Source organism: Mytilus californianus, unplaced genomic scaffold (genome assembly GCF_021869535.1).
Source record: "Mytilus californianus isolate M0D057914Y unplaced genomic scaffold, xbMytCali1.0.p SCAF_6, whole genome shotgun sequence".
In the NCBI taxonomy this organism is placed as follows: domain Eukaryota; kingdom Metazoa; phylum Mollusca; class Bivalvia; order Mytilida; family Mytilidae; genus Mytilus; species Mytilus californianus.
In genome coordinates this window covers 118,988,515-119,132,693 of record NW_026262712.1, presented here as the reverse complement: position 1 = coordinate 119,132,693, position 144,179 = coordinate 118,988,515, and the positions used below count along the sequence as shown (strand labels likewise).

Below are 144,179 nucleotides of genomic sequence, written 5' to 3'. Positions count from 1 at the left end.
TTATTAAATTCATAATTCCAACCAAAGGTACCAATAGCATTGAACTATGTAGTGTCTTGTTATACATCTAAATTTAAAAGCGTGGATTTATTTCGTTTTTGAATGTTTTTTTATTTCCTTTTATCTGTTTTGGTATGAACAACTGATATCACTTTTTAAGAACCTAAGACTAGGTCCATATTACACATCATGTTCACTTTTACTCAACAAAGTATTCAGTATTCATAGCTGAAAGCAATTCATGTAAAGCACTGACCATTTAACTTGTGTGCGTGTGTGTTGTGGGTAGATAGATCGGATAGCAAGGGGGGGGGGGGGGGTTTGAAAAGGGGGTCGGTCTAGGTTATTTTTCAAGGAACAAGCAATCTATCAAGTAACCGAATACATTCACCAATGAACATTTGTGCGAATAAAATATTGGTACCTCAAATTGAAACACTCTACATGTTCGATCACCAAGAAAGCTACACAAACGAAAGTTTGGAAAGTTAGAACAAAAGAAATACATTCTGTCCAAGAAGTCTGCACACTATTAAAGAACACAATCGAAATTATTCCTTTTCTCTTAGATACTTTGGTTCTTTTGTGTAACGGAACGATATTTCTGTATATTACCCTGCTTCGTGTAATTTTGTCCTTTCGGAAATGTGTGTTTTCTCTGTCTCAGTCATCTTTGACAAAGTTTAAATGTTAGTACTTTTATATTACAAAGACTTTCGGATGTGTTAATATAATCGATGGTTTTCGTCTGTCGTCTTTTTACTCTAGACATTTTAAGCTTATGAGAAGAAGTTTAACGGTCATAAAACTTTACTCAGTACTTTGAGTACATTTGTGCTCGAAACACTAAATACAGTATTTTGATTGGTTGATTTCTGAATCTGAGTAGGATAATCGTGCTCGAAATTTCTATGACCGCAAGGCGTGGGAAACTTGTCCCTGCTTTGTTCTTCGTTAAATAAAAACCTATTCACATAATGTGTTTTGTTTCAAAAATTTCACATGTAAAAAAAGAAACAACGTTGCTGGTCATTTGAACTTTCGCTATGAAGGAATTCACCAGTGAAGCAGGAAGTGTTAACCCAGCACGTGAGTTCAACCCCGGTTTGTGCTGAATATTTATAGTTTCTGTGTTGAGGACAGTTGTTTGTCTTTTATAGTCTTATTGTTCATTTGGTCAAGGTGTTGTCTGTCTTTCTGGATTTCTGGTTGTCCCTTTTGCTATATCATCTTACCTTTTTTACTTTGAATGTAAAGCGTACGTAAGACATCCATACTTAATTTTTACAAAATTGAAATAACTTTGTAAAAATATTTTGATGTTTCAATGATTTAATTGAAGTCTTATCAAAAAGACCAATTCTGGCACTTTTTTTATTTAAAAGGATAGACATGAATTTTTAAGAGGCATTTATAGAACTAATATTTTGTTATCTGAAAACCATCTAACATATAAAAAAAGCCAGAATTTACTTCGATCCATCAAGTTGCCTGGTTTTAAAAAGATAAATTTTATAAAAAAATATCCTTTTGGTTTGCACGTCTAAGAATTGAAAACATTAATGAAGGTGTATGCGAAACAATATCCAAATATATACGAAAATAGAACACGGAAACAACGGAAGTTCAATCATCTTCATCGGAAAAATTATAAAAAAAGATGTGGCATAACATTGGGTACGAAGAAAATATACCAATGTCGAAAAGCTATTCAAAAATAAGAAATCAACAACAACCATTTTGTAAAACAAAATGATAAATTGTCGCCTTCAAAATTATTATTGAACCTTATTCAAAGGTACTGGCAAACCTTAAGTCAACGCTAAGGCGGTGAACTTCCCCTCTCCTTCTCCCTCATATTAAATGAAAACAAAGGATATATGGAGATTACATAGACTACAATGCGTTTTGGTTCTTTCTTCAAAACTAGAATATAAAAATATGTGAAATGGGCAAATTTAGAGTTTAAAATAATGTATAGACATGAAACTGTCTTTTGGTTTCTATATCATTTACGTATACACAACATCCTTTTTTTCCAATTTTTTTGCCAATAATTAAAGGCATCAAATTGTAGGTCTATATTAAAAGATGAAAAGGGCCATCATATTAGTTTCGAAAAGAGAACCTTGCAAAAAATCTAAACCATAAGTGGAACACCGCCACGTGTTCATATGCTTGTCCCAATTCAGGACCTTCGTTAGTGGTTATCTTTGGTCATATCTTAATGTCTTTTGTAGCCTTTGTGAAATTTGGCGTCCTTTTGGTGCTTTTTGGTGAATTTGGTGTTCTTTTTTTGCCTTCTGGGAAAGTGGGTGTTAATTGTGGCCGTCTGGAGAATTTATTCACAACTTTCTAGACTCTTGGCAAATAAAAGCTTCCTATATTGTATAGACTTTGGTGTTTTGTCTAAAACCGTATGTTGACATTCCCATATCTCATTTTATTCAAATTTTAGGAATAAAAAACAAATGTTTAAAGTATTAAATTTTAGATATAAGATTAGAAGTAATATATGTAGCAATGAAAAAAGGACCAGCAAAGTAGAGGTGACAATGCATGCAAACGTACAAGACTCTCAATATTCTTATAGAGTGAGGCAAACAAACAAAAACAAAATACAAGGTTTTGGATTAATGGTTCATTTTAAAAAAAATAATTATAATTTTAAATAAAATCAGAAAAAAACTAGATAGCACAACAATAAATTGGGAGATACAAATGGTGAAAAGAAAGGATTCAACATTTCCAAATGATAAAGTCTAGTATGTAGATGGTTGAATTCTGTATGAATTTAAAGTTGTTTGTACATGTACACTTTCTCTTGGATTTTTATAAATGCAATGGTCATATAAAAAGGCCATAATTTGGTTTTGTTAAGCACAATATTAAATATTATCTAATTGATTATCAGTAACTCATTCTTTAATTCTTTTCATTTAAAAATTAAATTATTTAGCAAAATCTAAATAAAAAAAAAATATGAAATGACTTCGAAGTAATGTTTTAAATCGTCGATAATTCAAATAAAGACAAGTAAATCTTATTTCACACCTGTGAACAAATGATCATATGCATATACATCTACTCATACAATTCATATAATTGAAATTCACAGCAGTTTTTATTTAATAAGAAGCGCTATTTTTCGTCTGTTAATGCATGAAGAGCTCCATAACGAAAACAAATCTTTCAAAATCATGCATATCGCAGATCGCTCGAAAAACACTATTGAAATGATTCTTTTTGGACGGTTAATTTATTTTGATATGGCTTTGAGATTGTTTAAACCAGCGTGTTACTACCACCCCGATATACATGTGTAGATTAAATAATTTATTCCAGTTTATTTGTGACCATATGATCGGGAAGCGAATGTTGCAACATTACGATCTATCAGAGTGTTGAAGCGGACAAAGGGCTTAAAAAGTCACATAATACTAACCAAACTAAAGTAGCCACGTGGAAAATTTAACATAATTTAAATGAAGAAGATTAGACATTTTCTACATTCAACTTTTATTTCATTTATGAATATATATAAACAAACCCGCCGGCCGGCTAATCGCACCGGACCGCCTGTGTGTCTGAGGTTAGAATTAAAAATCTTAAGTCCTAACTGACCAGTTGTACGTAATGAAAAGAAACATACACAATGTAAGTCTATTGGCGACTATCTGTCGTCACCAGGTGTGAAAAACATCGATTTCTCCACAGAAAATGTGACAAAATTCACCCAACTTTATGTTTGTGCTTATGTTTATAGAACTGGGAACTTGTTTCGGATTATGTCCAGTAGAAATATCCTTCGGGGTGTTAACAATTTATCCAATTTGACGCCTCTAAAAAATTCCAATTTCATCCTTCATTTCAATAAAAACATATTGTAAGACTAATGGTGATTAAAATCAAATTTAATAGTATTTTTGAAATTGATCTTGTAAAATGATTTTAAGCTGATGTGTGGTCATATGAAAGTTTTAAGCATTAAGGTCATATCTAATTCGAATACTAGTAATACGCTGATAAAATATCCTAACCCTAAAACAATATGACATTTATTTACATTAATTTATAACCAGGTTTCTCGGAATCAACTATGATAATTGTTATACATTTGATTGAAATTATTTTTTTTATATGAACCATCTCAACTGAAAACGGTTGTATCTTTAAATAAGAGTCTGCACTTGTCTATAAGCACGGCGAATGAAGTCCCTCGAAATGCAGTTACGCTCCCTTTTTACTGACTGTTTATGACATAATATTTAATGTGTACTAGTATGTCAAATTCCATTTTATACATTAATTCATTTAGCAAGTTCACTTATAAAGTAGTCAAGGATTCAAAGGGACACTGTAATTACTTATATTCTTTTACTTTAACATTTTATTTTAATCATTTGGTTATCAAACTTAATCATTTACTATTTTAATGGAATTTTATAATTTTAAAAAACTACATGTTGTATGAATTTCGAAACATCCAATATTCGTAATATTTTAAGTTAGTTTATTAAAAAGATATCTATTTGTCTTGTATGTATCATCTTTGGCTTTACAGGATTTACATTATGAATATGCCTTTCCAAGTAACAAGCCTATTATTCAGTGGTTGTTGTTTGTTGCTGTATATCATATTTGTTTTTCGTTCATTGCTTTTTACATAAATCAAGTCTTTAGTTTTCTCGTTTGATTTGTTTTACATTTGTCATTTCGGGGCCTTTTATAGCTTGCTATACGGTATGGGGTTTGCTCATTGTTGAAGGAGGTATGGTGATCTATAGTTGCTAACTTCTATGTCATTTGGTTTTTGTTGGAGAGTTGTCTCATTGGCAATCATACCAAATATTCTTATTTTATATGTTATGCCCTGAGCGATCCTGGAAAAGACACATTTAGTAACTCGAAAGTATCACTTTTCGTCTGCCTCAATTGCATTTACTTTTTTTTTATTATCGTAGAGTTATTTCAAAAATGTTAAGGCTGCAACTCCAACAGCCCAAATGAAAAACAAAAAAACAAGGATATGTATTTTTTTCCTAATAAGACAACTATCTACCAAAATTCATAGGACTATAACTTTGATAGATACATGTCTATAGACAATGGACAAAGCCTCTATCATATCTAAGGACAGATACAGGCTTTTAGATAATGGATAATGTCGCAGTCATAAGTAATGATAGATGCATGCCTATAGGTAATGGACAATGCCGCAGTTATGAATAAGGACAGATATACGACGTACCGATCTGTTTCTGCTCACAGCTATAGTATAGAATTCAATTGCAAATAATAGATAAAACATTTTCTGTACGTTACAGTTATGATTATGTGTGTGTGTGTGTGTGTGTGTGGAAATCATGAATAAAATGAAAAAAACACTTGAAAATTGTATGCGGCGCTTTTCTGGATTTACCTACATCAGGAACGCTGAAAGCCAAAACTTGAAAGCCATGGATGTATAAGTACTGAAACACGTGAACAGCTTAATGACCAAACATGCCAAAGGAACTTAAAACAAAGCAAAATTCATGAAATAAAGCCAAATTCTTTTCCGGTCAATTTTGTATGAACCTTACAAGAAAAGTATGACAATATATAACGCCAATATATTGAGGTGACAACAGAATTCATCCTAGTTTTGAGAACCCGGATAGCCTGGCAGATTTAGTTGTGTATATTACTTAATGTTTATATAGTCAATATGCAAAGGGCTTATTGCAATAAAGCATATATATCCTTTTTATCAAGTTTATGCAATGTATCAGACAACTATAAACACTTTTTATAATTGTTTTGTTAGATATTCTTTGCTTACAGGTTTATCTAAAACAAAAGGATACGGTAAAATAACTCATTGAAAAAGTTTGGTACTCTTTGGACAATCTTTAAGTTTTGACCTAGAAATGTCATACCTTCCCGCAAATATTTTGTAACAGTGGTTTATTAGCCACAATTATTTTATGTAATAATTTTATAAATATATAATCAAATTTCCAGACAATCCGGCGTCAAAATTTCGGACAAATATTGTGTTTTGCCCTCAGATATTTTTCGTCTTTCTTTATTTAAAGAAACTGAAACTGTGATCATTTTCATAAATTATTATCATAAAATTACGTTCACATTAATATGAAAGTTCAATAAAATTATTTAATGGTGAAATGAGTAAAACACACAATTTAAAAAGACATTAAACAGTGCAATATTTATGTTACGATTGGCACGTTATTTGGTTTTGGATATTATATTCTATCAATCTTTACATCGTATTATTATAACATATTAAGAAAAGGCGCCAGGGCGGATATAAATAGGATTTCAATTAATGCATAGACATTTAAATTAGCAAAATATTTATCCCAAGAATTATATCAGAATTTTTTTAATAAGATCAAAGATCTTTATAGTAAAACGAGGTATAATATCTCGGGTGTAAAAGTTAATATTCGATTTCACATATTGAATTATATGTAAAATCGAATACTAACTTTTAGCCCAAATCTTGTGATATTAAAATCTAATGTTTTAACAGTAGGTTTTAATATCACAAGATTTAGGCTACTTTACGATTTGGGTTTTGTTCATTGTTGAAGGCCATATGGTGACCTATAAATGTTAACTTCTATGTCATTTGGTCTCTAGTGGATAGTTATATCAATGACAATCATACCACATCTTCTTATCTTTATATTTGCATACATGTTTTACATAAGTTAACACAATGTTGACTGATGTACCCCTATTTTTGACATTTTTACTTATTGTGTCTGTTTGTTTTGTTCACGCATCGTTGTCAAACTAATGGAATATGATGCGACTGTCATACAAGTGAGAGGTTTAGCTAGCTATGAAACCAGGTTCAATTCACCATTTTTACATAAGAAAATGCCTGTACCAAGTCAGGAATATGACAGTTGTTATCCATTCGTTTGATGTGTTTGAGCTTTAGGTTTTGCCATTTGATTAAGGACTTTCCTTTTTGAATTTTCCTCGGAGTTCAGTATTTTTGTGATTTTACTTTTTACACTGTAAAGACAACGGAATTCTGATGCTTCCATAACCATAGTGACTACACAGCAGCTTGTAGAAGAATCCATATCCAAACAGATTATCCAACAACATGAACTACGTAGTAATTCATCATTCCAATCCTTACACACAACTACATATTACCCCTACAGAATATCGAAACACTCTAATTCTAACTCACAAAAATAGAAGATTAAAAAAGATAAATTGTAACCAACAACAGCAGAATACTGAAGTAACCAACTTCATGCATATACTAATAGAATAAGGAAGCATGCACACTAAAATGGCTATGCAAAGAATACCTAATTTTCAAATTCATGACGACACAACGCAGAAATAAATTTTTTTGAATTGTGAATACTGCATGGGTTGTTATTTTTAACGGTTTACGTGGCTTCGCTTCATCGTTGATTTAGAACGGTTTTGGTGCTATCGTGTAAACACACTTTCGTTGATTACCCGGGGGCGTAGGTTCGACTACCTTACCTATCAAAATAAAGACTTTTAAATTGGTCTTTGCTGTCCCATCAAGCTCGCAGTATTTAGGAGTAAGATTAGAAAACATTGGTCAGCATGGTGAATATTGTGTCCTAGTAAGTTGACATGGTTTCATTTGGAGAATTACCTTGATATGTAGCGTGTGAAATTAGGCTAAGTATGTCACTTATAAAACGTCACCAATGTGTGTGAGCAGAAAGTTGATGGATCAGGATTAAGTCAAAGAACGTCTCGTCCTTTTCCTAAAAAAGTTCATCGGAAGATACCAATACCTTGTTGATAAATATTCCGTATCAACTTCAAATATGATACATGATGGTCTTGAAATATAGATTCTAGGTACTGACGTTGTTTATCATCTTAATTACGTGTTGTTGTGTTCTTTTTATTGGCTTGTATATTCTTAACCTTTACTGTTTAGTCCATTTTTGGTAATATCCTTTTGCCGTGGCTCGGTATTTATACATCCCCTATTGTGCTATTGGGCTATGGTCATTTTTTTGTATTCTTGTCTTTCAGTTTTGCTTATGTGCTTTGTCTAAAGAGTGTCTATATGCCATTTTGATTTTCTTTGTTGACATTTTTAACCTATTATGTCTGTTTGTTTTGATCACACATTGTTGTCAATATACTAGTAATGGAATTCTATGCGATTGAGTTCGGTATTTTTGTTATTTTACTTTTTACTACAGGAATAGATAACCTTAGTTGTATTTGGCAAAACCGTTCGGAATATTGTGTCCTCAATGCTCTTCAACTTCAACTTCGAATTCTATCTTGCTTTTAAAACTTTTTGATTCGAGCCACTGGTGAGTCTTTTGTAGAAGAAAGCGCGTCTGGCGTACACAATTTCAATCCTGGTTTCTATGATGAGTTAATTGTAAGGTTGATATATAAAAAGTAAGATAACAAGTTTACCGAACACCAAAGAAAATTCAAATCGGAAAGTCCCTTATCAAATGGCAAAATCAAAAGCTCAAACACATCAAACGACTGCAAAACAACTATCATATTTCTGACTTGGTACAGGAATTCCCATATGTAGAAAATTGTGGATTACATCTGGTTTTATAGGTAGCTAAACCTCTCACAATGAACTTTACATCAGAGATATTACCGAATCTTCATATTTTGATCTTTTTCTTGACATTGACACATATGAATTACTTTAAACTAGGATTTATGACAAACGTGACGATTTCAGTTATCGTACAGTCAACATCCAGTATACTCTTTTCCTCGAATGTGACACCACCAAATCAAACTTTTCTCCAAGTGTGTACTTGCATGAGCAACCCGAACGGGTGTCATATTTGGAGCAGAATGTGCACATGAAATCACCCCGATGTTCGGTGTTGTTCGTGTTGTTCAGTCTTTAGTTTTCTATGTGGTGTTTCGAATACTGTTGCTTGTCTTTTGATCGTTTTTTGTTTTTTCCCTATTGTGTTGCCAGTCTGTTATCGACCCATGAGTTTGCATATCCCTTTTGTATCATCTTCCTCTCTTTCTAATTTCTAAGTTGTAAGATACACTCCCCTCTGCTAAATCGTATTGGGTTAACACATTTGAATCTATTCATTACGTTTGTACATGTGCATAAATCTTTGATGAGTTTTGTCATATTTTGTTCACGTTATATATACTTTATTAGCAGGAATCTTCCCCTAACACAAACACTCCTTAAGCAGGATTGTGCGAAAAAACAACGAAAAAAAAAAGAGAAGACGCTACACATGTTTTACGCTCACGATTACGAATTGGTTGATATTATGTGTATATATTTGCCTTTACTGACGGCAGACAGGAGCCTGCAATTCAGTGGTTGTCGTTTGTTTATGTGTTACATATTTGTTTTTCGTTCATTTTTTGTACATAAATTAGGCCGTTAGTTTTCTCGTTTGAATTGTTTTACATTGTCATTTCGGGGCCTTTTATAGCTTGCTATACGGTATGGGGTTTGCTCATTGTTGAAGGAGGTATGGTGATCTATAGTTGCTAACTTCTATGTCATTTGGTTTTTGTTGGAGAGTTGTCTCATTGGCAATCATACCACATCTTCTTTTTTATATGTTTTCGCGGTCAAGAGCTTCAAAGATAAAAAAAACAAAAGTCGTCCGATCTATGAATTCATTGATTATGTCCTTTTCCATATCATATCAGTTTTTACTAGATTCCCATTGCAGGCGGTAGCAAATCTCATCATTCGATTAAAAAGAGACAAATTAAGGTAATAAACAAAACCTGAGGGGATCGTATCCAAAAGATTCGAGACCGGTGTGTCGACAAGGTAAGAGTCTCCTGCTATGGATGCATCATTAGGCATGCGAATTCATACTCAGTTAAACTGTCACAATCAGAAATAGAACACAACCGGTTAAATTACAGATCTGATGAGTATACTCATATCAAATCTGATGACTATACTCATGTCAAAAGATCTAAGACAATGAAAACACATCGCTGGTTAGTTAAGACACAGACATGCGATAGAGCAGAGGGCATGCTACTGCTGAAAAAATGGGAAGTTGACAGTTGGAAAGTTGGAATCAACACGTTTATCATAAATTGTAGTTTGAAGTCGTCTATCTGTGTCAATATACAGGACAAGATCAAGATATGAATATAAAAATAAGGAGATGCAGTATGATTGCCAATGAAACAGCTATCCTCCAAAGTTCAAATAAAGTGGATGTAAGCAATTATTGGAAACCATACGGTCTTCAACAATGAGAAAACTTAGACCGTATAATCGGCTGTAAAAGGCCCCCACATGAAAAATATGAAACAATTCAATTGAGAAAACTAACGGTCTAATTCATAACAAAAAAATACGAAAAAACAAATATGACAGACATGAACCAACTACAACCACTGAACTACAGTCTCCTGACTTTGGACAGGCACATATAGAATGTGGCACACCTTCTACTTTCGTAGTATCCTAAATCTCAAGTTCATGGGATATATGAGATGCAAACACTCTTTGGGATGTGGGTTATTGAGTGACTGATCTAGAACATCATCAATAGATACCTGAAAGTGAAATTAAAGAGCTTTGCCAAATGCTCACTGACAAAAAATATTTTAGTAAAAGGTCATCATCAATATATGATAAAATAAAATTAAAGGATTTATCTAGATTTTAAAAGAATAAGATGTTCACATTCATTCGATGTTTGTAATTAGTAAGTAATACAGTTCTGTGTCCTCTGAAAGACCTTTTTCTATGCCGACAACCAATTACATTTTACTTGCCAACTGAAACATTTTTTTGACAGAGCAAAGAAGACGAAAGTTCATTAAATTCAGGTTTATCCTCAAAATTGGTATGGATTTAATTTTCCGTAAAAAATGTCAAATGAACTCAAAAGTGATGGTCTCTTATCATTGTTCTCCAAAGAGGTCTATTAATGAGATATTGTCATAAATTATCATTGTTCTCCAAAGAGGCCTATTAATGAGATATTGTCACAAATTATAGGTGTGACCATATGAATCAAATGATGAAAAGAAAAAGGAAAAGAAAAAGGAAGCAGTTGAAACAGTATGATGACATATGCTTAAAATAATTATATGAATTTTTATTCTTTAGAATGATATTAATGAATTCCAATGTTAACATGATTTGCAGTGTACTATCGTTATGAAAGCAGCACATGCAAGTTTGAAGTTATTGGTTTCAGTAATGTCGCTTGAATTTGAGTTATTTTGTTTTCTCTGTTATCTATGATGAGTTTATTTACAACCACTGGGTCGATGCCACTGCTGGTGGAGTTTTAATTCCCCGAGGGTGTCACCAGACCAGTACTTCTGTGCTGAAATGAATTATCATTGATATGGTCACATTTATAAATTAACTGTATACAAAACGTTTGAAATTTTGAAATACTAAGGCTTTTCTACCTCAGGAATAGATTACCTTAGCTGTATTCGGCAAGATATTTGGAATTTTGGTCCTCAATGCTCTTCAACTTCGTACTTTATTTGGCCTTTTTAACTTTTTTGGGTTCGAGCGTCACTGATGAGTCTTTTGTAGACGAAACGCGCGTCTGGCGTAATTACAAAATTTAATCCTGGTATCTATGATGAGTTTATTTGTTAGTGGTCATGATCTACTGGAAGAGGATAAATCTTTTGTATGTTTTCTCGGGTTGTGGTTTTAATTGGCCCATAATGTATTATCAAAGTTTGGTTTGTTGTATTATTCATTCTTCTTGTAGTCGCATATTTAATTGTGATGTACATCTGGCGTGTCCCCATGCTCTGACTTCGACTTTTCATTTACGGCTTTGCCTCTTTTTGTATTCAATCTTGAATAGTATGGTTTTCAAAGAAATATAACATATAAGGTACGGTGGCATGACATTTAAAATCGTTCTTTAAATCATTTTGATCTTCATAGAAAATGTGCATGCACATTTTTCTGACCAGAACTTTTATTCTTTGTTTTTTGTTGTTGTTTAGTGCGGTCTTTCCTGTGTAAAACAGCATTTAAGAAGAATGAAAAAAGCTTGTATTATCCTTTCGATTCACGTTCCGCCGTATAAATGATGTTCTCTCACTAAAGGATTCAAAGTGTAATGACCTTGTTGACTGTATCTATCCCATCTAACTTGAAATAATGGCTACCACAAATACAGTTAAGTTAAGATCTACAAATTGACAATAAGGGTCGGTAGAGAACTAGACAAAACAGATAATTTGAACTCTCTAATTGTAAGGCGGGTGATGATACGTGAATTCATAGATAAATTTGATTTGTCATATAACCGTTTAATGAAAGAGAACAAGAAAAAAACAAGGAGCAAGAAAAATCTGTACAGCAACACTCATTCAAGTCACATTTCTTTATACAGAGGTATGTAAACATATGCGACGTTTTACACGTACTATTTTCCAGGTATGGAAAACAGATTTGACGTTTTACACATACCATATATAGGTATAGAGAAACAACAAAATAGAATAGCTTTGTACGCACTTTGATGACCATCCAAACAAACTTAAACAACTTGAGATAACAAATTATCAATAACGACCTTCAAGAGACCCAACCCTCAAAAACACAATTAACGTGATCAGATCATAATCAATTAAATTGACGCCCTTAATTTCGTATAATAGTCTATTGAACTAACCAGTGGTTTTTGACAATATATAATTGAAGTTTATTTACGAGACATGCTGGTGAAGAACATATTAAACCTATCGAAACTAGTCCCACGCTATATGAACATATTGGTCTGTTGCAAAAACGAAGGGACCAATAATCGTTATCGCATATTTCGTTTTGTTGTAGCGATATTATACATTCTAGTATTTAATGAGTAGATTTGGGGTAATTAATTAAAAATGATAGCAATGATAATACGTATTGATCTTGTCTATTACATATGTGCATTAATTTGCTGAACCATGAACAAATTTGAATGATAAAAATGTCATATACAGGTTATACTTATCTTTCAGCAAGCCCTCTTGTGTCGTCTATAGTATCTTTTTATGACGTATTTCATATGAACACACCCATTAACTATTCGAATATTCATTGAAATCACTTTGAAGGTTTACAGTTACAAGAATTGGTTGCCTGTAATGTTTTGTCTGTGTCACAGATAACCACGGATATGTTCAACTTGTCATAGACACAATCGCGTGCTCTTTTCATCGATTGTGACATCTCCGAATGACACATCTCTAAAAAATTAGCATCCAGAGTGGATCACCAACTCCCCACCCTTACAGAGCACCTGTATTCACGGGGTTCTTGTTTTCTGTTCATTGTTTTGGTGACTGTTGTTCGTCTTTATTATCTTGACCATGTGTGAAGTGTCGCCCTTCTTTAACATGCTTTATTTCTAATTTTCCGCTTGTTATCTTCAACCATTTCTTGTCGTCTGCAGGAGAACATACTGTTCGTGTTTTATTGACTCTTATTTAGCGGGTTTATTTCTTCGATGTTGTCTTATGTCTGGACAAGTACATGTACATTTTTAATTGATTCTGTGTTTTTTGTGCTGTATAATTGACATGGTCAGCAACAGCAGGAAAATTGAATACTGTCAAAAAGGTAAACCCTGAATGCTTAGATAAAAATTAAAAACAATATTTGGGACAGTAAAAATCTTGACAGTTTAAAATACATATTAAAATCAAGTCACAAATATTTATTTCTTCAAATTACTAATATTTTTAGAGAAAAAAAGTGAATTGGATGCCCAATGTTATAAGCATGATTCTAATTATACCTTATATTGATACTTATTGGCAGACCATAACGTTTCAATAATGAATTACGACATCCGATAAGGTTGATTAATCAAAGTACTGAAGTACTGAACATCGGATGACCACAAGTTCTTGAGGATGGTCAAAAGCACTTGTCTCAGAAAAAAAACAACATATCTCTTTACCTAAAACTGAGGTTAATGTACAGAGATATATTTTTTTCTGAGACAAGTTCGTGCGTGGATGATGACTTCAACTTCACCGTAATAACTATTATATTGTAGTGATACAAATCAGTATACACTGAGTTGTTGTTTATATTATATTGAAATAACAGTTACATATATATATATATGATTTGAATCCATTTGTATATCATTCTATTCTACTATTCTAAAAATAGTGCAATGCAAGTGCATGGTGGACACTTTTCTGTAAAAATTCGATTTTTCTAAGATTGGATATGAGTAGGCATTCATATTTTCCCGCAAAATCAATTACAGAGTTACCGGTCCTTGACGGTATTTTCACAAAACGTTCTTTGAGATATTCTTCCGCATGCTTTAACACAATTTTTCGGTACGTGTGCATTGATATTATCAATGATTTTTTACTTATATATATATATATCTAACTACAAAACATTTTCATATTATTAATTTATGTTGTAAACAAAAATATTTTTATCAGTATTCATTGAAGAGATGTATTTATATCAAACGATAAGGAATGTTATTTTGCACTCGTTTATGTGCGCGTATTTATCATGTTTATAGATCGGTTACAAACCCAAAACTAATTTACATAATGGAAATCTAGGCGATAGCAATACATCGGGATGACCTCAAGGTCATCTCGATGTAAAAACAGAAATGTCATTGTTTAGGAACTCTAGTATTAACAAAATTTTTATTAAGATGCAAATACAAGGCAAATTTTATTTGCGAATTGAGGCGTAACCGATTAATGAATAATAAAATTAAAATATAACTTTTTTATGATGATACAAATTTAATGATCGTGAGCAATTAGAGTATCAATTACAGGGACACGTGACTAGATTATATATAATTAAACAAATGAGGAATATAACTATGATATTTGTTATATAAGGTTTTACAAATCTTTTATAATATAATATATAAACATGCATAAATACAAGTCTAAATTGAAAACAACGTTCAAACCTATGATTGCGTTGGATAAAAACCGCAATTTTTATACGTGTGCATGCAAAACAAATTTCTTGGTAGAGGGGGTCTAAATACAGCACAAACAACATTTTCCAAAAGACCAAAAAAGTGAATTAAGTAAATTTTAACAAAACACATTTGACTAGCAGGTCGAACAACTGATGTCCTTAAACCCTGCTGACTGCCATTGGCGATTGCCAAATAAACGGATCACCAGATGTAACAAAATGGATCTTATTATTAATTTATTACCAAACAGAAAACAATAAACTTGCGGAAAAGATGGTATACCGCAAACATATATATATATATATATATATATATATTTAGAAAAGGAACCGGTTGAAGGAAAGTGTTTTAAGATTGATACATCTTATGCTGTACATTTACCAGTCTTAAGTAAGAAATTATTAAGAAATTTATTAAGACCCCTCTACTAAGAAATTTGTTTTGCATGCACACGTATCATAGGTTATTGCAGAGGTCCTCAATTGCAACATATCCGAAAATGTGTCATAAACTAAGAAAATAAACAAAATATGTTTATAAATATATATATATTTACTTCTTGGTTATTTCGTTCTTATAGATAAACTGACATGTGTATGTAATACAGCATGAGTATCTGTAAAACTATATTTTTTTATTATTTTATTTTTCATTCTAACTACAATATTTCATAAATTGTTTATGCCACTAAGCATCGTGTAGACCAACGTATTTTCGAGGATATTTTCATTCGTGATTAACCCTTTCTTGCCGACTTCGAGACGATTTATTATCGCGATTTCCTATTTTTGCTGATGTATAAGAGAAGGTCCCAGTGTGAAATATTTACCACAAATTATATTTGCGTTTATTTTTTTTCCACAAGCGGAATCGCAAAATGTAAATCGCTTTCGAAAATAAGTTGGTTTACAGTATCATTACTATTGAATCAGTTATGGTTGATACTTCTTTATTATATGTTTTCTCCTTTTACTAGATTACGAGTGAAAGAAAATTGGCAGTCACCTCATTCTGACACTAATAATCAAGTCAAAGTCATTGGAAAAAAAACTTCATAGCCATATGGAATCTTATCTTACTTATTTTCAGATAAAATATTTTTTATTTTTGATATTCGTTTAGCTGATTTATTTGAAATTAAAAAAATAAATAAAATAAACATCGATTTCGACTCATTTCCGGAATTGGCGAGTGAGCAATGTAAGATATGGTATGATATTCTTATCCTCCCAAAGCACTTGCTACAATTCTCGGGGTTTATTCAAGTTGATATTGCAAAGCTTTAGCTGTCAGTCGAATTTTTCCGTTGTCTTGCATCTACATTTGTTTGGTTTGAGATATCTCGGATTTCAATTTTTGATTTCTTAATCTGTCTATATTTTTCTAATGTGCCACTTCAGTAATCATTTGAATGTTTTTCGAATAGTAAAATATAAACATTTTCAGCTACAATTTTTAGTCCGATTTTTCAATCGGAAAGAGGCTCGCATCACTAATTAAATGAATTGTTAAAGTGTTGACCATCATAATAAAGATATCCGTGTTGATGTATTGACAATTACAGGCAAATTCCTGACCAATTCTTGAATGACAGGTGGTTTAGCACGCCCATTAAACCATCAAATATCATTTAAGTAGACCCTTGTCAATGTCCAGTCATTAGCTAAATACAGATCATTTCATGGTTGTCCATCCATAAAATAGGATGATAACTAACTACTTTCTCAACCATACTATTCTACAAAATCAGATGTGTAAGAGAAGTGGTACTGTGATAAATAAAAAAAAAAATATACGCAAAAAAACAAGGTCTGCAGTGTTTTAATTTTGTCTGAGTTTCCAGTTGACCTATGTTTAAGAAGCTATGGTTTAACTATATAGTATAGACAAAACTGTATCACCATTTCACTTTTCATTTCAAGGATAATGAATCACCATGGCATTCTTCCCTTTCTCTCTCCAATAGAAAACGAAAACGAATTTTAAGTTTCTATCAATCTATGATTTTTTTTTAAATAATAGTCTTGTGCGTGTTTTTTTTTTAATTTTGGTTAATTTGTATGTTTCGGAGTTTAGTGGGGCGTCCATTTTGCTGAACTAGTATACATTGTATATTAGGGGTCAGATAAAGCCAACCTCCAGGTGCGAGAATTTCTCGCTGCGTAGAAGGCCCATTGGTGGCCTTGCGCTGTTTTCTGCTCTTTGGTCGGGTTGTGTCTCTTTGACACATTCCGCGTTTCCATTTTCTATTCTATTACTTAAACATTTTTCATCGACCAATACCACTGGCATGGCACAATAATTGATATACATGGATACATTTTATATTTTCAAAAGTAGAGGTTTTTTTTCATTTGCAATAGTTACCTCTCTTAATTGTTATAAAGCTGCTGTTATAACCCCCCACTCCTCTCCATTGAAGCCATTTTGGTTTTCATGCTACCATGATTATCTGCAATTGTTTTGAAATTTCAAGATTACAACACCGAATCTAAAAAAAATGTTTTCTTAAGGAAAACAAAATATGCTTTTTTGTTCTGTTAGGAAACAGTAAAATCAGTTTAACTTAGTTACATTAGTAATGAAATATTATCGGAACTATGCTTTAATTTTCAAGAGCCGAATCATGCATATCATTTCAAAAATCCTGTAAAATATAAATTTACCAAGAACATACTCAGATTAGGTTAAACTATTTAGTTTTTTCATTGTGCATTCTGTACAAAATTATACACTGGAAGGTAAGATTATTCGACAATTCGTGTATATCAAGGAAGGTATATAAAGGTGAAACATATTTTTGGTTTTGATAATGTTTTGATTGAAAATAGACCGTAATTCAGGACTAAAAAATACAGGCGTTGTTTTGTATTCCTGCTCATAGCATGTAACAACAACGTACTTATCACAAAAACCTGTCTTTTGAATGTTTATCAGCTAATATTCCATATGTCATAAAAATACATGTTCCTCAAGGAAATTTAACAATATAAACCTGTATTTTTACATCCGTTATACATGTATTTATTGAAGCACGTTCTTCTGACAAATGGTAAGAATATTAAGGTAATTTTCATATTTAATCTTATTAACACGTATTACTAAATAATCAAAATGTAAAAAATCTGACAAAACAATGGTACTGTATTGTTTTGCGTCTTTTCTTTGAAACACCGCTATTCGTAGCAGGTTGAACGTTTATCAAAACTATGCAGACTATGTGAAATAATGATAATAACATCGTACGACTTTCTTGGGAAATAAAATAAAATATAATATTGTTTGACAAAAAGCTGTATTCTAAGGAAACAAATGAAATAAAGGCAAAACAAAAGAAATCATTTGTTTTTGTGACTGATGAGTAGCAAACCGGTTTTTTTTTTTTTTTTTGCAGTTTTGTTTTGGTTGTTGTTTTGTTTTACCACTGTTCGAGGTTGAGGAGTGTTGTGTACTCACAAGCACATTCAACCCCGTAAAATTTTTCACGTGCATGTCCAAAGCCAGAAGCCTGCTTGTGCTCCAATGATTGTCATTGACTGTCGTAACTGTTGCTTTTTAGCATAAATCAGACCATTGGTTTTCTTTTGAAATATTTCACATTTTGTCATCCCCACATAGTATGGGTTTTGCTCATTGTTGAAGCTCGTACGATGAGCTGTAAATGTTCACATAACTTGGTTCACATCTTTGTCATTGGGTCTTGATGAATGACTATCTCATCACACCACATCTCTTTATTTATATTATGATTGTATTGTGTAATAGTTGCTACGAAAAACGAAATGGTGTGACAAAAAGCATGTTATGTTGAGTTTGGCTACATTGTAAACTAAAGCACTAAAATAACCATCATTTATCCAGCCAATCAAAACGTAGTTTGTAGCTTTGTACGGAGGGAACCCTGTCAGACAATTGAATTTGTTGATAAATATACCCTTAAGTAATATTGTCTTATTTTACGTTAAAATTACCGGGTAGAGGACCGGTATAATATTTCAAACATGATATTCACCGCATTATGTGAGATCAGATACCACTCAATTTATTTATAAAATTAACTACCTTGACAAATATAGGTTGTAATTTTCAATTCGTCCAGTGAAATAGATCACTGTCATTTGGCTGGTTTCGATGTTTTAGAAGCGAGGAAATTGTCTAATTACTCGGCAATCAAAGGTAACAATGAATTCCATTATGTAAATTACAAAGATATTCACCGCCTTACTTGTTAATAAATACTAAAATGGTCCTATCTATAAATTACAACCAATCATCATAAATGACCATTTGATCACTGGTCAGTTTGCTTGCGGTAATGTGGCTTTTTCCGATTAATGGTCAGTTTATAATTAGGCGACGGGTTCGAAACGTCAGCACTTAAATTGGATTGATATAATGACCATTAATGGTCATTTATGGTCATTTAGTTTTGCTTGTTACTGATCCTTCCTTTGCAAATATCCTTCGGCAACTAAAGTTGAACATTTCGGCCAGTCTGTCTGCACTGGACATAACACGCCAACTGGTGCCTTTATCCCTATTTGTTTATTTCCTGCAGGGAGTTGTCACCAAGCATTGTTGTATATTTCACGTTAGGTTAAGAAAATACAATGTCAATTTCATCGGTGATCGAATTCCTAATTTATACAGATTTTGTGATGTTAAAATTAGAAGTTCTATAACACATTTGACTTCTTATGCTTGGTCAAATAACCATGGCAACACATTTAAAACAACTCTGTAGATTTCAGTTTTAGCTATAACGATAAATTTCATAGGCGATAGACTTGCACGTTCACATGTACATGATGTATAATGGAATGTTATCATAAATATTAAAATAGACCATTTGATATTGTTTAATTAGTTTTATCAATGGGTTTGAACTGTTTTGTTTCAATTCTTTGAACTGTTACACATTTATACTTTTCAATGGGTTGGGCTGTTTAGTATATACTTTTTTCAATAGTTTGAACAATAAAAATATACTTTGAGATAAAACTTTTGTTGAGGTAAAATTATCGTTTGATATATCCTTTAAAAGGCCATTAATTAAAAAATAATACAAGATTTTTTTTCACGGCACCAAATTTCTTGTCATTGCAGGACTTGGTGAACCATTTAGAATGGGTGAACTAAGTTGTAGATGTACTTTTTATGTTCATATATGAATAAAAGAGATGTGGTGTTTTCGTCAATTAAACCAATTACACCAATACATTTTCATGTAAATCTGTAAATCACAAATTTTTAGTGAAGACATTATTCATAATTACACTTATTTGATAGAAAAGAGGATGAAAGATACCAGAGGGACAGTCAAACTCATAGATAGAAAACAAACTGACAGCGCCATGGCCAAAAATAAAAAGACAAACAGACAAATAATAGTACAGATGACACAACATAGAAAACACTTATTTGATAGAACCTTTGACACGTAGTATCATTTAAAAATACCATACAAGATCAATTAATGTTCTTTATTTTCAACACACCGCGGCTGAAACAATGAGAAAAAAGGAAATTCTTGTATGAAATTATAACATATAAAAGTTCATACCGAAGGAAAAGGTCTATACATTAAAATGTTATTAAATTTTGTTTAACAAGTTAATATAACTTTACTTCTTAACTTCTAAAAAAAATCATTTGGATAAATTGCATACAGAAATAACACAATAATTAAACGGTTGCGTTTGTATTAAAAAAAAACCAATTAAGCAAGGGGGGACTTTTTCTTTTTGCAACGCCCATGCATTTGTATGATAAATTATAAATGCCGTCACTAAATCCTGCGTTCGTTTATCATTGTTGTCAAAGTACACGTTGTCCTGCAATCTAAGGTATAATTTCATATCCCAGATGAACTACATGTATCAGAGCAAGTAAAATGCATTACAGGACGGCCTGTAACAAGTTCAAATATTCAGAGCATACTTACTTTATCATTTTATAATGTTTCATTATATCCTTGTCCTTTGGTCACTGGAGGATATTTGTCTCGTTGTCAATCATGCCACATCTTTTTTTTTATACTGTAGCTATTCACACCCCTACTTTTGGTCTTTGTTAGATATAGTTGTCCCATTGGCAATCACACCACATCTCCTGATTTCTATATTTTCGACGTGAGAATATACCCATCTACATGGTATTGTTAGTGACGTAAATAGAATTGAAGCCACGACGAACTGACACGTTACAATAATAAAAAGTGCGAAAATGAAATACCTCTACAAATATATTGTAGGGGAGTTTAAAAAAATAAATATAACAAAAACAAATCAAAACAAAACGCAACGTAACTTTATTATTTAAAGGAAGTTACGCATATACTTTATATTAAATCTTGTAGTTTAAAGACAAAAATTGCTAAAACTACAGTAACTATAGTTTGAACTGTTGCCGTATATTGAAAACATCTATTGCGACAACTGCATATATAGTATAGTATGGTGATGATCGAATGATGAATAACATTAGTTCTGGTTTTCCGTAAATTTTAGAGTACCTAACTGATTTGGAAAAAAAGCCATTTAGAAACTTTCGCCAAGTAATCTTTTGAAAGTATTTCTTTCGTCGGTTTAATCCTTAGACCTATATAACCTCTTGTCGACTTTGACCATTTGGCAAAATGACGAGTTTCGCATCATTAGATCACGTAAAATCGACAACACAATTATTTTTCCTCAGCAACCGATGCCAATGTTTTTGTCGGAAATTGATAATGCCCAAAGCTTTCGTAAAAAATCTTTGCTTCTTCCATGCGTGGTTCTTTGGTTTCATATATTGTTTTTCCTTTTCAGCACAGTAAGTTCGACACCTTCGACACACGTGGAGCAGGATATGCTTTCCTTTCCGTAGCCCCTGAGATCACCCCTGGTTTTTATTTCGGTTTGTGCCGCTCAGTCTTTAGTTTTTCTATGTTGTGTTTTGTAGAATGTATATAATTCCTCTTGGTATCTTACGCCTTTTTACTTTCTGTTATTTAGATAGATTAGGATTTGGTTTACATCATTATCCACCTTTTGCAGAATGTTGCTCAATCTTTAGTTTTTTATGTAGCGTTTTGTGAACTATTTTGTCCTTTCGACGTCTTTCGTTTATGTCATGGCGTTGTCTATTTCTCTCCGACATATTAGTTTTAAATGTTTCTTGGTATCTTGTTTGAAATTATTTTACAATGACCTAGCGCAAGATTTAATTTTTTGTATTCTTATCATTGGCTTTCAGATGTTTTGGTCTGAGCGTTTCTGATGAAGGTAATTTAGAAAAGCGCTTCGGACGTACAAAATTAATCAAGAGTTATTTTCATTACACATTTAGCATATACATTTATAGTCACTTAGTTGTGGTTTTAGTCCTGTATGACACAAGGTTACAGTACATATGCTAATCAATATATAATCAGATCAGCATTCGGCCTTCAACAATGATCAAAACAAATACCATATAGTAAGCTATAATAGGCCTCTGCATGAAACAAGGAAAACAATTCAAAAGAAAACCAACAGCCCTGATTTATACTAAAATGATAAAAGAAAAAAAGAAAAAAAAAAACAATTATGGTAATCAGTAACAATTGAAATCCTTTAAATCACAGGGTCTTGACTTTTGAAAGACGCATACATAATGTGGCGGGGTGAAACGTGTTTTTTTGGCGCTCAAGTCTCCTTTTAGAACATTAGAAATATCAATTCTCGTCAGAACTTGTTTTAACCAGTTAGATAAAATACAGAAATCAAAATAAGTAGTACAGAATTGCTGCTCTTTATCTCAAAATACATGCATGTCGCAAGGACAATCGTAATTTTGAAAACCATTTGAAATAAAAGAACAAAAACAAATTGTCGATTAGAGGTAAAGTAAAAGGAGGAAGTAGAATAACTCTATAGATATTGAAGACTACGAAATAAAGAGTGGGAGTTATCGCTCTTTAAAACCGAACGCCATTTTGAAAATTTAGTGCTTAATCTTAACATAATTTTGTACAGTCAGCCAATAGTTTTTTTTATTGAAGTCTTAACCTAAACGAGTTCTAGTATGTTTGCTTTGTAAAGTAACAATATTAAGTTACACTTCGCTTAAAACAATCAACTACTCTGCTTTTTCATGATATAATGCCGCCATTAAGAAATATATACACATCCATTGTTTTAGCTTTGATATATGCATATCGATAACAATAAAATATAAATAGATACAATTAAATTTATTAATATTTCCCATTTGTTTTGTGACATGCATTTTTTCTATAAATGGTCCTTGGACCAACTCTAACAAGTTGTTTACAGCAATATCGGGTTACTTTCTTATCAGAATTCAGTAACCTTAGTATTGTTTTATAACAATGTACCACAAAACCCTTTGGAAACGACCGAAATTCTGACCAATCAAAGCAGGACGATAAAAATCAAGTATGTGATTATGGTTATGTTGTGTCATTGGACAACAAGGGTTACTATGGTTAATTTTCAAAATTTCGATATATTTTGGATTTTGGAATTTCTTATATCACAAAGATAAAATTTTCCATTTCAAATTATGGTTATTTAATAATTCAATTCTAAAATGACTCTCTTATGAGTTTTTAATATCCTTACCACCCAAGGAGCACCTCAACAATAGCGCTCCTATTTTATTGCGTAAATTGTATAACCTTGGTTCAAAACCATCAATCAGTCGCAATAATGATTACATGCAATACTTTGTCACCGTTCATTTTTATAGAATATTTTCAAAACGCCCACTTATCTACCTAATAGCGTGCTCTTTGATCTTTGAAAACTCAAAACATCGAAAAAAATGACAATAAACGGTGAAACGATTTGTAGCCGTTCTGCATTGCGAAACTATTGGCACAATAAGGTAACATATTCATCTTTATTGCTTTATTTTTAATTGTATTTACAAAGACTATCGAGTAATACAATTTGATTTTTGTATTATGGTTGCGAGTTATTTATTTATTTGTGCTACTCCTTTTACCTTTGTCCTCCTAGAGTCAGAAATAATCTGTCTTTTTAGTATTGTAAATGAGGATTGTCTGAGTTTTCTCAGTGCAAATTCATCTTTTGTTGAAAAAACAAGAAAACCATGTATCAGTCCTGCCTGCGTGTGGTTGATTATATTATACCGGAATGACTCTTATTAAATAATACTGAACGATCATAATAATCACTTCTTATAGCTGTTGGAAATGAATGTGGACATCATATTCACAGATTTTGAAATAATATAATAGAAAAAAGGAAAGTGATAATCAATTTTCTCTTGTTCTTCCTTAATCTAAATATGTAACGTATTTTTTATATTTTCTTTGAAATATATATTAATTCGTTTGGAATATATTTTTTACTGAAACCATCTTCATCCACTTTTTGTACTTGTTGACTTACGTGACACATAATCTTCAAAGCCGACTTAACAAAATGTTACATACAAAAATAAGTACATATTAATTATATTTTACAGTCAATAAATGTAAAAATTGTACCAGCGAACTCAGGCATTTGAGGACATCAGTTGCAATAACGTTTACTAATGCCATCCAAATTACTGCATTGTTCTATAAATAAAATAAAGTTATTTAGTTTGTATATTTTACTGTTATTAACGAATTTGAATTATTACGTTGACCGTTACATATAATATGATGTATTTCTTAAAAAAGAATTATTTTGCTCGATTTTTTGTGGTCTTTTGATTTTTGAAGCGGATCTATATAATCTTAGCGTTGTCAATTTCCTGTCAAGAAAAAAACAGATTAAGAATTAGTGCATCTCTTTCAGAAATAAATGCGAAGAAGGTTAATTTAATTAGTTGATAAACCACCGACACATTGTAACAATTGGATTATGGTTGTGACTATCCATGTTTTCATTCCGGCTTAACTACAAAGGAAAATAAATGAGACAGTTTTATATAAATATCTGTAATATTTTGTTTGTAACTTGAAGATTCACACATTGGTTGTTCTAAAGGTATTTATTGAATTATATTTTTAATATGATATAATACTGTCATTGTTAATGTCACAATATAGAACAAATGAATTGTTCCTTTTTTACTTATTTTTTTGTTGCTGTTAAATACTCGTATATACATAAAACAAAAAATAAATATATGTGTGAAGTGTCAGGTCATTTTTAGAATTAGAATTTGACTAAAATATTGAATTGTTTGTTCTCAATGGCTGTCTTTGTTTCAAAAAGTGTATTTTACAATTACAGTAAATATCTTCCTAACGTACAAAATGTTATAGTTCATTTTAAATTCAAACACTTGCAGGTACTGTTAATTTAAAAATCAATTCGAATCCTTGAACTCTTGCAAAAACGCGAAATCTAATTAAGGTTTTTGCAAATATTTAATTTAGGAAAGTTACTACTTAAATTATGAATACGAGCTTTTATTGTTACGAACCTGATACTGTCGCATTAATAAAAACATCGCAATATTTTTTAAATTTACAGTAATCACAATTTCGTTTGTGCAATCGAGACTAAAGTGTGATATTTTTGCGGTTTCTGTTTTTTTCCCTCATTTTGTTGGTCGTATTTTTGGTGAGGGTACTTTTAAAAAAAGAATGGATGTAATATTAACTTGACCTGTGTTTTTATAATTTGGTAATACATACATTAACCAGGCCACGACTCCACAAGTTGGTGTTCCAGAATTACAACAGTACATGTAATATATGTTTAAATCTGTTCGTCGTTATCACTTTTGTCTAGTAAGGAGAGGTCAGGTCAGTTCAATATTTTTTTGCCAATTACTACAGACATTTAATATAAGTATAAATTGAGACGTATGTACTTAAACAATAATATGGTTTCAATATACTTAATATCAACAGTTTTTTTTATCTAAAATTTTAACCATTAATTCCAAGCTTACCTGTTGTTAATTTTATCTCTTGAATATTTATGATATATTTTCCACTGGACGTTATGCAAACAACAATCAATATTACTTAAGTTGCTGTTAGTAATTATAGTCCATGCCTTGTATACTTTAAAATCAATTTTATAATAACGCTACATATATAGTACCTCTTCTAATTCTGACTGTGATGTTAATGTGTATGTCTATATTTGATTCATCTAATAGAGACATTCATTGAGAAATTCCTTAAAAATAAAATTCATTAACTATAGTAAAGGATGGTCATTGAATCGGCTCAAATATTGTACAATATTCAATTTATTTTTACAGATATATATATGTATAAGTTTTGACAGTGTTTATCCATTATAAGTGTTTGGACATTTTTACATATACACAACCATCAATTCTGACTGCTATAAATATGTATAAGTATTCATCTGTGTCCTGTAAAAATATAAAAGATAATATGAGTCAACAAGGTTTGAAATAGCCCAAGCTACATAAGTACCCTATTAACTTTTTTTTTATAATCAAACAGTTTTCAAAATGAAAAGAGGAATCCATCTGGCAAATTTCTACAAATTACGATAACAAAACTTATTTTTTAAGGTTTGCCATAGTTCGTAATAAAAAAAACACACAACTTATGACCATAAAGGGACACATCGTTTACGAATCATACGGTGAAGGCACTTTCTCAAAACCCTGCTATTTTAACAAAAATATCATTGTGAAATGGTTATTCATTATTTTATGAGGGCTGGGGAAATTGAAAATAAAAACAAAACTAATGATTTTTTTTATTCCATGGACATGGCAACTATATAATTCATGAGACAAAAACTCGTATCGTCTGGCATCTAACTCCCGCTTTATGTATCTCCGAAAGATATTCAATTTGAAAACTATTTGACGTTTTTTTTTCGTGTTATTTTAATTACTAGTCACATGTTTTAAAATAGAGTGCTATACAGCAAAGTGTTAGGATTTCATTTTTATTCATGCAAATTTTGAAAATAAAGTGATTATACTCGTGTGTTTGCTTGATATTGTTTGCTGTTCTAAGATAAGTATAGTTTCATCTTTGTGGAAACTATTGATATTATGTATCAACTCAATTATTTATGTTGAATTGTATGAAGTGAAATATGTGTGCCAAAGATTTTACAGCCGTGATAACCCCCCCCCCCCCCCCCCCCCCCCCCGATTGTTGTTAACCTGTAAATAAATACACGTATGTTACCGTTTCATTGCTCATCTTACGTTTTCTTGGATAACCTTCACCCGGTAAGCTCAAGACCAATCTGAAAATAAAATACTATACAACCTATTAATGCAATATTGGTTACTCTTTGTCTTTGAATTGCTGTATTATTGACGATTTGGATGTCGCATGGTTGTATGATTTGCGTTCACAACACTTATCTTTCTATTGAAATTGCCCGAAATGGATCTAGTTGCGTAATAATAATTTTCCCATGTGCTTATTTTCCTCATTGATGTAGAAATTACCAAAATGAGTGTATCGACTTTAAAAAAAATGAATTGAACAAATTGCTTATTTCTAACAAATAATAGTTTAAGGCCATATGACCTGATTAGTTTTTTCCAGTGACTTTTTTTTGAAGATTTTAGTCATTTCGTGTAAAAAAATATTTGTTTCTCGAACATTATAAAATGAAAATATCTTAATATATTTTCAATGATATTTATCCCCCTTCTACAGAATAAGACGCAAAGATAACCACAAACCCTGCCCTCCAAAATAAAGAATGCTAAAAAATTAAACTACAAACAAGATAAAAAAAAAAGCAAAAAAAAAAAAAACCCAACACCCTAAAAACTAAAGACCAAACAAACAGTTTAAATTGTTAGCTCTAGTTCGAAGTTTGATATTGAAATATTACAGAAACTCCATAATGTTTTAATGATATTTTGTTTCATAAAATGATCTCTGAAGCCTACAATACATTGACCTTACTGCACAGCTGATCTAGTTTATTTGGGAAACTCGAGGGGAAAATATTCTGACAGGAAATGATAAAAATTGAATTCCAGGGTATAAGAGTTCAAAGATCATCAGTAGGTATGGCAAAACGTGCAGACAAGACAATTTTTCCTTAACTAAAATATGTAAATTAAAATTCGAACAAGCAAACACCATTTCCAACGCTAACTGCAGTTTTTCAATGATTCACACACACACACCATAAAGATAACATGAACAGACACTGTAAAGCCAATGGTAAAATCACATATTGTTTTCTGTTTCCATTCAATCATAATATGTTCGCTTTATTATTACACCTAATAATTAATGATTATTCTATTAAATTGGAACACAAGCTGAATATGCTAAATATAAACACGACTCCAACACAATTATCTTATTTTAGATAAGTGATCTGATTTAGATTTTCCAATAATTTTTACATAACCTAAAATATCAATTAAAAGCATTATTTGATGTCTTTATACAATCACACGATGTAAAAACACTTCTTGAAACCTTTTGGAAACAAGAGGCAAATAAACGCAGTTTGCTTTTTATATGTTTACATTCATTCTAGGGAAGATATTTCCCTTCTGATACTGTGTTTACTACAATAGGAATTCGTTTGAATGATAATATCAAGTGAGTAGTCGCCCCTGTTTCAGACGATTTACATTGCATTCTATACAATTCAAATGAGATGTTACGTTTGAGTAACGGACGACAACATTATGTTTAATAAAAATTCTCTTATAGTAGCATTATTTTCAATGGGGAATCTGAACATAGTTTTGCGCCATAGACAGAATGCAGAATTTTCATGTTTTGAGAACATGAAGTTCATATCAGGCATTAACTTTGCAATTTTATATTTTTTATGAAAATAAGAAATAACTATGTTATAACTAATAACAATAAAGTATGTTATCCGTATATACTGCCGAAAGAAAGACTTACAACATTTCCATTGTGATTGGTGGAGGTCAAACTTTGAGGGTTCAAATCTGTGTAGAAAAAAAATCAAAATGGTCTGCAATTAATAGCAATCATGTTTTAAATGATGTTGAATTGATTAAAGAAGAAAACAAATTATGGTAAAAATTTAAGGGACAAAACATTTGCCCCATAAATTTATTTTTCATTTTTTAGCGCGGTAAATGTTAGTTTCTCTTCATATGTAATCAATTATCCCACCAGATTCACCAAACCGTCAAGTTTGTGCGTTGTGTACATTTTTTTAACTAGACCATATACAAAAAAATGTTAAAAATGTGGCTTGGAATTTTGACCACGTCCATAAAAGTTTGCGAATAGTGCAGATGTCTGAAATTAAGCTAAAATAACTGCAGTACTTTTGAATACACAAATGTTTCAAGATTAAGAAACTAAAGATAAATCGAGATTTTGTTTTACTTAATTTTCAGTCAGAATTTGTTTTGCTTAACTTTTTTGAGTAGTATATACGTAAAATTTGCTGTTTTTGTAAGATTGTTGGTAGTTCATGTCTTGCTCCTTTTGAAGTTCACCATTGGACGTTAAGCAATTAACAATCAATCAATCAATTTTCAAGTTCATATTACTTTCCCAGTTTAACTTCTTGGACTGGTTATTTTATTTACGAGTTAAGAACATTGGTAAACTATTGTCGCTTCTTCTTTTTACGAAAAAAATAAATTATAATTCTAGAAAATAGATTTTATCAAACACTATCAGGAAATTAATAAAAATGCCATTGTTCTTATGTTTTGCTATGCTATATAGTATAATCTATTTATTAAATTATTAATGATTTTGTTTTACTTAATTTTCAGTCAGAATTTGTTTTGCTTAACTTTTTTGAGTAGTATATACGTAAAATTTGCTGTTTTTGTAAGATTGTTGGTAGTTCATGTCTTGCTCCTTTTGAAGTTCACCATTGGACGTTAAGCAATTAACAATCAATCAATCAATTTTCAAGTTCATATTACTTTCCCAGTTTAACTTCTTGGACTGGTTATTTTATTTACGAGTTAAGAACATTGGTAAACTATTGTCGCTTCTTCTTGTTATGAAAAAAATAAATTATAATTCTAGAAAATAGATTTTATCAAACACTATCAGGAAATTAATAAAAATGCCATTGTTTTTATGTTTTGCTATGCTATATAGTACAATCTATTTATTAAATTATTAATGATTTGAATTACACTCCCTAACATAACTGCAATTGTTTATGACTACTTTCTTTTATATGTTCGATAAATCAAAGGTTTCTTTGTTTTTGCTGAACATAAAATAATATAAGTGTTTATGAATCTCTAAATATTCATGAGATATTCGAATTACTTTGTTTTTATTAAATAGTTATAATAAAATCTAATCTTTCACCACTTTTCAATCATTTCAATTTTATGTATCATATCTTCATTTCGATTTAAAACATTGCAGTGAGATTAATTATCTGATAGCCACAGTGTACGTTTTCTTTATTCTGGTACTTTATTAGGAACCAGTCTAAAGAAATTTATGTTTAATATCAAACTTAAAAATAATGTATTGAAAAAAAAGTGTCCAACAAAATTTTTTTATTTAGGATTTTTTTAACAGACGTGAGGCCAACATTATTTTGTTTGATTTGAGGCCTGTCAGAGATGCACAAACGTTTGCTTAAACTAACATTGCTAGCTAAATTGGGTTTCATTTCAGATTTTACTTTTAATAATTGGAAAGTGTCACTAGTGTTGAAAACGATTTTGAGCACATCTTTTTAAAATATATATACACGGATAGTATATGTATTCCTTATGTGTTTTTTTTTAATCTTTATATCTTTTTATAGTAATAATAATCATTTGGAAGCATGGGATAACACATCACTTAAAGACATCAAAATAGATGTAACGTTTTTTTTATGCTGATATGATTGTAATTTATTTCAGATCCCTTTTGACCATAAAGCTCTTCACGTGTTTTAAGTACTTACAAACCCAGACATAGATTGTCTTAGCCGTATTTGACATAACTTTTCGGAACCTTTTGAAAACAATTCAACTTCGTATTTGATTTGGCCTTCCAACTGTTTTGATTCGAGCGTCACTGAAATGTTATTTTGCAGACCAAATAATAAGTCTGGTATCCTTTGTTAGGTTTTTATATACATTCTTGGCTTTCAAATTTTTTGCTTTGAGCGTTCTTGATGAAGGTAAATATAGCAGACGGTTTCGGACGCACGAATTTAGAAAGTATTATTTTATTTTTTATTTTCATCATTAAAATTTTTGCTATTGCTATTATTTTTTTTTATTATTATAATTATTATTATTATTATTATTATTATTATTAAAATGACATCATGTAAATTTGATAAGACTGTCGTACAAGTGAGAGGTTTAGCGCTATAAAACCAGGTTCAATCCACCATTTTCTACACATGAAAATGCCTGTACCAAGTCAGGAATATGACAGTTGTTGTCCATTCGTTTGATGTGTTTTGTCATTTGATTTTGCCATGTGATTAGGGACTTTCCGATTGAATTTTCCTCGGAGTTCAGTATTTTTGTGATTTTACTTTTTATTATTGTATGTTTTACGCCTGTTTGGTCTTAATTTTGAATTAAGAATTTAAGAATTTCCAAGAAGTTTGATGATACTTTGATTTTTATTTGTGATTTGTACAATGAAATATGATTATTATTTCACACTGAAGAATCTATATATCACATTAAGTCAGTGTAATTTAGTATTTGAAACAAATAACAATACAACAATATATATAACAGGATTATTATACTTCCTGCAGTTTTATTCTTCTCATATCTCATATCTCATGATAAAGTTAATGCTATATCAACTTCTGTCGAATTAAAAATGACAATTAAAAGAAGCATTAATAAAAACTGTCATATAATGTCATTTAAACTAAATGCGAGGTATACGTATGTTAGGTATACGTCAATGAGACAGCTACCCAACAAAATATCAAGAACAGAAAAAAACTAAACATGTAGATAAATGCATGATTACTTGAAATTGATATCACGAATATGGGTATTAAAAAATATTCTATTTTCTCAGAATCAATAAATGGTCAAATTTAAGAATTACTTATCTAGGAAACAAAAACATCAAAAACAGTTAAAACAATTGGAATTAAGTTCCACCCATCAAACTTTGTTTTGTCGTGTATGAATTTAATTTATAGGGAAATTTATCTTTCAAAAGCTACAGTATGATTTCTTAATGTTGCAGTCACTAATTCACAATTCCACACAACTTCCGGTGATATCCTTTAACTCTACCAAAAAAAGATGCATCATTTTGTTTACATTCAGCATAAAGTTTTATTCAAATAGAAACATTGAGTTTATAATTTTCTTTTTGAAAAAAATGGAATAATTTATTTCATTCCATATTTTGCCATGCCCCAAAAATTGGAATTGTAATACAATACAAGACTGGTATCTTAACACAGAACGATACTATATTTTAATATAAGAAACATTTTGTATGTTTTGATGACTATGTTTGTGCTTTCGTCTTTCGTCTTTCGTCTTTTTGCTTCTGACTATGATGTATTTTTTCTACCATGCTCTCTTCCTTTTTCAGTTCCGTTTTATCCCGTAGCTTTAAGTTACTTTCTTGTATCTCTCGGCCTACGATTGCCTTACGCTCCTTTGACGTTAAATGCAGTTGGTTAACTCATCATTTTGAGTTGTTCTTGGAACGGAACTATAAACTATATGATTGATAGTGTTTGATTTTGTCAGTTTTTATGGATTTCCCCTTTTTGAATTTGCCTTGGGGTTCGGTATTTTTGTTATATTTTTTTTTTAATTAATAGGCTCTTCAACTCAGCCAACATACCAGACTTATAATGTTATACACCAAACGAGTGTTTCGTCTACCTGATCAGTGGCGCTCGAATGTAAAGGAATGTCAAATCAATAACGAAGTTAAAGAGCATCAAAACCAAAAATTCCAAAATTTGTGTCAATTTTGTATAACACCATCCCTATCTGGGGATAGAAAGACACAAAATTTGAATGATTTTAACATTTCAATAACAGTAAATCTACAGAAAATTACCGTATACATGATATATCTGCACAGGATGATTGACTTCTCGGGTAGTTGTACCCTCTGGGTCCACGAGCAATTACATCGATCCAGAGGTTGTAAAAAACTCTTCAAATATATTTAGCTAATAATTTACATGTTTACATGTTGTAATGTACTATTATATTATTTATTTATGTATTTCTCCGTCCTGAGTGTTCTTGCGTTTATTTGTACTGTATTCCTGTCACGTAATGTTGTCATTTTAGCGGCGTTTTTAACATTGCCATATCAGTGGTGCTAGAAATAAACATTTGAAATACAAATCAATTACGAAATTAAACATCATTTAAAATAAAAAAAAAATCCAAAAGCTGTACCAAAATGTGACTATTGTTATTATTATTCGTCCTGTTGTTGATGGTGATGACTGTTTGTTGTAGTTTGCTTTGATTATTAACTATTCATCATCGAAATTCAATTTGGGAGACGAATTATAAAAGTTTTTTCCAAACTTGTTTCCGAATCCCATATTTGACTGCTTTGTAAAATTTAACTATTCTTATGTTATAATTTTTCAATAATAAATAGTGTTTGAACTAAATTTATTGTATCTCTTTTCAGATAAAGTCAATCTTTAAAAAAGCGTATAATAAGCTACCTTTGATTTTCAAATTAAGAACACACGGTTAATATTTTCTCGAATCTCTCGTTGCCTCTTGTTGGTCCTTCCATTTTTTGAACTGCGTCGCTCATATTTTTTGTTTTTAATTTCATAATTAGATTAGGCATCTTTTATTAAAACTGAATTTCGAATCCTCTCTGGCCTATGATTTTGGGACAACATTGCATATTGACTGTTGATCTCCGAGGAAACAGCTAGTCGTCTGTGATTTAGTTCTGAAATGATATACAATGTATATTTTTATATAAATTATCATGTACTAAATTATGTTATTTAAAAATAATAATACACACCATATATAACCGATTATAGGAATAACCAAAAGAACCGGAATTACAACAGACCAAACCAACCACGACTCCAAAATTAGACGTTAAAACATGTACAAGCAACAAATACAACACATGATATCTAGATAGATACGTGATCACAAACCCAACCCGACTTTTTTACCAACCAAGACAATATTGACAAATTGAAGGTTTTGTTCATGTATGTTTTAATTATTTTAGTCCAATCGTGCAATGATATATATGTTCCCTTATTTCCTTTTGATCAAAATTAAAACATTTCATAAACAAGAAATTTTTCAAACTTCAATTTTTTTTCAGAACTCCTTTTTTTTTTAGAATTTAATGGGTTTTTTTTTTATTGTTTCTGGAATTAGAACAGCTATAGTTATCCAAATATTATTAAAATATTAATCCACCATTTTCTACATAAGAAAATGCCTGTACTAAGTCAGGAATGTTGTTTTCCATTCGTTTGATGTGTTTGAGCTTTTGCCATTTGACAAAGGACTTTCCGTTTTGAACTTTCCATGGAGTTCGGTGTTTTTGTTATGTTACTTTTTATGTCTGCTTTATATATATAATAGTTAATAAAAAAAAAGAAGATATTTCATTTTTAAGTAATCTGTGTCAAAATAAAATTGTCATCTCTTATAAAAAAAAAGTATAAATTCATTACATATAATGAGAGGGGTTTCCTGTCTGAAAAAAAGCAAAATAACAAAAATACCGAACTCCAAGGAAAATTTAAAACGGAAAATCCTTTATAATATGGCAAAATCAAAATACGAAACACATCAAAGGAATGGAAAACAACTGTCATATTCCTGACTTGGTACAGGCATTTCCTTATGTAGAAAATGGTGGATTAAACCTGGTTTTATATCTAGCTAAACCTCTCACTTGTATGACAGTTGCATATAATTCCGTAATATTGACAACAATGTGTGAGCAAAACAAACAGACATATAGGTAAAAATGTCAAAAATTGGGGTACAGCAGTCAACATTGTGTTGCAATCTGAAACACTATAAAACAAATAACTATTTCAACAAAGAAAAACAAAATTGCATATAGACTCTCTATAGAAAAAGTACATAAGCAAAAATAAAAGACAAGAATACAAAATTGACCATAGCACAACAACACAATGGTGGGATGTATAAATAACGAGCCACGCAAAAAGTATATGAAATTTCAGGGCTCAATGAAAATCGAAAACCTTCTCATTCTTTTCTTCTTGGTATCTTTCTCTTATCCCTTTTCAAATGCACCCCAGTGTACGCTCATTTCGTATTTGAACCCAGGAATGTATTGTGATATAAGATTAGTCAATTAAATATTTAATTTGGATTGATTCTATCAAAAATCATTCACGTTTCGTTTTGAAAGTGTATTATTTAATAGAGTTATTCAATTCTTGGAGATACGCATGCAATTGTTTGACCAATCTTCAGTTGTGGTTCAAATTTTTTAAATTTCATATCAAAAATGAAATTTCTTTCTGTCGACTCTCTCTCCATGGCAAAGCTGATGCTATGAAAAAGTATGACAAAAATACCAAACTCATAGGCAAATTCAAAAAGGGCGAAGTTCATAAAAAATGACAAAATCAGAGCTAGACCCTATCATCCAACGGAACGAATGGAAAACAACTGTCTTCCTGTCATGTTAATGTTAATATATACATGTATATGTTACAGTACCAACTGGAATTCAGAAGAATCCAGAGTTTTCATAGTACCAATTGGAATCTACTACGAGAAATCGAAATTATGATTTATACTAATTAAAATTACGTATAAATCAGAATTTCAATAAATAATATACTAGACATTGGAATATCCAATATTCGTACAGAGAGGATCCTGAATTGTACTGGATGATTACATAAAAAAGATAATGAAAATAATTCGATTCAGGTCATAATGAAATAAACTTAAATAAAAACTTGATTCTAATGAAATATTTAAAACTGTTGATTTTTAAAAATTATATTATAAAGATTTTTTGTTGAATTTAGTCAGGGTTTAACAACCTTATATTTTTTACGGCGTTAATGAAATAAATAACGTGGAAATTTTCCTTTACTCATTTGGTTACAATTTATCCCTAATCTGCAGTCAGACACAACTGACAAAAGTCACAATAGTGCTCATTTTGTGTACTGAACTCTATTAGTTATCATAAATTACGACAGAGATAAAAAGTTTTATCCGTTGAAAAAAAAAATACACTGCCAATTGAAGTGCTGTTTAGATGTTTAGATGCATCGTAGACGTTGAAACATTGGAAACATTGGAAGGAGCAAAATGGCAACATTTGAAAAACAAAAAACAATTTCTTGAAATTGATACTACTTTTGATGAAAAGGACATTTTAGTTTCTTCAAGACATTCCTTGCAAAGAAAATTTAAACAGGTTTCTACCATGTGAATTCCTGAATTCTAAATGATTAATGCTTCAATTTTTAAGCCATCTTTTTTGTGCATGCTCTGTCTGTTTCCCTTAAGTCAGTTCTATTGACTTTGTATTGCTTTTGAAATTATACATATTCAAGCATTGAATAAAAAACTACAAAACTTTAGTCCTGATTGTCAGTTCGTTCCTGTTTGCAACTGTACAGAAAATGTAATACGATTTGTAGGTCATGTTGATTTCAAAACTGTTTACTCTTGAAAATGCCACGAACAAAATATTTTGTAAATAAACCATAATAAAGAATTCAACATTATCTATATGACCTGTTGTTTGTAAATGTATCAAATATTGAAAGTTGCAATTTATTCTCTTTCCATACTTATTAAGAACATTGAAGAAGAATGAATCCGAATTATAATTTTTTCTAGTATGTATTTGATTTCCCATTCTGGATCCTACTGAATTCTGATTTGTATTAGGAGGATCCTGGATCCTACTGAATTCCGATATGTACTAGAAGGATTTTGTATCCTACTGAATTTCAATTTGTACTAGGGGGATCCTGGATCCTTCTGAATACCAATTTGTAACAGGAGGATTCTGGATCCTTCTGAATTTCAATTTGTACTAGGAGGATCCTGGATCCTACTGAATTCCAATTTGTAATAGGAGGATCTTGGATCCTACTGAATTCCAGTTTGTACTGGGAGGACACTGGATTCTACTGAATTCCGATTTGTAATAGGAGGATCTTGGATCCTACTTAACTCCAATTTGTAATAGGAGGATTCTGGATCCTCCTGAATTCCAATTTGCACTGTAACATATACATAAATATGGTGTATCTTTCCAACTGTGTAATGATTTGTTTTTGTATCAGCAAATTAGTTACCTATTTATTTGCAGAACTGTGTGTACTAATACTTGTTTATTGATTTTCATATAAAGATCTTTATAAATATAGACAGAAGAGGCTTTCGGTTTCTAAATACCCTTTGACAAGCCTTAAATTCCAACTACAGATAACATAATAACACCAAATTTAACTCACGTCAAATAACTATTAAAATGCTAGTTAGTAAAATGATTTATAGTTGTTTGTTAATCCTAATGAACATTCAATCAGGAGATAGAATTTCTCTACAGATTTACATGATACTGGGGAATTTATACTGTGTTGGTCTCGATATAAAAATAGGGATAACTCTATTCTTATGTAATTTTACCTTGAAACGAAATTTGTAAGCTCCACTGGACCTAATGTTGGTTCATTCTAATTACTAATAGGGCTTGGAGTATGCTTTTCAATTTGTTTTCATGCACACTAATAAAATGATCATAACCTTGATTAACCTTTTAAAATAATTGAACGTCAAGATGCTTTGTTGTTCCTCATGAAGCTACATAGATTTTGTTGCTTTTCAAAGAAGGAATTTAGGCTTTGTAATGCGTCTTATAAATATTTTGTCTTATATTACATTATTTACAAAACTTATCATCGGATGAAAGCTTACTTAATATGTAGACAAATGCGACTTACTTTTACTACAATTAATTGTAAATTGCTGTCTTGTGCGATTGTAATTAATAATCATTGCCATCATTAAAACAGGACGTTCTGGAAACATTCATTGACAGTTAAAAAAAAATGATGTCTTTATGCCATCGCGTATTGTCATGTTAGTGAGTTCATTGTTTTTCTTTGTTTTTTTTTCAGAATTTTAACATTGAAGAATTTTAAAGATATTGATATTGAAGTTTTTACGATATTTCAATTGATATATTGTTTAAATTTGTTATCAAATAACTGTTATAGACAGGAACATGTTTTTTTTTATAAATTTTGAGGAAATTGGGGAAACGTAGGTACATTCATATGACTCGAGCATTAGTGAACATATAGTTAAATCAGTATATTTATAGTACTTTTAAACTTAAAATAATCGTTCTCTTCCTTTGGGTTTTTAATTTTATTTGCATTAATCCTGCAGCTGTGGCAATCGTGGCCGAAATTGTGCACAGGCAAATAACCGTTATAAAATTAACAGAACCCCCTTCTCTCAACAACACCAAATCAAACCCAGCATTTCATAAAAAGTTGAGATCTGCAAGGGGTATTCAGACACTGTTGGAAGATAGGAAAGACTGTGGTTAAAGAACATAAGACAGAAAACTTAAACTAACAATACTAACCAACTATATACTGGAAAAGGGAAGGGTGTTAAATTGTATATTCCTATCACATTTTCCAATAATAGAATCAATTTTATGCAAATGATACTCAGATTAGATAATCTCAGTCTTTTGTGAGATTTTCTTAGTCACATGTCTTCATAGCAATATCTAACTATTACATTTATATGACAAACTTCGGGAATATTTATTATGTTCCTTTTTTCAAACTTGATGTTCCAAACATTTCGATATTAGACTGCATCAATTTCTAAGAATTTTTACGTATATTTATTTATCAACTAATTGATTTATGCTATGCATGTAAAAGCAAAACAAAATGTAAAACATATATGTTCACACATTTGTTGTTTTAATGTATTGGGTAAAACACTTACTGAAAAGTTTATATGATAGATGTGGGTGGTATGGAAATTCGAAAAATGTTTGTAAATAACATTAGATTAGACTAATACGTCTGTACAACACATATGGTGTTCATTTTACATTTTGTATTTCTTTTTAATAAGGCCACAACCTTAAAGCTTATGTTTAAACATTTAAGGGTGATGCTAAATTCCCATTGAGAACTTCCTGTACAATATGTTATGAAAATCTCATTCAAAATCCTTTATTCTTTTTTTCAGAATTTGGTGTAAGCTGGTATGTGCTGCAGACGTGCTTAGAAGCTTTTGGATTAGTTCGTGTTTAATATACATTTAAGACAATCTGAAATAAATATTTACATACACCAGAATTCACTTTATTCGTCCTTCAAAGACATGTATATACATAATGTTACATTGTAAATGTAAATTTGATCCATAATTTGTTTCTATTTTGTATCAAATTGTTAGCATTAAACCCTGACCTAATAATATGAAATATCAACGAATATTTTTTTACAACTGTCGCACCTCAATACAATAATGACTTGGAATTTAATGAAGACTGCAACATGTTTCTTTATTGCTCTGGTTTGGTCGTTCAAATTACATACCTGCATATGATTTTCCTAATAATGTTTTTGTGTACTCAAGTAACTCTGAGCTAATTTGTTTTTTTTTCTTGCTTATGCATAGATTTAAAAAAAATTGATTGGTATTATATTAATAATAATAATAATAATAATAATAACAATAATATTTATAATTTAAAAAAAAAAGATGGAAGTGGTTTTCATACTTTTACTGGCGACCATGCTGGTTTCAAAGATCGACGACAATGCAAGATAATTTACAATTTTAAGTGTGTTTTTTGTTCAATTTAAGAAAATTGATTGATTGATTGCTGATTGATTAAAGTGCAGTGGCAATTGTTTGAATTAGGTTGATTCGAAGGAAAGAAATGTACAATGACAAAAATTGAAACAATAGCCTTTTGCTGAACCTCCTTTTTGTGTAACGTCTTTATACAAAGGGAAAATGATCGAAACAAAATTGAATTAAAATAGAAACTAATAAATAAAGCTGTTTCTTCTTCAGAGCGAACCTGACGAAATATCACATATCAAAAAAACCAAAACCAAACAATATCACCAGAAATCAATCGACCATTATGCAGGTGTCATGATTTTGGTAGTATCTTTTTATAATGAATTAAAACAAAGTTATAGTATACAAAGTTTAAACAGAAACATGCTTATATTTAACATGGAAAAACAGTCTCTTAATACTTTTAATAGCTTTTATCACGAAATTGGTCTTTCTAAAATTTTGACGGCCATACTATAGAACTTGACTTTGAACTTGAATCTGTCATCTTTATGAAAGTAAAATGAAACCTTGAACTTATATATTAAACCTTCAAATCGTATATGTGTATTCACTTTCTCGTCCTTTTGGTTACTGGTTATGTAATTTTGATCTTACTTTTATTTACCAGAAAAATCAATTGCGTAAGACTGAGAAAAAAAAACCATTTGATATTCATATTGTATAAAATATACAAGGTACACACGGACTTAAAACTGTTTGTCGTCTACTAAATAAGGCCAGCAATTACTTCAAATACGGTCACAATACCATATTAGATATTCTTATAAATCACATCAACAGCTTTCCTTCTATTATATAATTTTTTGAATTAATGTTATATGAATTATTTTGAATTTCAAAAAAGAATTAACATAAGAATAAACATCGCCAAGCCACAATTTTATAAATCCATAATCACAGTAAAACACTGAAAGTATAGATATGAAAATTCATTGAACATGAAACTATCTATGATTACCCTTTCGTGTTTACATGTTTTATAAGGAAAAGTGCGACTATCACACATTTTATCATTTGAAGCTGATTTGTCTAAATTCATGCGACGAACAAAACATTGGATGATTCAAGGTTCAATGAAATGTTGACCTCAATAAGTTCTGCTGCCCCCATGTTTGTTGTGAACAAAAGTTGATAGTCCTTCCGCTTAAGTAAACACTAAACATGTGCAGACTGTTATTGCAGAGAGAATATTTATACAAACCTTTTTAAAAATGCAGCATTATATAAAGTTTCTAATATATTTTTTTTCTGTACTTTTGAACGTTTCAAAGATTTTTGTCTCTCTTTTCTAATCCTATTTCAAACAATTGCTTTATACAACTCGGAATTCAAATAGTTGTCGAGAAATCTAGATCACAGGCAGTTGTTTTGTTGTGAAGTGTGAAGTGAAAAATAAAACTTTAGTTCATTATGGAATAAAATTATGCACAAAATAGAAGAAATTTTACTTTGGATCGGTTGTTTATATATGGGGAACATTACCTAGTATTATTTGTATGTCAGGAATATGACAGTTGTTCTGTCTTTTGATGTGTTTGAGCTTTTGATTTTGCCATTTGATAAGGGACTTTCCGTTTTGAATTTTCCTTGGAGTTTGGTATTTTTGTTATTTTACTTTTTGCATCTCACAAATTGCATTGGAAATAAACCATATTTAAATTTAAATTATGGAAGAATATTTTCTAATGCTACTTTGTCCTTTTCGTTGTGCTGTTTTTGAATAAAAATGAAAAAAAAAATTATAGATCGCATGCGTCCGAGGCGCTGTTCTGGATTTGACTTCATAAGGAATGCTCAATGCCAAATATTAGAAAGCCAAGGATGTATAAGAACCGGAACAGTTGAAGAGCTATCTGACTAAAAGGACATAAAAATAATAGTCAACTTCATCTATAGTCAACTTTGTTGCCTGACGGAGTTATTACTAATAAATTATCATAAACTGAAAATCGTAGAAGGGTTTGTTATAAATCAAGTTAGTACCGAACATGCATTGCGAATCATATTGATCATTAAATTATCATGCTCAAAACATATGAAGATTGAGTTTTCAATCAGTTGAGTGGGTGCTAACTAACGAATTAAAAATACAGGAATATTATTCACTATTTATGAAAAATAACACAATTTAATGAAATGCTACCTGATAAATGTAGCTTCAAGACTTTTATTAACGGTAAGCCCATTAACTCCTCAGTCTTATAATTTCCGTAGTAGTAAAACAGATGTCTTGGACAAAGGTTATTCAAGGTGTCCAAATGCTGCCATGTTCTTATTTTCTCCTCATCTGTCATATTCCACAATATTCACACAAAGCAGAGAATAAACCGGGTAGTATCGTAAACCTTCACATGGGTTTATGTTTATCTACCATATCTTAGAAAATAGTTTCATAATAGCCATTGAAATAAAAAAAAATGAATAAATATCTATTTATTGCATTCATCAACAATGCATTCAAAATCACAAGAAAGTTTTACAAGGAAATCGCATGTGATAAATACATCTAAAGCACCATGATTTCAATTACACTTAAAGAACTCCGTTCACACAGAGTATGGGTTTTGTAGCAAAGAACTAATCACGTATATTAAAATTGTTTATTAAATTTCCTGCATGATCATGTTTAATAAAAAGCAAAGGAACATATATTTTGTACAAAGACTTATTCAATATGGTTATTATAACAATGCTTTTTTCTGTTTGATTGATATGAAAATCTTCTTTGAATACATTCTTTCTGAAGAATTAAACACGCCCTGGGACCGTTTTACAGAGCCAATTTACTGATGATGTGGAACTTCAAAGAATAAATTATCACACAATGCATTGTAACTAACTCTTCAAAAGAGAATGTTACAAAATTTTAACATTTATATATTCAAAGAGTTGTAAATGATTCTTAGGGGCAATCTCCGTCACAACCGCGAGTCACTGCTGGTGGTATCAGTTCATTTCCTGTGGTGGTTTAACTAATCCGATAAACACAAACTTAAACACCACATACGGGAAGACTGTGTCAAACCCATGTTAAAAAAGTCTTCTATTTGAGGAGAAAATGGTACAGTTTTCTCATGATTCTAACCTTTTAGTAAAATGGTACCGTCACGTTAGTATGTATACATGCACACTTTATGGTCGTTTTTACCACCAGGATGCTATACTAAAATGAAATAGGAAACAAAATAAAATACCTCATTATAAGTCACATGGATAGAATTTAAAAAAGTAGAATTAACGTCATTGAGATCGCTTTAAAACAGCGCAATACACGTATGTACATGCGTATTTGTTTTAGCTATATGATCTGTGTTGTTCTTCAGTTAAAATATATCTAAATGTTGTGTTAGAATAAAAGCTTTCTGTTTGATGTCGACAAGAATGATGAAAAATTATAAAACTGCGTTCAATAGTTTTGAAACACTGTTTTCAATAGATACTAGTAGGCTGGTAGTTGATATTTGAGTCATCTGCATTTCAAATAGACAACATTAAGCTTCATCAGAACAAATTTACCATCCGAACAGGGCTGATTACCCTCTCCAAATTCAATTGCATGAAATTGTGAAAAATTAGCTTTACATCTTGTAGAAGCCGGGAGAGAAATTTTCCGCCTGGTGAGGAACGATTTAATTTCGGTATCTTGCCCAATAAGACGTGAAATTTGGGATGTAATGAAAACTCATTGATACTGTACGACATCACATCCGCACGTCTTTTGTACGCTTCAGTGCTTATTTCATCTTCAGGCTCACAGAGAAATTTTCTTCAGGCAATTATTTCGTATTTGTAAAATTTCCAAATTATTCCGCAAAAGGTTAGTCGTGAAACGTTTCATGACCATTCATCTTTTAATAGGTTGCCCAACGTGATGTTATATACAAAGAAATAATTTCCTCTGGTCATTTGAGTGTTTTTCACATTAAGAGATCATTCTCTTGAGTAAAGATCATTTAAACCTCGATTAATCAATAACTGTTTTAATCGTAGAGATTTTTCTGTAATATCTTTTCTTCTTTTAATAAAGAGCAGTGAACTTCCGCGGAACGTAAATCATACCATCTTCCAATTTACAGACTGTAGAATATCCCAGCACATGAAATTAACATGGTTAATAGGTATCAGTGACACAACTGTACAGCAATTTCTAGAAAATTTCGATCCCTTAGTAGCGTTCGAATAGCTTCTCAAGTAGTCGTAAATCTTTATTTCAATTGTGTGGAAATTTGTTTTCTTAAGCGAATAACATTAACCATCATAAAACAAATAAATTGCTACATAACTATGGGAATTTATTACATTTCGTCGACTTTCTTGACCAGGAAATGAATATGTTTGGTACCATTGATGGCATTTTATGCAATTTATTTCACTAATTTGTGAGCGTAATTGAAAACGCGTAATTGGGTTGACAACAATCAGAAAAATGAATAGTTTCTCATTTAAACAATAATAAGTGAATGAAAAAAGTCAAAGATGTCATCTAAACAGCGACCTTTTTAATTATTTGTCTAGGGGAAAAAATCAACATTAAGCAGCATATCTTTTGCCAAGAATACTTCACCCTCATGAAGTACATGTATGCCTAATGCATCGAAAATTTATTTTCTATTTTATTAACGACTTGGCTTTGGATGTTGTGTTTTAGATTTCAAAATTTTGAACACGATTAACTGATATGTCATAACAGAATTTCATACATCTGTTCTTCCATTATAATCTAAGTATCGTAGAGTTGATTATATGTGACAATTCTATTTTGTTTATTGCAATTTTTGATTGCTTAAGGTCTCAAATCTAACTAAAATCATCATAGATACCAGGATAAAAAATTGTGTACGCCAGACGCGCGTTTCTAAAATTCGTTTTTCTTTCATGAAGGTAATCTATTGGGCAAGACTAACCAAGGACAATTAACTAGACCACAATGAATGAAAAATTGTACTTTTTCTGTTAAGTAGTAAGACAAATATTTGACCTACAACGGAAGAAATCCAGGGAGTGTTTTTTTTTTTATCAGGTAAAAATTCTTTCAAAGATACCACACTTATAATTTGGTACGCCAGACGCGCGTTTCGTCTACATAAGACTCATCAGTTGGACTCGGATCAAGTCGTAAAGCCAAATAAAAAAACAAACTTAAATAGGATTAGTAACCAAAAATTCCGAAGATGTGGTACCAAAGACGGCTAAGGCAGTCTATGCATGGGGTAGGATCACACAACCTAGGCGTTTTGAATATTTGAAAATTATTAACACGGAAAATAATATCCACAATTTTCTACATAAGGAAATGTCTGTACCAAGTCAGAAATATGACAGTTGTTTTCCATTCGTTTGATGTTTTTGAGCTTTTGATTTTGCCATTTGATAAGGGACTTTCCGTTTTGAATTTTCCTTTGAGTTTGGTATTTTTGTTATTTTACTTTTTTCTTTACTAACCTTTGTTTCATTGGTGTATATAATTCACAAGCTAATATATAAAAGTAAACTACTGTAATTATGACAGATACTTAAATATGCAGTGTTTAATAAAGGCAACAGTAGTATACCGGTGTTGAAAAGTCATAAATCGATTTAGAGAAAACAAATCCGGGTTACAAACCAAAATCGAGGGAAACACCTCAACTATAGGAGGAAAACAAATGAACAATAGGAACACCGAAGTAATTTAACTGGACAACTGTCGATATCTAAATATACAATGTACAACTGGACAGCTGTCCATACCTAAATATGCAATGCTAAACTGGACAACTATCGAGTGTTTATTCATTTAGTAACGATACAGATTCTGAAATTGTTGATTCTCATAATAAGATAACGGCAATACCAACTTCTTTGATGATATTTTATTTACATGTGCCTGTCGGAAATATATGTTAAAGTATGCGTGTTCCCGGTAATAGATATGAAATTCACAATGCTGTCTTATATCTTATATTTATCTTTATCAAGTTGCATTGTTTTGTAAAAAAAAATAAACATATTGTTAGTACAAAATTATTCCAGTACATGGTAAATTGTTTTTACCGTCAGTTCAACGAATCACTGGAATTAGTTTTCTGTGAAAAGCCACAGTGAACCTTCTATATTTGAAGTGTTCTCCTTTTCCCCATACCTTTTTTGGTAATATTCTTTTATACCTATATATCTTGAAAATTACTTTGGAAAAATATATTAATATTGCTGTTCCATAAAAAAGTGAATATTAAATTAAAGCACGTTTGCTTTGAGCTTTGAATGATATACTTCACCTGGAACGCTCAAATCAAATAAAAAAATGAAAGACGTAAAGAGCTATCGGATGTATGAATAAATGAATGTTGGATACATGAAGATGTAAAGAGCTGTCGGATGTATAAATACATGAATGTTGCATAAATGGAGACGTAAAGAGCTGGCCGATGTATAAATACATGAATGTTGAATACATGAAGACGTAAAGAGCTATCGGATGTATAAATACATGAATGTTGAATACATGAAGACGTAAAAAGCTATCGGATGTATAAATACATCAATGTTGAATACATGAAGACGTAAAGAGCTATCGGATGTATAAATACATGAATGTTGAACACATGAAGACCACTATGACCTTTGTCTTTTTCTTTTTTAGCCATGGTGTTGTCAGTTTTTTAGCCATGGTGTTGTCAGTTTATTAGCCATGGTGTTGTCAGTTTTTTAGCCATGGTGTTGTCAGTTTATTAGCCATGGTGTTATCAGTTTTTTAGCCATGGTGTTGTCAGTTTATTAGCCATGGTGTTGTCAGTTTTTTAGCCATGGTTTGGTCAGTTTATTAGCCATGGTGTTGTCAGTTTTTTAGCCATGGTGTTGTCAGTTTTTTAGCCATGGTGTTGTCAGTTTATTTTCGACTTTGAGTTTGAATATCTCTTTGGTATCTTTCGCCTCTCATTTGAAATTGCCGCTATGATTGTAGCACAGATAAATTTGACCTAAATGCTCTTTATATCATAGACCCATTATATTATCTGGCTAAACATATTGTCTTAATGTATTTTACATTGCCTTAACGATGAAAGTAACACATTTTTCATGTCTTTTTCATTTTACGTTCATACATAAATAAATTCAGGTTGAACGTTTTTGATATTTTTAGATAAATAAAAGGATCGACCCTGATGACATTTGACATACGCACACTGCAATTGCACCATTAATCGTTTTAAGTAATTGCTTATATACTTACATTAAAACATGCATACTGGATGTATTTACCATGATATTTTGTAAAATAATTCAATGAGTGGGCCACTCATTTCTGTGTTTTCTTGTTATATTCATGTGTTACTAAACTGCTCTCTTACGCAAACTGCAGTTGCACCAATGATCATTTAAGTAATTGCTTATACACTTACATTAAAACATGCATGCTGGATGGTATTTACCATGATATTCTGTAAAATAGTTAAATGCGTGGGACATTTATATCTATGTTTTTACTGTTATATTCATGTGTTACTAAACTTCTCTACGCACACTGCAGTTGCACCAATGATCATTTAAGTAATTGCTTATACACTTACATTAAAACATGCACGCTGGATGTTATTTGATGATATTATTTAAAAAAAATAATAATTACATGCGTGAGGCATTTATATCTATGTTTTCTTTTTATATTCATTTGTTACTAAACTGCTGTCATGCACAGTTTGCAATGTACAGGGAATATTTTGTTCAGATAAGTATATTACCGTATAAAAATAAGGGGATGAGGTATAATTGCCAATGAGACAACTATTCACCAAAGTTGAAATAAAGTGGATGTAAGCAATTATAGGCAACCGTTTAGTTGGTTTCATTCCGTGTAAAACCCCGTATGTTCACTAATAAGACATGTATGTTCCTTCATTTGCTCTGTAAATTGAATGTATAACCAGCAGTAGTATATGGCTATTAGAATGAATGGGCATCATTTAAAAGAGCAAGACACGTATGCCTGGGAAGAATCGATGCAATGTGATCAGATATCTACCAAAGAAACGCATAATTTCTTTGCAGGCCCAGTTCCCTTAAATTTGTTTTTTAGTTTGTAGATAACATAACTTATAGGCATATCAGAAATATATCAATGCAACTTATAACAATTTGTTGACTAAAAATTGATCTGAAGCGTTTGACAAAACTTTCCTTTTACATAGAAAAATAATTTTCTGGAGAAAGCGAAAATCAAAAGTTTGCAAAAATACCAAACGCCAAGGTAAATTAAAAAATGGTGAATCCCATACAAACTGACAAAATTAAACGTTAGATTATACAAACCCCCGGAACGCATGGAAAACAACTGTCATATTTCTGACTTGGTACAGGCATTTCCTTAGAAAATGATGTGTTAATTTATCAAAGTTTGTGTTGCTTAAATGGCAGGTGAAATAGCAAACAGACATTTATTCTTTCTTTCTTTTCTGAAAACTTCAAATAGTCTTTAATGTTCTCTTCTTTTCAAAAAAAATATATTTTATCATGTGAGGATTTTGATTTTTTTAAGAATAAAAGACATTTTTGCAGGAAGTCTATACATTTATCAAATTATTTTTATTCCTGTATATATAGCATCTAAATAAAATTCCTGATTAATCCTAGCATTGATTATGAATTTAAATCAAATTATTCGTTTAATTACGAATAGATTAACGGCGAAAATGATATTTTGTTTTGGTTTTTCCGTATATATAGTACAAAACTTCGAATTCAAACAAAAAAAGATTAATTCAAAATTAAGGACACTGAAAAAAAAGGAAAATCAAAATCTAAAAAATCAATATCAAAATACCAAATCAATACAAAATAACGGAACGGAAACTACAAACTTAATATCATAATGAATTGTCAAGTATTGAAATACATTATGCGTGGTTATTCCTGTTTGTCTTTTGGTCGTTTTTGTTTTTGTTTTATGCCATGACGTTGTCATTTTGTATTCGACTTATGAGTTTGAATGTCCCTTTGGTATCTTTCGACACTCTTTTAATGTAATTGTTAAATCGTTCCAGTCATGTTTTTCTTCGTCGATATACAGAAACGTAGGTAAATAAATTCATCATAGATACCAGGATTGAAATTTGTATTTGCGCCAGACGCGCGTTTCGTCTACAAAAGACTCATCAGTGACGCTCGAATCAAGAAAAGTTAAAAAGGCCAAATAAAGTACGAAGTTGGTAAGTTATGGCGACAGTAGAAAACTTCTGTCCAAATCTGGTAAATCGATTCCAAAGATACAATTCAAGGTAATAAACAAAAACTAAGGAAATCACATGAACTACAAAATAGGCTAGACCGGGTGAGAATGCGTCTTTTGCAATGCATGCAGCACTCGTCCTACGAATCCACACTCATTCAAATTTTATAATAAGGAATAAGAACAGTCGTTAAAATTACAGATCATACAACTGTACATATATCTAAATATCTAAGACCGCGAACACATTTCGCTAGTGAGTTGAGACACAGACGCATCGTATCTGTCAAACAATTTGTGATGGCGAATTCAAAACTTAGGTAGTGTCGATTTCAGTCGCTCTTCTTTATTACTCTGTTGGAGCAGTTTTTGTGTAAGGACACATTCCTGTTAACAAAGTCCGTATTGTGTTAACATGTATGAGCGTTGCGTATTAAATGAGATATGTACACAAAATACGACAGTGCAGAGGGTATTTTACTGTTGAGAAATGGGAGGATGACAATTGGAAAGTTGAAACCATCATGTTTGTCGTAGAAACTAGTTTGAAGTCGTCCATCTACGTCAGTATCAAGATTGAAGCAGACCAACTATTTTCTATCTTTAATATCAAGCTCATTGGGATATATGAGATGCAAGCACTCATTGAAATGTATGTTACCGTGTGACAGCACATCATCAACATATCTGAAAGTGAAATACAAGACCTTTACAATATTTTTTTTCTTTTATTCTTTAAGAAGATTCTGTATAAAGGCTGCTTTTTATGAGTACATGAATAAAACGGCCAATTTTGTTCCCATTGGAATACCGACTGTCTGTTGAAATATCAATCCACCAAACTCAACAGAAATATTTTCGATATTAAAATGTCCAACCTTTTGATGATATCATCTTCGGTGTATTTGTTGTTATGTCAATGTGGTTAATCACAGTCTGGTTTTTCATGACCCAAACCAGGAATTTGTATCTTCGTTTCCTATTTTGTAGAAAAAGCTCTGTTTAATGAAATGATGTAGTGGATTGTTCAATTGAGCATGGAAAATAGTAGAGCGTAGAAAAATCAACTATTTCGATAATACTGCAATATTGTAAAGATTGTGATTTAAGATTTTGGAGTAGATCTTTTGACTTTTTATTACCCCTTATCTGACTGACACCGCTTGTTACAAATACCTACTCACAATGTTTCGGAAGGCCATCTTTTACTGAAAAGAGAATGGGGTTACAGACTTCAGAAAAATGATAAGTCGAACATCTTCATGACCCTATTGGTTTTTATAACGATTTTTGTGAAGAAAAACGGGTGATCATAGTTTACATCTTGCGTCTTGCGTATTAAATTTTAAACTTGGTACCTTTTGTTAGCTATAATTCGTATGTTTCTCTGTCCTATATGTTCTCCCATTTATTTGTATTGTAGTCCTGTCATGTAATGTTGTCATTTTAATGTTATATTTAACATTTCCATAAAAGCGGGAGGTTTGGCTAGCCACAAAACCAGGTTCAACCCACCATTTTTTTCTTAAAATGTCCTGTAAAAAGTCAGGAACATGGCCATTGTTATATTGTATAGTTTTGTAACCCGGATTTGTTTTTTTCTCAATCGATTTATGAATTTCGAACATCGGTATACTACTGTTGCCTTTATTTACCCCCTCAAATACATGACGTCGTTCAATCAAAATCATCGTGACAAATGGATTATATAAAAGATGTATTGTATGTGATATAGAGATTTAAAATGAATCTAATACTCTTGATAAAAAGTTCAGTTTTACGGTGATGACATCGGATCAAACTTGTTATCGTAGAGTTAAAACATTATGAAACCCAGATATCTTCTTAACGAATCGTTTGCGATGTCACAAAATCGCGAGACTTAATTTGCTGAAGTTATACCCAGAATGGTGTTTAATAATAAAAGTCTGGTAAGTATCCAGTATCGTCTTTTCTGGATATTCATATCGTAAAATACTAGCTAAGAGCTTAATTTTTTGTCAAGGTATGTATTTTTAGACATCAATACACAGTTACCTCAATGAATTGTTTATCTTACTAATTCTATTTTTCCCCCCTCAGAAAATTTTCTTGTCTGTTGTCTTGCCGGAAGTAAGCTTGAAAAATTCTCCATGATATTGTGGCTTCTTTTTTCACATTGTGACGTCGCTGGTGAGTTCTGTCGTAACGTCAGAAAGCAAATGAAACGATAATTACGGGACGACTGTGCATAATCGATTTTCATTCACTAAATAGTGTTTCCTTCTTCCCATTTTAGATTCCGACAATTTATATAACAATATTGTACAGAATATAAAAAAAGAAGGGAATATGTTATTTTGTAAGGCAGTTTAAAAAACAATGAAAAATATGCGTATTAAGATATCATAATACAAAGATTTGAGAAAACAGCACAGTAGTCGGCGCTCCTGTGCTGACATAAAATTTAATAGATGACGTCATTTTCGTAAATTTACTGAGCATAAAAAAATGTTAGAATCTTTTGAAACAATAAGGTCTATCTACTCAAAGAATTGATAACAGTAGTCTGATTTGGCATTACTATTTGGAATTTTTGGATTTAAATGCTCTTCATGGTGTGTATTGATTTTGGTCTAAGTGCATATTTGAATTGAACGCCACAGTGAAGTCTATGTAGACCAAACAAAAGTGTAGGCCTGGCATCTTTGGTTAATTTCCGAGTATTAATCTGTATATAGTTAGCTCCGATGTATAGTTTTTTTTTAAAGAGTGATGAGCAATGATTTTGTTTGACTGTAATACAACAGAAGGTTCACAATTGGAAGGTAGTTATTTCTAATTGTACGACAGATATATCTTTCTGTTTCTCATTCTGTAATGTTAAAAAACATATTATAAAAGCTAGAAGCATGCAATCATCTTTTTTTAATCAGTCCTACATCTACATAATATACAGCAAAAGGTGATGTTACTGGACCAGATCCTTAGCAAATATCTTTAAAGGTAAAGAAACTTTGAGTAACACAAACAATTAAACATGAATATGAAAAATAAAACAGTATGAAAAGAATAAAATATACCGGCAATCACTAATCACATAAATAAAGATGGACAACTTCATGGCAAAGAGAAAAAAAGACTACATTTCAGACAATATAAAAATAAGAAGATGTGATATGATTGCTAATGAGACAACTCTCCACAAGAGACCAAATGACACAGAAATTAACAAATATAGGTCACCGTACGGCCTTCAACAATGAGCAAAGCCCATACCGCATAGTAAGTATGTATTGCTTCAATCAACATAGTAATCGCATAGTAAGCATGTATTGCTTCAATCCGTTAATGGTTTTATTCCAACATACAACAAAATATTATATATGTGTTATATATAATTAAAGCAACCAAGTGCGTTCGGAATGGGGACATAATATGTTACCTTCCGTATGAAAAGGATAACATGCTCTCTGAACGTACAAGGACATCTTAATAACTCCTTTAGGGTCCTCAGTTGATCGTCCATTTCAAGGCAAAAAAGCTATAGTTTTGACTTGGATGGAGAGTTGTCTCATTGGCACTCATACCACATCTTCTTATATCTATATAGCTCTACCAAACATTCCTTTCTTTTCCGGTGACAGTCCAGATTACCCGTCCTACAACCCGATCGGTCGACTTTATGTGTTGTAATTTGTTTGTTTGTTTGTTGAATTAGCTCTCATCCTTAATACTTATGAAATATTTGCAGCTGTACGTCAATCAAACAACAATGAATGTATTATTTGCCGTCTTCGTTTTACAGTTCTCCTGTTGAATTACGTCGTCATTAATGCTTGAAATAGATATAAAACATAAATAGCAAAGCCTCTTTATTATGAAGTAACATTTCATTTGTAACAATATTTACATGTGGAAAATTGATCATCTGAGTTATTTCCGTTAAATACGGGATGTGTGTAAGTTGATGTTTAATTTAGAGATTAACGCGCATTGAATCTCTATTGTGGGAAAGATTGTGTTCCGTTTCTGCTTTGTGTCAGTAAAAAGCATATTATATTAAATCCTTCAGTTGATAATCATATTATTTGCCTGCCATCTGTGAAATGAAGAGTATTTCAAAGATATATATTTGAACTTTTGATTAAGATGCTATTATATTGGATGGTTTAAACAATTAGATCAAATAAAGCACGGAATACATTAATGCAACTATTGAATTACAGAGGAAATTACCGTTAGTAGGTCTCTATCTGCCTCATTATTTATTCTTCACGTACACAATTAAACAAAAACATTCCGAATTCAGACAAACAAAATGCATTGTATTCTTACGATGAGATTTCCCTGTAGAATTAACATGAGAAATGGGAAAGTTGTGTTTAGATTATTTTACCTGTAATTAATTTCACGTCAGATAGAATCAGCATCACAAACAACATTATAAACAGGTTTTATAAGGAAATAGGTATCCAGAAATCAGTAACTTTCCCACAAAGAAATCTCAACTTGGTACCGATTTTATGAGTCAAAGCCTTCCCAACTGATTTTTACAGTTTGTTCTTATTTAGTTATGTTACACCGTGTCCAAGGTTATGAGGGGAGGAGATCACCCACAAACATGTTTAACCCAAAACATGATTTATATACATTGCTCCAGTCAGGAAACTGTAATCCAGTGGTTGTCGTTGGTTGCTGTCAGTCATAATTGTTTCTCGTTCATTACTTTTAGGATAATTCAGGCCATTGTTTTTTCTCTTTTGTATTGTTTAACAAGGCCAGGGCTTTTTATAGTTTATTGTACGGTTTTGATTTCTTTTGCTCATTGTTGGAGACAATACAGTAACGTTTAGTTGCTTACTCTCTCGTTTATTGGGTTCGATGGAAGTTATACCAAATCTCCTTCATTGGTGTATGAATCATATCTATTGAACAATTAATGTACTCATTGTGTTGTCCTACATGATTTTTGAATGAAACAAGAGAATAGTCCGGTGTGATAACGAAACCAATATCTCTAAAGACAGTTCTAGTTCTTATGGTCAATCAACTCATGATTAATGTATGTTTAATGTCCGGTGGCAAATATTTCATGCATTTTCAGGACGAAAAAGTTTCAATAAATCCAAAGTGATGGTTCGGCAAAGATGGTTGATCGTGATAAAAAACGGTAATTTCGACTGCCATGGAAAAATGGTGGCTTGTTGCAACAGGTCACCTATGAACCATAAAAGATTTGTTACATGGGTTTTGTAACGTGTAGCGAGCGAAGCAACTTCCCTACACAAGCCATCAGATATAACGATCATATTCTGACCGGGCATGGCTGTACAGTTATATATTTTGAACAGCCAAAAGGAAGTACCTCTTTATCGTGAGATTTATTGTCGGAAAGAAAACGTACAGGGGTCACCGTGTTTCTTTACCCCTTTCAACCCTCTGGGTAATGAACTTGTGATGACAACGAAATAATTGACATACACTTTCGAATAATTCATATATAAATACATTATTTTAGGTTCAAAAGCATATGAAGACAAACTTAAGTAAACAGAAATATCTCTATTTAAAAATTAATATCATAAATATTACAATACTAGTTGTTTCTAAGTAGGTATACGTCTTAGCTGTATTTGGCAAATCTTTAAGATAGTTGGGGTCCTCAATGCTCTTCAACTTCGTTCTTTATTTGGCCTTTTAAACTTTTTTGATTCGAGCGTCACTGATGAGTCTTTTGTAAACAAAATTTCAATCCTGGTATCTATGACGAGTTTATTTGTATATATGCATGAGATAAAACTGATGTCTTCATTTCATTTCGTTTACAACGTTGTACATGTAGTTTTAATTCTTCTGACTACCCTCTGAATGACTTGTACATTTGAAGACGACTGGGCAGGCTTTTTAAAATACTGGGTCGATGCAACTGCTGGTGGACGTTTCATCCCGGAGTGTATTACCAGCTCAGAAGTTAGCACTTTCATGTGTTAACATGAATGCGGTCATTTTTGTCAATTGATTGGTGGTAAAATGTTTAAATCATTCGTAACAATGAGGTTTGTCTACCCCATAGCATAGAGGTTCTAAGGCAGCACAACTTGTTTGGAATTTTTTTCTTTGTAAAGCTCTTCAATTTTGCAATGTATTTTGTTTTCCAACTGTTTTGATTTGATCGCCACTGATAAGTTTTATGTAGACGAACCGTGCGTCTAGCGTAGTTTTGATTTGATCGCCACTAATAAGTTTTATGTAGAAGAACCGTGCGTCTAGCGTAGTTTTGATTTGATCGTCACAGATAAGTTTTATGTAGACGAACCGTGCGTCTAGTGTAGTTTTTATTTGATCGCCACAGATAAGTTTTATGTATACGAACCGTGCGTCTACCGCATTTTTGATTTGATCGCCACTGATAAGTTTTATTTAGACGAACCGTGCGTCTAGCGTACCAAATCATAAGCTTGTTATCTTTGATGATATGATACCACTGGTTGTGGGCATTCAGTCCCCGAGGATAGCACTAGTCCAGTAGTCGGCACATGATTTGTGTTAAATAAAGGCAACAGTAGTATACCGCTGTTCGAAATTCCTAAATCGATTGCGAAAAAAACAAATCCGGGTTACAAACTAAAACTGAGGGAAACACATCAAATATAAGAGGAGAACTACGACACAACAGAAACACAACATTAAAATGTAACACACACAGAAACGAACTATAATATAACAATGGCCATTTTCCTGACTTGGTACAGGACATTTTAAGAAAAAAATGGTGGGTTGAACCTGGTTTTGTGGCTAGCCAAACCTCCCGCTTTTATGGCAATGTTAAATATAACATTAAAATGACAACATTACATGACAGGACTACAATACAAATAAATGGGAGAACATAATACTTTCCATGCTGACAGGAAACTTCATTTATGCGAACACTCTTGTAAATTTACAGTTGAGTTCATGAAATGGTAGAAATCATTCGAAACACTGAGAGTTCTCCTTCCCCAATACAAAGAACGTATCGTCTTTTTTTCTAAAATAAAAGGTTCATAGGAAGATACCAAGACTTTGTTGATAAATATTCCGTATCAACTTCACAAATAATACATGGTGGTCTTGAAGTATAGATTCTAGGTACTGAAGTTGTTTATATCTTAAATACGTGTTATAGTGTTTTTTTTATTTGTTTTTGAATATTTTTAACCTTTACTGTTTAGTAAATTTTTGGCAATATCCTTTTGGCGTGGCTCAGTATTTACACATCCTGCCATTGTTGGTTTTCTTTTTGACAGAGTTGTTTGTTTTCATAGTGAATAAGATTATAACATAATGTTGACTGCTGTACCCCAATTTTTGACATTTGCACCTGTAATGTCTGTTTGTTTTGCTCACACATTGTTGTCAATATTATGGAACTATATATATATATGCAACTGTCATACAAGTGAGATATTTAGCTAACTATAAAGCCAGGTCTAATCCACCATTTTCTACATAAGAAAATGCATGTACCAAGTCAGGAATATGACAGTTGTTTTCCATTCGTTTGATGTGTTTGAGCTTTTGATTTTGCCATTTGATAAAGGATTTTCCGTTTTGATTTTTCCTTTTTATTTTACTTTTTAATAGGCAGATTATGCATATTGTTTTAGCCTTAGCTTTCCAATGTTCTTAAATATCGTTATTGATTTGGTTCCAACTGTTTTTCGTCCATCGCTACTGACGAGTCTTAGTTATTCTGGTGCTCAAATTATGAGCATGGTATCTTGATTACTTTTAGTCACCGCTGGGTCCATGCCACAACGGATGGATGAATGATCTCCGTAAGTATTACCAGCCTTGTAATCCTTTATATGCTGGCATCAAATTATCAATGTAGTCATTTTCTGTTAATTTACTGTTCATAATATGATTAAATCATTCAAAACAATGAGTTGTTTCCATTACAAGGCATAGATAACCTTGTGCAGATATAGGCACAATAAATAATTATAAGAACTTTTCTATATCATTGATTCGGTTATTCTTTTAAGTTTAATTGTTCGTAATAGTTAAAATCATTCAAAACACTGAGGTATTCAACCGGAAGGCATAGCTTGCCATGTGCAGATGATTTGGGACTACATACTTTTTACGGTCACCATCACCAATTGGTTGAAGAATACTATGTGTCGGTGTCCCAACTCACTAGTGACATGTTTCCGCGGTCTTAGATCTTTATATACCAGTGCAGTCGTTTGATCTGTAAACCCATGATGTTTATTCGCGTGATATGACGATTTTTTGGGTTTACAGATCAGACGACTACACTGGTATCTAGACGCCATTTAGGTAGGTTTACAGATCAGACGACTACACTGGTATCTAGACGCCATTTAGGTAGGTTTACAGATCAGACGACTACACTGGTATCTAGACGCCATTTAGGTAGGTTTACAGATCAGACGACTACACTGGTATCTAGACGCCATTTAGGTAGGTTTACAGATCAGACGACTACACTGGTATCTAGACGCCATTTAGGTATCCAACAAGGTATTTGTTATGGCTTTTTCAGTATCACACACCATATTACCCTTCAACCAATATAATCTCTCGAGCAGAACTCTCGGGGTTATATTTGTGTTTTGGGTTGATACGAAGATGATATTGAAAAGGCCATATATGATACTAGTATTCTCCATTTATTGTACTTGGATATCACGATATTTTCATTGCAACCAATTTAATAGACCTGCTTTTCGTTGTTATTTATTGCATCAAACCATTGATACACCTCTGAAACAGGCGTAAATCGTGTTTGTCGATATTTTAGATTTTTTTCAAAGGGACACGAAATGACCTTTTCACAAGACTTAAATGTAGAGCCCAAGATCAACTCTTGAAATTGTTTGCATCCATAAAAAGAGGAATGTTCAATTTTGTCTTAATCATGCTAGTGAAACCAGAGATTCGTATAATTTCCTTAATCTCTGGTCAAATTAAATGAAAGCCCTTTTATATTGGCATGCTTGATTTAATGGTTTTAACTGATGAACATTTATCTTTTAATAAATTGCTAGATATATAGTTTTCGAAACCAGATGAAAAAAAAATCATGTATTATTATATATGTCTGTTACATTGGTCATCTATGATTTATCATGTGTTATAATAGAATAAAAGATGCTAAAACCCCTAAACACCTGTAGCAAACTCATCAAGTAAAATGTCTCTTTATTGTTTAGCAGATCATAATAATTAAAGTTATTGAAGAATAAAAATCCTTAAAGCATACCAAATTTAGTGCGACAATATATAGTAATAGATATAAAAATCATTAAGGTGGAACAAATCCAGTATGCCAGATATCATTAATATCGTTTTTGTTTATTACTTTGCAAATGGCGCAGCTGATAAGTTTATATAAAAGGGATATTTCTTTACATTTGTAAATGTGCAAAAACGTTTGAAGTCACCAAATTTTTTCAAAGTCACAAGATAAAAGACTTTTTTTAGCAAAACAGTTGTTACAGTTAATTTTAAATGAAAAATTAATCCTATACGACATTATACATCAGTCCAGATATATTTGTTCACGCAGTTACATCACGGTAGGTTATTTCTTTTACCATATAATCTGTTTCCATGGTGAACTGCAAAAGTTTCTGTAAGATCTTTACCCAGAACTGATTAACTTCAGAAACAATTTAAAAACTTTGCATAAAAAAAACTCCCCAAAGATACCACGCTTATAATTTAGAACGCCAGACGCGCGTTTTGTTTACAAAGACTCACCAGTGACGCTCGAATAAAAAAAGCAAGAGACAACCTATAAACTCAATCGAGCAAATTTCAGCAACATGACTAAGAGGAGATATGGTTAAACTTTAATGAGACAGCAACCGAACAATAACATTCGTGGAGGAGCGGATGTTATATTTCTCAGGAAAGTCTATGTTCGGTTATATCAAGTTTAAATTCTAAGCAAATTGATTGATTGATTGATTGATTAATTGATTGATTGATTGATGACGACCAAAAGTAAATATTTCATGCATATTCAGGACGATAACATGTAATTATTTTGTGTATATACTCTGTTTTGTATTAGACCGACACACTTTGGCGGATTTTAATGTGCTAGCTTTCAAAGTAACAGTCAACAGGATGATTAATTGTTGGTTGTTTGATTTCCAGTCGCAAATATTTCATATATGTTCAAGACGATCAACAGGATGGCATGCTATTCTATCAGTATTCTTATTGTTCTGACTTCGGTCAGACAGTATATGCCTTGACTCCTAACTACTGTGTGCTTGGCCGAAAAACAATTACAAATTTTAAATAAAGTACTTGGATTGACTTGGCAAGGAATCTTACCCACGATCCCCAGTATTCCACTACAAAGCCTACGATACGATTGATTTCTACAGTTGTTAAAAAATGGAAGGAAATTGTCACATGTTGTTGGGAAACGGCGGAGATGACACATTACATACTAGTATAAATGAAACAACTACCCTGAGAAAAGTATAGCATGTATTGGGTCATTTATCCTTTAAAAAGAAAGGACTTTTGCATTAAGTATGATAAATTTGAATACCGCAACAATGACAGAAATAGTACTAGCATATATCTAACTGATTGTGCATAAAATATTGAATGAACATTGCATAGGAAGTGTATACTGGTTTCCACGTTTTGTATAGTGAAACCAATATTAAATAGTACTGGTCAACACGATTACAGTCGCAAGTCAATTGGCATTTTTCATTATATTAATTAAAAGCATACACATTTTAGTTGGAACAATTCTTTTAACGGTATTGCCCACTTGTCCATTGGATGGTCATTTAAGGCGCTTTTGTCCATTTTGTTAAATTGAACAGGGGGTTGCTTAAATTTATTTTACAAATCATTTGGTTCATATATTCAACAACACTCTAATAACCTTAAGTTATGGCAAATTCATAAGTTCTCATCAAATATGTTTTTTTTCTTTCATCGAACGATTGTAATGGTTCGAATTCCTAATAACAAACTACAAGAAGTAACTATAAAGAGATTTTTTAATTGTGTTATATTTTTTTTAGGGGTGAAAAATATTTCGAGAGCCTGTGTTTTTTATGTTTTACAAACCCGACTTTAAATAAAATTTATCTTATCTATCTAAGGAAGAACCATTTCAAACTATAAGGATTTTTTAAAGGACTTTGTATAACGGTGGTAGTACCTTAAAGCGAGGATTGACTTTTGTGTGGATCATCCTTTTCATCACTTGTAATGTTTGAAAACATGGGAATAAAGAGAAAAGAATTAAGCCAATATCAATGTTATATAGCACGCCTGAAGTGTAAAATCATTTCACATTCTCACAATCACAATGTAATAGGCTGGGCTAACATGAAAAAAAGATGAAAATATCATTATACCAAATAAAAAGATGAAAAGTGAATAGTCTCTATATACTTCACTTAATACCTAAGAAGGAATTCAGAACAGCTACCAGTAATTTGTGCATTTCAAATTACAAAGACACTGTGCACAATGCAGGGTTTGGGTGATGTTTTAAAGCTAACAGAAACCTTTGTTGGAAGAAATGAAAAGATATTTTGTAACATTTTTACCACTTAATTAAACCTACAGATTGGAAAGATTTTTTTTATCAAACAATATGAAAACTCATATGATTAATGCTCTATTTCTATCGGTGGGTTGAACGGATTATTGAAAGATTTTCACTCCTTTTTCAATGTCCCCAATTGAGAGATTATCTTTATAGAACACTTTAGTTTAGTAACAATTAAAAGGGGGCGCGTAATTGTTGGTTAGATTTTCGCAATTCAAACAGGACAATAATTCAACATGTATTTATAAAGGTATTGAAAACCACGGTGTATTTAATTCACTTAAGACTTTATAAGAGATTTAATCCCCTTTCCCTCTCTAAAATAACAATAAACGGATACATGAAAAATTAGCATGTCAAATAGCCGAAAATTTCTTACAGACGCCTGAATTCCGATTTTACGGCGTCGAACAAAATAGAAACTCTCGAGAAAGAGACAGGCATTTCAATAGGAACTCTCCTATTGCTCACCCTTTCACATCGCCATTGTAGAGATAAGGCACGAGGGCAGTCTACGTCTCAAGACCGTTTATTCACACGGGGATTGAAAGAAATCAAAAGGTAACAGCATTGAATTGGATATTAATGCAGCAAATATAGTGTTCGAATCAAATGCAGGAGACATAAGAATTTTAATTCCGGTTTTATGAGGTGAACGAAATTCAAAAGTTTTCAGACGAACTTTTAAAATTTAGTATTATGTGTCTGCCCCCAGTTAATTGTAACTAATCGACCGCACAGGAAATAATTTCAAAATTATAATTGTCCTTTTAGAAAATAAATAAAATTAATCATTTGTGACATTCCATGATTAATCTCTTAATAAATTTGACTTTGATGCTTTTTAGAATTAAAAGTTAAAAAAGATTGTTGCTGAAATGTTTAAAAAAATTTCTGGATTTTTTGTTCATTTTATTCTACAAAACGAAAACATTTTAAGACTTATGTATAGGAATAATCATACTACCACTCTTTGACGGTTTGCAACAAACAATTATTTTTGTCATGTATCATCAAAAAAGAGAGAGAAAAAAGGTATAGAAATCATTAAAATAAAAACATCGTCGGAACCAATATCAAAATCATGAATCGAGAACATGGATTTTAAGTCAACTTCGTACTTTTACAGCAATGTTGCTATTTCTATGTAAATTGCAATTAATATAAGGGTATTGATAAAGTTATTTGGACTAAATATTTGATATAACTTATCGTTAATCACAAAGCTCTGTAGTAAATTGGTATCAAGACTTAGCGGAAGTTTTAAGTTGGATTAGAACGATTTTTAACAAGTGATAATAAAGTTTGGTCTGGTTTTAATTAATTGGCAGAGTGAAATATCCGAGGAAAATATGAAAAGCTTCCAAACTCCCTCTGGGCTGAAGCTGAATATGAGTAATTTTCCGCACGAAAGACACAGGTTTCCTCAAACCTTGCCACATCTACATAATGTGATAATTGGATTATTCCTGGGAAGTTACGCTAGCGTAAACTGTTTTTGCCGATGGATATTTATACATCAATGTCTTAGCAAGTTACCCCAATGTTCGGCATGTATAAGTCTTTAACATGTTCACCAATTAAATACTTTTCGACAGATTTAAATTTGACACTACACACCGGAAGAGGATTTTCAAATCTTAAAACTCCCAATTGATTGTTTGAACCATGCTAGTTAAGTAGATAAATATGGTAGGATTTTCAATTACCGAATATAAAAATGAAGATGTGGTATGATTGCCAATGAGACAACTCTCCACAAGAGACTGATAAGGAATGCTTATTGTTTGATATGTAACTTACTCTTTTATCGACAAAAAAAAATTAAAAAATTTAACAACACAAATGTTGTACATTTTTAATAAATGTCGTTGATAAAAAGAATAACATTGACCGTCAAGTACATACTATTTTTTAGTGTGAGTTCATACCATCGAAAGATTTACTGAGTCCAATGGACTCGTTCGCGTATTATCGTCTCATTATTGACTCCTTTCTAGCAGAGCTAGTATCACCTGAAAGTCGTGTTATTCGGTTATATTATAATAAACTTTGACCAATAGAAATAAAGAAAAGATTCAAGAAGTCTTCAAACTAAATACATTTGGAGGTGTCTTGACTGACACCTGACTGAATCCACGGACAATGTCTCTGGGTACTAGTCTAGTACTTTCTGTTTTCGCATAATAGATCTGTTCTCTTATTGGGGGTACCGGTATGATTGAGATGATTTATATTATTGTGATTCTTATAGCGGACTAGGTTGTTAACGTTGTCATACTGTCCTAACCAAAGGAACACTCACAAACAAGACTAGATTTCAAGGATATTTGCCAACTTTTCAAATTTCTTCTTTTTCTAAAAGACTTTTTAAAGAAAAATTACTTTGATATAAACATTATAAACATATAATGTGCCCTGCGATAGTTTTTCTCTGTCTGTTAAACAGGTGGACGCTCGATACTTCAACTTGTAATGAAGTTATGTGCAAATGTAGGAAGTGGTTGAAAATTCTCATTTTCCCAACAATATCAATGTGTAATAGTTATAATCAAGAAATCATTAGAATTCACGACAAATTCTGATTGTCTCGTTATATCCCTCATTAAAACATAACCCGTAAGGAAACACGTTTCTTGTCCTAATCTGACTCCGGGCATTATCCACACCTCTTGTTGTGACTTACACGGACAGGTGATATAAGTTTAAATGAAGTGGAATCTTTAATCACCTAAAAAATGAAGAAGTTAAGTGTGGATCTTCCCGTTTTATCTGGATTATATACACCTTTTCCAAAGATATAAAGGATCATAACAAAGACCGGAACTCGTAAACAACCCCGTGGTCGGTCCGGTACACATCGAATAATATGTAATACATTGGCTTGAATAGTTTATAAAGTAGTCTATTGTATAAAAGTGTTAACTTTGTAATGTAATTCCAAGTAATATTTTAAATGCGGACAACTGGTCAAGCACCACTCGACGTAATTAACGAGAATATTATGACAGGCTTAGCAAATAAAGTACATTTAGAAACTCGCCTACAATGAGGGAGCTTTGGATTTGAAATTTTTCAGTATTGATCAATTCAATTACAAAATATGTGCACTCACTAAAACAGAAGTAGCAAGATTCTAAAACGGAGATACATGCATCAAATAACCTACAAAATTTCTTTCCTGCATAGGAATTTTCCTTAGCCTGTATATTCAACTCTGACCAAATTTGGGTAATTAAGAACTTTTAATGTCTACATTTGTAGTTGTGGATTGATGGGTTTGTCATTAGTCTTCCATACAGAACATTTGTTCATCATCAAATCACAGACTTTCTTTACCCTTTTAAAGTCATGCTTCAGTGATTCCCTATATTATCAACAACATTTTTCCCAAAAAAGGGGGGGCCCGGGCCCCCTGTAAAACCCTCTAAATCCGCTTCTGGTTACTCTTCAGTATAAAAGAGCGTGTGTTCCCTGCCAATGTAACAATAATCGTACAACTTGCTTTGTATAGGTAGTGAACACAGTTTGTCGTACCTAGGAGATGTTCGTCTTTGCAAATTTCATCAAATTTGAGATTAAAACGATAATTTTGAAATAGATGTCGCCTTGGGGTATAGAGCTCGCTTCAGAAGAAGGTGATCGTTCGCCCCATCCTCCATCGAGTCAAACCGGAAACGTAAAAAAGGGTATTTGTTCTTTATACTTCGTTCACGTGGCATTTAGTAGTTACAGTAAAGGCTGGCCGGTTCGGTTTCACTTCCTGTTGACCGCTAGTTTGTGACTTAGTACGGTTACATAATTTTGGTTCGACGTATATAGATGATGTATATATGGTTCATACTTAAATATTGATTGAAAGGTTGCTGGCCGGATGTTAAGCATCCAATAATCCGTATAAAACATAAGGTTTTTGCCTGAAATATTTACATTTCCTGTTTAGCAGAATAATTATTTATTACACTTGTATATGAACATCGGTTTATGTGGACATAGCACACGCCAAAATTAATTTCCTCTATAATTAAAGTCTTGTTTGTCTGTATGTTGATTCATTTTTGCTACCATGCATATTTTTTCTAATGTTGAAAAGTTAAAGTTGACAAACCAAAATCATCGTTGCTTGCATTTTTGCTTGTCGTATAGATAAAAAAAAAAGATACAAATAATCTCATTTTCCGTTCCTAATCAGTTGACTGTTTCATGTTAAGCAAACCGACGGCATCAGCCATGTTATAGTCCTTAGTTGTTCTGTTTGAAGTAGTCCTAATATAAACCGACGGCACCACAAATTTCAATGTCGATAACATTCATTTAAAAGTAGTATCGGCTTGTATATAAATCGACGACATTAGGAATGTCAGTTTTAGAAGCATTCATTTTGGAAGTAATGAACCGACGCAACCAGTCAAGTCACAGTCGGAAGTATTCATATGAAAGAAGTGTCTTTTTGTATAAAGCGACGCAACCAGTCTAGTTACAGTTGGAAGTATTCATATGAAAGATTTGTCTTTCAGTATAAAGCGACGCAACAAGTCTAGTTATAGTCGGAAGTACTCATACGAAAGAAATGTCTTTCTGTATAAAGCGACACAACTAGTCTAGTTACAGTCGGAAGTATTCATATGAAAGAAGTGTCTTTCTGTATAAAGCCACGCAACCAGTCTAGTTACAGTCGGAAGTATTCATATGAAAGAAATGTCTGTCTGTATAAAGCCACGCAACCAATCTAGTTACAGTCGGAAGTATTCATATGAAAGAACTGTCTTTCTGTATAAAGCGACGCAACCAGTCGTGTCACAGTCAGAAGCATTTATTTAAAGGTAGTGCCTGTCTATATAAACCAACACCAACAGTCGCGTCAAGAGTCCAATGCATTCATTTGGAAGTAGTACCGGTCTGTTGAAACCGATGCAACCAGTCGTGTCATAGTCATTAGCATTTATTTCAAGTAGTACCTGTCTCAGTATATAAACCGACACCACCAGTATTGTCACAGTCGTAAACATTCGGTTGTAAGTGGTGTCTGTCTGTTTACAGTGACTCCAACAGTCGCGTCACAGTCGGGGAAGCAATTGTTTGAAGGTAGTACCGGTCTATATAAACAATGTCAACAGTTGTATCACTGTCGTAAGCATTCATTTGGAAATATAGTGCCTGTCGGTATAAACCGACAACACCTGGAATTTAAAAATCTGTAGCATCTGAAAGTTCTTTCTGACTGCATGAAAATATTAATATATTTCTATATGTTGAGAGTTAGAAAATTTTAGCTATCGCATAGAACAGACATATAGGGAATGATAAATTAGCCCTACGGAATAGTAATTGTTGAGTATGTAATATCATTTACAAGTGCGTTCTTTAATGCCTTTTAAACATGAGCAGTTATTATTCCGTGATTCTAGAATTTATTGCTGAATGATGGTATAGTATGAAGTATCATATGAAACCCTTTGACATAACATTAAACTAGCTGCGAAAGGTTTATCCGGTACTTCAACATTGGAAATGACAGACTTCTTGGTTTTTTCCCCCATTCATTGTTTATTTTTTGATAAACTGTTAACATATTCAACCTTCAAAATAAAGACTTTCGGTGACTTCTGACCCTCTTTTATCAGACTACACTTAGAGTTGAAACTTAAGAAAATGAAAATAATGTGAAGCATAAAATCAAAAGGACTAACCAGATATTTGGAATCTATCATCTTTTGCATTTGAGAGACATAGACCTTCATTTGAGAGATGTAGACCTTCATTTGAGAGATATAGATCTTCATTTGAGCAAAAATTGCTTAAATCATGAAATGTCAGTTTCTCGTTTTTACATCTGATATCTGATTAGAAGTAAAGCTTAATGGAGGAACCATTAAACTCAATATGGCATTACAAAAAATCTATATTAGTATGCAACGCTGGTTCTACAATATACTTCCAGTTTCTTTGTTTCAACTATCTTTTGAAAATTGTTCATGTCTAGTTAATTTTGTTCCGAATTTGTTCTGTTATTTCCAAGAAAGGAAACTTTCGTCTACTCTTTTAAAACATTGGATATTGTTGGAAGACATACTCATGACCCTAAGATAAGGTTTGTCCTTACAGCACCCGAAATATGTCAAATATATACATCAGTTTTCAAGCACCTGTCCTTTCTCTTCCGCCTAATGAGTTAATTGATAACTGAAAGAATTAAAAATTCATAAAGCAAAACAATCTTCTCAAAAACGAATAAAATAACAGGAAAATTAACTGAATGGAAAATGAGCATAGAAGATAAAGAAGTGACATGTGTAATTTTGTTACAGATGTGTAATTTTGTTACAGATGTGTAATTTGTATACAGATGATGCAGGGATGTATATAATAAACACCACTTAATATTTAACTTCACAAGTTTTTTTCTACATTTGGAATACTATTTTTAAAATAAAAAATCGTGCAAGGAATTGGTGACTTAGGAGTAAATTTATAAATTGACTTTTGGGAAAAGGTAAGAAATTGTTGACTTTAGAATAGGTCTATTAATTGTCTTTTAGGTACAGGTAAGAAATACTTATCTTATCTCATCAGTGTTTGTAAAATTTGTTCCAAATATTTTTAAAAACTGCCGTCGAATTTAAGTGTGCTCACTGTTTGAATACGAATACGAGTATTCTTTTTCTTCTTTTTATTTTATGTTTGTCAGTTGGTTAGTTTGTTGTAAAATTTCAAAAGGAATAATGTTTGCCTGATTTAGAATTTTCCTGATTGAATTGAAGAATCCTCCAGCTTTTGATTTTAAAGAGATATGAAAAATGAAAAATTTTGTATGTATAAAAATCTTGAAATTAAAAGCTGTTGTCTACACTTATGTCTCCCGAAAATACTTGTTTCTGTAATTTATCTTACTTGAAGCAGGCTAAATTAATACATCCTTACAATCTGGGGCTTATCTTGACAATACAACACGAATTTTATTATAGCACATTTAATTACAGATTTCATTTTGTTTTACATTTTAAAAATTTTATCAAACGTTATTGTGATCATTAATGATATTATAATTGTAGTTTTATTTGTTTTCTTGGTTTATTTGTTTCCTTGGTTAATCTATTTCCTTTGAGATTAAAAAAAATGTCCTTTTTCAATGGGGAAAACGTTATAAATGCTAATCAAAAGAATAACAAACAAGCATTTAGAGAGATGTCTTTCAAAACAGATATGTGTATTAATAAATTATTGTTCAAAATTTCAGAACATTATGATGTTATATTAAGCGCGAAAAAATCGATGAAAATATAATTTTTTGGGTGCAGAAAATCTTGTGAAAGAATACAATAGATTTGCACTTGTCATTTATATTGAAAGCTTAAAGATATTATGAAATTATCTCTTTACTTTGTTTCACAAAAATCCATTAATTACACAAAATAATATTTCTTACAATGCACAAACGTTTTGGAAACGTCTGAACATTCAAACAAATATATGTATAATTTTAAAATTCAACTTTATTTCAAAGTAGAATAGAGAATGAAAAATGTCTGTAAAAAAATGTAGTGTTTATATATACATTTGTCATAGCCAAATTTCAAATTTTAAAATGCCCAAATATTTTGGTGTTTGTTATTCTTTTATTTATTTTTTTCAACTTTGTCATCGTAAACTAAAACGAAATTGATTGGAAATTCGTACATTTAGATGAATTACTCAATGTTCTTCAAATAACTTAATTAATTTAGAACTTGACAAAAAGAAAAAAAATATTAATTTTACGACGAAAACATGCAAGAAAATAATAAATAACGATGAAACAAAAGAAAAATATGATAATTAATAAAGACGATTATCAAAGACTTACAGATATTTAATGATGAAATTAATTACAATCGAACAGAAAATTATTTAATCCAAAAATCAATTCAACATTCCAAAAAATAATCTTGTTTTTTGTTTAAAATGCATTTAAGAAGTTTAAAAGCAATGGATGTTTATGATTGGGCTACTGCAAATTCGATTCTCTCATTATCACATAGCAAGCCAATCTCAGCATCAACTCTTTTCTCACTAGACCGCCCAATTGGATATAATCTATTTTAATAATTCAATCCGATAGCAATATTATATTTTATAATTTCATCTTTTCATTAATCTTATTTTGATTTAAACTTCTCTGATTGCTCAAGCTTAACATCGCTGTAGAAGTCGTAAAACGATTGGTAGAATTTATTCAAGCTCCACCTATTTTTCATGATTTAATAAATATGTGAATTCATGGCTAAAAAGAACTTCTCGACAGAGGTGCCAGTTTTAAATCAGGCGTTATAACGCTCCAAAGTAGTGGAAAAAGCAATCGGCCCTGAAATATTCGGTAAAGAATGATTGCAGATTTATAACATTATTTCGCAGTAACTTCGCATATACTGTTTGTTTTCGCTCGACAAAAGTAGGAATTTTAACCCAGATATTTTATCATATTTTAAAAGCATATGTACGCAGTCGCCATTGACAATTACTAGTTATGTTTTGAAAAATAAATGCACGTGTGTTAACTGTCCAGAGGAATTTACCTAAACAAGACGTTATCACTGAGTCGTGAAAAATCTAATAAGTTATCTTCAGCGGAGGGACACAATTTGTAATTGATGCGTGAATGGGACAACCGTTGTGGAAGCTAGACAATTAACTACAAAATATTTCAAAATTTTCAGGTAAGTCAATTGAAATAATTGTTTAAAATTTTGGAAAATATCATCCTCCCCTTTCTACTTGGTCATTTTTAATTTAACATATTAATAACATATTTTTGTCGTTTTTGGTTCAGATTATAACATCTTCTCACTGCATTGAAAAGTTATAGCGTGCATATAAAGGATGCATTATTTTCAGTAATTTGTGGGACATTAGGAAAGTATTTATGACAATTATTTACAAACTTTTACAAACATTCCGTGCTGACCTATGTTGTATTGTTTAAGATGATACAACATATATTTTTCTTCCTGGTTGTGATTTTATGTAAGGAAAAGCTATCAATTTGACAAACATTCCTGATTGAAGATGCTGACGTTGGAAACAGAAAAGCAAAAAAAAATTAAACTTTTACGAGGGTTACATACCAAACACGTGCACCTAAAAATATTTCGCATTTTGGTCTTGAGTTTTTTACGGAATTCCAAGAAAAAAATAAATAAGATATATTCCATCGTAAACTGGATATTATATGCAATAAATAGTATATTTTAAAGATTATATCCTAAAGATTATATCTAGCTTACTATTGATTATGTAATAATAATAATCTTTAAAAGATATTTCTCATTACTTGTATTTTCTTCTTCAATATAATGACAGTTTATGTATGTTATTTTTTTATACCTAGTTTTTCCTACAGCGATTTCAGTTCTGGAATAGACATCCGTATTCATACAACACAAAATATAAATAAATATGAAATGTAAACGTTAACCTTAATTCATATTCATTTATTTGTTTATTTTGTTTATTTCTATTTTGTTTATTTCCTTTTCCTGTAGAGTTTTGATTGCTGGAGTAAAAGCAAGTTATGTTTATAACTCACAACAATTTAACGGGCCTGTACGGCGCCCAGTATATTCAATCTTAAATCCGTGTATTGAAAATGTATTAATAATATTTAACCCTTTAGACATTTTTGATAGTATAAAATGGATAAAAATTTTGCTTGTTTTTATTTTATTACATTGTGTGAAATTTACCAGGCATGAAATTGACAGTTGTCATTTTCAAAACACATGATGCTTTTTGAAGATAAACGGATTATCGCCCTGGAGGAAAATATTAAATGTTTATCTGTAATGTATTCGGAAATAACTGGATTAATCATAAGATAATCATATCCATATTTTAAAGAAATATTAACTGGGAGCAGTATCAATGTCCACCGGCTTAGCACACACAGTTTGTAGTTCTTAAGTCATGTATCATATTTAGGGAAACACAAATGTATAAAAATCACAAAAATATTCCACAATGAAATATCTCGATTTTGCCAAAAAATGTAACAAAAATAGAACGCTTCTAAAAAACTTGTTTGTTTAAAATAAAAAACCTTATACATTGTGATGAACAATATTCTTTCCTTATTATATACAGATATGCCCAAAAAACTCTGATATATTTCTTACTCACCTGCTCGCCTGTAAAATAATGCTCATAATCTAAGTTTATTTCTACTTGGATGTTGAAGTGAATAAAAATAGTAAAATGCTTTTAAAATCTGAAAACACATCATTTTCATTGATTTCTATACTCTAGTTAAATATGTAGTTTTTTTTTAATTAAAAATCTGAAATTGAGCAAAAACTAACATTAACATATATCCATGGTTTAATAATCTAAGAATTATACAACATTCAAAAATCATTTACAAAAAATAACATAAAACTCCTCAGTCAAATTTTGAAGTAGAAAGTAAAATAACATTTCAATTCAATAGTACCTGTTAAATATTATCAGGAACACTTGTTCTAAAACTTCTTTCACTACACAATAAAATTACAATTCAAATGATTATTATTATAATTTTATAAATCTCTTAAATGTTTGATTGTATACATAAAACCTCTTGAATTTAAAGCTTCTCTTATGTCATTCCTTAATTCGTTTGTAAATTCCCACTTCATCTAAATCTCAACAGATTAACTGACAAAAGTCTAGTTAATTATTAACTAAATTTAACTGGATTAATAGCTTTTCCTACAGTTAACCGCCAGGTAACATCGCGATATCTTAGTTTCTCTGTGAAGCATTGATTTTAATGTTAGTAATCTTTTAGTCTTGGAAAACATCATAACCGCCTTCTCCGTGGAATAGAAGAATTAATGAATATTTTCTTTAAGATCTCTCTACTTTTCTTAAGTAATATTTAGCGCTATATTGATTGACTTAAATTTAAAAATGTAAAGCGATATCTTGAAGATGAAAACATTTATTTAAGGAATAATTCATTTTAAGTGCTAGTGTAGAACTAGTAATAATTAAAGTTTAAGCATAAAGCTTTCAACATATTTAAATTTTTGCATACAATTATTACTTTTTGTATTGGGAAGAGAATAAATATATGTATATAATTTATCATTGGAACATTTTCACATATATATAAAGTCAGTGCTAGTTTTTTCATTATCTCAGAAAATGTGTTTTTTTTTAATCTGAGTCACAAAGGCCATCTGCTGTTCTGTAAGATATTCATTTCTAGACAAGAAGGAAATGAAAAATGTTTCTAATCTAAAAATATCCTAAAAATAGTTCAGTTTTTTTTCTTTCTCTCTCTCTGTCTCTCTCTCAATAATACAGAGTGAAAACGATACATGTGTTAAAACTTTTATTCCATTAAGTGTTAAGACAAAATGAAGGTTAAAACAATAATGAGTAAGGAAAACAAGGGATGTTCATTTTGTTTATTAACAAAACTTGTTTAATTTTGAATGAAAATCTCATTGCGAATTTGGAAGTATGAATAACTTAATAAATATGCATGATTTTTATATTTTGTAAATTCGGAAACCTATTTATGTTTTCATGTTATTCTAAAATCTAGAAAAAATTAATTCATTATAGAATATCATAAACAGTCAAAGCCTACATAAACAATTATGTCAAGTGAAATAATGTCTAATTAACCACACACGAAAACACTTTTAAAATAGATGTATAAATCCTCCCTATCCAGAAAAATAATTTTTCTCCATAAAAATCAAGTTGTCACATGAATTCCAAGTATTTATACATAGCTTTTGGCTGTGGATATAAGACCTGTTACCTGACACCCTGTACCTGTCAGCGGGACACGGACAGTGTCCAGATCTTCATATTTAATTAATATCACAAAACCACACTCATTTGTCCTCCTAATAGACTTAGAGATTTTGGACAGATATCCCGTACATGTTACATCATGGTGATCATTTCGACCTTCGGGTTATTAGTTGTATCCCAAAATTACATGATCAAGTTGTAGATTTCAGATGTCAAGTAATCGACATTAGTTGTGTTTGTTTGCAGATTGTCTTATTGGTATCTGGTACTAATTACAGGATTTATTTGTGTTAATTTGATTTCTTTTTTGTAGACGCCTCTGACAAAAAACATTTGATGCCAAGTGGTTAGTTGTCTTATTGGCAACCATACCACATCACTTTATTTTTACACTGTTCTCAATAAAGATTTTTTTTGTTGTTAAAATACTAGTGTAAAATGGTAAGAAATCAACAATTAGAATAAGTTTGGAATAACAAAACAATTAGAATAAGTTTGGAATAAGTAAACAATTAGAATAAGTTTGGAATAACAAAACAATTAGAATAAGTTTGGAATAAGTAAACAATTCGAATAAGTTTAGAATCAAATTATATTATGCCTGTAATACATGTACCGACTGTCATAATAATTTCAGTTTTGTCACAAGTCTCTTTGGCAGACATTCTCGAAACATAAACATAAACATAAACCATAAAATAATTACGGTTAAATAAAAGGTTGAAGATTATAGCATCACATTGAACTGGAAGAGTATGTCTACACCTAATTCAAAAAACGTAATAATATAACAGTTGCTACCCTTTTTATTTAGAGAACATCCGGTTGTTGAACGAATTTTGCGTAGTTAAAATATTCAACTTGTAAAATTAAACTCTCATTCGAACTAATGCATTTTATTTGATTAATTTAAGTCGTCAACAAAAAGTGTTTTCTATCAACAAATGTCTAGTTTTCATTTATTCCAAATTATATTTCAGGATTTAGAAAAGTCCTCATTTATAATTTCTTTAAGATGTACGATAGGGGAACCCTCGCTAAGATCATCAGTTATAATGTTCAAAGGGATGTTGAAAGTTAATCTGAATAGAAAACACCCCTAATAGAATCAATGACTTTCAATCCGTACTCTTATAAATATCCAACTGGTAATAAACACGCCGAACTATTTCTCAAAAGGTGACTTTCCCTTAATTGAAGTCAGACCTGCTGAGTTGTTTTGTTGGTCAATGTTTAAGATATTTTCCTGTAAATATGAATATTAAAGACCGATGATCCTTACCATATAATTACATGTTCATAAGAGTCTTTTTACAAGAGTAACATCAGTTTTGGGAAAAACAGCTTGTCCTACCAATTAAAATGCCTTAAAACTTTCCACAGTGCATTTCAAATTTTTCAAAGTTGCCGCATTCAAAGCTAAACTCGCATGATGTCTGTTTGATTTGTCATAAAATGACCAACTATAGCACATTGCAAAAATTCTCATCTCAGCATCCTTTTCCTGTGACATTTTATAATAATAGTTCTGCACCTCGACATTATACTTTCTAAAATTTGTTCAAAGTTTGATTAAAAAGTAAGAGGAGGTGAGATTGGAAATACTGTTACCAGGAAACCCCATTTTTGTATGTTTTGACTTATTGAAGATTGTCTAAAAAATCTACTCTTCGGACAAATTGTACAAATATGAGTTTTCACTTGTAAATTAAAGAAAAAAAATTTCAGATGATACACAACTTTTGCGAAATTGAAACAATTTAACTATCATACTACGAGAGAGATTATATATTTTCTTTACTATATTTCTTTTTCTTCTTTATCTCATCATAACTATGAATAAAAGGGGATGAGGGATGTATGTCAATGGAACAACACTATAGGCATATTCATACTACATAAAAATATCGAAAACATTTCCGCCATAAAACATTACCTTTTCTTCCACACGCTTACTTTATTTGTGAATCTATTACTTTAACGCCTATCTGGTCATCTATGATAACATTACATTATAATAGATACTTCTGGATGATTAACGTTGACCACAGTCTTGTTGGTTTTTGTCCACATCGTGTTGTTGTTGCCTATGCCTGTATAATTAACCCACCAAAGCCATCTTGATACAAGATAAATTAAGATATGTCATGTATGTACCTTCAGGATGTTTGTCTTTAGAGTGTTATAGGCTTCATCTACTGGTCCGACTGTGTACCAAAATCTTCTGTCAAATTACACAAACCGTCATGTCAGACAGCTAGGTTTTGCTAATTAGAAAGAATATCTTGCCGCGGTTTACCAAAACTTTTTATCATTTTTTGCATCGACTTTTTTAATTTCTATTTTATGACCGTTTGTAATTACAAATTTTGATTCGCTTATAAAATTCTTAAAGTTAAAATAACCAATCGACTGTCCTAACGACAGTGGCAAATATTTCATGAATTTTAAAAGCATGCAAAGTAATATGAGATTATTATCGTAATATTTGTATTTATTATGTATAATACGAGTGAATAATCCAGTACCATATCTCATAATCCATAGCTTTGTAACTACATATTATTTCATCATTTTTTCTAAGATAAGAGTTGTCACAAATGGCCACCCGCAAAGTCAAGGCATTGTTTCACACTTTCCTAGAAATAAAAAAAAAATCTGTGCAACGAAATGAACACATGAAACCAACATCTGAAGATAGAAAACTCCAACAATATTAAACAAGGTGACACAGATACACCCGAATATCTTATCCTATCTTTATAACTCTTATTTGAAGCTTCATACTACACGTAACTTAAAGCTTGATAAAGAATGCGAAGGTTTTAACCTTTAGTTTGTACATAGTTATTTACAATCTGATAGTTACCGTCAAGGACATACGGGGACCTTCCGCTATAATGGCGGTATCCCAATTATATTTATATAACTCCTAGAATGTAATCATCTGTAAGAAATGTCAGAAAAGTGAGGTTGTGTTGTTATGAAGCCAAATTGTCGATTTATACTTCTAAACCTGAAGCTTTCTCTAATATTAAATTATATGACAACCTTCATTGTAAACTACAATATCTTAATTTATGCTTGAAAAAATCAACTTTATCTCAAATATCACGGAAATACAAATCGTAAGTGTCAGTTTCAGAACTTGTAATGTACATTGGCGTAATTCTGAAGGTTGGTATTGTAACCTTACGTAGCGTGGTAAAATGAACTATATTTTAACTGAATGTGTATTGCATTTCACAATTGCATGATTTATAAATTGATTTATTTATTCCCTATTAAAATAATACACTCATTCAGCGGAAAAATATAGAATTGAGTTGATTCATTGGAAAAATAGGGTTGGTCTTTGACGGATCAAGGCTTTGATTGATGGATTCGGTTGGCTTGCCTTCTCTAAGCCAATAGGATTCAAGTCGCTTTACACCTAACAGTAGTTTTAACTCGGAGTTTTATTGTGTTCAAAGTCGCAAGGCCTATGTTTTCTGCTCGGTTAGGTGTTCAACAAAGTTATAAGTTAATTGGATTCATTTAAGCATAAGGATAATCTAGGAGCTTTTGTTTTTGTGGGTCACTGTATTGAAGGACAGAGTATGTTGATGGACAGTGTCCTTGTTTTGTTCTTGGACATTGCTTAAATCTATGAAGACTTTATGATGAATGTTTCGGAGTGATTTATTATTACCACATCTCTACTGTACTTAAAATAAACCATATATAGAGAACATGCCGCAGATATGGTGCAGTTTAAATATTTAACGCTTGACTGTAACTAAATTATGTACTACACTTAGAATCGCGTGTGGCTATGTATGATCTACCGTAAAACAATTGGAATACTTTATGTTGAATATTTTACACTTTATAAACTCGTTCTAGGTGAGATAATTTGTATGACATCAATTTGTCAAGTTTTCTATAACATAACGGCTTTACAGTAAATTTGAGACTTTTATATGTTTTTGATTTATATTTCTAACATAAACAACATAATAACAGGGTGCCATGTACCGTATCGGTTACTGCTTGTAGATTTTTTCTTCTTTTTTCCATTTCATCTCATGTTAATTTGCACTCATTTTTCAGTTTAATTATTTTTATTTTGTTTTATTAAAAATCATAACTATAGACTTTAAAACTGTCACTTATTGGTATTTTTTGTAGATGCTCTAATTTTTCATTTATTTTTTGTGTCTTTTTTTATATTTACTTATTCAGATTTTCATATTTTACTTCCCTTTTATAATAAAAGCTATAACTTATGGCATGTCCTCTTTGACTTTTAAATAAGCTTAGTCATATAATATTTTTCAATACATATATTTTTATTTTTTTATTTTTCAGGACTTTTAGACAATTTTAATTTGTTAAGAAATTTCTATGACAACAACGATTGAAGATAATACTAATTCTAACGTCATGCCTTCAAAAGGTAAGTTTGCCTCATATTTGTAAGATAACATTTTACCAATTTTTTCTAATTTTAATGTTACAAATAATTTACCCATTGTCATTGGTCTGAATGTTTTTCTGTTTTTTGCGCTCCTTTTTCTATTTTTTGGAAAGATAGAGGGGTCTCATTCATTCATATTTTTATTTATTTGTGTTTTAAATATGTGTACCTATTTAATATTTTTATATATGTGCTTCAACATGAAATCGGCTACAATTTTGTCATTTCTGTTTGAAATATTTCGAAATTTGGTAAGAACAACCTTCTAATTTATTATGATTCAATAGACAACACAAACCCAAAAAACATAAGATATTTCGATGTCAATTTTCTTCTTTAAAATACACGACGTCAACATTTTGACAATATTTATGAATTTAACACGAAATCCATCTACTTTCTTGTTCACTTAAAGTTCATGTTTGTAGATCGAGCTCAATAAATATGATAATTCCATTCTTCTTTTGAAAACATTCGTCCATAAAACTAAATAAAATCCAAACAATCGTAATAAACGACGACATTTCAGTGGTTCTATTTCAGAAGAACTGTAATGAATCTATAATGCGGACTAATTCTGGTTTTATTTTGGAGAAGTATCCCTTGTTATGAGTCCTTTGGATTATAAATCACATATAAGAACATCAGCCATTAATGTGAATGTCGTCCAATATTCTGAAAATATTGTCGACAATTTAGCATTTAGACACTAACTGACATTAGATAAGGTCAATTCATTGCCTGCTGACGGGAAGGATTTACTAGGATTTAGGACGCATCGAGTTGTGGATGTTGCTAAAGCCTGGTAATTATTCCCTGATCTCAAACATCTTCATGTTTATCACATTGATCTGTACAAAGTCAAAATACAAACTTTATCATTGTTCTTTCTATTTATTACATAAACAAAATATTCTTTTGCAATCGTAAATCGACCACTTCATTATTTAATTGTCCTTTTACATTTGGGTCTGTAAAACTGAGTTTAAAAGGAGGATATTATTAAGTTCTTCATTTAATGTAGGTTTCTCTGCTAGGTTCTGTGTCATGAAATTTTAAATGATTTTTATTATTGTTGTTGCATGTGTATATATTTATATAATTTGCGTAGTTTTCGTTAAAACTTTAGTTTCATGCAAAGTCAGACATTATGATTTGTGTTAAACAAGGTCGGCGAAAACTTGAAGCTGATCAGTAAAAAACTACAAGATAAGGATGTGTACTTAAATATTTCATTTGAAACATAATTTTTCATGAAAATAATTTTACGTCAGTGGTAAATGGAAAATACATTTCCAACATGACATTTTGACAGCCACTTTGAAACAAAATGTTTTTACTACAAAGCAATATCCAAACAAGATCTTTGTAAAGAAGTCTAAAAAGATGATGTATACCTATTGCTATATGACAAATGAAAACGTTTTAGTGACCCAGGGTCATTCGTTGTGAAGCTTTTCCGTTCGGAACAAAGCTATTACACTAAGTATTATTGTCAACGGAAGAGTAATTAATGTGTTAAGTATAATGGTCGTGAGAAAATAAATTAATTTTTGTTATTTAGTGTCAAAATAAAATATAAATTTTCTTTAATTATCCGTTTTACATGATTCTTAATTGTAACCTTCATCTTTGTCATCAAAATGTTTTATTTCATTTACATGGCATGGATGCCTTGTACGAGCTTCCGTCAATTTTTCATCATGTTTTATTATTTCTGTTTGCTACACATTACATTGTCAGACACAACATATTCCCATTAAGGAAAATGCACATTCCATGCAGATACCTAATATATTGTGTTGGATCAGACAAAGGTCTCATTGTACTTAAGATATAAATTTTCACTCTAAGGTATGTTTGTGGATTTTCTTGCGAAAATATAGTTCATTTTGAAGGTCTGTTTTTGTTGGGTCACTATTTCTTAGAGGTCCAGACTGTTTATATCCTAATAAGTTTAATTCGGAAAAAGTGAAAACAACTTTAGATATAAATTATTGCATGAAATGTCAAAGACTGATTATTAAACAAAGGTATGAGTAATGCTAGGAAAATCTTCTTAAAACATAAAAACAGAAGAAAAAGATATCGGTTTTAAACACCTGTGCGTAAGACTTAAAAAACGGTCGATAACTCTAACCACCTTGTTATTCGGTACAGGTGTAGCTGTTCAGGTAGAAAAATCACTTTAATTATCGATTCATGTTCCGATGCCCTGTGAACATTTAAGTATTTGTGTACAGATGAATGCATCTAAAACAATACCTAACCATCAAATTATTTCTGTAATAAAACATGGAAGGTGATAGGTTTATAACTCATACTATTTCCTTTTTATAGCTTTTATAGTAAAATAATTTTCTGCTGATTCATTACGTTACTACGATGTAGAGTAAACTATAACTCTGTTGATGCATTACGTTACCACGATGTAGAGTAAACTATTACTCTGTTGATTCATTAAGTTACTACGATGTAGAGTAAACTATAACTCTGTTGATTCATTACGTGACTACGATGTAGAGTAAACTATAACTCTGTTGATCCATTACGTTACTGCGATGTAGAGTAAACTATAACTCTGTTGATTCATTACGTTACTACGATGTAGAGTAAACTATAACTCTGTTGATTCATTACGTTACTACGATGTAGAGTAAACTATAACTCTGTTGATTCATTACGTTACTACGATGTAGAGTAAACTATAACTCTGTTGATTCATTACGTTACTGCGATGTAGAGTAAACTATAACTCTGTTGATTCATTACGTTACTACGATGTAGAGTAAACTATAACTCTGTTGATTCATTACGTTACTACGATGTAGAGTAAACTATAACTCTGTTGATGCATTACGTTACTACGATGTAGAGTAAACTATAACTCTGTTGATTCATTACGTTACTGCGATGTAGAGTAAACTATAACTCTGTTGATTCATTACGTTACTACGATGTAGAGTAAACTATAACTCTGTTGATTCAATACGTTACTACGATGTAGAGTAAACTATAACTCTGTTGATTCAATACGTTACTACGATGTAGAGTAAACTATAACTCTGTTGATTCATTACAAATAAGTATATGTGACTCTGCTAAGTCATTTCATCAGAAGAGTTATACTTTATTTGAAGACTGCAAAACTTACAAGCGACAAAAGTAAGTTTCCGCTTTATATCAATTGTCATTTAGGAATTTGTGATGTTGAATATGTAGTTCTTTTTTTTTTACAAAGTGATTCATGTCTCAATTGTTTATTTGTTTTTGCTTGTTAATTTGCCACTAATGTAATCTTGTCTATTGTCAAATGCTGTCTTGTAACTATTTTAAACCTATATTCTCAAATTTTGTTGATTTTAAGTTAATGTATAGAAATGTTAATGTTATATTGTACTTTTAGACGAAGATTCAAGTGGGAACTCAGTAGGAAGCCCTGACACAGGTAACAACAGCCTAAATAACGGAACAAAGAAACCACGCACCAAAAGAGGTGAGTTTCGTTGGAATACGTAACCAGGTTTTCCTTTAAAATTTTCACCAAAATTGTAAAAATAGGTTTTATTTGTTCCGTTGCTTAGGTATACTATCTTATATTTCTCACAAGTTGTTTCTTTTAAAATATGGAATGAACAGACTAAATCCTGTCAATGTTGCTTAATCTACAGTTTTCTATTTGGTGTTTTGTAGACTGATTTTTAGTCTGCTCCCTTTTTGGCCGTTATGTTTTTTGTCTTTCTATTCCGTTTTCTTTTTGATTGCTACATGGTATCTATAAATCATAATCTATTTTTCTAACAATTCAGTTACATATATGAGAGAGAAAAAAAAATGGCAGATTTTAAATTTGTGTTCTTCTCACTTCCGGTTTCTATGACGTTTAATATTATGAGTGTTTATTGAAGAAACCTCAGCAACTTGAATTTAAATTGTAAACAAGTCAATATAAAGCACCTATTCACTAAACTTAAGTAAACACAGAGTAAAATTGCTCATTTATGACAAAAGCTTAAGCTTTAAAAAGCCAATTGAGATGAATTTATTTCGGATAATAGATTTGCACTCGAAGGCTTAACGCAATTAAAACAATTGTTCAACAGCCTCTAAAAGTAAAATAAATCAATAGACTTCAATGTTCGGTCAATTTGTATTAAGTATCGCTCCTGTCGATAAGTTGTGTTTCAACAATAAATAAATCTCGTCGACATCCTATCTTTTCCATTGATCCTCCGTTTCATTACTTGATAATCATTTCGTTCCGTATCTGATGATCAGGATTCAGCTCCAATTTTAAGTTGCAAATTCTTTGCTTTATGTATAGGACAATTCTGGGAAATCAAACGATGATGTGTAATTGCTTGTTTCGCGACGGAATGACAACGATTTGAGTCCGTTAATTTGTATTGTGTCAACGTCTTTGACTATTTTATTGTAGGTTTCTCTAGATGTGCTATAGGCAAATGTTACTATTTGTCTTCTATAAATATAACATGAAAAGTTCAATACTCGAAAGAAACAGTTTTTTTGGACAGCATTGAGAAAGAATGTTTGCGATGCTCTTTTTTATAAATGTGGAAAGGAAAAGGGTGTGTGTGTTTGGGGGGGGGGGGGGGGGGACATGAATGTTAAGTAAAGTGCAGACCCCATTATATATATTCATACAAATACACAAGGAATTATCTGTATACATATTTCAACAATTATTTAGACTTTCTCATGTTCGAAAATGTTTTTTGAAAATCAATATCTTTATTTTGGTTCTAAATACTAAACAAACATTTGTTTACCTTTTATACAAATCCAAACGTCAATGCATATGTCAAAACTTCTCGTAGCGTAATCCCTATAGAAACGAGAAATGTGTGAAAAGTAAGGTTTGAGAGAAATAGTATAAAGTAATTGGATATATTATTTATAAAAATTGATAATAAACAATGTAGCTCTTTTAAGATGCAAGTTAAATTATAAACACATGATTACAGAAGATCACAGAATCGAAAGAGGAAATAGAAATCTTTAGATTAACCTTTCAATTTGGAGTCTAAAAATTTGGTAGAGACTACACGGGTGGCCATGAAAAATGTTTCGAAATTATTTTTTTCTGCCGAAAGGGCAAAATATTCTTTTACACATATTTAGTATAAATGATTTGGTTTTTTTATTTGAATTGTTCATTTGAAATATAGTTTGTTTGAGGCGATCCAGATATAACATGTTATTCCCGAAAAAAACATATTTTCGATTGTCACCGCATTACTGATCGAAGAGTCAATTCGATGTCTGCAAATTCATAATTCAAATAAATGACTGAATTATGTCATAACAAACTAGGTTTTAAAGTGAGCATTCCAACAAGCTAGGTTGATTGAGGTTAAAGCATCCACAAGTGTGGTAGGCTTGAAGCGATCACATTTCTATTTGTAATTTCTCATTATGCTAGCATAAGAATCAACCAATCGAAATTTACTAAGGTTGACTTATTCAAAGTATTATGCAGTAATAGTTTCAATGTTATGCCATGTTACAGAAAAGTAAGAGGAAAAAGTATGGGTTCCAGTCACAGTTTGTGAAATAGGGGGGTGTGTGAAAAATCCGATCGAATTCAACATTATTATTGTTAGGCTGGCTTCTAGACACGATATGCGCGCTTGCCTACACATTTTTTTACCTAATTTTGTCGACCAATTGTACTTTAAGCTTAACTCGTAACTAATATTAAGAGGGTTACGATGGTTCAATGTAATTTGGATTTTTTTGTAGTGAAGTGAATACACAATTGTATGTAGTTGGTTTATTTCTATAACTACATAAAGTTGTTATAAAATAGAGAATACCCATCAAAGAAACCTTGAACAATAGATGGTCAAATTTATCTTCATTCGATACATATTTTCACGTTGTAATTGAAAATTACACTTATTGTAATGTAAATGTAAATCGTAGGTAAAAAGGAATTTTCTTTTTAATAGATCCTTCCGGAATAAAAGTGAAAAGAAATACTCTCATTTCAAATCTTGTTATGAATATTGATTCTATAATAACATAGGAAAACAAATTCAAAAGTATTTCTTAATAATAGTAAATCTGTTCTTGAAATATTGCAATCAATATTCATCCAGGAAGGTGGGAAAATTGAAAATTTCTTCAGAGTTGTAATGCAAACGCCAGAGGACACATCACCTCTACAACAATGTATTTTCCCGATAACCGAGAGCGGAAGCAATTTATATTAAATAACTGACGAAGTCGGATGACGGGTCGCAGCATCCCTTGTAGCGACGGACATCAGATTTAATGAATGGCTGACAGTTGAGTTCGGAGGTTGTATTAGGTTATCAATTTTGGCCCATTTAATATCCACGGTGGTCTGACGTTTAAGACAGATAAACACAGTTTACCAGCCTTTTTATTTGAGATGGCGTAATGTCTATAGTGGAATCGAGATCACCGTAATAAGATGGTGTTTGCAATGCAAGAATGACAACAATGACATGATGATATCAGCAAACATTCATTAAAGTTAATAAAAGACGTGTAATTGGCATCATAGTCTTTCATTATAATTGTCTTAACAAATGTCGTATTGACATAAAAAGAATGGTAAACATTTTATCAAGTAAATCGTTCAGAGATTCTGAAATCTTAGAAGACTGTGCTATGAAACAAACATTAAAACAAATTCAAAATTCTCTGAATTACTTTTCTTCGTAAGTAATATTTGATTATAAATAACACTTGGAAATGATATTGCGCTTATACTCATTTAAGACATGAAAAGACAAACTACGAAACATTTCGGAATGCCCTAAATCCTGAATGATTTATAAGTTTCATTAAATGTTTCTTATAATATGGCGATGAAGATGTGCACAATTGTTATGCTACATTTCTCATATTATACTTGTTCATTTTCATCATAACTCTGTTATGGCGAAGCTTTAGTGTACAATTTATTTATTCTAGCAGTCAGTCTGATATGATTTCAGTAATGTCCTTTTCACCTTACATTCCTTTGTAAAGTTTTCCTTGAAAGATGATGTCCTGTGATTGTCTGTTGTTAGTAGTTGTTACAATAATATATTGTATTGTCCGATAACGGATGACAGAATTTGTATGAAGATTTTTCCAGTTTTATATACAAAACGTTGATTATAATATATATATAACTTATATCGACGCTTGAGGTCCTCATGATTTCGATGCTTAGGTCGGAGTTCGTCGTTGGCCATCTTCCAAGATAAAGAACTGCAATGCAGTTGTGCTGTTCCTAAGATCAATGTTTTCTTTTCTGATTTTTGTCGCGTGCTCTTCTATCCATTATCCTCTTTATATAGATATGTGTATACTATGTTATTGTGGTATCATTGCCACAATGCCTATCAACTGAACGTCATCTGAGAAGTTAAATAATCTCTCCATCCCTTAGTGTCACTAACGTCAGATACTTCTAATGACCTTTGATCCCTTTCACAGGTCACGTTTGATACTAATCTCGTCACCAGATAACCACATCTGTCGGGGGAATGTAGTATTCGCTGTTGTGGTTAACATCATATATCATGTCATGTTTTTGTAGGATAAAATGTAGAAAAAATAAAATATTATTCAGTTTTGAAAAAGTAATACTATTTTACAAAATGTAAGTACATCAAAACATGGATCCCTTCCATGAAGAGTTGAAAGGGGAGATAAAAAGAGAATTTTGTTACTGTTGGAGAGAGAGGGGGGGGGGGGGTCATCCGACGTCAGTCCTTTTTTTTACAGTCCTTAACTATAACGCACAAATTGATAATAACGAAAGACATAGAAATATAGCGGCTTTATTATCCAAGTATTTTAAACATTGGTTGTATATACTTTACTGCACACTTTATGCCTATATTAAGGAGAAGCTTTACAAAGCAGTAAATCCCCTGATGTAACATTTTTCGAGTCCTTGAGAACTGAACGAAATGCATTTACATTAATTATGTTTAAAAAACGGCTTATTTTTACTTGAAGGAAAATGTCTTCCTTATATACTTTATTTATCCAAATTCAAAGAATGGTTTTGATTTACATTACATAACGGTATTACCATTAATTGGTATAATTTGCCAAAATAGTCCTTTCACATAAAGCTGACTACCATATGTTACAAGACTCGGATTGATTTACGGATCAGAAGTTTGGCCACACACAACAAAACACCCCAGCTTAATCTGTTTATAATCTATTTATAAATATCTTATTAATATACAGAATCTACATACTACTGATTCTTAAATGGACGACACATGTTCAGGAGTTGTCATTGAATAGCCCTTACTCAACACATTACTATAATTTAAGAAAATCTGTCACACTACACATCTCTATGTGCGGTCAAAACATTAACCTAATCATTACCCTTTTCGCACTGTTTTGTTCGTCTTGAATATTTAAGGTTTAAAGTATTTGTAATAAAACTTATTATCAAAAATTATTGTCTAATTTACTTAAGAAGATGTGTGTATACGCTAACGAGACAGTAATCCCGGAGACAGCGAAAGCACAGACAGAAAAAAACAAAAGACAAATTGAGGTTAACATGCTTTTTTTCCAAAGCAGAAAATGTCTAGAAACGCTGGGAACAAATATGACCGAGACTAGAAGATTTGCCATTTACACATCATTCTATAAAACGCAAAAATATTCATTTATTTAAATATTTTAGTCTTGAAGACAGCTACTCATATACATACAAGTCAGACAGCTACTCATATACATACAAGTCAGACAGCTACTCATATACATACAAGTCAGACAGCTACTCATATACATACAAGTCAGACAGCTACTCATATACATACAAGTCAGACAGCTACTCATATACATACAAGTCAGACAGCTACTCATATACATACAAGTCAGACAGCTACTCATATACATACAAGTCAGACAGCTACTCATATACATACAAGTCAGAAGGCAAACATGATTCAGTATATCATTTAAAAAAAAAGATTTATATATTTAGTGGTCAACACGATGCCGTTGATATGAATAAAAGTAGACACAAGGTATACAACATGGGGACAGCAACCCAACAAAGTAACACACTTAAAAGAAAACATGTAGCCGTCAACTTACGGCCTGAAACATAGAAAAGTGTCTATGCCATAAGTAAAGATCTTATTTGCCAAGTGTCTATGCCATAAGTAAAGATATTATTTGTTTTGTGAAGTGTCTTTGCTATAAGTAAAGATCTTATTTGCCAAGTATCTATGCTATAAGTAAAGATCTTATTTGCCAAGTGTCTATGCCATAAGTAAAGACCTTATTTGCCAAGTGTCTATGCCATAAGTAAAGACCTTATTTGCCAAGTGTCTATGCCATAAGTAAAGACCTTATTTGCCAAGTGTCTATGCAATAAGTAAAGACCTTATTTGCCAAGTGTCTATGCCATAAGTAAAGATCTTATTTGCCAAGTGTCTATGCTATAGGTAAAGACCTTATTTGCCAAGTGTCTATGCCATAAGTAAAGATCTTATTTGCCAAGTGTCTAGACAGTTAGAAATAAATTAAACAGAGATTATTCTTACCCCAATAATTCAGTCCCTCCCCATAATCGATCTCTTCTTCATGCGAATTTTGCCATCGTAGAGCAGCGAAATAAAACGAATGAATTATTCGGTTCGAGAATATTGCAGATCTGTCAACACGTGCCTTAATAAACAAAAAACAGTAAGATACAAAAAAAAATCGTACAGGGACCTGCAAATAAATACGTGACGGAGTTAAACTAGTCTTGTTAGTATTCAACCTATCCCCTTTTTCGACTCGAAAGTCGATCTTTACTTGAGATTTGTTGACTTGTATAACATAAGTCAGCAAAATTTAAAATTGACAAAATCACAATACATGTGCTACAGATAAACAAAGCGGAACTTTGTTATGAAAGGAGTCTCGTGCAAAAAAATATATAAAATGGGCCCGAATTTGTAAATGACCCACTTTTCTTTGTGTAAAATCATACATAAAATTAGCCCTACGTTGAACTCTGTAATTTAACCAATCTAAGCTAAAACCTATAATAAACAATACATTTTAAAACACAAATTAAAAATATGCAAAAAATCATAGTCTTGCTTGACAAGAAATCCTTTTTTCTATAGATATTAAAAAACATCAAACAAAAACATAGTTTTTAAACGAAGCGACCCCTACATGACTTTTCCCAAACGATACAGGAATTAAAACTTAATATTTAAGATTGCACTTGTAGATAACGTTATCATATAAAACAATTGTTAATTGTTGGTTTGTAGGCGGACAAACTTTTCAATGTCTTACTTTGAAAATACTTTAAACATATTGTTGTATATATTTGAATGTTTTCCGTGTTTTTCTTGTTCTAGTTATTATGCTTGTTGTATAGTATTCGGGCAATGTTCAGAAAAAGATAATACAAAACAAAAATAATCAAATTAACAAACAAACAAATAAAACAATAAAAAAAAACGAAGGCCATTGTTTATTTTTATGAAAATAGTCATATTATATTCTACTTTTTCGTTTGATATAAAGACCAAGAAATATATAAAAATGTTCGAAGGTCAAAATGTTGCCAGAAACAACAAAATACGTAAAAGATAACAAAAAAAAGCATGTGTTTGAATAACATTTTTAAATTTTACATTTAAATCTGTCATTGTTCATTCTTGTACAAGATACACATCTTATTACGGAATGCTATTACATAGGTGACCAATATGTTAGGACTGAAATACTACATCTTCAATAGCAACCTGTCAAGAAAGCAATTTTAGGTGATCGCTTGTAAAAATCCATGTCACAATGAACAAAGATGTGCACAGAAAATTAATTCAATATTAATCACTAAATAGGAGAACATGTAATTTATCAGTTTAACGGTGGGTGGGAGTAAATTCTGACATCCAAGTCATTTTTAATAGGGTGGTAATGATATCAGCCGACAAAATCAGTCAAACGTGACCAAGTATATGAATGAAAAAAATACAATGAAACTTGCCATCAGAAAATTGCAAGCCGTTGTGTGTGCGCTATTTTACATTGTATTTAACCAATTACAGAAATGCCTTCCTTTCTTAAGCGATTCGTTAGAAATCAGATAAAATATATTGTATTTCAAACACAGCAAAATATTTTGATCTGATCGATCGTTACACAATAATGCTGAACAATTGACTATTTAAAGCGAATCTTTGCATGTTTCTGCTAAATCCACCTTTGACAGGAGATGTTTATTACTTAGAAATACAATTACATATATTGTAAATAAAGGGTTTTCATCTACGGTAATTATATAAAAGATTAACATATATAAAATCACAAAAGGTCGGTATATGTTAGAATTGGATAGCAGGGAGCAATGAACAAGATGTTTATGTGCAAATTATAATTGTTTGAATAAAGCATTGTGCAACGGCGGTATTGTCAAATGTTCAGATGTCATAGTAACTGAATATATCTAAATGTCGAAAATTAAAAGATTGATGTACATTTGTCACGTCATGCGTGCATAACTTATTAGAGTTTAGATTTAATATTTTATAATTTTTTTGTGTGTCTCATTGATTATAAGATAAATAGTTATAAAGCCGAGTATCTAATTATTTTGTACACATGTAATTTAATTATATTGTTGTTATTCATTTTTGTCATTCATGAATGATTTCTCCAGAATATATTTGTTTATATCAAAACTTTATTTCAACCAATCATACTTAAATATTACTCTGGATGGGGTTTATAGATTTGAGAGAAATGGGCCAAGAATACAGAAAAAAATGGACCAATCAATTAACAATAGGAAAAAAATATGTAAAAAAAAGGATAAAGAATATTGGTTTGCAAAAATATAAGAAATAGAGAATAATGGGCAAAATAAATAATGAATAGAAAAAAGGGTCGAAAAAAATAAAGAATAGAAAAATAAAGGACACTCCAATCCAACCCCTCCTTTAAGAATCAAAATTTGCAACTTCACACTTGAAACAGGGGAGATAATTTATTACAGCATCTCAATTCTGATTGATTGCCTCTTAAGGGATTTTTGCACATGATATTTAGAAATAGAATGCTTGGCAAGTCAATAAAGATTATCTTGTATTTTTCAGGTCACAGTGGAGTTAATCAATTAGGTGGTGTATTTGTGAACGGGAGACCACTTCCTGATTCAACACGGCAACGAATTGTTGAACTTGCCCACAGCGGCGCTAGACCATGTGACATTTCTAGAATACTTCAAGTATCGAATGGTTGCGTAAGCAAAATTCTCGGACGTTACTATGAAACTGGGTCAATTCGACCTCGAGCCATTGGTGGAAGTAAACCAAGAGTTGCTACTAATGACGTAGTTACAAAAATTGCTCAATATAAACGCGAGTGTCCATCAATATTTGCCTGGGAAATAAGAGATCGCCTATTATCAGAAGGATGTTGTAATCAAGAAACTATTCCAAGTGTAAGTAGAATTAATTGTAGATTTAATTCAAATGAGCTAGTAGCCACATATAGGTTCCATTACTGATAACATGGCAAGTCCACTTTCACAAAATGACTACTAGTATATTACTTTCCATGAAATATGGTTTTATAAACATAAGGAAAATGGTTGGATGTTTTCACTGTTCAATAACAGGTAGAAGATAACAACACCAGATTAAAAAGAAACTCCCATTCCAGAAGGCAAAAATCCTAGGCAACGTGATAGGTGTAAGGGCACTAATACAAACAGTCAACACTTGTAATCTAAAGCCTATTGCAATAAGAACTCATAACTAAAGCCTTGTGCAATATGGCTTCCTATCCAAAGCAGTGGGCAAAACCGAATCACATATCAAAGATTTGGATAATGTAGCCTCAAGATCAAAGCCGTGATTGATAACAACTAAAACTTTTGACAATACGACATCGAAACTAAAGCCTTGGCAAATAAGACCTAAGAACTAAAGCCTTGGCCAATAAGACCTCAGAACTAAAGACTTGGCCAATAAGACCTCAGAACTAAAGCCTTGGCCAATAAGACCTCAGAACTAAAGCCTTGGCCAATAAGACCTCAGAACTAAAGACTTGGGTATACAACATCACAACTGAAGCCTTGGGCAATACGACCACTAATTTAATTCTTAGGCAAAACGGCCTCACAATCAAAGCCATTGGCAATACGCCGTGGGCAATACTTTCTCCCAAATGAAGCCTTGGGCAATACCTTCTCCCAACTGAAGCCTTGGGCAATACTTTCTCCCAACTGAAGCCTTGGGCAATACCTTCTCCCAACTGAAGCCTTGGGCAATACTTTCTCCCAACTGAAGCCTTGGACATTACGACTTGACAGTTCTGGATTTTTTACGTTGCAAAATGACGTCTTAAGAAATTGTCTGCCTTTTGGGAATATGTAAATTACCCTTCAAGAAACAGTCGCACATTATATTTTTTTGTATTATTGTGTACGAGGATTGCAGTGTGGCGAATTAGCAAAACTTTGTTTGTGTGTAAATGGTTTTACGACCAACATATGCAGTATAAAAGCAAATAACGTACATTGTTGGCATATATACTAGTATAAAGTTGTCTGTGCTTGATGTGAATCAAGAGGGAAAATTGCGCTTCATCTGTTTCCAAAGGTGGTATTTATAGATGTCGAAGTCTTTGTTGTAGACATCATACAAATAAAGATGGTTTAGCCTTATTGTTGACATAATTTGGTGCATTTTATTCTACTCGCAAATGAAGTAATAATTTGAAGGTCATATTCCTCACTTGTTTATGACCTTCAGATATTTTGATTATCCCTCTAAGGTTCTAAAATTTACTTTACTGTTAAAATTTGTCTTTGTTTGAATTTTTGAATTTTTATAAACACATTTCACGTGAAAATTCACTGCACACTTTATGCAAATTTCACGCGAAAAGTTAGATATAATGAGTTAAGTGTGTTAGGGTGAAGGCATTTTAAAGTCATTGACGAAGTTTTTATGCATCTTTTTTTTCATTTTTTTTCCCAAGGTCGTCTTTTATGAGAATTTAATGTACAACTATATTATCATTTTGAGAAACATCTCTGAATGGATTTCACTTTCTCACTTCATTACATACACAGTGAATATAAACTTCAAATAAATCTTTTTGATATTATTTATTCTGCACAATCGTAAAATTTAATAAATCAATGAAATGTGATTTTTATTTGCAGTCGATTTAATAAATGTTTCAATGAAACAGCATGTATTTTTTAAATTTATTTGTAAAGCAAAAAAAAATTATTTGACTTTTAATGAATATAATAATACAGAAATGCCATCATTAAGTCTATTTCATTGTAACATTTTCTTCGACTTATCATTTTAAATGCTAAATATCTTAATATTTGAAGTATTAATAATGTTACAATTACACTGGTAAAACCAACGGTTTAAATGTTTTCATATCATTTATTTTGCTTAAATTGTGAAACACATTTATTCGTTAAATCTCTTTAATACAATAAAACTCAGTGGAAACTGTGAGTTTATTTAACATGTTTGAGAAATCGAGCGCACCTCCTGGTGATTAGATTGAAAAGCTGGTGGTTTTGTATAGCTTTCATCCATCTGTCTACAGCTTATAGAAAGGATGATATCAAAAGTTACCTTCATAAGTTATAGAAGTGTTTCTCCTTTGATATCAACTTAATTCAAATTGATTTTCTTAAAGATTTATTGGAAATTATCACTACTCGATTAAGTAATTATAAAACATAACACGCACATACAAATAAAATCTTAAAACTTGATTTCGAAAAGATAAATTATTTAGAAACGAATTGTAATAAACAGATCCTTAGATATATAAATATGAAACCAAAATCTGGATCGTCTAAAATAGGCATGAAATACGTGTCACTGGACGTTCAACAATTAGTCAATGAAAACCTAGAACCAGTACAAAGAAGACACTTCGCACATAAGCTTCCTCTTGGATACATTTTCTACAAGAAAAATTTCTCCATTAATATCTTTTTTTATTTGTGTTTTATTTTCATCAATTATGCTTACTTTACAAAAAGTGTGCACTATTATTACGAATTGTTTAAACTTAAATAATTAAATTGTTTATATTGTTTATTTATTTCTTTAATTGACTAAAAATAGATAAGCCAAATTTAATTGGAGTTACATTTCTAACTAAGTATTTATATTCATATTAAAGCTAGATTCCTAGTTTCAATAATTTTTAGCTTCCCGTAGGAGTTTCATTTAAATGAAACGTATCGAATCATTCGATAAAAAAAACTCTTCTAGTCTACATTTTAGATAGATATTATTTTTATCAAATACCAGAAGAAAAAAGATTTTTAAAATATAAATATTTTATATTAAAGTAAAGAACTAAATAAAGAACAAACTAGATAAAAAAAAAGTAGTTGAATGAAAGTTTCTTTTGAAAACGAATTTTGTTTGTTAAATGGAGACTAAGACCAGCAGAAGTTCACCTACAGTGCACGCTTGTATTTCTCAGTGTTTCAGACAAAAGTAAAATGCTAATTAATTCCCTAAGGTCAGAAGGTTATTTTTGCTTAATTTCACATTTTTTGTCCTTTTTTCGAGTAGTTTTTATCAAAAGTGATGCATCTGTAAAATCTCTCCATAATATCTTAAAAAATCAAATTTCCAAAAGAAATCTATTATCACCAAACTAATTTAGGATAGAAAGAAAAAAGAACATTCTTGACTTATGCCGCTCGAATAAATTCTAAATAATAACCAAATTAGTCTAAATAGCGGGTTTAATTTTCCTTATGATAAATCTTTTGCAAACTAGTATTGAAACTTCCATATGATTAAAGATCACTCAGCTCTGCCTATTGTAGAATATGGCCGTCTAGTTCTTCTCAGGGTACTAAAATCCAACACCTCTTCAAAATTGTAATATGCTGTCTTTAAAAGCCAATAATAACTGCTTTCAGTCTGCTTTCAGTGCATTTTGTTGAAGTGTCGGCGCTGCATAGCTGACTTTCGACCATATGGACATTGTGTTTGATGAAGGCTGTCGTTGTTACGCCGGTTATGATATCACTCCGCCTTTTATACAAGGTTTTCAGCCTGTAATTGCTGTGTAAATATTGAAAGTAAACATCCCTCTTACCATGAACAAAACTCAACGTTTACTCTTTGGTAGTATCAAAACAGAAAATTAACTCCTTTGAAGAAGATGTTCGAGTGTCTTGAGATTTTGTGTAAATAAATGATTACAAGGACACGTGTATAATTATTTGGATTTTTTTTATTATGAAAAATCTAAATATTTTCGTTAATGCTGAATCAACGAATTTAATTATAACAGAAAATCTGTTAGTTGACCGTTTTGGGCGTAGAGTCTTTCCAGTATATTCTACATTTCCCAATAATTGTATAATCTTCCCTTGAAATGCCACTGGCTAAATTATCAACCCTTCGTCGAATCTATCTGTAGAATTTGTTTCTAATCTTGCTTTCATAAAGTACGAATAGTTAAACACAAAGAATATCTATTTACTAAAACCAGTCGAAATGTGATAATAACAAAATAAAACGAAAGAATAGACTCAAAATATGTCGATGCTTGCCACTCATTTTCTTGTTTTATATTAGAGATATGTTTGTCTGGATAGAATGGATTAATTAGTTTTGACGCATCTGCGCCGCCAAAGTACAGAATCTGATTTCGTTTGCATGGCCGCACAAATTCAACTCTTAATCGTTCAACCTATCATATTTGCATTTTTCATCGAATTTGATTTCCCCATCTTGTAAAATGTTCAAACCCTCGACAACCAAACAGCCATCGTTTTGACGTACAGAACTATTGTGTGAATCAAAAATGAACTCTTGTGTCGGTATTAGAAAAATGGCGCCATCATTGAAACAAATTTGTTAAACCGTTCATTGACAATAGAATTAACATGAAATGAGTGAAACTGACAATGAAAGGCACATGGACGATGTTCTTTTTTGTGTCTATCGTGTAATTTGTCCAGGAAAAGAATAAAAGTACATCTATGGTACTCTAATGTTACAATACCAGGAAAGTGATTCAGGAAGAGAGATATATAAATATCAATGATCAATCCTGGGGAGGCTGTCACTCAGAAAGGGAAATATAAATAACAATGCTCAATCCTGGGGAGGCTGTCACTCATAAAGGGAAATATAAATAACAATGATCAATCCTGGGGAGACTGTCATTTAGGAACAGATTTCGGAGTCTTCATTTGAAATGATGTATCTTTTTTTTTAAGTTAACCCCGTTGGAAGGCATCTGCTTAGAACGCCTAGCAATTTTCCTATATATAAGCGATGGATGAAAGGGTTGTTAAGATATCTATTGTTCGTGCATTTTAGATTGACTCTTAAAATTGTCCATTTTGCTTTATCGGTATTGTAAATGCAATGTATGTTTCTTGCTTACTAATATGCAGAAGGTGCAATCGACTCCAATCTTAGTTGACTAGCATTGCCAGTTTTCCTGTCGATTCTCCCAGGTTTCTTCCACTAATAAAAATAGACCGCTTACGAAATAGCACCAAACACCAATCAATCAATCTTGCTTACAGTTATCAGTATACACATTTGTTTTGTTTTGTATACTGTTGTTTGTCTTTTCGTCCTTTTCTTTTACTTTTGCCATGGCGTTGTCAGTTTATTTTCGACTTCTGAGTTTGAATGTCACTTTGGTATCTTTCACCTCTCGATATTTTACTGAAATAAATGCTCACATTACTAGATAAACTTACAACAGCTTCCATTATTAACAGAAAATCCTATAAAACAGTCTTTTACATATTTAACATGAAAAGTTATAAATATGAAACAATAAAAAGGGAATAAAATGACAATAGATTAGCTACCTATCGTGTCAAAGGAGTTGTCAAGCCATTAAAACTACGGTATCTGCTTCACGACTATAATGTCCTACAAGCTACCGTCATCAATATTGACAAACTAGCTCTGACAGATTAAATCACTCTCCGTCCATTTTATTTCAAATCATTCTCCTGTTTGTCTTAACACCATGCTTACAAATTACATTGGAAGCCATGTTTTCGTTAATGTTGCATGTGATGATGTAAAGTGACGTCCACTGATTTCATATTTTATTGTGTGTACAAATATGTTATCCAAAACAGTAGAATATTAATAAAAGTAAACAAAAAGAAAATATTTTTTATTAAACAAATATAAAATAATAATTAAAACGTTGAAGCTGAATGTTATACTTAAATGCTGAAATTGGTAACTTTGATGTAAATGAACTTCATGAACGAAGTTGCTGCTCTTTTCGTGACCTGCAAGGCAAGGTCATAGGTCTGATCTTGCAATTTGTTTTTATTTTCAATACTCCGCCCTGAAAAAGAAAACAAGAAAGTACTTTCAAGTTGCAAACATGATTGAGCCAAAAAAAAAAAAATAAATAAAAAAAAAATATGAAAAATTAGAATTAAAAACTAAGCAACACACTGCAGTATTTTTTCTTGACAAAAACAAACTATAATATTTAAGCATATTGTCATAATTATAATATATCTCTGAATGATGACAATAACACTTTATATATTGGATGCTTCCGAATCGCTTTTCTGGGTTTGTCTTAACCGTAAACGCTCTAACATAAGCATTTGAAAGCCAGGGATGTGTAAATACGTAGACACGTTAGAAGTAATATGATCAAAAAGAAACCTAAAGAGAATAACCAAATTCATCCTGAGACATAATATATTGATAGTATACTATTCATAGATTCATATAAACCCAACTTTCGGTCTGATTTTACTGATTTGCTTCGTGTCTTGCTCCAAATAACTACCTGATTTCTCGTGTTCAGAAAATTGCGTGAATAACTACTTTTAGGATATTTATTGATTTGGAGTTAAACAGGAAATTGTACGCTCATTATTATTGGAAATAAGTATAATATTTATTAACTGACCCGCGGTCATTTTACTCGTGGTTGTATTGCGATCAGCAGTAAAGTGTTGATGTCTGTAGTGTGATCGACGTTAAAGTGTTGATGTAAATGACTAACTTGTCATCGAGTGAATTGCCTTAATTAATTCAGATTAGAACTCGTGTATTGGTATTTGAGAAAATTAATTAAGACGATATTGTTGATAATTTTCTGTCCGACACATGACAATGGCCTATTGTAGTGGACCAACGATACCAGTAGATAAATATATATAGTTTCATTTTTATATGAGATTTTGGAGCAAACTTGGGTGGTATGAATCAGTTTTGGTGATAATTACAAGGAAAACTTGTCATGTACCTTGACTGGAAAATAGCAGAAAGTTTATAAATCAAATGAATCATATACATCAAGTTAACTATAATAAGATGTTTCAAATCTCGTATTATATTTGCTATTCGTTGGGAAAAGATTGCAGAAAATCTTGCATATTTCTTTACACAAAAAAAGCCTTTAAAATATCTTATTTTAATGAATCTTCACACAAAAATTCCTTCCTTAACTGAGAAAGAACGATCACATTTTCTGGAAATCTCAAGATTGTTACAACTTTTACACAGTTGAGTTTATGTTTTAGTTTATATACCCGGGTTTCTCAAGAAATATTGTTGCTTTCCTTTTTCACGAACTTTTAGTTTGCTTTCTTTTTCTTGTGCAACATTTCAAGACTTTTAGATATTTCTAAGATTAATGTTTTGTTCTTTGTGTTGTAGGTTTCATCTATAAATCGGGTACTTCGCAATCTGGCTACTGAAAATCAGAAATTTATGGGACAAAGCGCTATGTATGACAAATTAGGACTTATAAATGGACAAGCATGGCATCGGCCAAATCCATGGTACGCATCAAATATGCATGGTATGCCTGGAATTCATACGCCATCAGTGTATCCATCCCATCAGAGTGCACCCAGTCTCACGGAAAAGAAAAGTAAGTACTCAAAAATCTATATGGCATTTTTGTATTAAATATTACTTTTTTCAAAATTCAGGAAAAATTGGATGAAGAATGTGTAATTGAAAAAAAAACCCAAATATTTCTTGAAGTGTTCGGTCTATTACTATAAGAAATGAATTGCGCAAATATTGTTATTACTTCAAATGAAAGAAATATTGCGTTGACCATTTACATTACTGGCAGTCTGGTTTACCTAAGGGTAAAAATTAATATTTGTGGAATTTTGTAGACTGCATTGAGATATAAATTGAACCTTCCAAATCCATATATATAATGCTTAGATCACGTGGCTTAGATATCAAAGCTGTATCATTACAGACATGCGACCCCCAAAAATGAAAATATATCGATATATTCAAATCTAAAGATATTCTTCAAAAGGGGATTTGGTGATACAATTTTGCCCATATATGTTTGTGAAAGAAGGCAATGGTAAAACCTCCCTCTGTTAGGTGTGCATATCAAGTTTCCTGTGTGGGTATAAATGGTATTCGACATGTCTATTTTTATTTATTTTTTTTAATTTTTATATAAGATAATACCATCTGCGTGTAATTATTGGTATTTATATCATGTTTTGAGGTTAAACTGGTTTCTCCATTTCGTCGGGAGCGGTCGATTTAATATAGAAATTTAAGGTGTAGCTAGCATTTTATAATATGCACTAAAGTCGTTGGTATACTCAACATTCATACATGGAAAAGTTGTTTAAAACAAATTAATATTCTCTCACGTCTCAATTCTGCATAATACAATGCTAATGCTTTCCTACCACAAAGAAAAGTTAATGCAACAAATCTCATTTTCTACATAAAACATTTTAATCCAATATTTGGGGGAAATTTTAATGTAATTTAGATTGCAATATAATATGTAACAATTGCGTTATAATCGCCGGGTTTAAGAGACAAGTCCTAATGCATGTAAATCGTTCATTATTTGTATTTTTCAAAGTTTCCTAACACGTGTTTTCAATAGTAACTTTTATAGCCATGCTCCTGTCAACAATATAAAGAAAACATCATCTTAATTCAGATTTTATTAGTACAATTTTACTGACAAGTTATCGGATTATGGGTTTCAAAGGGACGCTTGCAGTATAAAAACGTTGCAATAGTAGTTAATACGATTCTATATGCATAGGTAAAGCCGATAGAACATAAAGACTCATTGTCATTTTTTCTGATGAACATAAAAAATTTGCACTTTTATAGTGCTATTTAAATGTTGACTTTCTGATATGCTAAAAACATCGTTAATCATAGTCAAATTGGAATTTAACAAATTTGCTACAATTTTAAGGTCAATCCTTACATAACTAAGCTATTGTATTCTAAGAGTTGATGTTAAAATTTGCAATTTGATAAATATAGAAGCTAATACTTCAAAAATAATTTCTAAATATTCGTTTCGTTCAAAATTCTGTTTTTTAGAAAGTGTCCTCTTTTGTGTATTTCCTTTCTCAATGCATATGTTATTTTACTGGATAGAAGTACAAAATATGTCGTCTTTTATATAAAAGATTTTTTGTTGCTATTCTTTTTTTTTAACCAAATGGCATTTGGTGATAATTTGTTTCAGTGTGACATTAATGGTGAATTGCCTTACAAGTTCCTTGTATTAGTAATTAGCAAAAGTTAATAAGAAATCAAGTTGCAGAGATACTTTTAGCACGTTTGGTGCAATGTGGAAATATTGTCCTGTCTACAGGTCGAACTTTGTGTGTTAAGATTTTCCGCCCTTTCAAACCGATCAAGTGGAAGCCGTCACACAACGATTTTGTCCGCCATCACAACTATAGAAAGTGTTAAACATTTACACAGAATTACCAATAAAAGCATTAGCTTCGTATAAGGTTATGTAAAATTGATATAGAAAAACTAGTAACAAACATTGCCAGCCTCCATTGCACACCAGCGATGTCGTATTTCATTTTTCATATCTCATTCTTCTTTCTTGTCATGTTAACAATACACAGGCAGTGAAGCATACAAATTAATATTAATGCGCGATAACCTAGCGCGTTTTAATCCAACATCAAAGATTGGACATAAAAGTGAGGTTTAAGTCTTACTGTGATATTATACTATTCCTTCCCTTTTCCATAACTCAATGGTGTTGAAAGTTAAATACAATTGGACTTATATTATAAGGATACATATTTACAATTGTATACAAAACTACATTTTAATATGACTCGGAAATGTAGCAAATATATGCAGGATCAATGCGGAGTTAAGCTTTAAGCTGTTCAAATATACATTTAATTTTTTTCTTAACAATAGATGCTGGAGGTTTTATTATTCATATATTTCAGAATCATTGCTTAAAATATGAAGATCCTCCAAAATATTCCCACTTTTAAGAATTCATATTCAGATACTAAAGAAAAGTGAAAAGATATATAACCAAATTAAGTTTTATTTGAACAATGTTGTTTCATTTTCATACATTTCATAACTTATTGTTTCTGCAATAATTCCGGAAAATATTGTAGCTGTAATATTTTTTACAAGAATTAATACCATCAGGTATTCGCTTTTGATATCGGAAGCTTATTAGGTATTTTATGTGTTAAAGATATTCAAGATTTCAAATCGCGTCATGCATAGAACAATCTTAGAATGGTAAATGACTTCCAACTGACTGAGATAGGCTATTATCGTTTCCAGCTTAATCCAAATTACATTATCGGTGATCATGGTACTACACCCATCATTAGTTAAATTTTCCAATTCGATGCATGCAGAAGTTAGTCTAGTTAGCGTATTCAGGTTTTTGCCTCTGGGTTTCTGTCTATTCCAAGCCTTGTGGCAAGTTTGTATTAAAGGGTAATTACTAACCTTTACCCTAACATTAAAATCTAAAAAACCTTACAAATGATTATAGTGGTTATCTTAGAAATGATAGGACACACATAATTTTAGTAATTGTGGTTAGGAATTCGTTGTTCAGAATTGATTCCGTTGCTGTTTTGTTTTCGATTCGCGTGTTTAGGACAGATCATTTGTCTAGGTTTTTTTCTAAGAAAATAAGGACAAAAATCTTCATTATAGTCCTGTTTGAACGGTTTTTGATAAATCATGGCTAATGAAATAGAATTATTTTGTCTGTCTCGAAAACGTTTTATTGCAGTTTTTATGGGTTGTTTTTTTTCCCAGTCTTACACTTAGTTGATTTAAATACATCGCTGATTTTCAATATCTTTCAATTTCTCATGAAAGTATATTACAACACTATTGAACATCACAAAATTAGGATTAAAATTTCACACCATTTTTCTCTATAACCGTCCATTTTAGTTCCTTGTTAATCAAATCATTTGAAAATTACGATTGTCCTCGTAGAATAAATTGTCAAATATAACAATACAAGAAATAATGCGGCAGGATAACTCTATTAAATCTTCAGTTACATTTTATTGGACTTAAATGTGGAAATCTGGACAATTGAAAGTGTTAAAATTGAATTAAATGATTTTATTTGGAGAATGAAACACTTGATACTATTATGGACAGTAGTCAGCCAGTCTGTACGCTCTTTCAAACCCTTCTATTTTAATCTGCCTCACATATAATATAGCTCATCTTAAAACATCACAGATTTACATATTTTCGTAATCCAAACTCTGTATCGTTAGTTTGATTTAATTGGGTCATTCGCCAAATTGTCCGGCCAATTGTAAGGAAAGTATATGAAACCTTCAAAAATGAACCGAAAGCAGAAAATTATCAACGACCCAAATCAAGTGAAGAATATTCAATCCACAAACTGTTGTGGGTCAGATCTAAAAGGAATGTTAATTCTGTTACATCATCACCCCTAAGCACTAACGTAGGGAAGGTAACGAACCCACTAATTTTGAATAAAAATGAGTGAACACCAAAATACTAAACACTATACGAGTTTGTCTGTCTTTATCAATACCTACTTAGATATCAATTGGAATAACACATCACATATTATTAAGAAGATTTGATTATTTGTGAAAGTTAAAATCCGTTTAAAGTGATATTTTTAATAAGAAACGTAAATGTTTTTGAATAAGAATTTGAATTTTAATCTTTTGGAAAAATATTTAAGGATCGCTTTAAATTTAACAAACCATAAGGCGCCAGGAAGACTACAAACTTGTGAAATTTTCTATATCATTGTAACGGCTTCTTGTCTTAAGGATACAACATAACTATACAGTAAGATAAGTACTACTGAGCGAAGGTGTCCATTTATATACCATGTTTTTTTACTGCATAACATTCAATGTCCAAAAGTCAAGAAATGTTAGTCATTGATTTGGACTGAGAAATTAAAGAGGTTATCCCATGGAAGGAACATGAATCAATGAGTAATGTCTTAATGACGTCTAACAAGTATCTCTTTCTATACATATGAAATAAAATTCAAACCTGCGGGGAATAGACCAGTATAAAGATGAAATATCAAGTGCAACAAAATAAGATCAACGTTGGCCTAGAAATATCTGCAGAAAACTGCAGGAGCTCTATTACAAATAAACATTTATTTATCTTCCAAAGTAAAAGCTGTTTTTCCCAAATTTAATAAAATGTCTATCTGTCTTAAATCAAATTGAAATATAACATCGGCGTATCTGTATTTATATTCATCATAAATGTTGGGATCTAAAAAATTGAAAATACAAAGAAAAGACACATTGAGCTTTTACCAAAGAGGACATCAAACAATGGCCTAAATTTTCTATCTTCAACTTGCCACTGCGCCTTAATTTTTGGTACAAGTTTGCCGAAAAATATCAACTAAAAATCAAAATAATATGCCTCAAATAAAATCATGAGTATATTTATTGGTAGTATAAAGCATTATATGGGTTAGAATCATTCGCCTCAACGACTTGTTTTTTCTACCGTATGGTAATATTATGAATGGGACTGAACTTTAATCACGTGATTTTTAAATGTAAATTGTTTCCACTATACGGTATAACTTTATACTTTTATTAGCTTTTTTTTTTTTAGAATTGTTGAATTATAAAATTGAATACATTTATTAAGTAAAAAAATGATATACGACATTTATATATGTTTCGGAAACTTTAAAGCCAATATCAAAATAAGGTTCATTGATAATTTTGACATTTCATTTCCTGTACAATTTCAATTTACTCGTTGTAGAGGGAGTGTACTCATTTTATCTGAACAATACATGTTCAAAATAAATAAAGGATGTTTTGGGTAAAAAAACACCAAGTTAGTACCCAAACAATACTCGTTCTTTAAATTACACAACCAATTTCAAGTTACTTACGTGTTTATTGCTCTGATGTTGGAAAAAAAAATGAATTGATATCGCTAAAGCTAAAAAAATTTAAAATACAGTACCAAATTATCAACTACTTTAATTTGTTTCATATAAAATGCAATTTTACAATAGCATTATGTTGTTTTTTCTCTCTCAAAAGACAATATACAATTATTCGTTCTTATATGAACATATAAATCTGAGGCAGTTTCCAAAATATCTAATTACCATGTTTTATGTAAGAGACATTATAACGCCATATATCGACTTTCTGTTATATACGAACAAGTTAGAACCTATATTTAAAATAATATGTGAGTTTAAGTTTTGTTAAAAAACGTCTTTTTTGGTGGAGTTGAACAGTGTAATCCATTGAGTGACCATTCTGAAAACAGAACCATTAAAATGTATACGCCCAATAATTTTCCCGAGGTTTTTCTAGTACAGTCTAGCTGTAAATCTGATCTTAATCATTGTTAAACTTATTTTTTATGTTAAAAGCTATTGTTTGTTTAACAACAAAGACGTTTACTATAAATATGACCGATGATAACTTTTGACTTACACGTACATGTAATAATGGTATTCTCAAAGTCAATATTAAAATATATCAGGTACGAAATTAAAAGCTTCATGTATATATAATGAATATGAACAACTAACAAGGCTTTTTCTAAAACTTTGGGAAGTGTGTAAAACCTATAAAACTGTTTCCGTGCTCAGTGACATCAGTATCATACACCATATAATGATATATAGTTTATAGTTTTGACCTTATCCTCATTGAAATGAAGTAAACAAGTGTTCGAATCAATTAAAGAACATGGTTCCCTGCTTATATCTGTGAAGTTCCCTGATTACAATATGGAACTAAAAGGTCCCTGATCACACCAATGAACTTTAGTAAACAATCTTAAGTTCCGTGAAGTATAAGGTCACTGATTACACCAACGAACTCTTACAATACAATCTGAAGCTACCTGATTACTCTAATTGAACTTTTGGTTACGCTTAAGCAACTTTAAATTCACTGAGCATACTGGAAAGTTTTAATAATGAATAAAAGGGATTCCAGGAGTTATCAAGAATACTGTACAGTACAACAGACCAAATACTGTACAGTACAACAGACCAAATACTGTACAGTACAACAGACCAAATACTGTACAGTACAACAGACCAAATACTGTACAGTACGACATACCACACTTAATAAGTTCTCCTTGATCATCTTTAGATATTACATTCCGTGGTTTATTCTCTGGTCCTTGATCCCCCTTAGACATTACATTCCGTGGTTTATTCTCTGATCGATCCTTGATCACCCTTAGACATCACATTTCGTGGTTTATTCTCTGCTCCTTGATCACACTTAGACATTACATTCCGTGGTTTGGCCAAAAACTGGAATCTTCCAAATAACAATTAAAACTTTCTTGCTAGGGCAACACTTAACTTTTCTTATTACATGCAACTGAAACATCGGTTCAATCGAGAATCCCGAAGTTCCTTCTAGTAACATGGAAGTGAAAGACCATTATGTATGTGTCTCATTAAATTCCATATCACATATTATCTCATAATAAGCATTTCATCTTGTTCCTGGTTCTTCAGTCATGATACAAGTAAACATATAAGGGTTCAAAGTAAAGCATTGTAATAAAAGACTAAAGTTTATACTGGATTATAGACAGGCTTTCTTGTCAATGGTTTAATGATACCTGAATGCTAACGATAATTGGCAGATTCTTTTGCAAATTTCACCGAATGATTACATCTTTTGTTGGCGAGATGAAATGAAATCAAAGTCACCTTGATTAATTGAGTGTTTCAAACATGAAACATATATAATTGAATTAAAAAGTGGAATAGTTATATCCATTAATAAAAATATCGATTATTTAATCCTAAAAGTAGCAGAAATACCAATTGATTAATAAATTAAGCAGACGTTTTGAGGACCAGTTATCATAGAAATCAAGCACTTCAACAAAATTGTAAGAAAATATGGCAATCACTTTACTTCTTTTTAACATCGTCCCAGAATAGGAAATGATGCTCCAACTCTGTAGGATTGTGAGTTCCGGAAAAATAGCTGTCCTGGGCGGTCATTGATTCTTCATCCTTTGATTATTGTAACTTTGATGAAGAGTAAACTGCACCATGATCGCTATTAAATCAGTATTGAAGACATATCGCTCACTCCATTGGATAATAATAAAAGCGCACGTGGGACAGGCTCTTTGATGTTAAGTGAAATTTTCTGTTGTAATTTTGATAGGAATGAAAACTATATATTCATTGTGTATATTTTATAGTATTAATCATAACCAGCTTGTAAGCGTATCGACCCACCAGGACTAAACACAATTACATCTCATTGATGTGGTCCTAGCTTTACAAGATTTGGTAACATTCCTAAAAATACAATAAAATAAGGACAATTCCTCTGTTCTGCCTTATATTGAATATCAAACTCTTAATATCAAACAATTTCAATAAATATTGTACATTTATTATGCATCTGGGTCATTTTAAAACCACACCATAACAATGTAAAGAGTAATTTCAAAGAGTTTTGATCCGGTTAACAAGTACGTTTTATTGAGATCAGATCCACACAAACAGGTATACTTGCATTATTTGCACGTAAAAACTCCCAAATGTTGTACAAGTCATTTTATAATGATAATAAATGCAATATCGAGTACTTTTAACGGTTTACGTTATTTAAAACCTTCATGAATCAAAATGTTTGCACCTAATTGCATGTACGATGCATTTTAAATTTCAAATTTCAAATCTAATGAGGTTGTTGCATGTTGCAAAATTAACAATCGTATATACAACTTTTCAATTTAATTGCATGTCCAGTACACTAGTAAATGTTCAACTGGAACCCAATGATTTACACCGACATGGAACTTTCTCCAATACGTTTTATCCAAGCCTAATTGCTTTTGGATATTTCAATAGCCTGAATATGACTCAAAAAAGAAACCTTGACAGACATTTGATAGTAGTTAATTCCTTAGCTTGTTCTGCAGGCAATCGGGCATTAGTTTATTGATTTTAATTTGAGCAGTACTGTTTCTGCATTAAATACAATAAAACTTCGATTTATCAACAAAGATATTCCGATTTCACATTTCATTACTTTAAATAGTAAACAAGAATACAAAGTTTATAGCATATTACATAAATGTTTGTTTGATATGTTACAGATATCGATGGCGTCCATTCGAGTTCAGAAAGCAATAATAGCGAGGGACAGAATGGAGAAGCCGATGAACAATTACGCATGCGTCTTAAAAGAAAACTGCAACGCAACAGAACGTCTTTTACAGCCACGCAAATTGAAGCTTTGGAAAAAGGTAAATGATTTAAAGCTGCTGTTAAACTCTGTGCTTTTAAAACATTATTTTCTGTAATATTGACTCTTTCCTAAGTCAGGAACCTGATGTTCAGTGGTTGTCGTTTGTTGATGTGGTTCATAAGTGTTTCTCGTTTCTCGTTTTTTATATAGATTAGACCGTCGGTTTTCCTGTTTGAATGGTTTTACACTAATTATTTCAGAGGCCCTTTATAGCTTGCTGTTCGGTGTGAGCCAAGGCTCCGTGTTGAAGGCCGTACTTTGAACTATAATGGTTTACTTTTACAAATTGTGACTTGGATGGAGAGTTGTCTCATTAATTGGCACTCATACCCCATCTTCTTATAACTCTTTAAGTATCAAACTGGTATAGCATATATACACGAAAAGTCTTCACAAATTACCTATATAGAATAAGGAGATGTGGTATGAATGCAAGTGAGACAACTATCATCCAAGTCGAAATTAACTGGATGTAAGCAATTATCGGCAACCGTACGATCTTCAACAATGAGAAAAGCACATACCGTTTAGTCGGCAGTCATACGTTTTGGGGAATTTTTTAAATTGATGTTATACAATTGTTTGACTCCTTTTATTATATTAAATTTTATTTATAATCACAATAGTAAAATAAAACATATAAAAATAAATTAAGTTACATATCATTTTGGTATACTTCAGAAAACTATTATTATTATTATTATTATTATTATTATTATTATTTGTGAATGTGATACAAGAAAGATTGAAAATTAAAAAAGTTGACCACATTTACATGGATCATAAATTGCAGGTCAGAAAACACAATGGTTGTCGTTTCTTTTTCATTGTACGTGTGTTTGTGTCTTTATGTCTGTATGTCTGTTGAGTCTTTGGTGTTAATAACAGATATTTGGTCATCTCTCTTCAATCTATTCTTAACCTGTATAGACTGAGAGATTTATAGTTTGTCACTCGTCATTGACGCTCGTACATTGCTTTCTAAATCACATATACTTTTTACCTCCTGGTTTGTGTTTACATTTAATTTTTTTTATAAATAAACTAATTGAATTGTAGAATTTGAAAGAACACATTATCCAGATGTTTTTGCAAGAGAAAGATTAGCACAGAAAATAGATTTACCAGAAGCACGGATACAGGTATGCGATGTAAAAATGTTCAATATTCTTTTAACATGTATTCAAGAAAATATTTTCAATATTCCGATTTAATGAATAAATAATGGGAAGTAGAGTATTATATTGGAACTAGCTATGATTGTGCAGGTGAATCAGTAGTTTAATGATTGCTTAAACAATTTCTATATTTATTAATTATGAACCACGTGCTTAAACAATTTCTATATTTATTAATTATGATCCACACATGTAAAACCGCGTTTAACGTATAATAATAAAGGTATCATAACTAATCGGTATAACTTGCGAAACTGTAGATGAATTATTAATGTAATGATGAATGTTTTCTAACAAACATTAAGTAATAAAAAGTTAAATGATACATGTATATCGATTCGAGATCTATACAAAGGGTAGAATGATCTGACAATTTGACAGCTACATATAATTGTTAAACAAAAATGAAATACTATCATTCAATTTATAGGTTTGGTTTTCAAACAGAAGAGCGAAATGGCGTCGAGAGGAAAAACTACGCAATCAAAGACGGGATATTCCAAATGGAGCACCCAGATTACAAGTGAATGGTGGTTTTCCGAATGGAATGTATCCATCTATACACCAACCTATAGGAACAATGTCAGATTCTTACAGGTAATAAATATTTATACATTTTTGAATACATCTTACAGTTTTAAAAAAAATGGTTTCTTTTAATATTTATTCGTTAGATCTATATAAATCAGACTATTTCAAAATTGTTCACATTACTTATAACCGATGTGATATTCTATTGTCCTTTGTATAAGTTTTCTTTATGTACTTTATGCAGTTAACAATAATTTCTATTTTAACTTGTTTTTAAACGAATTGCATTGTTCCTAATAACAACTTCTGGACTTATTGATTTTAGCTCAATGACAATGCCCACCGCCAGTTATTCGCTATCCAATAATCTCTCAGCAAATCCAGCCTGCCTACAGTCCAGTAACGCATCATCGTACTCATGTATGATTCCAGGTTAGTAGTCCGCCTTCAACTTCTCACTTTTTTCTTTTGATCAACTCTTTGATGCCTTCTTAAATCTAAGTCAAAAAGAAGATGCACACGAATTTCATAATTTTGTTATTGAAAAATATCTTAAAGGGAATAACATATAAAGCTATAAAGAAGTTATTGTATGCACCGTATACGTTAATGTTTATATCAAAACATCATATTCATCGTCGTCCTTATCCTTGTATTTTTCTGATTTGATAATAATGCAAAAAATTATTTATTTTATTACCACACAAAATATAAATAAGCACACTATAAATGATAATTTTGATTAAACTAAAGAAAATAGATATTTACGATAACATAGATGCTTGCGTTTGAATCAAGAGCACTGAAGGGTTTTTATCTCGATAACGTTTACTCTATATATTTGTCTTACATAAATCACTTTTATCATAAACAAGTACTACGTTAATAAACACCATAGTATTGTTATAACTAAAACAATCAAGCTGTGCTATACAAATATAAGTAGAACCTAATCATAGACAATGTATATTTACAGAATACTCATCACGAGGCTACGATCCTTTGTCTTTAAGTTACTCCCGTCCATCATGCAATCCAGCTTCCGGTATGCAAAGCCAATTAACGCATAGTTCCCATAATGGTGCATCAACGGGTAAGTGAAATGTCTTTGTTGTTAGAAAAAAACACGAAATGCTCGGGAAACAGATCCTTCGATTTAAAACCTAAAACAAAAAACCGAACAAGCTCGAAAAAAAATGACTGCATATGTGATAGAATAAAATACTTTGGACCAAGTGAAGGATGACAAAAATGACCTCAATTTACTCTTATATTCATAGGTTGAAAATGTTGTTAGACAGTACAGAAGTGTAACATAGGTTCTACTATGCAGCTAGTATTTGTTTTTATGAAATACCCTCAAGATATGTCACATATTTCATCAATAGAATTAATTGGGAACATTTATCTACTGTAAAACTATTAACTATTCATATGAAATAAAAGCACAATACTGTTTTTTGAATTGGAATGTTGTAAGACAATGTATTTCTCTTTCAGGTTTAATTTCACCGGGTGTGTCCGTTCCGATACAAGTACCTGGCGGTGGACATCCAGATATGGGGTCACATATGGGCGCAATGACGTCACAATATTGGCCTAGATTGCAATGACGGTGACAACCGTAGACATTCTGATTTACCCATTAGGAAATCCAGTTTAGACGGTCAATGACTGCATAGTTTCTCCAGTACTGATTTGGAACTCATAGGGGAATGTGAATTAAAAAAGGGAGATAACTGAGAAAACGTTTTGTTCCTGGTATTTATTGTGCAAGTCGGATACTAAAGACATTTATTTACGACAGATATGGTTAAATATAAACCTTTCATTGCCAGTTCTAGTGCTCAGGAAATAAAAACTCAAATAAACATTCAGCGCTACTAGTGCTCCAACATATGCTATTTGTGCAGCACATGCTATATGTAGTTCACAAACATTTCGTAGCATCACTCATCACATGACAGTCACATGACAGTCACATGATATGAAATCCAGTATGTTATCTGTTATTTGTAAATGGTTAATGTTAATTTTTACTTCGCTTTTAATTGTTGTTATTGGTTGTTATAATGTATATCATTTTTCTTACATTGTAAATTGCTTTTGGGGCATTTATTTTTTAGCCTGACATCTCAATTTTTTAGTCATAATTAACTGGTCAGTAGAACTTTCGACAGATGAATAATCACTATAAAAAGTATTGTTTTTAAAACATCTGTTTGTAACAGCAGATGACATATCAAAGGTTGTTATGAATAAGACGATATTACGTAAGATTTTTTTTTTCTTTTTATCTCACAAGATGTGTCGTTGGTTATACACATTTAATTATATTATAATATTAAAACTATAGCAATGGCATGTTAATTGTAAGTAAAACATTTCTGTGAAGACTACAGCAATACAAACAGAAAAGAAAGTACATTACACTCTCATTGGATCTTTGGATGCACTCTTTGTACGTGGATAGTTTTCACCAACGTTATGTAAGGTGTATGAATGTTGTGTATCAATAATTTGAAGATCTCAACCTATTTACCTCGCCTAGTATTTTAGTGTTCATCCGCACAATTTTTCTTTGCATTACATGTCATAAAGTTGAGTAAATAAATAAATAAATATTGATAACCTTTGTTTTCTTTTCATTCTTTGTGAATTCATATTTTTGTTTTTATCTATGAATAAAAGGACTTTTGGCGAAGAAGTCAACAGCGAGACAACAATTCCAACAAAGCAATAACAAAAGCGCATTTTGTCATTAGTGATTAACAATTTGGACGTAAGAATATAAAAACAAGTCGTTTTGGTTTTCGTGTGAACACATCGTTATCTATGACGAGTTTTACAATTGGTCAATGCCACTGCTAGTCGACGTTTCGTCCCCGATGGTATCACCAGCCCAGTTGTCAGCGCTCCCGTGTAGGTATGAAATATCATTGATATATTCATTTCCTGTAAATTCACTGTTTATATATTGTTAAATACATTGGAGAAAACTAAGGTATCTACCCCAGGTATAGTGGAAAAAACTAAGGTATCTACCCCAGGTATAGATCACCTTTGCCAGACTTGGCACAATTTTGTTTAACTTTTGGTTTTAATGCTCTTCAACTTTGATATTGATTTGGCCTTCCAACTTTTTTGATTCACTTCTTAGTCTTATGCAGAAGAAGCGTTCGTTTGGCGTTCTATAGACTGGTATCGTTTGTCGTACTATAGACTGGTATCGTTTGGCGTACTATAGACTGGTATCGTTTGGCGTACTATAGACTGGTATCGGTTGGCGTACTATAGACTGGTATCGGTTGGCGTACTATAGACTGGTATCGTTTGGCGTACTATAGACTGGTATCTTTGATGATTTTTTAGTAATTGTGCTAAATCTCAAAATTGTTTTGTTTTTGTTTGCCTCTTAGACTTTGTCTATTACACGAGACTCTATTTTGACCTCTAGATAACTTTTGTTTTCTTGTTGATGAGTTACCGTATGAAACAAAGCAGATGAATAGGAAACTATGAGCAACTTAGTTGGGAACTGAAAAAGGTTGAACGGTTGGTACTATAATAGATGTTCTGAAAAAGAGGGGTAAAAGATACCAGAGGGACATTCAAACTCACAAGTTGAAAATAAACTGACAACGCCATGGCAAAAAAAAAAGACAAAGACAAACAAACAAACACTAGTACACTAAACACAACATAGAAAACTAAAGACTGAGCAACACGAACCCCACCAAAAACGTTTGGTGATCTCAGGTGCTCCGGAAGGGTAAGCAGATCCTGCTCCACATGTGGTACCCGTCGTGTTGCTCATGTTAGTACAAACCCGGTAATAAGTCTAATTCGTAGGTCACATTCGGTAAAAGGGGGACCGGATTGTGGTTACGACATTAGGAATATATAGTTATCAAAGGTACCAGGATTATAATTTAATACGCCAGACGCGCGTTCCGTCTACATAAGACTCATCAATGACGCTCAGATCAAAATAGTTATAAAGCCAAACAAGTACAAAGTTGAAGAGTATTGAGGACCCAAAATTCCAAAAAGTTGTGCCAAATACGGCTAAGATAATCTATTCCTGGGATAAGAAAATCCTTAGTTTTTCGAAATATTTAAAGTTTTGTAACAGGAAATTTATAAAAATGACCATACAATTGATATTCATGTCAATACCGAAGTGCTGACTACTGGGCTGGTGATACCCTCGGGGACGGAAACGTCCACCAGCAGTGTCATAGACCCAGTGGTGTAAATAGTTATCAAAGGTATCAGGATTATAATTTAATACGCCACAGACGCCATAGGAACATATCCGCTATCATCTGTGAAACTGATATTCCACAACGGTCAACCAACTCATGATGGCGTCCGTCAAAAATGGGATAATTTCAACTTCACCACTTGGAACTCTTGGTTTAATAGCTTCCTAGTGAGCAGCAACCCTCTATCAAGGAAATTATGATAGGAAATAAAAGCCCTGGAATATCGTATCAACTGGGAGATACTAGTATATACACCGTTTGCAGGCGCTGCTGGAATGTTGCTACATAGAAATGGAAAGTTCACAATGAAAAGAGTAACCTCCGATCCTCGTGTAGGAAGTTTTGTCTGAATGAATTATACTAATTAATCACCGAGCTAAAGTAAAATATCAATTGCTACCTGGTAGAACACTGGACAAAATGGATAGAGAACAGCGCATGTTCCAAGCATTTAATATTCAAAGCCTAGTGTATGTCTATAGAGTGGAGTTTTGTTTGTCGTTCTATCTGGACTAATGAGATAAATTTTGTCTTTGTAAAAATGTAAGTATTGGCGGCGATTGTAGTTTATTCTATACTATATGTTTTCAATTACATATTACAATAATTGAACTATTTAAATAAAAAGATTCTTTATGTGATAAGCAATGTATATGATAATATCAGGAAGAATATTGCTGACCAACTGTATTAACATGATTAACCAAAACTAGAAAGCAATCTAAAGAATATAGAGGCATAAAAGAGGGGCGAAAGAAAAGAGGGGCGCAAGATACCAGAGAGACATTCAAACTCATAAATCGAAAATAAACTGGCAACGCCATGGCTAAAAAAGAAAAAGACAAACAGACAAACAATAGTACACAAAACACAACATAGAAAACTAAAGACTAAGCAACACGAACACCACCAAAAACTGGGGGTGATCTCAGGTGCTCCGGCATAACTAATGTCACAAATACTTGACAAAATCAAAAGCAAAGGAACAGCGTCATTATTTTCCATGTCAAAGTTACTTATAATTAATACTTTAAACATAGAGGAAATGCCCACAACTCACTGTAAGTCCAAGACAGTCACCTATAGAGGTTTGAACGAAATATTTTTGCTAGAAGTCGTTATCGTTTCATCTTTGGAATGTAAACATACCCATCGTAGATATCAGGCATACTATTTTGTACGCCAGACGCGCATTTCGTCTACAAAAGACTCATCAGTGACGCTCGAATAAAAAAACTAAAAGAAACCAAATAAAGTACGAAACTGAAGAGCATTGAGGACCAAAATTTTCGAAAGCTAAGCGAATTTAATCCTGTATAAACGTATAAATTGTCCGTAAAAAGTGGAGGAAAATATGAACTTTTTCCACTATAAGTTGCGATTTGATCATAAATCCATCCACAAAATAATAAAAAAAATAATGAATATTTAAGAACTGTAAACATTTCCCGTTTTAATGATATGAAATATTAGGGGTCATCGGTTTTGTGTTTTGCTGTCTTAATCATTTGAGTATGAGTGATGTATGACAAACCGTAGAAAAGCAACGGTTTTGGATGCGTGACGACGTCATACGGTTCGCTTATTTTGTCGTTTTGACTGTCTTCATATCGAGACTTAATACCACATGTGGAGAAGGATCTGTCCTCAAAGCTCTTCAACTTCGTACTTTATTTGGCCTTTTTAACTTTTTTTTATTTGAGCGTCACTAATGAGTCTTTTGTAGACGAAACGCGCGTCTGGCGCAAATACAAAATTTCAATCCTGGTATCTATAACGAGGTTATTTACTCTTCCAGAGCACCTGAGATCAACCCCGGATTTTGGTAGGGTTTGTGTTGCTCAGTTTTTATTGTTTGGTAGTGGTGTGTTTTGTATACTGTTGTTTGTCTCTTGGTCGTTTTCTTTTTTTGCCATGGCGTTGTCAGTTTATTTTCGACTTATGAGTTTGAATTTTCCTTTGGTATTTTTCGTCTCTCTTTTACTGATTTCTTCTGACAAAAATGAATCCATTACCACCGTGCAAAATTTCATCAAAATCCGAAGTATTGTCTAATTACGTATACTTTGCCATAAATGGATTTGACTATTATTTCTTATAGACAAGTTTTCAAGTATTATGAATTTGATATTCACAGAAATGTTCAAAACAAAAAAAATTTAAAGCCAAGGATGTATAACAACCTGAAAGTTTGAGAAGCCTTATGATCAAAAGGAACCTTACAATATAGTGGAATTAATATAGGGTCAATTTTTACTGAAAGAGTACGTTATAGATATTAATTTGAGTATGTCATAAATAACACAAACAACCACAATATCCTATATAAAAAGTAAAATAACAAAAATACTGTACTCCAAAGGAAAATTCAAATCGGAAAGTCCCTTATAAAATTGCAAAATCAAAAGCTCAAACACATCAAACAGGCATTTCCTTATGTAGAAAAGGTTTTATAGCTAGCTTAACCTCTCACTTGTATGACAGTCGCATAAAATTACATATAATATAAGTTTTTTTATTTGTTATAACATTTTGAAACCTCAAATTCATCGTTACCAACGTTATCGGCTTTCCAATATCTTGGCTACAAAGCATAAGTCAATAAAGTACAAAACAGAAACTTAAAATTCAACATAAACCATAGAAAACACTACAAATGACCTCGTGTACCCCGAAATGCCAGTAGGTTCATTCGTAGTATCTGCTGTGCTAAACATTGAAAGAAAAATGAAAATCCCTTTATGTAAGATTCAGTGAAAAATATTATGATGATAACAATTGAAAACAAATTGAAAACATATTTATTTTATCTATTACCATGACTTTTTCGGTTTATGGATTAAACACATGAACTCCAAAAAGGAGCAAGCCCAGGTGCGTTGACAGGGTTAGCGTCTCCTGCTTTGCATCAACCATTTTGCAAATACACACTCAGTCATTATGTCACAATCAGGAATAGGACACAATCGTTAAAATTACAGACCAGACACGTAAATTAGTTCTTGTGAGTTGAGACACAGAAACATCGTATCAGTCAACCAATTCGTAATGGTGACCGTAAAACATATAACGTATCGATTCCAGTCGTTCTCGCTCATAATTCTGGTGTAGCCATTGTTTTGCAACGGCACATCCCTGTTAATGAAGTCCGTGAAGTGTGAACATGAACTAGCGTTAACGTATTAATTGAGATACTGTAAACGAAATACAATGACACAAAGGATATGTTACTGCTGATAAAAGTGAAGTTGACAATTGGAAAGTTGAAATCATCATGTGGGTTATAGATGTTAGTTTGTAGTCTTCCATCTGTGTTTAAATGTCAAGGAAAAAAACATGACGATATGAAGCGTTCAGTAATGTCGTTAATCTCAAGTTCATTGTGATATTTGAGACCGAAGCACTTAATATATATGAAAGTGAAAATGAGGAATTGTGCACCAAATATAAAAAAGGTATACGATACAACATACCACTTAATCGTTATATTACTGAGGGAAGTTAATACCCGAAATTAAGATCTAAATAAGTCAACAAAGAAAAACCTTACACTAATTTGTTTAAGGTTGTACTTACCTCGAGGAAAATAAGAGATACCACTGGTGGAATCGGATCTGATTATCCTGAGAAACACCTGAAATGACCCACTGGGATTTGATTGCATAGTTTTTGGTTCCTATGTGGTGTTTTGTGTATTTGTTTTTATGTTTTCGTCGTCTTTCGTTTTTTCCATGGCGTTGTTAGTTTCTCTTCGACTTAAGTTTTGCATTTTACTTTTTGCTATCTTCTCATCTTTTTTTTAATTATCCATTCAAATAAATTTTGTTTTAAACTTGTTAAACACATTTTACTGCTATTTTATGTGTAATGATTGAATGCACTGACAATGGTTCCACAGTGTCAGCAGGGTCTGTACTTTTAGAAATTTGTTTAATATTGATCAGGAATCGGTCGACATGATATTCGTTATTTTTCACAAAAAGTATATGAAAAAAAGATGGCTGCCAATGAGTTTAATGGTTTGCTTACAATTGTTATATTGGACGAGATGTATCGTTATATCTTTGTTTCAAGTTAATCTTCGAAGCGATATTATATTTAGTCATCAATAGTGCTCGAATCACAACAGTTGGAAGGTAAAAGTGATATCATAAAAAATAGTCGAAAGATACCAAAAGCATATGCAAACTCATAAATCGAAAACAAACTGACATTGCAATGGAAAAATACGAAAAACGGCGAGAAGACAAACAAAAGTACACAAAACACAACATAAACAACTGAAATCTGAGCAACACGAACCACACAAAAACAAAGGGCGATCTAAAGTCTTCCTAGAGGGTTAGAAGATCCTACTCCACATGCGACACCCGTCATGTTGCTCATGTAAGTAAAAACCAAATCTGGTGATAAGTCTAATTCGAGAAGTCACATTCGAGAAAAGAGGTCGAATTGTGGTTACGACAATTGGAACATATCCGTTGTCATCTGTGAAATAGATATTCCATAACAGTCAACCAACTCGTGATGGCTTTCGGAATATTTTCAAATTTTTCATCCTATTCCAATCGAGCTGTTTCTTAATATTGTATAGTTTTACCCTGAGTGAAACATAGCATAATGAGTGTAGAGCTCCATAAAAATTGAATGCAAATAATTTACTCCTGGTTATACAGATGAGGTGAACAAAAGAATTTTCTCTACTGACATTTTGATAAAAGACGGTGCTTATCTTTTTTCATTAAGGATTTTAACAACGTTTTTCAATTTGAACATAGGTGTTAGCGACTGAAAATCACAGAAATGTTCAAATGTTTCGTTTGAGCGTACGAACTTTAAAAAACTATTATACAAGTAGGAGGTTTTGCTAGCAAAAAAACCCGGTTAAACAAACCATTTTCCTTGAAATATGCCTGTACCAAGTCAAGAATCTAACAGTGGTTTTCTATTTGTTCCGTTTGTTGATATATAGTCTGAGTTAGATTTTGTCAGGTTTTACAGACTCACCCTTTTTGGAGTTACCTTGGTATTTTTGTTAATATTGTTTTTAAACATTGTATCCGCTGTTTTATAAATAAGCTGAAATAAATAATGACTATCTTGAATAAAACCTGAGATTTGTCTTTATGACAGCAAATGATATTTAATTTTGCTTGCTAAAGATTTTGAAAGACCAACATGTTTTTAGCTAAATATGTATTGTAAAATGTTTTTCTCTTGAGTTTATTTTTTTATTTTGCTTTGTTTACTTACAAATTGTACATATTTTGTTACATTCTAGATGCATGTGCATGAAGTTTCGGTTGTTTATTAATAGGAAGAATATGCTTCATTTATTATGCTGTTTTAATCGCGATTAGTTGGTACCGTATCTATAGAAGGAAGTGCTAATTAGGTAAATTTGCATACGTAGCCGTGTGTTTTATTCCACCTGAAGTATTTGAATATTGATGTATCGGTATGACTTCATGGGAACTAAGCTCTTTTATGCTCCAATTTGCATAAGAGAAGAGTTTGAAATAACCTGTTTAATAAAAAAAAAAATCATCGGAGATGATTAGAGAGATAGCAAGACAGAGTTTACGTTTCATGCATTTAATGGATAAATATGTTTTGTTACTTAAATATATATATTATAAAAAGTTCAAAGGAAAATGTTCAGTTTTCCAAATTAGATAATATTATATAAAAGATGACATGTGTACATCAATGATATAATTGACTATAAAAGGCATATTTCACAAATGGGATATGGGAGGAATTACCCTTACAATCTTACTGGACCTCAGAATGGTCAAAACTAAAAAAGATGCAATTTCAAATGAACGGTTAATTATATTGAAACTCTAATTTGTTTCCAAAAATTCTATGAAGTATTAAACATGTCCGTTACTGTCAATGGCATAAATAAAATAAAAGAATTTGAAGATGTATAACCAGCTAGAATAGTAAAACATTTACAGGATTCTCTCAGGATACTAAACTCAATCAATCCACAAGCAACATGTTACAATTCAGTTTGTATGATTTAAATGATAATATATATAAAATGCTAAGATGGAAACTCCATCATTACATCATTTCATGTAAACATAATTTCAACAACGAAATACAAGATAATAGTAAGTATCACGAACAACTTTTCCTTAAATGTCGATACAAAGTATATATGACTGTCATACAAGTGAGAGGTTTAGCTAGCTATAACATAAGGTTTAATCCACAATTTTCTACAAACGAAAATGCCTTTACCAAGTCAGGAATATGACAGTTGTTTTCCATTCGTTTGACGTGTTTGAGCTTTTTATTTCGACATTTGATTAGGGACTTTCAGTTTTGAATTTTCCTTGGAGTTCAGTATTTTTGTTATTTTACTTTTTAAATAAAATAGAATACCCTGCATTTATCATGCTTTTCAATAACATATGGTCAAATCGCTGAAAGTCCCCCTCCTATCAAACTATCACTCTACATTGACAATAATATATTGGTGTAAATTAGATACACCAAATCGGGCTAACGCCCTCATATGTGTATTTAATATGTAACCTAGACGGTATCACAAATATTTTAGAAAACAATTTTATATTAGGCTACAAAGTACATGATCTTTTATATCAAGATATAAACCTGTTCTTAACTGTCTTTATCTACAAAGTTCATAAATGTACACATATGTAAGATAGCGCTGAAGTTGAGAAAATTGTCTTTATTTTGAACAATTCATCCCAAGAAACGATATATTGTTCACATTCCGGATATTCTATTTACATTAACAGATTAACGTTTTGGCTATAATTTGTCATTGTTCTAGTGTTGAACTCCTTATCATTTTATTCAGTCATTTATTTTGCCAATTTTGTCTCACAATATGAATTAATCATAATTCACTTTTGTGTTAATCAGTTTTTAGCTTTATATGTTGTGATTTGTCGATTATTGTTTGTTCTTTTTTAGTTTTTCGTTTTTATGCCGTCATGTTGTCAGTTTTTCGTTTTTTTGCCATGCAGTTGTCAGTTTGTTTTCGATTTATGACTTTCCCTGTGGTATCTTCTATCTGTCTTTTAAGATTACAAAATCAATGAAAGTAATTTTATTGAAATATCAATTTTTTGTGTTAATTTGCTAATTTTACATTGAACAAAAGTCACAGGAGCTAATGAATTGAACAAAAAAATAATTTGAGACCAACGTCTTAAATGGACCTTCTTCATACAAAGCTAACATTGTCGTTTGTTGCTGTATATCATTTTTTTTTTCGTTCATTATTATGTAAATAAATCAGGCCGTTAGTTTTCTCGTTTGAATTGTTTTACATTTGTCATTTTGGGGCCTTCTATAGCTGACTATACGGTATGGGTTTTGCTCATTGTCGAAAACCGTACGGTAACCTATAGCTGTTAACATCTATGTCATTTGGTCCTTGGTGGAGAGTTGTCTCATTGGTAATTATGTCACATGTTCTTAGTTTTATATAAATGTAAGCAACGATTGAAATGATATCACGTTAAGTATAATTTATACGTTGCTGTCAATCTGTCAATACCCACTGTGTCTTATTCCCTGTCATGACCTTTTTACGGAGTCACATGGTGGGTGTGGCATTCATTTCAAGATGGGTAAACATTGGCAATGTAACTGATTCTTCTCTGTGTGTGAATCCCTCGGGATCTAGATCTATGTTGGTACTAGTATATTCCAAATAGATTTACGAGTTTGAACATCGATATATTACTGTTGTCTTTTGACCTCATGTTCACTTTTTTAGAGATCATAAAGCTACCATAACATTGATATTTTCCCGTTAATTAAGTCAACATAGTGTGCATTGAAAATACAAATTTATTTTTTTACAATTTTTGAAAAATAAGAGGTTTTCAATTCAATTATTATATTCAAAGATAAAAAAAAAAACAAATGGAAATAAATGCACAAATTTTAATATATAACTTTGATCAAATGATGATTAAGCTATGCGTTCTCGGTAATATGCATCATCGTTTAAATATTATATTTGCAATAATAACCAGTTTGTTCATGTCTGAACGTGTATACCGCCTTGTAATTAAATGACATATTCCTCAATTTTAACAAGTTTATAATTCTTGCGAGTACCTGAAATACACCTAAAGAATGACTTGAGTTGCTTTAAAGAATAGTATTTCCAAGATGACGATTAGGCTGCTATGTTCACGATTATTTCATTCTGTTTTTGAATTTTCCGCCTTGTTTTTAAGTTTATTATGGCATATGTTATTTGCTATTTTATTTTGCATATAGTTTTTTTTTATTATTTCTGTATGTCTTTACTTTTGTTTCTTTGCGTTTACGTTTTAATCATAATTTCCTTTTATTGATTTCCTTAGACATCATTCTTGTAAAAATACCCTATTTTGTTGATCAAAGAAACCCATTGATTCTCCAATTTTCAATCATGAATGATTAACATAGATCATACTTTCGTAAATATCTACGTTTATTTGCATTAAAGTGGAATTAAACAAGTCAAGGCAAATCAAGACAAATCAAAACTATACCACGTACACCGCGTAGCTTTAGAAGAAAATATTGATATATACAAGTCAAGTATTTATAAAAACCAAACTAAATGAAAACTGGACAACAAAGGTGACTTGGGTTTAGAAAAACAGTAACTTCCAACCTGCAGTAAAACCCTTTCCTAAAAGTGGCGTCCATTTGGCTTTGCGAATGTATATATTTGCAGCCCTGTCTCGTCGGATTCGAGACTTTAATTCCAATGCCTCATGTGTACAGAGAGTACCACGCTCTCTGCACGTTAAAGAATCCATGCAATAACTCTTTGGTGGATCCGTATGTGACATGTTACTGCCTCTATCCAACATTTTCCCATTTCCAGTGACAGTCTTAAGTTCCCGCTCTACGTTCCTGTCGGCCTACCTCGTGGAATCTACCGTTTGATTAAATTGTTAATGGTGGCTTAATACGCATACATAATTACCACTTGCTGTAAAGCAAGCAACAATCAATTAATCTATAAGAATGAAAACTAAACGTAGTTGTCCAAGTTTTAAGAAACAGTTCAACCAATGATATTGTGTTTATTTGCCTTTAATGACAATCAAATATTATTAAACAAATATTGCTTTAATCCAAACACTATTTACTATTTTCCTTCTACATGTTAGGAAAAGTAAAGTTCTTGAAAATGAAATAAAGGAATCAGGAAAAAAATTTAAAATTTTTTTGATTGACAGACAAAACAATTTCAGCGTGCACTGTCAAGTTAGATGCATTATTTCATTGTTTCTGTACTCAAAGATAAGTATTTATAATAATGAAAAAAAGAAAGGTGTGCTGAAACTAATATACCTGAAAAAGATTGAAAAGTCGTAAAATGTTTCTATGTCGATTTTGCTTTAAATAATACAGTCTGTATATCCTTCCAGATTTTACAAAATACATGAGCGATTGTTTCCTTTTACGATTGAAGGTTTGAAATTGTTTTCATTTTTGTATGACTTTGTTTTTTTAGTATCGTAATTTTTGTCACAAATGACCATGAAGTATTCCACTTGTCATACGGCTACAACTCCGTCTTTTCCTTGTTTTTTTTAACATATCCAAAATGATTCATCACTGGTCACAGATAAAATAACAGTGGCCATTAGTATAATGAAAACTGCTGTTTCTTCTGGAGAACCTGATTTCCCTCTGCTTTCTAATGTGGTTTAGGGGAGTTCATTGTTCAATCGATACCGTCTTATTCTTTTTCTACAAAGTAAAATATAACAATTACGTTTTATGAAAAAAAGTGTATTTGACTTAAAAAGCTGTTCTTATATATGAAATTGTATATGAGCTATCATACAGCCTAGCAGTATGGGTGGTATAAGGCGATGAACACAGTGCACGCAGTGTTGCCATTGATGTAAACAACAACTTGTGTTACAAATAAGGGATCCATAGAAATGTGCAAGTACACAAATGCAGTTCTAACATTGTTGGCTTTAACTAAAGACAAATGTGTAGATAAATATATATATAGTACGTCTAAACAACAGCCCAACAATGTTAGATCTGTAAATTTGCGCAAGCAAATTTTTTGTTTTGTTCTTCCCTGGCCGGGATTCGAACTCATGCTACTGAGACATCGTGGCACCAAATCGCCTTGCACTATGCCGACGCGCTAGACCACTCAACCACCTAGGCTCTCTCTCTCTCTCTCTCTCTCTCTCTCTCTCTCTCTCTCTCTCTCTCTCTCTCTCTATATATATATATATATATATAGAAAGATACATACAAGTGTTTTGATTTCCCCTTGTATAAAGACGTGTGAAATCCTTTTCCTTACGCACGACATGTGTTTCTGGAAAACAATTTATCAGGTATACTCGAGGCCAACAGTTTGGGAAGTTATATTTAAAAGGTCTTAAAAGGCCTCGACGTCAATTAGACAATCATGTAATAAAGTTCGTGCTTTTTTGGATTTACCTTCACCAGCAACGCTCAAACCTAAACATTTGAAAGGCAGGAAAGAGTAAATATGCTACAACTTTAGAGCTATATAATTAAGCAGATTAGCCAAATTCATTTATGGTCAACCTTGCTTGATGGAGTTAGGTCCTTTGATTCTTAGTAATTTTGGGGAATTTTAATTAGATATACAGAAACACTGACTCCTGAGCTGATGATATCATTGGGGACTAACCGTCAACCGACAATGGTTTCGAACAAGTAATAGTAAATGAAATAAACAAAATTCTTAGTTTCGTGTGTCAGAAGCGCTTTTCTGGGTTTACCTTCATTACGAATGCTCAAGCCAAAAATTTGAAAATTAGAGTAAGTTCATGATATATTAAAAGCATCAAAACTAAAAAGGACATAAACAGAAAAGACAAATTTCTGTTTCGTATTCTGGTGCTGTCACTACATTCCTAGTACTAAACTCATAATTTTATTTTCAATTAACAATCATTTTTTTTACATTCTAGTATGGCGGCCTTATTGTTTGTGATAATAATTCAACGTATATCTCGTTGTATTGAGACAACAATAATTTATCATTGAAGCTTATGGGAAAGTTTGAAATGATCAATACGAAACATGTTTTGAAAGTTTAATCTGAAGAAAAGAAAAAAATGAGAAACTCTTTGTTGATACTTTCTTTAAAAAAAACCGTCTCCTCTATGAAGGAATATCGAAATCACATTCATTCATAATTTTGAAATTTGAATAACATCCAATATTTTCTATCTTGGACCAAGAAGTAAACACCAACTAGAGGATGAGGCTTCTTTAGTTATTTTTTTTTTATAAGAAACAGAAATAAATTTTGTGAACGGTATAAATTATAAAAGAAAATTTCTGACTCTCAATATTGCGTCAATAAAACAAATTTCGTGTGTATCGCAAAAAACTTTAAAAAAATCAAAAATTAACAAATATAGAAAAACCCGAAAAATATATTCTCTATAAAAACATATATTAAGAAATAATTCTTAAAGTATAAAAAACAGATCATAAGCAATATAAAAATTACAGAAAAAGAAGAAAAACGGCTAACACAGAGAACTATAGAATTTTTGTAAATTGCAACTTTTGTACTTGTTTGTTTTTACTAATGTAGCACATTCAATATTGTTGTACAAAACAACGAATTAAATTTTGGAAATAAAATGTTAGCGATAAATAATTATAGTTTGTGGATTTTAATGAAAATGGTTTATTTTTGTGTTACAATTACTCCCTAAATATTTTCTGTCACTTGTTTACAATATTTTCGTACACTTCCTAGTCACATTTGGAATGTTTCAAAACACCCTACACACAATCTTGACGTCAAAGCAGTAGTAGAGTCTTGCTTGATAAAAACAAATATATTGGTGGCATTTAAACTGATATTTTAATCGTGACGTTTTTCATATATATAAAAAATCGAGGTTTAGAGGAAATCGAACATCTGTACTTGAGTATTCATAATTGTGCACATACAGACAGACAGACAACATCCATAAAATTGTACCACTAGCACATGACAAACCGTAGAATTGATAACTAACCTTGCATTGTGCAAACTTCTAATATACATCAGTTGCATCTATCAATGTTTTTTCCGGACTTTCTGCTTTGTCCGTATTTGATTTATATTTATCTTTTAAAAAATACATGAATGTAGACACTGCTTGATGAATAATGTTGTTACAAAATGTACCTTTAATATGAAATATGCATAAGTATAGTTTGATAAGGTTATAATTCAACATTTCTGTGATATTCTGCTTTGGAAATTTATTATGCAATAAGTTTAAAACTGCACTTTACTAAGTGAAATTGTTTACTTATTTTAAAGATATCATTCACTTTTTTAACTGAAAAAAGAATGATGTGCATCTAAGGGGACTTAAATATAATTTCAAAGATTAATGAAAGAGAGGCGAAAGATACCAAAGGGATAGTCAAACTCATAAGTCGAAAACAAACTGACAATTCAATGGCCAAAAAACGAAAAACGACCAACAGACAAATAACAGTTTACAAAATACAACAAAAGACTGATCAACACGAACCCCACCAAAAATCGGGTGATCTCAGGTGCTCCGTAAGGGTAAGCAATAATGTTTATAATGTTAATAATGTTTGTTTTAATTAATTTGTCGTTATGTTTGATCTATGAAAGATTACGAGTTTAACAACGTGTATACAGACATGTATGATCTTGCGAATATCATGTTCAGTGGAACTGGAAAAAGATATGAAATATAACTAAAAAATTAAAACTACAAGTAGAACAAAACTTCTTATTATGAGAAAAATGGTTTAAGATTTTAAACATGTTACTATTAAGCTTTGTTGCATACGAAATAGTTTTTGTTATATTTCCCTCGTTAGCTTTCATTGGAACCAAAAAAATTATAAACCCTATGAAATAATTTAAGGAACACAAAAATGTCTGAAAATAACAGCTTAATAAAGATTACGTTAGTTCTGTAAAGCTACAAATTTTTTTAAATAAAATTACTTCATAAGGCATCTAATACACAGCGTCATTGTCGAACGCCGGAATTATTTTCAAAAAAAAGTAAAGATATGATAACTGGACAAGCAAAAGCCGTAAGTTTAATATAAATAAAAGACCACGACCTGTAAAAAACGTACATGAAACCTGCATTTTAGTAATATAGTGAAAGCTATTATGAAATTGTATTGCCAACTACAAACACTCCATAGAATACGCAAATGTTATCTGGATAAATGTGAAATTTTGACCGATGCAACTCAGCTATAGCAAACATAAACTTTGAATCTGTATTCATTTAGAAGAGGAAACACTTTGGCTAAGACGGGCAAGACAATTGTTTCCTCGCCATTTATGTCAAACGGAACTTATATGCCTCAGAATCGTGTTCTTCTACAATATTTCGCAGAAATACTTAGCATTAGAAGACAATCTGCGGTAAATCATACTTATTAGATTTTTAAAATATGCAGATACATCAACGCACCATAAGGTTTATGAATCAAGTAGCTTTTACAGCAATGCATGCTTGTTTTAATAGATTAAAATACAGACAATGTAAATAATGTCTATGCAGAAGATGTAAAACAATGATGAATTCTGTTTAAGAAAAAAATAATAAAACTTAAATATGGTTCAATTCGGATAGTTACAAAAATCTACAAATCAATTTTTTTTTAAATTCGTAGAAACTAGACTGAAATATTAAAGTTACAAATTTTTCAAGTTACATTTAAGAAATTATTGATTAGAAAATGTATGCAAGGCATCACAACATACAAGTATTACTAGGAAATTAATTTAAAAACTATTAGGAAAACGTTATAAAATATTACCTCGCTCAAGGACAAATTAATGGATATATTAAATAGACATTGCTGTGCTGTTGGCGTATCTAAATTATATGTTTATCAATAGATTAAATACACAATTTACTAAAACCAAGATTATTTGAATTCATCATGATAAAAATAAATATATTTTCAATTTAGTTTGGTGCATATACTTAATATTGGATTAGAAAAAAACAATCTGTACACATTTGTTAAAAAAATAAGCATAGCTTGTATTTCTTAAATGTTTGATTTGAAAAGGAATTTTACGTCATGGAAAATTATACCAGTAACTCAAAATAAAACTCTTTTATTTAAATGTTGAATAAAACATTAAAGAAAATAAAATGCAAATAGTTGATTTATAATTATTAAACAAAATAAATTTATATTACTTATTAGTTCCTATGTAAGTAATTGTTTTTATATTCTATTATCATAATTAAGTTGAAGATTAAAAACAAGATGGGCTGGTATTGATATTTGCGCAAAAATAAACATATATTTATGAACAATCTTTTAATTATTTTATAATGTGTTAACTTATTGAATAATGAAAGATATAATATATAATTAAGATATTAATTATTTAGTTAAACTTTCTTAAAATGGAAAATAAAAGTAGACACGGAGTTTAAGAACAGCAACTTACTGTGCTAAATACACATCTTAACTCATCTTTTCTAACACAGGAGGGTGCTCCAGAAACAAGCAAATGAGGAACCCATTTCTCAAGTGATAAATTTTATCCCTTGGTCAACTAATTTGCATATCGTAAAATTATGCAACCCGAACAAGGACGTTAAACAATTAAATTACCATAAAAATAAAGTCATGTTTACTATGAATGGACTATTTGTAAGTTCAAACCTATTGAAAAATTCCTTGTGCAACTTGATCCATACCGCTCCTTTTTCTTCAATGTAAAGCCACTATCAATAGAAATGCCTAATATTATAGTTTATGAGCTTTATGGCATTTATTCTACCGAGTCCCCGGTAGGTAGTTGTACTCAAATACTAAATCTTCTTATTGTTTAGGCCTTTAATAATTGGATCACATTACAAAGTGTAGTATCGATTGGCAAAATCTTCCAACTCCAAAACCTTAAAACCTTCTATTAGATATTATTTTCAAGGACTGAGCATGTAAACAAAGTTTAAAGGTTTAGTTACAAGTGTAGAACATCTTTCCTTTCGTTGTAACCAGACCTAAGCACATTGTGTATTTCTTTCACATGTTATGAAATTTTATCAGAACCGTGAACATGTCATTGTGACATTATTCGATAACATAGCACCTGCAATTAGCTTAGATTGGATTATATAACTTTAAAAAAGGATAGGCAAAAACGAGATAACTAAATAAAACAGAAGGTTAAAGATAATTGTACAAGTACAGAAAAGTACCAAATATGCAGTATATGCGTGTATAAGTAAACAAAATCATTCATGCATGATTACTTGTTTCAACTCGAAATTATTAAAATATAGTGCTTTTGTTGTCTAATTATAGCACGCGTAATCAAAACAGCACACTGGTTTTATTTCAGATGAAGGGAAAGTGACAAACTAGCAATCAGACCACATTTCCTTATGTTATGATGTTTTCGGAATAGCCAGTTAAAAGAGAGGCGAAAGATAGCAAAAGGGACATTCGAACTCGAGAATAAACTGATAACGCCATGGCTAAAGAAGAAAAAGACAAACAGACAAACAATAATACACAAAACACAACATAGAAAACTAAAGACTGAGCAACACGAACCCCACCAAAAACTGGGTTAAAAGAAAAGAAAGAAATATTAATCAAATTGTCGCAATTTTCAAGTTTGTGTATTATTTGCACGTTCATTTGAACAGTCCCCAAAATAGTCATAAAAACACTCATCACAGATAACAGGCTTATAGCTTTGTACGCCAGACGTGCGTTTCGTCTACAAAAGCCTCATCGGTGACGCTCGAATCAAAACCGAGAGAGGGAAGATACCATGAAAATGAGTATTCAAACAAACAAAAGACGAACAACAGCCTACAAAACACAGACTGAGCGACACGAACCCCACCAAAAACCGGGGATGTATGAGTAAGCAGATCCTGCTACACAGTTGGCACCCTTCGTATTGCTCAAGTTAGTAACATAACATTTTTATTGTGTCATATTTTCGAATTAAAGGTAGAAGATACAAAACAAGTTATTACAAAAATGGAACAGGATCTTCCAACCCTTCCGGAGCATCCCCGGTTTTTTGGCGGGGTTCGTGTTGCTCAGTCTATAGTTTTCTATGTTGTGTTTTGTATACTGGTGTTTGTTTTTTTTTGTTTTTTTTTTTTGTTGTTGTTTTTTTCCATGGCGTTGTCAATAGATAGATATAAAAAGATGTCAGTTTATTTTCGACTTTGAATTTTAAATGTTCCTTTGGTATCTTTCGTCTCTCTTTTTGGACAGAACATGAACCTAAATGTGCGACAAGTATATGGACAGATCGGATACATTTAGGGTGGTGAACAGAAGTCACGTAAGATGAACCATTATAAACTTAAACCTGAAGGAATCGAATAATTTCCAGATCGAGTAAGACTTTGAGAGTCGATAAGATAAAAAGTATTACTCACACTCATTCAATAGCATAAGCCAAATTTGTAACAACGTTTTGGATTTTAGGGTTTTAGATACTCTTTAACTCTGTTAATATAGAATTGCCTTCCTAACGGATCAGCTCGAGCACCCATGAGAGCCTGTTGTAGACAAAACGCGCATCTGCCATACTTAGTTTAAACATATTTTATTTGTTCAAGTACAAATTGGATAAGACTCAAGTCAAACAGACTTATGAAGTCTTCTCCATTCAACATTTATAGCAATATAATACAAAATAAATGTATGAGCATGCATGTATAAAATGGTATATTTATTTAATATATATATATATATGGATTTATGTCAAAAGACAGAAAAGTGAAGATAGAAAGAAAACAATAATACAGAAAAAATAAATATATAAAATAAATAAATGAATATTTAGAAAACAAAAACAAAAAATAAAATACAAATTAAACAAACAAAAATACATAAAAAAGGAAGACTTTTACTTAGATGATGATGTTTGTGCGATCATGGTTTGCTATCTAGACAATTAGAAATCTTTCCGAACTTTTAATACTTTATTATAAGCCTGGTAAATTTTATGAGGTTTTACAATCACTAGGTCGATGGCACTGTCTGCTATTGAAGTTTTTCAATCACTGGGTCGATGGCACTGCCTGTAGTTGGAGTTTTACAATCACTGGGTCGATGGCAATGCCTGCTGTTGGGAGTTTTACAATCACGGGGTCGATGGCACTGTCTGCTATTGGAGTTTTACAATCACTGGATTGATGGCACTGCCTGTAGTTGGAGTTTTACAATCACTGGGTCGATGGCAATGCCTGCTGTTTCAGTTTTATAACCACTGCGTCAATGGCACTGCCTGCTGTTGGAGTTTTACAATCACTGGGTCGATGGCACTGCCTGCTGTTGGAGTATTACAATCACTTGGTTGATGGCACTGCCTGCTGTTGGAGTTTTACAACCACTGGGTCGATAGTACTGCCTACTGTTGGAGTTTTACAATCACTGGGTCGTAGGCACTGCCTGCTGTTGGAGTTTTACAACCACTGGGTCGATGGCACTGCCTGCTGTTGGAGTTTCACAACCACTGGGTCGATGGCACTGCCTTCTGTTGGAGTTTTACAATAACTGGGTCGATGGCACTGACTGCTGTTGGAGTTTTACAATCACTGGGTCAATGGCACTGCCTGCTGTTGGAGTTTTACAATCACTGGGTCGATGGCACTGCCTGCTGTTGGAGTTTAACAATCGCTTGGTCGATGGCACTGCTTGATGTTGGAGTTTTACCATTGAGGGTATCAACAACCTAGTATTCAGCATTCCTTTCAAGGTGTAGATTATGAGGTTTTACAATCACTGGGTCGATGGCACTGCCTGCTTTTGGAGTTTTATCATTGAGTGTCTCAACTACCTAGTATTCAGCATTCCTTTCAAGGAGTAGATTATTAGGTTTTACAATCACTGGGTCGATGGCACTGCCTTCTGTTGGAGTTTTACAATAACTGGGTCGATGGCACTGACCGCTGTTGGAGTTTTACAATCACTGGGTCAATGGCACTGCCTGCTGTTGGAGTTTTACAATCACTGGGTCGATGGCACTGCCTGCTGTTGGAGTTTAACAATCGCTTGGTCGATGGCACTGCCTGATGTTGGAGTTTTACCATTGAGGGTATCAACAACCTAGTATTCAGCATTCCTTTCAAGGTGTAGATTATGAGGTTTTACAATCACTGGGTCGATGGCACTGCCTGCTTTTGGAGTTTTATCATTGAGTGTCTCAACTACCTAGTATTCAGCATTCCTTTCAAGGAGTAGATTATTAGGTTTTACAATCACTGGGTCGATGGCACTGCCTACTGTTGGAGTTTTACAATCACTGTATCGATGGCACTGCCTGCTGTAGGAGTTTTACAATCACTGGGTCGATGGCACTGCCTGCTGTTGGAGTTTTACAATCACTGGGTCGATGGTACTGCCTGCTGTTGCAGTTTCACACCACTGGGTCGATGGCACTGCCTTCTGTTGGAGTTTTACAATTACTGGGTCGATGGCACTGACTGCTGTTGGGGTTTTACAATCACTGGGTCAATGGCACTGCCTGCTGTGTGAGTTTTACAATCACTGGGTCGATGGCACTGCCTGCTGTTGGAGTTTAACCATTGAGGGTATCAACAACCTAGTATTCAGCATTCCTTTCAAGGTGTAGATTATGAGGTTTTACAATCGCTGGGTCGATGGCACTGCCTTCTTTTGGAGTTTTATCATTGAGTGTCTCAACTACCTAGTATTCAGCATTCCTTTCAAGGAGTAGATTATTAGGTTTTACAATCACTGGGTCGATGGCACTGCCTGCTGTTGGAGTTTGACAATCACTGGGTCGACGGTACTGCCTGCTGTTGGAGTTTTATCATTGAGGGTATCAACTACCTAGTATTTAGCATTCCTTTCAAAAAGAGAGGCGAAAGATACCAAAGGGACATTCAAACTCATAAGTCGAAAAAAAACTAACAAAGCCATGTCTTAAACGGAAAAAAGACCAACAGACAAACAACAGTACACAAAACACAACAATGTGTAGATTATGCACAAAGTTTGGATATACAAAAACAATTTCAACTTTTTAGAATTTCATTTCGTACAATTGGACCATGAACATTACTTGTCTAAAACTACACCAAAGTGTTGAGGGAAATTCCCATTTAAACAAAAAAAAAACTTAATATTTTGATTTCATATGACATTTTAGTCACAGTGACAATGACACAATTCGAAAGATCCTGGTTTTTTATGAAAATATTTTATCGATTATAATGAGCCAAGTTATAGGGTTGACATCTTGTGACACTTTCCATCAACAATAATATAAAAGTTGTTTCATTTGAATTAAAGAACAGTTCAGTGATATTGGAAACATAGTTGGTATCTATTAAGATATAAACTTACGAAATCAAGACCTTCCCCACTCATTAATACATTGTCATTATTTTTTCTTGATGTCCGAATAGTTATACTTTTAAATTAGGTTTCAACTAACTATGGTTGAATTAAGCTATGCTATTCTTTTCAGGTCCCCTTTGGTCATAAGCTCTTTGTGTATTCCAGTTTTTTTTTCTTTAAATTTTCAATATTTTTTTCACCATAGAATGGGTAGGGGTCAATAAAACATCTAAAGTCTTATTAAATTTCATCGTTGCATTTTATGTTTATGATAAATTGATTATGACCAGATTTGGGGTTCACTAAAAAATGGTCGAAAACACTAGTGTCAAATATTATTGTATGTTTTTGCACATGTTCTCATTAGGAATACCCCTGACTGTTAGAATACATAGTCGAAAAATATCTTGAAAGTAAATCTGAAATGCCATGGTCATATGAGTAGCCTGAATGTAAATAAATTGCCAAAACAATTAATGTTTATAAACTTGAAAATCACAAACTTTTATTGGATATGAACGTTTGGAATTTACAAAATCTTCAAACAATTTCACTTACAGACATAAGACAAAATTCATTTTTTTTTCTACAAACCTTTTGCATTCTCTCTTTGCATTACTTTTGTGTGTTTAAGTGAAAATTGTATGGTCCCAATAATAACTGTTGTCCAGTTTATAAGGTAAACAGTAATATTCAGTATGGGATGATGAATTGACATATCAACATTATAATACATAATGTTGGTTTCCCTCCCCAAGACTACAAAATGCCTCTGTCATTGAGTCAGCAGACGCTATATTCAGTGTTTTGACAGTCTGTCACTGTCTAAGAACCAGCTTTTTACTAATTTAGGTTATCTGTAAGCATTAAATTGGATGTTCCGATCACCCCTTCTAGAATATTGCCGTTGTTTGTATTTGAAAACCAAAGACATACAGTCAATGGTTTACTTTTAAAAATTTTGACTTGGATGGAGAGTTGTCTCATTGGCACTCATACCACATCTTCTTATATCTAAGTACAGCATATCTACCATAAGCTTAGCACTAAATTCTTATTACCTCATTATTCAATCCATTTTTTTTCCTAATTCATTTTTTCCCAAACTTTTGAAGATTTTATCTTAATGATTTCAAGAGTCATTCCAAAAACTCAGTACATAGTTTTTTTAAAGCAATTTATCTGAAAACAGTATATTGATTTCATGTATGAATGTTAACTTTTTAGCATTTGATTTGAAAAAAAATAATTTCTTAATTAAATGCTTGTTGGAATCAATTTTTCCAATTTTCTTAGATGCAACTGCATCATTCCCGTAACCAAATGTAAACAACATAAATGCTTGATTACTGTTTCAATTACTGCTAGGTTAAAACGCACAAATAACTTCCAATACATTTGTAAGAGTTATCTCCCATATCCGAGGTTTATCCCATCAAACCAAACGTAAAGAATTGACATAACATAGATAACAGTACACATTTCCAATACGAATATTTTATAACTGTTCAGATAAATCGGTGGCTGTAAATCAAGACATTTCCTTTGGTATCCATTTGATCAACACCTGATATTTACCAATGTAAAACAACAAATACTGAATTTAATGAGGAAAAAATGGACTAACTACAAGCAAAATGTCTGACAATACTAGATTTACCATCAAGAAGTTTGTTGAAAAAAATAGGTCGAAAATCATTCAGAAATTCAGAAATTCAGAGAGATGTTTAGATCAAAATGACAGTTTCAGACAAAAATGCACAACTAGTGTTGACACTCTCGATTGAATCACGATGTTTTATCTTCCTATAATATAATAGTATCAAGTTTTTCAATGTTGGTCATTCCTGTTTCCAAGGTTTTAAGAGAACGACCAAGGCAACTGTGTAATGAGGACCATCTATATTGAACATCCACATTTAGACAGCCCAAAAAACGGCAGGCAAAGTCAAACACTTTATCATATGAAACAAATTCACAAAACAACATTAACAAACATTGAAATCAGAATGTGGAAGTGCATTTCACCGATTCAAAATGTTTAATAAGTAATTTGCTGCTTTAAATAAGAGGAAATATAATTCAAAGATACTATGTTTACGATTAAGAAGGCATGACGTCGGGTTTGTCTACATACGATTGATAAGTGGAAGTCGAATTTCAACAATAGAGGACCAAATGATTAACGAAGTTGAAGAGCCTTGAAAATTAAAATTCCAAAAAATATTGTTTTGGATGATTTTACTATATTATTTCTTACAAACAAGAAATGATTTCATCAATGATATTCCATGTCAGCAAGTTTTGACAACTAGGCCGGTAATACTCTCGATGTAAAAAAAACGTCGACCAGCATTGACATCGGCGCATTTCGTCTACATAAGATTCATTACTAGGCCGGTAATACTCTCGAGGAAGAAACGTCGACTAGCATTGACATACGCGATTTCGTCTACATAAGATTCATTATTAGGCCGGTAATACTCTTGATGTAAAAACTGTCGACCAGCATTGATATCTGCGCATTTCGTCTGCATAAGATTCAATACTAGGCCGGTAATACTTTCGAGGAAGAAACGTCGACCAGCATTGACATCGGCGCATTTCGTCTACATAAGATTCATTTCTAGGCCGGTAATACTCTCGAGGAAGAAACGTCGACTAGAATTGACATAGGCGCTTTCGTCTACATAAGATTCATTACTAGGCCGGTAATACTCTTGATGTAAAAAATGTCGACCAGCATTGACATCTGCGCATTTCGTCTGCATAAGATTCATTATTAGGCCGGTAATACTCTCGAGGAAGAAACGTCGACTAGAATTGACATCGGCGCATTTCGTCTACATAAGATTCATTACTAGGCCGACAATACTCTCGAGGAAGAAACGTCGACCAGCATTGACATCGGCGCATTTCGTCTACATAAGATTCATTACTAGGCCGCTAATACTTTCGAGGAAGAAACGTCGACCAGCATTGACATCGGCGCATTTCGTCTACATAAGATTCATTTCTAGGCCGGTAATACTCTCGAGGAAGAAACGTCGACCAGCATTGACATAGGCGCATTTCGTCTGCATAAGATTCATTACTAGGCCGACAATACTCTCGAGGAAGAAACGTCGACCAGCATTGACATCGGCGCATTTCGTCTACATAAGATTCATCACTAGGCCGGCAATACTCTCGAGGAAGAAACGTCGACCAGCATTGACATCGGCGCATTTCGTCTACATAAGATTCATTTCTAGGCCGGTAATACTCTCGAGGAAGAAACGTCGATCAGCATTGACATCGGTGCATTTCGTCTACATAAGATTCATTACTATGCCGTTAATACTCTCGAGGAAGAAACGTCGATCAGCGTTGACATCGGCGCATTTCGTCTACATAAGACTCAACAGCTGCTCGAATAAAAACAGTAAGAAAACCAAATCAATTACAAAGTTGAAGAGCATTTACAATATTTTTTCAAAACTTTATGCCTAATTCTGGCTCAGGCATCTATGATAGATTTGAAAACCCATAATGTTTAGGTTGATTTCAGCCAGTTTTTTATGAACTGATAATTTACAGAACATGACAGCATAAATGCTATTTCATGTCAGCACAGAAGTGTTCCATATTTTATTTTTTTTCCCTTTAACATGCATTTGTTTGGTATCCTTTTCCTGTTCATAATAACATATACAGTGAACACAATGTTTAAAATGTGGCGTTTGAGACAAACATCTACTCAAGTCCAGCCTTTTGGGGGAATTCTAACAAATCATGTTCCTCACAAATAACGATGCAATACCAAGAAATCATTTTGATGACATCACTGTTTCAATATAAAAGGTAAATGCATCGTTAGCTTAAAACAGAATTGAAGCCAGTAAAAACAAGTTCATTCATAACCATGATAATATTGTACAATGTGTATAATTACCGACGTGTGATCAATGTGTATGAATGATTTATGGGGTATGTTGTTAACCTTCTATAAGGATAATCTATTGATTTCAACTTTGATAACATTATAACCATATTTACGTTATTGTACCTAATAACATACACAATATTCCATAAAATTATAAATATTAGGTAGTTTTCCGTGGGGAACCTTAAGGATTTGGCAGTAAGAAAATAAGATTCCAAATACTAGATTGCTGTAGGAAATTAAAAAAATGTTAGCTCATGTTGGTGTTTGTTGACATTGTTATTGTTTTTGCCTGAACAAAGTGCCGAAGTAATCATTGTCGTGTTGGTTTACTTAACAGGTGCCCATTATGGACAAGAACCTTGTGTGATCTCCTTGGATGATTAAATAGAGGCCCAAAGAGGTTATCCTATAAACAACAAGAAAGGTTGTATCGGTAAATTATTGACATTTTTTAACCCCATGGAAAACCTCATATTAATAAGGTTAATGTCAGTGCATTGTCTTTTGTTTGGAAGATTGTAGTTTTAATTATAGTTTTAATCAAATTCTATCAAGTTGCTCTTAATGAATACTTTAATTATAACTTATTCTTAATGTGATCAAAGTGTTGTTAACATAATTGATATTATTTGTTTTTATCTGTTATGAAATCATTTCTTAATTACTAAAATTTGATTATAGTTACACTCTTGTTCAAAACTTTATTTCCATTATATGTATGAAAATATCTGCATGGCATCAAGTAAAATATCTGCATGGCATCAAGTAAAATATCTGCATGGCATCAAGTAAAATATGACAATAACGACACTATTTGTACTTGTACAATAAAAAAAAAAAAATAGAGGCAAGTTGAATCAGGTTTGTTTCATATTTACAACGTGATATTATTATCATGTAAAAAATTGAATCCGAAAATTGTTTCCATACATAAGTTTAAAAAAAACACATTTGCTTACATCCACTTCATTATAACTTTGGTGGATAGTTGTCTCGTTGTCAATCTTACCACATTTCTTTTTTTATATACATTTATGTAACGTTTCATAGGGTTTCTTCTTTCAATCAAATCAATTTTGCAACTGATATAATTATAAAAAGATACACAGAACAAACTCTTGTGAAAATAAAGGAAATAAATTACAAAATGATAATTTGAAATAGCGGGAAAAGGTCATATATTTTTGTTTATTTAGAAAATTATATATGGCTCTTATTCATTTTCGGATATTTTAATGTAGTTCTATGTTTATGTAGTTCAAGTAAATATTTTCAAACAAAACATCGTTTATGATATTTTTTTCTGGTTTGTAATTATCATTTTTTCTATTTTTATTATTGTCATTATTATTAATTTTTGTTATTTATCATTATTATCATTATCATTATCATAATTATTATTATTATTATTATTATAATTATTATTATTATTATTATTATTATTATTATTGTTGTTGTTGTTGTTGTTAATGTTGTAATCATATCATTGTTATAATTAAGAAGTAGCATTTTATTTTATTAATCCTTTGTGTTTTATTTTTTTTTAATTTTGTTATAGAATGTGTTTTCCGTACTTTATGTTTTGAGAATTTTTTAATTAATATTCACAACTGTAGTTTTCCTTTCATATTCATAAGTTTCATGTTTGAATAATAATATAATTTAAAATATTTGTTTGTTATGATATATTTTATTCAGTTGTTTTATTCTCGTTTTTGTTTTTTGTTTTCGTTTTTGTTGGTTTTCCTTTACGAAAAAAAAAGAATACATATTATCTAGTATTTTTTTTTAATACAGTAAACGTTCAAATATATATTTCAACTTGAATATAAAGTTAACTAAAATGATTTGATCTGCACTGTATATAAATACAATTCTTCTGCCAAATATCCAAGGTGAATAACCTTATAAGTTTGCCTACATATTTTTTTTTTTTTTTTTTTTTTTTTTTTTTTTTAATCCCGTCTCTCATAATTCTTTTTAGAATGGCATTAATATTTTATATTGTTTTATGTATTCGTGTTTTATGTTATGTATTGTAATATTAATGGTGTACATTGTATTTGTATTGTTGTTGTATTGTATTGTACATATTAGCTAGAGTAGCACATTTTATTAATTACATGTTTAATCAGTATTTTTATCTGAACATAAAGGAATATGGTCAACAATTCATTTCATAATAACAAACACTATTAATTATTTTTAAACATTCGTCTTTCAAGGAGAAAGATATGATCTTCTTCAAAATGTTACAAAGTGAATAAAAATTATAATGAAAGAACCATACGATCAATATCTATCGAAAATTTTGATGTCCAGAGGAACTGTTTAAATACTACAACTGAAGAACAATGAAAACAAATATATAGGAACTTTCAAACATGTAACGCTATTTTGTGCTAAACCTATGATGACATCTCACTCTTCAAGACGGGCTGACTGTTCTGTTTAATCCCTTTTTGTTGTTTTTTTTTTTACAATCCAAAAGTCTTATGTTTTTGACTTTCATAGCTTTTTCGCCAAGAACAGTCAGAACAATAAAACATCAATAAACATTCACTCGTTAATAAATGTTAATCTAAAACGGTTATTTTGATCTCAACACTATCTTAAAAGTCTGAAAACAAAATGTGAAGTCTTTTCAAGAATGCAAGTTATTTTTAAGATTTTTATCCTGGCAGTCAATCAAATACTGTTAAGATATTTCGCTTGTAGTCAAGCCAGAACTTATACTTTTTTCAATGAGTGCGAATGGTTTTGTACAGATAAATAACACATTCTAAACATGCATAAAAATATAACGAGACTATCTTAATGGACCGAATATACCTCAGTGGGTATATCTGAAAACTCTCTGAACGATTGAACAAGACTTTCGTATTCATTGTTAAGTCTTTTCAGATCGGTTCAAATCAAAGCGATAATATCAGTTTTTAATGCTTATATCTTTGAACTTATGAATTAACTCAATTAATGTCTTGTGATTTGACGATATCGAAAAAAAACGAATGTGTAGCTGGTCCATGATAGACGATTTTTTTAATCATGATACACTGGAATTTTCTGTACATATTTCAATAACGTTTCAACATTTAGCTTTAATTTTTTTTAAATTCAAAAATAAAATCTTTCGATAAAACATTAAGCTAGCACAAGTAAGTACATTACTACACAACTCTCTTTTTCTCATTATTGGTATCAAAAATAAAGAGATGTGGTATGATTGCCAATGAGACAACTAGCCACCAAAGTAAAAATTACGAAGATAAAAGCAACTTTAGATCACCTACAAACATTGAACAACGTGAGAATATATAAAAGGCCTTGGTACATGTCATAATTATATGAGATTGCTCATTCCCTTTTTTGAAAATAAAAGGTTCTAATGGCAGTCTATATTTTACCTCATTTTATCTTAGATGCCCATAGCCTGTGCTTGGGAGCAAAGCGTTTCAGTAAAATGTCCGTGGACAATAAAACATAAAGTACCTAAACAAATAAATCAAAACATATCTCTGAATAGTTTGCAAAGGCTTTCAGATTCATCGTGGTTTTTTTTTTTCTGTTTAAAATCAAATTTTCAGTTGGTGTCGTAAACATTATCAACATGTACCCTCATATTTGTTTATCAATCAGTTAATTAAAAAAAAAACTTATTTTCATTGTGCTCATTGAAATATCCTTTCACAGGTATATCATTACAAACTTATTTTTATGTCATGTTTTCATTAGAAATTAACTGACATTTTTACATTCCATACATGCTTAACTTCGCTCATAAGCATAACTTTCTTTCATTGTTCTTACAATGTAAATATTCTGCTTTGAAAATGCAACAAAAAGTAGAAACTATCTTTTCTATTTTATATATTTTTAATTTATACAAATTATTGTGGACCTAATTCACCCCCATTGCCGATTCTACTCTACACAATTCATTTCATGTGTCCCGATCGTTGAAGAGATTAAAATTGCTTTTTGTCTTTTATAGTAAAATGTCTAACTAACAAATATAGACATTTTGCAAGCAAACGTTATATACAAATGAGGAAATTTCTTAGAAAATAATTCAAATTCAGCTAAACAACAAGATGGAGACTATTTGAATATGACAGTATTGTGTCTTCCTTTTCAGACGAAACAGATATTAGGTGATAGAACTTATTTTTGATGAATCTTTGTAAACATATTCATTCATTTAACATGTTCTCTCCCATTTTATTTAAAGATGAGATATGTTATCGACATAGTATCTATGTATAAACAGCTAAACACATTTCATTTAGTTGCATATTACGAATACATAAAATATTTCAATTTGTTATTTGTTTTTTCCTTTATGTTAAGAACATTCCATTTATCAAACTCTTTAACTTTGGAGATACATTAACAGTGAAATTTGAACACAATATCATCCAATATCGATATATAATAGATTTGACAGTACCATTTTTGTTATAAGACAGCCATTTTCTTTTTTTTTACCAGTAATTGATATCTAAAATTTTGAATTAGTTTTCAGTGATGTTAGATTTTTGTTTGAAATCAACATTGGTAAAGACAATCGTCTCAACCTTTACTTAATTTATATAATTTAAAAAACTAATAAAAAATACCAGGCTTATAATCTGGTACGCCAGTCATTTTTTTCGTCTACATACCTCTATATAAGACTCATTAATGGTGCTCGAATCAAATTCAATTCAAATGCGAAGTTGAAAAGCATTTAACAAAAACCCGAAAATTGTGTCATATACGGCTAAGGCAATCTATGTGTAGGGGTAGAATAACCTTAGTGTTTCGAATAATTCAACATTTTATAAAAAGTAAATTTATAGAAAAGGAACAAATCAATGATCATTCGTGTCAAAACACCAGTACTGACTACAGGGCTAGTGATACCCTCGGGGACAAAACTTGGGATAGGACATCTTAATTATTACGGAGATGTTGTTTACCGAGCCGAGAAATTTAGATAAGTTCCGGATAAACTTATCGATCCTTTAAATAAACTTATAATTTAAGGTTACCAATTCAGCACTGTATTTTGGATATTGTTTTTGTTGGTATTAATATTGATTTTGTTATCAGTAAATTAATATTATGTTTATATACATATGCACATTCATGGCTCTACAATCTGTCGATACCTGTATTTTGGCATTGCACAAGGTCATGTTTTTCTCTGACTGTTAATGACATCTTTATACTACATCCATTGGAAATTGGATGTGTAATGAGTGCTATTTTAGTCTTAGATGCATGATTTTTTTATTAGTTGTTTTTGGCTTTGAACTAGCTGTCAGTAACTGCAAGTACTCTCAGGTCAGTACATAGTGTCTTTTTGTTGTGGGGATGTATAAGTACCCTGCCACGTTCGGTCTGTGTATTTCTGCAATGTATCGATCTGATGAGTTAAGCCTTTTTCAACTGATTTTTATAGTTTGTTCTTATGATGTTCTGTTGCACCACTGTCCCAGGTTAGGGAGAGGGTTTGCGTCTTCAAACCAGTTTAACCCCGCCACATTCTGTATGTGCCTGTTCAAAGTCAGGAGCCTGTAAATTAGCGGTTGTCGTTTGTTGCTGTATATCATATTTGTTTTTCGTTCATTATTTTGTACATAAATCAGGCCGTTAGTTTTTGCTTGTTTGAATTATTTTACATTTGTCATTTCGGAGCCTTTTATAGCCGACTATGCGGTATGGGTTTTGCTCATTGTTGAAGGCCGTATGGTTACCTATAGTTGTTAATTTCTATGTCATTTGGTCTCTTGTGGAGAGTTGTCTCGTTGGCAATCATACCAGATCTTCTTATTTTTATATCTACTAACAGTGGCATCAACACAGTGGTTGTAAAACCCCATGTAATATGTCAGGCTAATGATATGTTACGTCAGATGCGCTTGTTTTTTGTTTTTGTTTACACAAGACTCACCAGTGATGCGCAAATCAAAAGAGTTGAAAGGTCAAATCAATTACGAAGTTGAAGAGCATCAAAAACCGACATTTTTGAAAAAGTTTGCAGTGTGTGCTTTTTGATTCGGTATTGCGATTTACTCCGGAAATTGTTTTAGACGCCGACAATTGTAATTCAGTTACATTTGTAAATTATTCCTGTATCTTATAACCAGATGTTGGGATTACACAGGTAGTTGTACAAAAAAAAAAACCCGAGACTTAATGAAATTAAAGTATAAAGCATTTTTTTTCCAAATTTTACCAAATCGACTAACTGTCTTTTTCCGTATTGCTTTCAAGGTGAGCCCCGTGATTCCGCATTTGTGACTAGAAACATCTATGGTCGTTGTACAATTAAGATTTTCTAGTAGCACTCTGACAATGAAGTTTATTTATATACATAAATTTCCATCTGGCAATTCGCCAAAATTTCGAAGGCTCTACAAGGTCAAAATGTGACTAGAATTGTCCTTCAAATCTATCTCTTTGGCTTAAAAGACTTAATTATTAAATGTTATAACTATACTGGTGTTGTTCAATCAATGTATCTTGTATTTATTGTGATAGATATTAATGCGGTTATTTATTGTTTGAAGCAGTAATAAAATGATTCTGTGGTTTGTCTTGGACATTGCACAATAATATGTCTTCTTGTATGGTATATGATGTTGTAATATGAAATCTTCTATGAAGTTAACTAACCAATTTTAAGTTTATGACGGCATAATTTCTTTTCAACAAGTTGAGTACTTGGAACTATTTTCAGTATCTGCGAGTATTTGTAATCCCGTAGATGTCTTTTCGTTATTTTTTGTCGTTGTGTTTCTTTCTATTGACCCTTACCCTATAACTCCGTTTATTCATCGTTAAGCTTCACGATATTTCAAAGTTATGTGAAATATTTTGTTTTTAATATTTTTGTTGGGGAAAGGGGAGTTTTACTTCTGGAATATCAATGACATTTAAATCTTTAACTGTTAGAGTTTTTATGTCCATTTCATGCAAGTACTTTAATCCGTTTTCTTTTTGGTCAAAATTAAGAAAGAAAAAAAAAGAAATCTTTCACAGTGATATGTCTAAATTCATTAAGTTGCATTGATATACAAGTATAGCTATGTAGCTGCTATAAATTTTACATTGTAATATTATAATGTATGTATTTATGAAAAATGTGAGGTAATCATACGGTCAGTACCCAACCGTTTATTTTGAAAATTGAAATACATCCATACGTGGCAGTATACTATTCCAAAGGGCAAAACATGACAACCAGAACTAACTTGTGGTTGACTATTATTAGATATTTCATAATGAATTTGATGAATGAAGGAGCTTTTTAAGATATATCTATTTATAGATTAATTTTTCTCATGTTATTAATGGACAATTTACAAAAAAAGTAGTAAAGGGTCTTATTGATCATATATCTTGTTTATGTTCTCATGTTGAAGTTATGTTTTTCAAATGAGCAAAGCCAGGCATAAGCATTTTAAAGACTGCTAATTACAAAAAGTGAGTCTGTAATACAAATAACGTAGCTCTACACGAACTCTTTTGAAAAAATGGAATTCACGGACAATAGACAAGACACTAACAATATAATTAACAAACAAAACAAAAACAGCTATCAATAAAAACATAAAAACAGGAATTCAAAGGAAAATGAGGCAAATGGGATGTGTATATAAAGACCAGAAGTGGTATGATTTCTAGTGCGACAACTCTCCACCAAAGACCAAATGACGGTGAATTAGCAACTATAGGTCACCTTATATTACGGCCTTCAACAATCAGCAAAACTCATACCGAATAGCAAGCTATAAAGGGCTGCATAATGACAAATGTAAAACAATTCAAAAAAGGAAACAAATCCTATTATCATGATTTATTTGTTTTATTGGATAAATGCCAATTTTACTGACATCACCTTACATTTTCCTTTCAGCTTTACTGCTTGAAAAGGAACAAACTATCATTTTAATATTACTACAAGAAAGACATGAACAAAGTAGATAAATGTGTGGCTTAAAAAAAAAATTGTTTGCATGGCCATTTCAGTTTACCTTTTCGATCTGATTTCTGTGAATTTTACTTAAACTTATGACCAATAGAGTTGTATTGTGAAAGTATGATTACACTTGCAGGAACTTAATAAATAAAGATATTTCACTCCTATCATTTAACGAAAATACATTATTATTGATACATATAGATTCTACCACTGCATCAAGTGTGATATTTATCCACTCGAGACAATAAAATTTTCAAATTTAAAACGCGAGGCTCGCCGAGAGAAAGTTGCTTAATAGACTTGGAGATAAAGGTTAAGATTGTACTGTTCTTGTTCAGTCATTTCATCTGGTATTTTTCGATTAAACATTTATTCCTTAATTTAAAGTTTGAAGCACTATTTTGTCTGCTTTGAAATTTTGAACACTTTGCTATGTCCTGTACTATCTATAAGGTTGCTGTATATATGAAATATTCTATGAAGTAAAGCTAACATTATATGAGTGTAGAACGGCGTAATTTCACGTCAGCACATTAAGTACTGAGCTTGCTTTCAGTAATTGTAAGCATAATTTGATACAATATAGTATTTATTATTATTATTTTCTTTATACCTGTTTTTTTTACTTTCTTTTATATTAAACCATTACTTAAAATTGCATTTTTTTCTTCACTGTTTTTATTGTTTAGATCTTTAAAAATAGTTAAAATTGAACGCATATATTTCATACCTGAATGTATTTTATGTTTATTTTTTATTTGAAGAATAAATATTTGGTATTTTTTCTTATACTCAAAACAATTAAGATAGTATTGTGTAGACATCAGCCTATAGTTGAATACTGTGTGTTTCTAGAATTCGCCGCGTTCGAAGAATCTTATGGAAGAACCTAATAAACAAATGTTTGAAATCAAATATTCCTATACATTGCAGAGCACAGAAGACCAAATTATCAGATTTAATATCTTCATGATTGGGTTGGAACGTACTTTATTAATGGTGTTTGTTTCACAAAAAAAAAGAACCCTTTTTTTAATTTACAATTTGCATTAAGTTCATTTATAACGTAGCCCTTAAAAAAGCTGTTTACCAATAAAACTTGTATTTTATTATTAACTTATTCAACGTATGTGGAAGTACCGTCGGTTTTATAAATACATTAGTTTGTTCCATTTATGTTGAGTGAAATAATGATAGGAAATTAAAGCATTACCTGCAAATTATCTTCTCAACAGGATTCTTATTTTAAATAAAACTTTTGACGAAGCTGTTTTATTAAATATTTAACTAATCAAATACTGAAATCAATTTACCAAAAAACATTCAGTTATTCCTTTAACCCTCATACATTAATGAATAAAAGTCAATTTTCTCACATTTCTGAGGTAGAGTGGCACGATACAGGTGGTTAAAACAGCAGGTATTGACAGAGTTTTCCGAAATACACTTCGCATGACAAAATGACATTCTTTAAGTTGTTCTGACAGCCATTGTTTCAGGCCTGTGGCAAAGTAATACATTAATTGTTAACGACGTTGGTTCTTGTCGTTTTT

General features: G+C 31.5%; 1 protein-coding gene and 2 long non-coding RNA genes across 6 annotated transcripts; 2 read left to right on the top strand and 1 right to left on the bottom strand.

Annotated features, from left to right (window-relative positions):
* The first annotated feature begins 23,579 nt into the window (after positions 1-23,579).
* On the top strand, positions 23,580-41,261 carry LOC127704574 (uncharacterized). Its single transcript, XR_007983381.1, has 2 exons — positions 23,580-23,840; positions 39,105-41,261. It is a non-coding gene; the product is annotated as an uncharacterized LOC127704574 (long non-coding RNA).
* Positions 41,262-68,801: 27,540 nt separating this feature from the next.
* On the top strand, positions 68,802-109,716 carry LOC127704563 (paired box protein Pax-6-like). Of its 4 annotated transcripts, none has more exons than XM_052208681.1 (11): positions 68,802-69,222; positions 76,661-76,748; positions 80,176-80,265; positions 88,895-89,241; positions 96,476-96,692; positions 105,221-105,370; positions 106,432-106,514; positions 106,981-107,147; positions 107,407-107,513; positions 108,058-108,174; positions 108,582-109,716. In XM_052208681.1, exons 2-11 carry the CDS (start codon positions 76,697-76,699, stop codon positions 108,692-108,694), a joined length of 1,443 nt encoding a protein of 480 aa, XP_052064641.1. In that variant the 5' UTR covers positions 68,802-69,222; positions 76,661-76,696; the 3' UTR covers positions 108,695-109,716. The 4 variants fall into 4 exon arrangements, with proteins under 4 accessions (XP_052064641.1, XP_052064643.1, XP_052064640.1 ...); XM_052208683.1 differs by lacking the exon at positions 68,802-69,222 and adding an exon at positions 75,764-76,195 and having other exon boundaries at positions 80,176-80,217; XM_052208680.1 differs by lacking the exon at positions 68,802-69,222 and adding an exon at positions 75,764-76,195.
* A 10,893-nt stretch (positions 109,717-120,609) lies between these two features.
* On the bottom strand, positions 120,610-125,943 carry LOC127704578 (uncharacterized). Its single transcript, XR_007983392.1, has 2 exons — positions 125,832-125,943; positions 120,610-121,102 (listed from the first exon to the last, which is right to left on the bottom strand). It is a non-coding gene; the product is annotated as an uncharacterized LOC127704578 (long non-coding RNA).
* Between the last annotated feature and the right edge of the window lie 18,236 nt (positions 125,944-144,179).

What these genes read in the sequence shown, in the direction of transcription:
- LOC127704563 (XM_052208681.1), top strand. Translation starts at nt 76,697, where the DNA reads ATGACAACAACGATTGAAGATAATACTAATTCTAACGTCATGCCTTCA. An exon ending in ATCAAGAAACTATTCCAAGT is followed by an intron (nt 89,242 to 96,475) that starts GTAAGTAGAATT and finishes TTTGTGTTGTAG; the next exon opens with GTTTCATCTATAAATCGGGT. An exon ending in CAGTCTCACGGAAAAGAAAA is followed by an intron (nt 96,693 to 105,220) that starts GTAAGTACTCAA and finishes GATATGTTACAG; the next exon opens with ATATCGATGGCGTCCATTCG.